The 144,179-nt window shown below is 43.7% G+C and overlaps 1 protein-coding gene across 1 annotated transcript; it reads right to left on the bottom strand.

Annotated features, from left to right (window-relative positions):
• Nucleotides 1–67,651: 67,651 nt before the first annotated feature.
• On the bottom strand, nucleotides 67,652–135,385 carry Otoa (otoancorin). The gene is made up of 28 exons (XM_077106125.1): nucleotides 135,343–135,385; nucleotides 133,132–133,160; nucleotides 133,009–133,039; nucleotides 132,861–132,888; nucleotides 131,167–131,254; nucleotides 128,066–128,197; nucleotides 124,306–124,541; nucleotides 122,143–122,246; nucleotides 118,362–118,462; nucleotides 116,228–116,367; nucleotides 114,840–114,963; nucleotides 112,254–112,469; nucleotides 109,586–109,753; nucleotides 108,685–108,825; nucleotides 106,444–106,502; nucleotides 105,390–105,507; nucleotides 103,376–103,449; nucleotides 100,107–100,242; nucleotides 98,376–98,566; nucleotides 95,575–95,668; nucleotides 92,598–92,727; nucleotides 85,464–85,651; nucleotides 82,537–82,692; nucleotides 74,411–74,553; nucleotides 74,064–74,200; nucleotides 73,437–73,534; nucleotides 69,927–70,125; nucleotides 67,652–67,722 (listed from the first exon to the last, which is right to left on the bottom strand). The coding sequence occupies exons 1-28, from the start codon at nucleotides 135,383–135,385 to the stop codon at nucleotides 67,652–67,654; spliced, it is 3,375 nt and encodes a 1,124-aa protein (XP_076962240.1).
• Between the last annotated feature and the right edge of the window lie 8,794 nt (nucleotides 135,386–144,179).

The raw sequence follows: 144,179 nt of genomic DNA, 5'->3' as shown, positions 1-144,179 counted from the left end.
GAAAAATTAACAAAAGCTGCCTTTTCTGGTTTGCTTCTCAGGCCTGCTCTCTTGGCTAACAGGAGTCTCCTTCCAGCTTATCTTATGTGTTAAGTGTCTCCCACCTTACTCTGGAGACCCTCGGCTCCAGCATTGGAAAGAGCCTGGTGGAACTGTCAGTCAAGGGGCCCTGCCTGCTTAAGAGTAGTCATGTGACCCAGGCTAAACCAATCAGATTCTTCTCCCCCCCCACCAGGTAAGTTTGGAGGAACCCCCTGCCCATCCTTTCCCCATCTCCTGCAGAGATGAAAAATGGTGAAAGGTTTGGAATGGTTTTAGTTACTTTTTGTGGTCTAGTTCTTTGGGATAACCTCTCCAAAGGTACAATTAATTGACTTTTGCTTTTCCTCTTAAATTGGCTGGAATCCACTTTGGTAGCTTAATCCAGATGAAGTGATCCTGCTTAAAAAAAAATATTCTTCAGTATATCCTGTTGCCTACAACTCAAGAGAGTTCCCAACTTATGTAACTGTGGCTCCGCTCAAGACCCTGGCCTCATCCTCACCTGCACCTCAGTGTAAGCCCCCAAGAATTCCTGCCCTTTCTCCAAATGTACCATGTAGAGCTTTGCTCCACACCCACTTTCTCACCTGAAAGCATCCCTGCACTCGCTGGAGGCAGGGGACTGTGGTGGTCAGAGTGCCCGTTCTCATGCCAGCTGGTCTGAGATCAGTGACTGCTTTTGGATAAGCCCCGATCTCCAAATACAACAGTCCCCAACTGACCACAGTTTGACTTAAGAGTCTTCACCTTTACAATGGTGCACAAGCCACACACATTCAGTTGAAGTCATGCTTCAGATCTTGCAGTTTGATCTTTTCCTGGATTCGTGAAATGCAGTGTGACCCTGTTTTGTCACCAGGCCAGCAGCAGGGAGCTGAAGCTCCCGGTAGCCAGGCAACCACAAAGGGACATGACTGTGCTCTGCGGTGTTTACAGGGCTGTAGCGCTCCATATGCATTTTTGACAAAGGATTTTTTAAAAAAATTTTGATAAGTGAAAGAGCATCTGTATTTGATTGGTTAGGCTCTCTCCTTCCCTGGGGACACATACCAAGACTCTAGGACCAGTTCCTGAGCCCATTTCAAAGTCCAGGATGACATGTCGTGGTTGCCACAGAGCTGGAATCAAAAGTGTTCCTCCCAGTTGACCTTGGGCAAGGTGCCCGCTCCTTTTAGGTCTTGGTTTTCTCATCTGAAAATATGAATTCTACTGACATCATAGCCAAACAAACACTCTGTAACAGACATTATTCTAAGTGCTTTATGCACAGTAATTCATTTAATATCCATAACCACATTATAAAGCAGGTACTATATTATCTCTATTTTCAGATGGGAAAACTGAGATACAGAGTGTTCAAGTTAATTGCCCGGCCAGGCCCAGTGGTATACACCTGTAATCCTAGCAATTTGGGAGGCTGAGGGCGGAGGATTGCAAGTTTGAGGTCAGTCTGGGAAACTTAGCAAGACTCTGTCTCCAAATCAAATTTAAAAAAGGTTGAAGGACATAGCTCAGTGGTAGAATTCTTGCATAGCATGTATGAAGGTTCGATCTCCGTTACTGTAAAAGCAAAAAATTTTTTTAATTGTCCAAAGTTACAAAGTTATGAGGATGAAATGAAAGATTTAGCACAGGGCCCAAGAGATAATAACTGCTCCATAAAAATGTAGCTGTTTGTTGGATTGAATAATGTATCCTCAAAATTCATCTGTTGAAATCCTAACTCCCCCAATGTGACTCTATTTGGAGAAAAAGACCTTAAAGGGGTATATAAATTTAAATGAGGTCATAAGGGTGGGCCCCTAATCCAGTAAGATTGGAGTCCTAATGAGAAGAAGAGGAGGAGACACTGGGCTTACCTCTGAGCAGAGAGAAGGCCATGTAAGGACACAGCAAGAAGATGGCCATCTGCAATCCAAAGAGAGAGGCCTCAATAGACGCTAACCCTGCCAACATTTTGATCTTGGGTTTACAGCCTCTGGAATTGCAAGAAATAAATTTCTGTTCTTTAAGCCACCTGGTCTCTGGTATCTGATTATGGCAGCCCTAGCAAACCATGACACTATTGAAAGAGATTCCACCTTCGATGGACACCTCAATTGCTTTTTAAAGGCCCACTTGATGACCTTGTCCCAGGAAGCAAACAGCATCAGCAAATCCCTGCCACATTCAGGATAAAGTCAAACGTCCTTTGCCAAATATACAGGGTCCTCCAAACTACCTCTCAAGTTCACCTTCAGCCGTCCCATCCACTGGCACCCTCAGTTCAACCATGACAAGTTCTAAGCATGCGAGGCTGGGTACCTACTACTTCCTCTTCTCATGGCTTGGCCCATCTCACTTCCCACTGTGGGTCATGGGGGCAGATCCTACGAGGAGAGATTAATGCCTTTCTTCAGGTGAGTGCGTTCTTGCTCTGGTGGGACTGGACTAATAATACAAAACGGTCTCTTGTGGTTTTTCCTCTTCTGCATATAAATCTTCTGGCCCTACCACGAGTTGAAGCAGCAAGGGGCCCTCACCAGATGCAACCACCCACCAGATGGACTTCCCACATTATAAAGCTACCCTTACCCTTAGACCCTGACCTCACACACACAAAAACTAACAAGACTGTCCATCTTCCTGCCTCAGCCTCCCAAGGAGCGAGGATTGCAGGTATGCACCACTGTGCTTGGGCTGGACACTTAATCACACCGTGCCTCAGTTTCCCCATCTACAAAATGGAGATAATATAGTATGTGCTTGATGATTTTGATTATGAATATTAAATGAATTGCGATGCCCAGAGTCCTTGGAATAGTGTTTGTTAGAGTGTTTGTTCAATAAATATATCCTTGCTATGATGTCAGGCAAAATTTACATCTTCAAATGAGAAAACCAAGACCTGAAAGGAGTAAGCTCTTTAACCCAAGGTCAAATGGGAGGACATTTGTCTCAAGTTCTGTTGTAGCAATAATAGAAAATAGACGAACACAGCCATGATTGTTGATCGTTTTGTGGCATGAGTTTGGATACTGGCATGAGTCCACCACATCATGAAATCTAATTCCACCCATTACCAGTCACCTGACCCTTCTCCTCTGGCTCTAGCCCTGGTTAGAAAGCATCAGAGGACCCCATATTGCAACGAGGACCCCTATACCCACTCTTGTCTAGGAGAAAGTGAGGTCTCCAATTACTCCCCCGGAAATCTGCATCAAATGGGAAAGGGTTATTCTTCAAAAAAGAAATTGAGAGGGTCTAGAAACAAACCCACACCTAAGTAGTCAAATGATTTCCAACAAGGGGTCCAGGTGATTCAAGGAGGAAAGAAAAATGGCACTAGAATAGTTGACTATCCATATGCTGAAAATGAACTTGGACCTTTAGCTCACACACAAAAGTTAACTCAAAATGGATCCCATACCTGAATATAAGAGTTAAAACTATAACTTGTAGGAGAAAGCTATTGTGAACTTAGGCCGGGAAAATGTTCCTTAGAAATGACATTAAAAGCACAATCCATAAGGAGAAAAAATTTAAAAATCAAACATCATCAAAATTGAAAACTTTTACTTTTTAAAAGACACAGCCAAAGAAGCCGGGCGTGGTGGTGCACACCTGTCATCCCAGCAGCTCAGGAGGCTGAGGCAGGAGGATCACAAGTTCAAAGCCAGCCTCAGCAAAAAGTGAGGTGCTAAGCAACTCAGTGAGACTCTGTCTCTAAATAAAATACAAAACAGGGCTGGGGATGGGGCTCACTGGTCATGTCCAAAGACATCACAAAGAAAAATGAAAAGACAAGCCACAGACTGAAAGAAAATATTTGTGAAACACATGAAAGACTTGGATTCAGCCTCACAAATGCTTACAGCTCAATAATGATCGACAGTCCATTTTTTTTTCTTAAGTGGAGAAAAGATGTGAACAGATCCTTCACCAAAAAATGATGTGCCAGGGGATAAGAAGCACACGAAATGGTGCTCAATGCCATTGGCTATTATGGAAATACAAAATCGAGCCACCAGCTGCCACTACACACCCATCAAAATGGTCGAATTAAAAAAGATGAGTGCATTAGTCTGCAGGGGGAGGAAAGGTCTCCACATATATTGCTGGTGGGAGTTCACAATGGGCAAAGCCTCTTTGGAAAACAAGTTCCTTAAGAGAGTCGCCACACCACCCAGCAATCCCACTCATCGTATCTCCAGACAGGTGCAGGATGTCTATGCCGTTGCTCGTGGCAGCATTGTTCCTAAGAGCCATAAAGCGGACAGTCAAAATTCAACCAGACTCTCCAGTTGGCCAATGGGTAAACACAATATGGCGCGTGCACAAAACAATACAAAGGAACCAACTGTTTGTTCTTGAGATGACAGAGAGAAATCTTGAAAATGTGCTGAGTGAAAGAAGCCAGGCCCACCATGACTGTGCACATGGAACTTCTAAAAGGCAAAGTGAAGAGATGAAAACCACCAAGGGTGGCTCCCAGAACCAGAAGTGGGAGCAGGAGGGGTTATAAATGGGCATCAGAAAACTTTGGGGAACATTGGAAGTATTCTAAAACTCGCTCATGGCGATAGTTGTGCTATTACAGAAATTGGCTAAAACTCACTGAACTGGACTTTTAAAATGGGTGAATTTTAATGTGTATAAAATCTACCTTGATGAAGCTGTGAATAAATGAAAAAAAGAAGAGAAAACCAGGATGCTGGGCTAGGAGAGGAAAAAAAAATACTAACGCATATGATCCATTTTTAGGAATGTAAGAAATTTTTTTTCATATTAGAGAAATGAGAGAGAGGGACTTTCCTGATGTCACACAGGTAGTAAGGGGCAGAATGGAGATGAAAATTTGAAGCTCTTGTCCCCAATTCCTCTACTTTTAAAGAGATCATTGTTCTCTTTTGCACAACCTCTCACCAGCTAGTCCCACTGTGTGCAAGGGGACTCACTAGGGACTCTTCTCAGATTGCTACGTGGCCAGAATCCCCACCTACCCGACAGGGAAGCGGGAGACGCTATGCGTCCTGATGTCCTCCGACGGCTCATTCTAAGTCGTGGTGGTTCCTTTTCCTTGCTTGGTGCAGGCGCTTGGTGGGGCTCGGGTGGATTCGGTGCTTTTTGTATATTGCTCATCTGGCAGAGAATTACTACCCTGCTGTACAAGTTCCCACAGATGGCTTTATTTTCCATTGCTATTAAATTGGTTTTGAACAAGACATAATTCTTCAAGTGCCTGGTGAGCTCTCTGGGTTTGCTCAGGCAAGATTCCATAAAAATGTAAATAATCGGAACACTTCTGGGATTATTTATCACAACTGACTTGCGGCTGTAAATTTATGTATTAATTTCAGCTATAAGCTTCAGTGGGGAAAAGATGAACAGTTGAAAATAGACTTTCCCGCCGAACATCCTCTCCATGTCCCCATTTCTCCTCTGCTTCCAGGGAACATACTGTGGACAGAACCAAAGATCTGAGTCTGAAAGACGTTGAACAGGATCAAAAAGATATCAGGCAACCGGCAGGGAAGACTCATCCCTCAGCAAGGCATAGGTGCATTTCAGCAAGCTGTAGGCCTGTCTTTGCCACTTCCCTTTGTGTTGGGACCTCAGCCCCACCAGCCTTTTTTCAGTTCCTCTTGCGGGTTCCTGCCTCAGGACCTTTGCACGTGTTCCCCTGACTTATAACGTTCTGTCTTCCCCTTTTTTGTGTAGCCTTCAGTTCTTAGTACAGCACCACTTCTTCAGAGAAGCCTCTTACATAAACCCCTGCCAAGTGAGTTTTACTCCCAGAAAGTAGCATGTTTCTCTCATCCATGTACTAAATGCATCTGCAATTCCTCATTTTTGTAGTCTTTTAAACTTTTTTTTTTTTTGGTGGTGGGGGGGAATAGGAGGTACCAGAGGTTGAACTCAGAGGCACACGATCATTAAGCCACATCCCCAGTCCTATTTTGTATTTTATTTAGAGACAGGGTCTCACTGAGTTGCTTAGCACCTCACTTATTGATGAGGCTGGTTTTGAACTCGCCATCCTCCTGCCTCAGCCTCCCGAGCCGCTGAGATGATGGGCATGCGCCACGGCACCTGGCCACATTTTCAAAAATTCAAAATCTGTTTCTCCCCCTGCTGGTGGGTGAACTTCATGAGGGCTGGGACCCCACTGGTGATACCTGCATTCCCAGAGTTGAATGGCACAGAGTTGAAGATGGATGAATTTGGGTAGAGTGGATAGAGGGATGAGTGGGTGGATGGATGGACAGATGGAGCCACTTGCAGTAGGAGGCCACCGCAGGGCTCCAGGGCCTCTCCCTACACGGGCTGAGTTCCACTCACAAGTCCCTGGTGCTTTCCGCTCGTGGACCTGGTCAGAGGACTGCTCTCTCTTGCCCTGCGTGTGCACTGAGAGACTGAAGTGCCTAGGAATTTGCATCCCCCTCAGAGGAGGACCCAACCAATGAGCGGCAGGGACGGGATTCTAAACCCGCCAGCTCTCTTGTCCTGATGAGGCCAAGTGCGGGGAGGAACCTGCACCGCCCCCCGGGCTCCTGTGTGAGCTGAGCCACGGTGACCCTGACCTTGCCTGATCCACGTTCTTCTCGGCTTCTCCCCTTCCCTACCCCCCTTCCAGTGTTTCCAAGAACCTCTCCTAATAAATCACATTTATGCAAATCCTCCTCTCCGGGTCCGCTTCAGGGGAGCCCACTCTGAAACAGAGCCTTCTCCTGGAAAAAGTTCTCACTGAGCCATGATTAATATCGTAAATCTCAGTGCACGAAAGCCCGCCACCCAGACGGACCACTGGCTGGTCCAGACGGGGACGGAGTCCTGCCAGTAACTGGCCGAGGAGGGTCGTGTCTGTGAGCTCACCTTGAGTCTCTGCCCCTGGGACCCACTGCCCCAGTCAGGGGGAGAACTGGACGTCTGTGCCCTTGGCATCCCAGCCCAGCTGTTCCTGGGGGCCCAGTGGCAAGACTCACTTGGGAATAAACCAAGGTCACCTCTACCTGCTCGTCCCCAAGGTCTCAGCTGGGGCCAGGCGGGTGGTGCACACCTCTAATCCTAGCAACTCTGGAAGCTGAGGCAGGAGAAGGAGTTCAAGACTCGTCTTAGCAAGGCCCTAAGAAACTCAGTGAGACCCTGTCTCAAAATACAATATAAAAAGGGCTGGAGATGGAGCTCTGTAGTCGAGCACCCATGGGTTCAATCCCAGTGAAAAAAAATAGATTTTTTTTTTCATCTGGATCCAGAGCAGGACCAGGCTTATGGGTAGACAGAAGGAGTCCAACTGGCTGAAAGACCCTGAAAGGTGCAGACTATTGAGGTCTCTCCAGAAAGATGTCTTCAGATTCAGGGGACAGACTCCCCAACTAAAAAGAGGCTTCAGCCAGGCGCGGTGGCGCACACCTGTCATGCCAGTGGCTCCGAGGCTGAGGCAGGAGGATCGCGAGTTCAAAGCCAGCCTCAGCCACAGCGAGGTGCTAAGCAACTCAGTGAGACCCTGTCTCTAAGTAAAATACAGAATAGGGCTGGGGGTGGGGCTCAGTGGTGGAGTGCCCCTGAGTTCAATCCCCAGTATCCCCCCAACCCCCCAAAAGAGGCTTCAATCACAGGTGCACATTTATTAAGGAATTTGCTGTAAAGAAAAGTGTGGTGAAAGAGAAAATCGGGGGAATCTCACGAGGAGGAGGTTAGCAGAAAGGCCAGTCCGAGGAGGAACCTTTAAGTCAACAGCAGGAGATGGAAAGGAGTCACCACTTCCGGGAGGATGGCGCGTGCGGAATACTGTCACCTCCGCACACAGAAAACGTCCACATCCTGCACTCATGAACCTGTGAATACGTCACCTCCCACAGCAGGGGGGGCTTTGCAGACTGTGAGGTGGGAGAACATCTGGTGGGCTCAGGTGGAGCCACTGTACCCACGAGACCTCTGTAGGGGAAAAGATGGGCGGAACGATTGTCACAGCCAGAGACGCTGTGACAGCGGAGGCAGAGGTGCCAGTGAGGCAGCCACCAGCCAAGGTGTGGCAGCTGCCCCTGGCCCTGGAAGAGTCAAGGAAGCCCAGGAGGACTGCGCCTCCGTTTCAAACCCGGGTGACCCACTTGGGGCCGGAGAACCTGGGAGATCAGATGGCTAGCTGTGTTTTTCTCAGCCACCAATCTATGGCAATTCGTCACAGCAGAGGGAGGTTCGTTAGCAGCCCTTGTCCTGGGGGAACAGTACATGCAAAGTCCTGAGTGGGGGAGCTTTTAGAAATATGAAGGTGTCTGGGGGGGGGACAGGCCCTTTGATGATGCAGGGGAGGCACAAGGGCCAGATGACATGGGGCCTCATAAACCTACCCCCCCTGCAAGAAATTTGGATTTTATTCTAAGATTGATGGGATGACATTAAAAAGCTTCAGTCCAATATGAACTGTTTTTTTCCAAGGTCATCTCTACCAGGAGGCAGGCGGGCTGGAGGGTTGCAAGGAGGACCGGAAAGAGCAGACGCATTAGAGACCGTGAGGAGGCTGTGACAGTAATCCAGGAGCGAGCAGGACGGCTCTCATCAAGGCAGCGGGGATGCAGGTGAGGAGATGCCTGTAAGATATATTTTGGACACTGACTTATTGGCTCCGAAAAAAAATCAAATAAAATAATTTGGACATCTTAATGCCAGGGGCCCTTTGATCAAATAAAAGGCAGCTTTTCAGAGACCACACATTGGCTCCTGACAGTGACAAACGGTGTAGCCACACAGGGAGTCCCCAGAGCAGGGACTTGGGGATGTTCTGGTAGAGCCAAGGAGGTAAAAGGAAAATGTATGTTCCTTCCCGAATGTCCAGCAACAAATGACTGTCTTGCAAGAAAGAAATTTAGCTCAAGTGCAGATGGATGCGCTGGGCACACGGGGGACACTTGAGAAGTCAGAATGTTATTTATGGGGACAATGACTTACTCTCCTAAACAACTAGAAAGTCCCAACCTGCCCGAGTTCCATGAAAGTCTCAAGTTCAATCTCCAATTTGAAGCTACAAAAATGAACATGGATCCTCCTGGAATTCAGATTTGATGTGAAGGATACCCAAAGACCTGCCAACCGATGTTACTGGAAACGTTCGACTCATGCCTACTGACAGAGCGGCAAGTAGAATCCGTGTTCTGATTTTATTTTTGAGCCAGGAGGAGGGAGCCATGTTTGTCCCGGGGTAACCTTCCTCTGTCCCTCATACGAGGTCATGGTCATCACCGAGACACTAACTACCAAGCCACCACAGCCAACATTGCTTGAGCATTTACCATATATAACATATGACAGAGATCTCCTGTCACCCTCATTTTTAGACGAGAGGAAATGAGTCCCCAGAAATAAGGGCATCTGCCAATGTGGCACGAGGAGGCGGCGGAGATGGTCCCGCTAGGAAACCGGGTTCTGCACCAGGAATCTGCCAACTGTGGGCAAAAATCCCACGGGCCCTTGTTTTTTGTAAATAAAGTTTTATTGGAATACAAAGCATGCTCCTTGATTCACCTACTACCCACAGCTCTGTCGCACTCCAAGGGCAGAGCTGAAAAGCTGCAGCAGGAGCCATATGGCCCACGGAGCCTAAAATATTTACTAGCTGGCCCTTTGTGGAAGCAGGCTGCCAATTTCTGCTCCAGATCAGACGTTCTGCTGGGTACACTTCCTCAGAGCTCACCCTCCCACTCCTTCATGCCCCTTCCACACCATCCACCCCACTCACGCGTTAGAGACCTATTCCTGATCCTTCCAGGAGACACCAGGAGCCTTCTCCTTCCCAGATTCCTCCCACTCCCACAGCTTGCCTGCCAAGACCCCCGCCACGCTTCCTCCCGCCCTGCTCTGAGGCTGAGAGGAGGCTGGGATGAAGGTCAGACCACAGGAAGCCAGACTCCTGGGTCTCTGGTGCCTCCAAGACCAGCTCTATCACCTGAGAGCGTGAGCCAGAGGGCTCTCTGGGGTACTTGCTCCCCAAGCATGGTTGTTGAGAAGTACGATGTTATGTAGGGAGAAAGCGTCAAGTCTTGTATGAGCTCTGTGACAGAGACCTGCTCCCCAAGCATGATTTCTTTGGCACTGGGCTTTCCCTGGGGGGAACTCTACCCAGCCAGGGGAGGGGAGAGGAGAATGAATGACCAGAGGGATTCTGGCCATCGCCCCCAAAGCCAGCGAGAACAGGGACAATGGGAAGATAGGAGGGTCACGGTCAAGCCCTGTAGAGCCCTCTAACTGAAGGTGATTGTTTACGAACCATCTTTTACCAAGGCTGCCTAACAGAGGGTCATAGACCGGGTGGCCTAAACCACAAGAATTCATTGGTTTTTTTTTTTTTTTTTTTTTTTTTGCAGCTGTGGAGCCTGCAAGTCCACGATCGAGATGTTGTGGGTTGGTTTCTCCGATTCCCCCTTCTTGGCTTAGACCTTGTCCCTGCGTCTCCCTGTGGTCTTACCTCTGTAACTGTTGGTGTCCCAGTTTTCTTGTAAAGATATCCATCATACGGGGCGAGGGCTCACCCTAACATCCTGGGTTTTACTTCATAATCTCTTTATAGATATGGTCTCCAGTCACTGCCTGAGCTTCCGTGGAGTCAGGACATTTGAATGTTGAGGGAACACAGTTCACCCCAGAAAGGTGATCATCCTCATCTCTAATGTATCTGATATTTTATCTGCAAGTTTGATACGTACTTAGGTTTAAGAAAGATACTTTCATAGTGCTTTTCTTCCCAATTTTCCAAGGTCTTTTTATTAGGAATGAATCACAGGTCTGTTGAATGCCTTTTGGTACTCATTGACATAATCATACAGAATACTTTTAATCTTTTGTGTGTGTGTGTGTTTGTGCGGTGCTGGGGATTGAACCCAGGGCCTTGTGCATGTGAGACAAGCCCTCTACCAACTGAGCTAGATCCCCAGCCCTATTTTTAACCTTTTTCAGTGGTATGATATATTAATAGAGTTCCTGTTATCAGACAGTTCTGGATTGACACTCAGAATATATGAAGAAGTCCTATAAATCAATAGGAAAAAGGATCTTTAAAATCTAGTCTAAACTCAACAAAGGCTAGAGGCAAACTGTTGAGGAAAAAGAAAATGTCCCTGATCAACAAACATCAGAAAAACTCCACCTCACTAGGAAATCAGGGAAATGCAAATTAAACCAGGAATAAAATCCCATCCCACACAAGAGTTCCCAAGGATGTGGAAGACAGAACTCTCACGCCCTGCTGGTAGGAGCGTACACAGCTACCGCCTCGTTTACACAGGCGAGTGGGGACATGTACACCAGGTTTGTTTCAGCATTGTTTATAATAGCCACTAAAAAAAAGAAAAACGGAAACAATCTCAAGTTCCTTCAGGCTGCTATCGCAAATACCACCCACTGGGGAGCTTATGAACAACAGAAAGCTCTTTCTCACATTCCACAAGTCTGAGCTCAGGGGGGCAGCATGGTCTGATTCCAGGGAGAACCCTTTCCAGGTGGCAGACTGCCACCTCATGATATCCCCACACCCCGAGAGGAGCCCCCCAGAGTCCCTTTTGAGGGCACTGATTCCATCCCCGAGGGCTCCACTCTCAAGACTCACTAACGTCCCCATGCCCCCAAGTCCTAATGCCTGACTCCTCATGAGCTGGGACTTCAACATGGGAACTTGAGGGGCACACATTCAGTCCATAACGGATGCTCATATGTAAAAAAAAAAAAAATAGACAAATGAAATAGATGCATGTGTACCATGAATGCGTTAGATCTACTGGTGTCCGTGTGGATGAATCTCAACTACATGACGCTGAGAGGGCAAAAGCAAGTTCCAGAGTGACACATTTAGAATAAAACCAGCTCTGAAATTTTAAGGACATATAAAATAACATGGAGCTAAATATTTATGAATACTTATAAAAGTTTCAGGGGGTAGAAAACAGAGGTTAGAAGGATACATACAAACTTCAAAAGAGTTGTCTCCAGTGTGGGCAAGGGGTAAGGGAGGGTAGAAGGGGACAGAGGTTAGAACTCAGGAGGGGTACCAAGAAGGAGACTCGATGCCTTTATGAGGTTTTATTTTATTTCTTTTTTTTTAATAAAATGACCTGAAAAACAAAAGTGTTTGTATTCCTAGGCCCTATCCTACTTGGTCATGGTGAGTGATTCTATTAATGTCTTATTGAATTCTGGCTATTTATAGTTATTTATAGTTCTCATCTAGCGCCTCGGTCTCTTCTCTCTCTCTCTCTCTCTCTCTCTCTCTCTCTCTCTCTCTCCTCTTTTTTTCCCCCACTATATTCTTCAAGATTGGATTTCAGGGTTGTACCATCCTCATAAAATGAATTAGAGGGTTTTTCTATGATGTTCTATAGTCTGGAACCATTAGTCGAGTACAGAAATGATCTGTTGGTAGAAAAATCTGAAGGAAAAATAAAACAAGCACGTTAGAAAAATCTCTGCTTAAGAAGCCTATTTGAAAGTCACCATTTAGCAATGCTTTTATTTTTTTCTGTTTATATAATTATTTTTCATTCAGACTTATTCCCTTTTCGGGAGTCAATTTTTGGAACTCGTATTTTGTAAAACAAATCTACATCGCTGACACCCTTTTTTCATGTCTTTTCAAAGAGTGGTACATGGTAATAATCTTGGTTTTTTTTTTAATCTCTCGCATGCCTTTTAGAGCTTCTCATCATTTATAATTTTATTTGTTTTGCTTTCCCCCTCTTGAACCAATTTGTCAGAGTTTTATCTGTATTATTAGTTTTCTTCCCACAGCTACCTCTCGAATGCATTCATCACACCTTGAGCTTTTCTGTTTTAGAATCCATGCATTTCTGCTTTAAAGGATTTCAAGGATTTATTTTTCTTGATTCCTTTTAAATTTTTTTTGCTAATTTTCATACTTCTTGATTTTAAAGCTAACTTCATTTATTTTTTATTTTCAACAATAAAAAGCAATTTAAAAGCTTTGGCTTAAATTACATTCCGCAAGTTTTCAGACGTATTATTCCCATTCTCATTCTTCTCTAAATGGTCTTTGTATATTTTATTTCTCCTTTGACTCAATAATTTCTTAGGAGATTGTTCCATATAGCAATCGCTATTCAATATTAATGGGAGACACCCAGATGACAAGAGCAAGACCAGAGGGGTACCCAGCACAGCCCCCAACTCTCCATAAACAGGGATGTGAACCCAAAGCCTGATAATCATGAGAAATAACATTGGCTCCTTCATTAAGATAATAACCATGAAGTAAGTGGAAAAGAAGCAGAGTTTGCTCTCTAGCTCATTTCACAATAGGCCCCCACGTAGTATTTATAGAGAACATTAACCAAGAGGAGCCTTTCCCCAACCACAGGATACCACAAGATGCAGATGTAATGAGCAGCAAAGATCTTTTGGCAACTGGGGCCAAATCCACCATCATCCTTACGAGAACCACCAAGTGCAGGCACAGCATATAATATTGCTGATGTGGAAGATGCACCTCCCTAGGACATCCAGGGTGCCCATGGTACTCAGATGGAAGGCCCAGCCCAGCCAAGATCAATGAATGATACCATCCTCTCATGGTCAAGCATGGCGCAATATCACAGCCAGAACTAGCCAATGGAGCGCTTACCAACTTTCCATGAAAACAGACCTTTGACATATCTCTAGCACAAGACTTAGGATGTCACTCTGTACCCGGCCCGTTGTTGTCATTTCTTTCAAGAAAACAGGTACAATTTGTCATATATATATTAATATATATATTAGTGAGATATATATATATATATATATATATATTAGTGAGTTTTCCTTTCAGATTCCATGAGCAATATAGCATATGCCCCCTTCCCTTCCAAGTAACTAAAGTTAATTATTCTGTATGTATATTTCCATGTTTTTCCTGAGTTCATGCAAACATTCATCCATCAAAAGACACATGAGACATTTTATTCTTGCTGTCATTGTGGCCAAAAAATAGGACCGTATTATACAAATTTGCCTTTTCACCTAACAGAATAAAGATATCCTTCCACTCCTTCCACTTATCTGTTTTTCAATAGCTGCATAAAATGCTAGAATATAAAATAACATAATTTATTCAATCATTCTCTATTCTTGGACACTCTTTTGTTTCCAAATTTGTACAAGTATATGCTATACTGTAATCAACTTTTTTTTTATTATTGAATTGGAACTCTTATTTATGTCTGCCAAAAGTGAAATGGCTAAGTCAAAGAGTGAATATATTTTGAATTTCAGTAGCTCCTTCCAGGTTTTTTTTTCCTTTTGAATGGCTAAAGCAATTCTTATTCATAGCAGCAAAGTAGGAGGGTCTTTATTTTCCCCCCCATACAATCACAAGCCATGATTACGAATCATTTCAATTTTGGCCAAACAGATGAATTTCTAAAGTGGTTTTATTGTCGTTTTTATTTGCATTTCCCCTTCCCCCCATAAGAATGAGCAAATTTTAATTTGCTTATTGGCTATTTGCATTTCCTCTTTCGAAAATTGCCTACTCCTCTCCTTTGCATATTTCTTTATTGTATTTTTTTTAAATCTTTTCAATTTGCAGAAGGTCTTTGTAGATTAGAAAAAATCAGCCCTGGCGCCCTCTCACTACTCTTCCTGGAACTGTCAAAAAGAGGCTCAGTAGTTTTGCTGGGAATCACTGGTGTAAGAGGAAAGGCTAGAAGTGCCAATACCATTTTTGCCACCGTATGGATAGAGTCTGATAAAAAATAATAATAATAATTGTAGAGAAAACAAGTCAGGATGCAGATAGAGAGCTCATGATATTGCTTGAATACCTAGGTACAGCCATTCTTGAAGCTGGAAGAAGGATTTAGCCACTGAATTTCTCAGTAACAAGAGCCAAGACATTTCCTTTTTGGCGTGTGTTGGGTTTCTGTCTCTTGCCACCAAAACCTTCCTAACTGCATATTTGCATATACCTATGACCCCACCCTGATTCTGGAACAAGACCTTAGCATCCAAAAGAAATGGATTTTCTAAATCCTGGGTCCAGGTAATATTTGAACTGATCTTACCATTGTTCTTGGGTATCACCCGGGTTTCCTGTTACTTGGCAATCTCTAGAGGTTTCCTGACTCCATAGCACCCCAAGTTAGAGAGCTTCTCTGTTACATCAGCCACCCAAAGGAACTTGAGTCTCTACAAATCACACGGTTGGTACACTCTACGTTGGCTGGACACACTTAAATAAGGCCTAAGCAAGAAAATGGGCAGAGGCCCAAGTTACAAATCACGAGTTACAGTTACACCTGTTGGGTATTTGTGGAAAGAAGTTCTTGAATCCACAGGGATGCCAGAGGACAGGTCAGGTCTCCACTGTCCACTAGAAAACACAGCATCTCCTTAAATGGGCTGTTATCATAAGGTCGACCTTTGCCCTTTATTAAACTATGATGATTAGACAGTGCCGTGAGGGAAGGAAGGAAGTAAATAGCTCAGGAATCATAATTCTTTGTAAACTCTTTAACAGAGGGGGACTTCGTAGTGTCTGATGTAGGATTTCTGTTCTGAAGAGATAGGAGGGCAAGATATCAGTGCTAAGGGTTCAAATAAACTTTGGATATACCATCAGAAAAATCCCAAGTAGGGTCATTTTAGGCATAATACACAGACATCCCCAACCACAACGACTACAGTGGCAAACGCTAATATTTACTGGGCTCCTGTCATGAGCCAGACACTGAGTGAAACACTTTTTGTAAATCACTGTATTATTATTACTCATGTAAAAATCTAAAGAGGTAAGTACCAGAGCTTACAAGAGATCAAAGCTCACAGAGGTCCCATCAGACAGGATGAGGTGTTATGCTGAAGAATAAAAACCTCAACATCCCGATGACCACACACAACAGAAGTCTAGTTCTGGTCCATGGTGCTATCTGTCCCCCATGGGCTGGTGGGGGACACTCTGCTCCTCTTGGGCTGATGGGGAAGGTGGGGGGTGGGGCTAACTCAGCTCCATTTCCAGAATCTCGGCACCCGGAGGAAGGAAACTGGAGCCAGAGAGCTGACTCTTAAAGCTCTCATCTGGAAGCCAATTGCTGCTTGATTCATTTCATGGACCGAACAAGCCCATATTCATATTCAAGTTCAAGGCGGGAAGAGGGGAAAACTGTAATCCCGCTTGTGCCCAGAAGGAAGAGAATTAAAGCCATTTAATTAACAGCAACCAACGCGACCACAGGGCACAAGCTGCTCTGGCCTGTTCCAGAAACGGAGGTGTAATAAGTGGAGAATTCTCCATTTCTGCCTCGGCCATTGCTCCAAATAAAAACCTTAAAGTTGAAAGTGTTTCTGCCTCATCCCTCCTTCCCTCGTTGACCTCGTTTTTCTATCCATACCCCCTTCCTATAGGAATTCTCATCTTTCCATTTTATTTTTATAGAATTTCTAATCTCCTGCATATATAAAACTCTTGAAAAGCGCACATTGGGTTTGGATGGGGGTATGTTTTTCTCCCCAAAAGGAAGTTTAAAAAACCTTCATTTTGTATTCAGGAATAAATGAGAAGTGGTGTTATTTATAATTGGCTCCCTCTAATTCAGACTAAATGTAGATTAATCCTAATTGATAACACATAAAATTTAATTAAACCTTAATAAAGAACCTGGGAAGGAGTTCTCAATAGATGGTATCAATGGTAATGTTGGATGCTGCGTGCAGCGGTACTTGAGATAAAACACCATTCGTAGAAGTATTTTCAGGGCTTTTGTGAAAGTCCAGATACAGGTCATTACCTCAAACACGACATTCATTAAAATTGTGGCTAAATCTGAGAGTTGGTGTTCTCCACCATTTGCTGATAAAAAGTTTGGATCTCCCTCCTCTCCCCAGTCAGCCAGAGGCTGCTCAGTTCCCTGACCTTGAAGCCACTCTGAGCCGTGACCAGGAGTGGCTGTCATAGCCTAGTCGCATCAGATAAACCCCACCCCACCGAACATCTCACTGTAGAAATCCAATTAACGCAGCTACATAAACATCACCCCTTCTGATCAATGTTCCCAACACAGAAACATTTTCATTTCATGTATTCGGGAATAATTTTATGTGTTCAGGAGTGATTGAGAACCTATCTTCTGTGGTCCATCACTCCAGTATCTAATTACTTACAACATGAATAGGGAGTCCGGCAGAGGAGGAGATATGTCTCCCGGAAAAAGAACTCCTTGCTTACAATTGGAAGGATAGTCATGCCAGCTCCTGGAAAGTGTATCTAAGGAAGTAAATGTAGAAACCTTCAGAGACCAGGAAGATAATCCAAGAGGTAAGGGGGCTAGGTTGGCAAACTGTCAAGGATCTGCCAGGTCCAGAGGAGGCAACCATATTTCTCTACCCACAGTGACCAGGGGAAGGGACTCTGGGCCCAATTGCTGGATCATTTATTCTTCATTAGAAATTTTCAATTTTAGATTGTAATCTGAAAAGTGAAGCCCATTTTTTTAATTGTTAAGAATTTTTTTTTAATATTTAAATACCTGAGAGGCTTTTGATTTCTCATTCAAAATTTTTCTCCTAAATTTTTGAGTTGGCTCCTTGCCTTTGGTCTCTTCTTTCCTTGAACAAATATCAAATACATGCTGACTCTGGGCCAGGCACTGGAGGTAGAACAATGATCAAAATAAAGATCTCTAACATCGGGGCTGGGGTTGTGGCTCAGGGGTAGAGGGCTCGCCTAGCACATGCAAGACCCTGGGTTTGATCCTCAGCACCACATATAAACAAATAAAATAAAGGTATTGTGTCCAACTAAAACTAAAAGATAAATATTAAAAAAAAAAAAAAGGTCTCTGACCTCATGGAGTTCATGCTGTAGCCAGAGGAGACTGACAAGAAGCAATAAACATATTCGATAAGGAAAGCATAGGCTACGTTAGGTGGGTTAAGTGCTAAGAAAGATAGAAAAGCACAGAGGAGTCAAGGGAATTGACACCGTGAAGGGGTTGCCTGCTGCTATTTAGACAACACTGTCTAAAGGCAACACTGGAGCTGAGTCTCCAAGGGGTACGGACCAATGAGCTATGCAAACATCCAGGGGACATTGCAGACAGCAGTAAGAGCCTGGCAAAGCCCCCAAGGAGTGTGCCTGGCATGTCTATAGTGGAGAGAGGGAGAGGGAGATGGGAAGAGGGTAACCTCGGAGGGAGGAGGGCCCATGGGGCCTCAGGGTTCATTGGAATTACTCTGGCTTTTAACTAGAAGGCTGCAGCATCATCCAGGGGTAGCGATAGAGCTGGTAAAAAGTAGTCGGAGTCTAAATATATTTTAAAGGTAGAGCCAATAGGAATACCTAGTAGACTGATCTTGAGGAATGAGAAAAACAGAAGACTCAAGGGCAGCTCCAAGCTTTTTAGCCTGAACAAGCAGAAAGCTAAGAAGTCTCTATACCTATCCAGTCCCAAATGTCCCCGATTTCAGACAGCCAGGTTACCCCCATTGATCACCCTCTGACCAGTCACAGTGATGATGATCGCAAGTACTATCTTTTTATTGAGCACTTACTACATAGCAAACTATCTTATATGCATATTGCTTTTAATCCTAGGTCAACTTTGTGAACTAGACATTGTTCTTTATCACCATCTTTCCCGCGAGGACCCTAGAAGCTTAGAAAAGTTAAATAAGTTGTCGAGCTCACAGAGCTCATAAGTGTCCCAGGCAGGATTTAAGCCCAAGGCTTTATGATTGCAAGGTTCATGACCTAGCCACCATGGTGCACTGCCTCTCCACATCTGGAATTTTCTAACTACTTGCCTTGTGTGAAGCATGGGCTGAAGCATTTTTACATTTATGATTTCATCGGATTTTTACAATAATTCTGCAAAGTTGGTATTCTCGTTCCTAATTTCAGATGGAAGTGAACTAACAAACTCAGGCCCAATATCTCTTTTTCAGAAACTGCGGTTCTCCAGGGAAATAGGATAGGGAATGCTATGAACTGAATATTTGTGTTCTCCCAAAATTCCCCTGTTGAAGCCCTGCTCCCCAGCGTGATGGTATTTGGAGACAGGGCCTCTGGGAGAGATTGGGTAATGAGGGTAGAGGTGGAATGAGTGGTCTTAGGCAGGAAAGAGAGAAAAGAGTTCACTCTCCCAACATCTCTCTCCCACTGCACCACCCCACACAAGGATACAAGAAGATGGTCATTTGCAAACCAGTAGAAAGTCTCCGTGAGAAACCAAATCGTTCAGTACTTCATCTTGCTTTTTCCAGCATTCAGAACTTGGATAAATAATGTTCTGTTATTTTAGCCCCCCGAGACTTTGGTATTTTGTTATAGCAGTCTGAACTAAGTCAGAGAAGGTGGCATCAACCCACCTGTCCCAACCTTAGTTTGAGTGGAAGAAGAAACTAATTCATGGGAGGAGGAAGCCATAAGATATGGTCTCTGCATTTAGAGAGCATGACTCTCTCTGGAAAGATGATCAATTACCCACGGCCTGCCAAACGCCAATAAGTCTCAGTATGGCCCACCCTCAGCAGGCGGCTCACCCACACTGAGGGCTGGCTCCATGCTACACACTGTGCTCCACGTTGAGGATCCAAAGATGGACAGGAGAAAGTTCCTCCAAAATCCATGGACATTGAAGAATTTTGGAGGCATATGCATTTCTGCAAATGATCTGCGAGGCTCATTTAAATGCATCATAAGTGCCACTGAGCTGAATGTCTATTCCCAGTTCTTTTCCTTAAATGTTAAAAACTAAAGACAGCACTCACCATCTGCTGTAGCTTGAGATCTGCTCCTTCCCCCTCCCCAAGGTCTCCTGACATGGCAGGCCCTGGCTGGCAGCCCCATGTGATGCCTTTCACCAGGCTACCAGGAACATTTAGAAGTTCTCGGAACATCTGCTGGTCTTTTCTCTGCAATATCCAGCTGCTGTAAACTTGTACCCCTTGCCTCTTGGGTCACTTCAAGTTTGTGAACAATCAGGAAGCTGGGTCCTAGGGTATTCAGTTCCCCACCTAATCTGGGTCCTTGGACTTCTGGTTATTACTAAGCAGCTATTATGTGCCAGGCATGATTATAGATGATACAATAGTAAGCAATAAAGATCAAGGCTTTGCCCTCATGAAACCGTCTAGAAGAGGAAACAAACCTAGAACAAGCTCACGAGTTATTAGAAAGATAGAGAGCATTTGGGGAACATAGGATAGATGGATCTGAACCAGCTGCAGACTCCTGGAGCACATGGTATTTGAGATAAGAAATGAAGTAGGTGTTACCCGCGTGATGGTGGGTATCAGCAAGTTGTTCCAGGGAGAAGGAACAGCAAGAGAAGTGGTCCCAGGCAGAATGCAGTATGCAATTTTGAAGAAAAGAAAGAAGTGGAGAACAAGAGAGTAATGTGAAATGAAGCAAAGATACCACACGTGATGTAAGGCTTGACAGGTCGTTTGAAGAAGTTCCTTTTTCACATCCTGATGGCAGGGGATAATCATTACATGTTAAAGAAATGACCTGATTAAATTTGCATGCTAAAAGAATAATTCTGATGCTGCGTGAGATAAATGGAAGGATGAGAATAAAGAAAAGATGCGTTACAGTCCCATGCAGAGGTCCAGATGAGGGAGTATGTGATGGCTGAGGTCATCACGGTGGCAGTGGAAATGAAGAGGATGGTGTCTAGATATGCCTTTTTTTTTAATTGTTATTTTTTTCTGTATTTTTATGGGTGCACTCAGTGGTACATAATGATGGGATTCGTTGTTACATATTGGTACATGTGCACAATATAACAATATAACTTGGCCAATATCACTCCCTAGATAACGTTTTAGGTAGAGGCAACAGAACTCGGTGAGAGATCGCAAGAGGTAGGTGAGAGAGAAAGGGGGAGTCGGGGCTGATTCTATCTTTTAAGGGTATTGGTGTCACTTTTGAGAGGAATAAACATGGAAGAAGAGCTGCTTTCACGAGTAAAGGTGATGTGCCGCAGCCCGGCTGGCTGGGCAAAATAACCAGGGGGTGACGAGCAACTTGTGTAGATTGATACAGCAGGAGTAGGAGCCGTTTATTGCAGGACAGCAGAGGTATTTATACATTCCACACAGCTTATCTTAATTAACATAAACTAGATACAGCAGTCAACCAATAAGGAATCTCCATACTTAATGGCTCGATGGCATTACTTCACAAACCACTCCCCCTGGCATTTTGCCAGGTGCCATCCAGACTTGTTTACAGACTCTAACATTTGCCAGGCACCATCCTGACTTGTTTACAGACTCTAACAGTGATGTTCACTTCCAGTCTTGCTGAGGTTGAGACAAGTGCAAGGCATTCAAGAGGATATGTCCAGAAAGAAAAATCAGTCCGTCTTCTGTACTGGTCATTTAGTTTTCTGACTAAATGACAAAGCCAAAAGGTGGGTGTGGGGACTTGCATCCATTGAGTCCTGCTCAGTTCATGCCTCAGCCATTGCAGGTAAAAACATAGAAACTGTAATGTTGCCTATCCAGGGTTGTCTCAACACCCACTGTCAGCACTCCGGACAGCTCCCCGGCCACCCTCCTTGCTCATCAACGGGGAAATCAACCTAGTGTGCATCTTGCCTTCTCTCTTGCCCCTCACTGTCCTATTCACATCCTCAGACACTCATCGGCTTCCCCTACCTACAACTTGGAATCCAAACGACTAAAGTCTAAAGTCTGGTGCTCTCTGATTCTTGATGGGAGATGCCACGAGATCCGCTAAGCCGATGTAGGGACAGGAGACCCGCGAGAATATTTCCAGCCCTACCGTAGAGGGTGTGGAGGAGAGCAGCGCACTGAGCAGTGAGGTAGAGAGAGGCAAGAGAACCAACCCGCAGAGGAATTAAAGATGCACAGTGGATCTTCCAAAGGCTCAAGTTCACTTGGGAAGTCAAGATGAGAGTGGGCTCTGTAGGGTACGAAGTGAGGGGTGGGAGGTAAAGAACCAGGGGAGATGATGGGGGAAAAGGAGATGCAGGAGAGCACACTGGATGTAGCTTTCAGGAACTCCAAAGAACGACTCACACTTAAAATGCAGGCTGTGAGGATGCATTTTAAAAAAAAAACACTTCAATAATGGTATTGATTTAGGTCCCAAACTTCTAATTAGAAGATAAAAGAAAAAGTAAAAACCCCAGGTAATTCTTTATGTGCTTACGTAGCATAATGTTTATAATATACTTTTTTTTGAGAGTGGAGGAAAAAGGGTAGCTTGCCGTACAGAATATACAGCATGATTTTGTTTATGTTTGAACAAAAAGCTTTTTAAAGTCTGAAAGAAGAAACTCTAAACTGTTAGCAGTAGTCATCTCTGAAAGGTAGGATGACAGCAGGATTCCACTTTCTCAGTAGTATTTTCATTTTTTTTTATAATGATGCCGTCTTAGTCTATTCAGGATGCTCTAACAAAAATACCATCAACCGGGTAGACTATGAATAACAAACTTTTATTTTTCTAGAGATCTCGAGGCTGGGAGGTCCAAATCAAGGCATCAGCAGATTCAGTGGCCGGCAGGGGCTCTTTCCTCCTAGGTGGTACCCCCTGTGTGTCCTCTCCTGTTGAAAGGGCACACCAGCTCCTGAAACTTCTTTTATGAGGGCACTAATCTCATTCTTTAGGGGTCCACCCTCATGAGCTAATCACTTCCCAAAGGCTCCATCTCGAGGGTCCCCAGTACTATCACATTGAGGATTATATTTCAATATGCAAACATTGGTGGGACATAGCATTCAGACCGTGGCAGATTCTACGCTGGGTTGATGCTTGGCCAGCAGGCAAAATGTTGTTCAGTTGTGCAAGTTGTTAAAATAACCAAAGAATTCCATGTTACTTGGAAAAGCAACTATCCAAAACTCCATAAGAACTCTCGCCAATACATCCACGATCCCGCAGGTTGAGGGTTAACACCAAATAAGTGCAGAGCTTCTGATTTCTCTACTGAAACTTCAAAGCAGGCGTCCATTCTGATCGGGTCACGTGGCAAGCTGAGAAAATTGTTACTTTTGACTATATCTATTGTACTCCAAAACAAAAAAATAGTTATATTCATTCTTTTTAAAAAGCGTGGTGACAGCAACCATCAGAATCGCATGACGGTTGTCCCGCTGAAAGGATTTTAGAATGCTAGTCTGCAATTTTGATGAGGGTCGCGGCTCACATGTCAGATGACATTTACATAAAAGACCCCCTCTCATAGGCTCACCCAAATTTTTAAAAATTATGCTTCTTTGCATTCCACCCAGTTGTGAGCTGTCAAAGTGGGACTTCTATGCAGGGTTCCGTGCCTGATGAGGTCACACCCCGCAGCGTGGGCACTCCCTCCTACAGGTCTGAGTCTTACCACTCATTTTATATAGGCCTCTGCCCCTCAGGGCTTCTTGTTATTAGGCTCCACACCTGACTGCTTTGTAAGCACTCTGAAGTCATACAATTTGGCCCATTGGTCATCCTCCCTATATGCAACCCACTGCCTGGTTTGTGGTAGTTTTTCAGGGTTATTTGTTGCTACTGATACATGTTATGTGCAACGTGTCCTCTTCCCTGATTATAGCCACAAATGTCTGTGCACAGTTTGTACTGTGGAGAGTCAAAGTCTGTTACAAGAGCCTTCAACAGGAGCAGTGTGAGAACTATTCTCCCCAACTTAAGGGGCAGAAATCATTTGTCTGTACATCTGTTCCTATAGTAATTGCCGTAGATCACTCTTATTTTTAATGTTTTTACTGTTAGCTGATAACAAAGATCATTCTCTTTTCCCTAAGAAAGTTTTTTTTTTTTTTTTTTTTTTTTTGCAGGACAAGTGATCATCAACTACCCCATATGCTCCATGCCAGATGTTAGAAGGGGTCATTATTCTTATTGGCATCTCTGTGTCGGGATGTCAACAGCTTTGGTACCCTGATGATTGGCCAGTGTATAGTCAATGAGGGTAATCCATACCAAATTATAGCAAAACCCCAAATTCCAGTGCATTAGTACAATAAGGGCTTATTTCTCACTCACACAAAGAACAGTGTGGGTGCTTACATTCTTCCATGCAGTGACTCAGGGACCAAGGCTCTTTCCATACAGCTGTGGAATGATCTGCACTCAGCTGACAGAGAAAGGAAGAGAAGTCACCACTTTCTATTGATTTATTTGTTTGTTTTTAGCTGTAGAAGGATAGCATGCCTTTATTTTATTTGTTTGTTTTTATGTGGTGCTAAGAATGGAACCCAGTACCTCATGTGTGCTAGGCAAGCACTCTGCCACTGAGCTACAGCCCAGCCCCAAGACACCACTTTTTAAAAGAACCCTGACCCAGCAGCAGGGCACATCATTTCTGCTCAAGTTCCATTGGTAAAGACCAATCTAGTGATGCAAGGGGACCTGGGTAACATGCTTCCTGACTGAGAAGTTGTCACCCAAGGCACCTCTAGAAATGGAGTCATGAGGTTTGGCAAGTAGGTCAACATCTACCATAGTCAACATAATAGAAAATCATCTAATAAGAATCTGTAGTAGGAAAACTATCTCCTAATGATGGTAAAGAAGACATTTTCAGATTTATTCTTCTCAAGTTTCTTAATAATATTTCTGCTCCCTGTCACAGGTTGTGAGTTTTTATGCTAATGGGGAAAGACTTTAAAGAGAGAATTCCACAGGCTGACAAGGATACAACCCATGTGAACTTAAAAGCTAGGCTGGAGCATTATATGGCCTGATTCTATAAAGTCTAGGAGTATCAGGAAGAAAATAAAGCATCCTACTATTCTTTGAACCAAATCTAACTCTTATTAGTCAGCTTTCTGTCACTATAACAAAATACCTGAGGGCGATTAAGTTATAAAGAGAAAGAGGCTGTTTCAGCTCATGTTTCTGTAGGTTTCAGTCTAAGATAGAGTGACCCCAGGGTTTGGGACCTCTGTCAAGGCAACATATCATGGCAGGGGTGCATGTGGAGCAACCTACTCACCTCCTGAGCCAGAAAGCAGAAGTGGGAAAAAAAGGGTCAGGGTACCACAATCCCTTTTAGGAGCATACATCCAATAACCCACAGGGGAGGTTATTGGATGTATGCCCCTCCTCCTAAAAGACCAGAGCCCTTCCCAATAGCACCACCCTGGGGACAGAGCCTTCAAGACATGAATCTTTGGGGGACTTTCAACATTCAAGTTATAGCAGTCTCCATTCTATGTAATGCCACTGCCCGGCAGAAAATTTGGGCACTCTAATCAGCCACAGTTCCTGTCCCTGTGGCCATAGTTTAGCTTATGAAGAAAGCCGGAAGTAAACTCCAAGAGCATGCATCTAATAAAGCTATTTCTTTAAAAAAAAATAAAATAAAAGGAACTGCTACTGGTCCATAATGAACATTTTGTATTTTTAAAGTATTTTCTTTCAGAGAAGAAAAAAAAATGTAATTCATTCTTTTTCCCCAAAAATAATAAAGAAAATTGCTACTGGGAAAGGTTTGGCATTTGAAACCTAGTGGGAGATTTTTCCAGCAGATGGCTTAGTGACAAAAAGCTTTTAAGAATTTCTGACTGCTATAGAGAGAGAGAGAGAGAGAGAGAGGGAAGGCAGGAGGAGAGAAAGAGGGAGGGAGAGGAGGGGGGGAGGGAGGGAGAGAGAGACTTTATATGATAAAGAAAAGATGTGTCCAAAGAAAGCAATTCTTATTCAAGGTCTGATGACTCAAATAATCCATACACTAGATCATAGATTTCAAAATCTGTCTGTGCATCAGAATAGCATGGAACGTATGTTTAAAATACCCATGGAATCAGAATATCTGTGGGTGGTGACCAGACAGGCATATTTTTTAAAACTCCGTAGGTGACTGTGTTGAAACCCAGGGGCCCCGTTGTTTGTTTAATTCTGATGGTCGCTATGAAGCTGGGCAGTCTTATTAGCTAAGCAAATACTATGCACTCTCTTGGCCACTTGTTCATCATTTTCTGTACATCGAAACCCACCAGCAAGAGCCCCTTCACCAGTTTTCTCGTCTTTCCATCAAAAGCACTGGCACGGTGTTCTGCAGAACACTACGGTGAGGGTGCCAGTGAATTTGATGATTTCATTTGGAAGCAAAGGAGGCAGAGTTCACAGCCAATCCACCCAGCACGATCTGCAGAGAAGCCGAGCTCTGTCACAGCCAATGGCTCTGTCGAACACCACTGCCCACATCCTCTGGGAAGGAAGGGTGGTATCCTGGGAAGAGCACAGGCTTGAGCAGATGAGTTTTAACTTCCAGCACTGCCATCTGCTCTCTGGGAGCCCAGGATAAGTCCCTCCAACCTAGTTTCTTTATTGTAAAATAGAAATGGATGATATTGACCCCATCGTTTCAAATGGGAACAACAACAACAAAAAAAAAATATGAAGAAAAGATCTTGTCGCATGCACAAGGCTCTGGGTTCAATCCCCACACCACACACACACAAACAAAAAAAAACGTCTTGGAAAGAATCCACCATAGAAGAGGAACTTGATAAATGGTACCATCCTTGCTCCATTTTTTTTAACTTCCTTCCCCCTGGAAATAGGAGAACCAATTAGCAAAGATCCACTAAAACTTCACGTTTTCCCAATACGACGTGAATTTTCTACTAAGGGGTAACCCAGGAGAGAATGTGGAGGTAGGGATATTTTTCTGTTATCCTTTAAGTCATGTGGCTACCTCGGAACAGACTCTTTACCTCTAGTCCCAGATGTCACTCCAACCGGAAACCACCTCCTGGTACCTGAACCCAAGGGTAGAAAACGGACATAGTTTTTGTAGCAGTGATTCGGGGTATAGGAATGATTTCTGTAAGTCCCACATGGTCAAATACAAAATTATATGGAACTCAAATGAATCACACAGACAGGCATAAAACACCAGACTCTAAATATTATTTACCCAGCATCGAGCAGATGTTTGCTTCCAAAGCTACAATCTCCTCTAATTGGCCGGCGCTGTACTGCATAAACTCCAATGCAAGCTTATGTTCTATAATGAATGACAAATGCCTAGAAGAATCCTTTGTGAGTTGACAGCCTCCCCCTCTAGCATGCAAATTGCATCGAAATTCCATCAGCAGACGCAGATAAGCTCATCTGCATGATTGGCAAACTAGTGGATAAACATACCCTTGGATTCATTGTCCAAATTCAATTTGATCCATCCGTCTCTGTTTTTAGAGATCATTTATTTGTTAATTTATTCATTCAGTCAACATTTATTGAGCAGCTATTCCAAAACAGGCACTGTCTGAGGCTTGAGGAATGCAAAGATGAATCCAGATCTGGTCTCTTCCTTCCACGATGAAGGGAGGGAGATAAGACCAGTAAAGAAAAAATGACCCATGTGACCAAGAGCAGGTAGTGCTGTGGGCAAGCTTCCATGGTATCTCAGAGGGGTGACGATCAACTCTACCCACACGAAGTAGGGATGCAGTTGCAGATTTTTTAAGGAGAAAGTTGAAGGCAAGAAGCTAGCTCGGCAAATGCAGTGTGAAAAGGGGGTTTCAATAAAGAGCACAGCAAGGGCACATGGAAAGGATGTCACATTCTGGGAATCATGAAGTTTGATCTTGCAGGAGCATGAAGTCAAAGTGTCTGCTCTGTTGTGATTTCTTTAAAATGTACCCATGCACAGTCCCCCCTTGAAGGACTTGCACGACTATATCTATTGAAATTGGAAAGTATGCATTTTTATTTGTCATAGCAAAATGTTTTTAAAAAATGATTCTTCTCCAGGGACTAATTAAATCAACTATGGTACATCAATGTACAGAAATATCATACTAACTAAAGACTATGTAGAAAGGATGAGTACATGTCCCGTATATAGAAAGATTTACAGTTAGGGAAGGACCTCTGTCGAGTGGAAAAAAAAAAATAGGTAAAGAAAAATATATGTCGTAGGCTAACTCTTGTGTTGGAAAAGAAAAAAAAATAGGAATACATATTTATTTGCTTTGTTTTCATAAAGAAATAGCGGAAGAATACATAAGAAATTAATACCTACAAGGGTAAGGGGGAGGAAAGAGGTGAGGGTGAGGCTTTGCAAGGTATATTTCTTCTGTATCATTTTAAATTTTTGAATTACATACGTGCAGAGGCTGCTTAAAATAGAAGTAAATTTTAAATTTTAGTTAAAAGTTGTCTCATGCCTCATGGTTAAGCAATTCTCATCTTGGTATAAACTATAGAGCATCACTCGTGTGTGTGTGTATGTGGAAGGGTATATAAGAAAGTGTGTTCTTTATAGAGGAAAAATAACTTGGAAATAACCAAAATGTCCGTTAATAGAATCATGAAGCTACGATACACTCATACTTTGGAATATTATGCAGCAGTGAGGGAGCAACGAGGTAGATCTGTGTCTACTAACTTGACACAACTCCGAGACTTATTAGTGCATGAGAAAAGGTTTGGAATGGTGGTTACCAGGGACTAGGGCTAGAGAGATACGAGCTCACTGGTACCAAATTTCAGTTAGGAAGAATACGTTTGGGAGATCCATCCTGCTGCAGAGGGACTACAGTAAATGATGTGTTGCATCCTTGAAAACTGTTCACAGTACTTCTTAACCGTTCCCACAGAGTACGTGATAAGCATGTGAGGCAATGGATATGTTCATTAGCTTGATACAACCGTTTCACAATCCCAGCATAAATCAAAACATCACACTCTATACCACTAACTAGGTACGATTTTGATTCATCAACTAGACAGCCAGTAAATGAAGAACATGCAGAAAGATACGATAGCATTAAGGTAACAACACACACACACACACACAGAAGGAGGGAGGGAGAGAGAAAAAGCATTCCTCTCTTCAATATTCTTCAGAATTCCATCCACTGTCCCCTCCCCTAAGGTAAACCAGCCTCTTTGGAGCAGTAACACCCTAGTTTCATGGGCTCCTTATCTCTGTGGCTCAGCACACCCTCTCCTCCCCACTGTGGCTTCTCAACTTTAGTACCAAAATAGGCTGACCTCCAGATACACCTCTCCCAGTCAAGAATCTGGGTCAGAATTCTATTTATTTTATTTATTTATTTATTTTGGGGGTACCAGGGATTGAACCCAAGGGTGCTTACTCACTGAGCTATATCCCCAGCCCTTTTTTATTTTTTGAGACAGGGTCTCGCTAAGTTGCTGAGGCTGTCTTTGAATTTGTGATCCTCCTGCCTCAGCCTCCTGAGCGGCTGGGATTACAGGTGCACAGCACCAGGCTTGGCTGGGTCAGAAATGTTTACAGTGCTGTTTGGCCAAATGAAGAAGAGAAGAATCTAGAACAGCTTTGAGATTTCTGAGCTGGGTCTCATTACCCAAAACAGGGAAATAAAAGAGAGTCCCTGGCTGAGTGAGGTCTCTTTGGGGTTATGATAAATTTGAGCCACAGAGAAGATATTCAAGCAAAAAATCTGGAGCTTATCCCAAGAAAAAAGTCCAAATCAAAAAAAAAAAAAAAATGGGCAAAGGATATGATCATTCAGTTCACAGAAAAAAAGATAAATAACAGCTCTTAAATATACAAGCAGACTTTCAATTTTCCTCATAATATGAGAAATGCAAGTTGACTACCTGAATGCCATTTCTCAACTATTAAATTGGAAAAACTCCAAAAACTTGAATAACACGTTTTGTTGATACGGGCTGCAGGGGAAAAGAACTCTCCCACATTGCTGGTGAGAATTTAATTTCACATAATCACTGTGGAGAACAATTTGGCACTCTAACAAAATTACAAATGAACATCTCCTTTGTCCCCCAAATCCCACTTTGGTGAATTTATCCTGAGGATATGCATGCACATGTGCAAAGAAATATTAATACCAAGTTACTCATGACGACATCGTTTGCAATGGGGTGTGTTAGGCAGGGTTCTGGAGAAGCAGGACCAGTGATGTGGATAGACAGATAGAGATACATGCATACACAAGCATATACCGTCAGCCCTCTGAATCAACAGGTTCCACATCTGTGGTTTTAAACAACCTCAGGTAGAAAATACTTGAGAAAATTGCATTTGTGCTGAAAATGTATAGACATTTATCTTCTCATTGTTCCTTGAGCAATACACTATAACAGTTATTTACATAGCATTTACACTGTATTAGGTATTATAAGTGATCTAGAGATAAAGTATAGAGGAGGATTGCATGCACATCCTTAGGATAACTATAGATAATATACACCTCTATATAATCATATATATAGGTTACATGCAAACACTATGCCATTTTACACAAGGGACTTGAATATCCATGGAGTTGGATAACCATGGAAGGTAATGGGAATGACTGCGTGTGCATGCAGAGGGAGACAGAGAGAGAGAGAGAGAGAGAGAGAGAGAGAGATTGAGATCTATTATAAGGAATTGGCTCTCACACGATTATGGAGACTGAGAAATTCAGGTCCAGGAGAGCCCACGGTATAAATTCCTGTCTGAGTCTGAGTCCAAAGATAGAGGAAGGTTGATGGCCCAGCCCAAAATCAGTGAGACCAAGAGAAAGAACTCTTTCTTATTCCTTATTCTATTCTGGCCTTCTACAGATTGGATGAGGGCCACCCACCGTGGGGACAGCAACCAGCTTTACTCAGTGCAGGAGTTCAAATGTTAATCTCATCCAGAAACATCCTCACAGACACACCCAGAATAGTGTTTAACCACATAACTGGGCAGCCCCATTGTCCAGTAAAGTTGACCCATAAAATTAATCATGACAGCAAGTGACTGGAAACAACTCAAGTGTCCATCAGAAGGAGACTGGTTAAATAAATTATGGGACATTCGGACGATGGGACGAACATGGTGCAGTTGTAAGTTTAATTAATTCTTTGTTTGTTGGTTTGTTTATTTTGTGGTTCTGGGGATTGAACCCAGGGCCTTGTGCATGCAAGGCAAGCCCTCTACCAACTGAGCTATGTCCCCAGCCCAATTGTAAATTTAAAAGAGAAAAAGAAAACTAAAAAGGGATGGAGATGTTCTCTGGATCCCGTCATGGAAAGATCTGAGTGAAAAAAAAAGCAAAGTGCAAAATATGCACATAACATGGTACATTTAAGGGAAAATGGGGGGGAAATTAGCATTTTTATTTGTATTTTCTTGTGCATGTGTAAAGAATCTCTGGAAGAAGTCAGTCTCTTATTGAAAATCAGAATGAGAAATGCAAAGCAAAAAGGGAACAGAGAATTTTAGCCCACTATTTATACCACCTGGGCATCTTTCATTTTAACCATGAAAATGTACAGGTGGAACAGCTCCAACTTGAAAATCGGAAGCTCTCCAAAAATCTGAAACTTTTTAAGCACCGACATAACACCACAGGAAAACTCCATACCTTGAAAACTTTTGTTTCATGCACAAAATTCAATTAAATTTAAAATACTGTATAAAATGACCTTCAGCACAGTATATAAGATGTCTATGAGACATATTAATTTTATGTTGAGGCTGGTGTCCTATCCTGGAGATATCTCATTACGTGGATGCAAATATTTCAAAATTGGGAGGGGAAAAAAAATTATCCAAACACTTCTGGTCTCCAGCATTATGGATAAAGGATCGCAGCCTGCACCTACTCTGAAAGATGTTAAATAAATGTGAAGGGGAGACACAAGGTACCTTTTGGGATTCATAGGCACATGCCAGCCAATTGTGGAAGCCATGAAGAAGAATTTGTCCAGGCTGATGTGGAGAGAAAGTGCTGAAGAAGACAGAGTCTGGGGTCTGGGGAGGAGAGATAACAAAGACATTCTCAGAAAGGTAGAGGAAGGGATGGCAAGAAATACAAAAGTGTAGACTTCAGTGTTCAGCAGTCGGATCATTTCTGGGATGATGTATTTAACCAGGTAGTCTATATTGTGTCTGCACTTCCTGTAGGAAATATATCACTTAGTTACATTTCTTCTCTGGAATTCCTTTCTCTCCTGTCAGTGCAACCTGATTTGAGATGTAAATAAACCACCGAGATAATGCTCCAGTCTCGCCAGACTCTGAGTTCTGCCACCAGCCCAGGCTGAGAGCGATGATGAATGGCAGGAGGGTTGCCATATAATCTCCTCGGTTTTAATACTCGATTATCATGTCCCTCATCTTGCCGGGACCTGAGACTCGGCACATTAAAATTTCTTTGTTCCTTCCACAATGCTTCTATCTCCACCGCATCTCCAGTCTCCTTTAATATGGCTCATTATTAAAATGAACACTGAAAACCAATTACCCGGACGGCAGTAGGACTTGGTCCTGGGCCCACCCAGCCACGCTGCCAGCTTGGCTTCCTGTTCAGGCAGATAAGAAAACACACACACACACACAAACACACACAAACACACCCGGCCAAGCCCTTGGCCTATCCTCTGGCTCCCGGGAGCTGCCCCTGGTGGAGTCCTGTGCACTTCGTATGTTGTTACTCCATCCAGCACCCATTTGTTAACACCGGGTGCTGAGGGAGGGCCAGGCAGACCCTCAAGCAAATGCAGCAGTTCATGCAGACTCCCAGAGGAGCGCAGTTCAGATGGTGACTCTGCTACGAAAGCTGTGTGACCTTGGACTGATTCTCAATCTCTCTGTTCCATGTGGTTCCCACTTGCAAAATGGAAATATAACAGTATCCACCTGACGTGGGTTGAATGGTGACCCCCAAACTCACACCCCCAAAAGAGATTGAAGCCTTAACCCCCAGTGCATGAAGTACATAGCAGTGTTTGCATCTAGTGAATCGTATGTAAGTGTGGCATGATTTTTATTACTATTATCATCATCATCATCATCATCATCATCGTTGTGGTTGCTTTGTCCCATCAGCAGGCAAATGTCCCATTTTTTTGTTGTTTTTGTTGAATAATAGCAAATAAATGGATGGACTTGTTGCCCGCCATCTCCACAGGAAACTGGAGCTTCAGGTTGGCAAACAGGCTCCAAGTTCTCCCACAGGCAGGTCTTGAGTCACCTCTGCAGAGGACTTGGGTCAGGAAGGATGCTAAGGGCCTTTGCATGGGTTGACAGCTTTCCAAAGACGGGGCTGGTTTCTGCTACAGGGAATGATCCTGAGGGCAAGGACTGGTTTCTGAGTCCACAGGGGCAAGGGTGGCACTGTAGAAAGCACAAGCACCTGATTCTTGGAGTCAGTCTGTCTGGTTCGAATTCCGCCTCCTCCACTCATGAGCGCTGTGAGCTCCAGCAGCTCTTTAACCTCTCTGAACTTCAGTTTCCGCATTTATAACGTAAGCAAAGACTAACCAAGTGTACAATAATAGGTAGATAATCTGGAGACAGATGAAGGACAGTTTCTTCAGAACCAACACAGAATACCCTTTCTATATGTGCACATGGGCGAGCGTGCACACATGCACACACAGACACACACACACACACACAATTGGCTGGCATGTGCCCATGAATCCCAAATGGTACCTTTCCAGGTCTCTGACACTTGTGTCCCCCCTTCACATTTATTTAACATCTTTCAGAGTAGGTGCAGGTTGAGATACCTTTTCTCAGGTGATTTTTGTGGTCCATTGTAATTATTTGATACTGCAGAGACCAAGTTCCTTTAAGAAAGAGAACATGTGTTCCCAGAACCATCAACGGGGCTGGTACAGAATAGTTGTGCAATAAAGAGCCCATGTTGAGGCCGGGCGCAGTGGCGCAGGCCTGTAATCTCAGCAGCTCAGGAGGCTGAGGCAGGAGGATCGAGAGTTCAAAGCCAGCCTCAGCAACAGTGAGGTACTAAGCAACTCAGTGAGACCCTGTCTCTAAATAAAATACAAAATAGGGTTGGGGGTGTGGCTCAGTGGTGGAGTGTCCCTGAGTTCCATCCCCAGTACCGCCCCCCGCACCAAAAAATAAAGAGCCAATGTTGAGCAAAGCAATAACTTCAAGCAAAGTTTCTGAATCCAAAGGCATTTACATTTCAGCTTTATGATTTCTGCCATATCCACTGAATACCCAAACTCTTGTTCTAATAACAGTTTCCTTTAAATCAGGAGTCAGCAAACTATGGCCTACCGGCCACCTCTGTCCATGCCCCTTCACATACGCATCGTTGAAAGCTACTTTTAGCTATGAGAGCAGAAGAATCGCAACAGAGACCACTTGGCTCACAAAGCTGAAAGTATTTCCTCTTTAAGCCCCTTTAGAGAAAAAGTTTGTCAAGCCCTGCTTTCAATCAACTTGCTTGTTAATTTAAATGCATTTTTAAATAGGAAACTGTGTCGCTAATGTCATTGGAAACCAGTGTTCCTTGCCATAGATGGAAAGAAACAATAAAACAAAGATGTAACTATGATTATCAGAGGGAGTCCAAGAAACAGAGAGGCAGCAGCAGCAGGTTTTATATCAGCAGGGAATGGGGGGGGGGGACAGGGAAATGAACCATTGAGACAGGCAGGGAAGGTGTAATGGAATCACAGCTCATCACAAAGGAAGAGTACCTGGAGCCATAAAGGAAAAAGGACACTGGGAATGAAAAAAAAAAATTCTTTTTAACATCTGAAAGTAATAAGCATAATTTATAAACTAGATTAGAAAAGAACTTCTCAGCATATTTATAATGAAAACAGCTGATGCTAATGAGAGCAATAACATTTAAATAGAAATCTGTTTACCTTTGGGAAATTCATGCATAACTTCAATGCTGTACTGATTGATTTAAGGACCAGGGACCCAACTGATTAACCTTCCTGGGTTTTTTTGTTTTTTAAAGGGTAGTTGGCTGAGATGCAAAGGCGTGCTGAGGACTCAATCGCCTAAGCCCATGATTGGGAGTAATTGGAACCAGGTGGAACAGAGGTCGAAGGAACCAACCTGTCCATATGCTGCAGTTCTTTCCTTTTATGAATATTTCAGGCTTCTTTGAAAACCTGAAGGAAGCTATGCTCCTCCTTTTCAGAAAATGCACAGAAATATGCACACCCAAACGTTTGCATTTAAATTTGCATTGGAAATATACTTCTTGCACACAAATGGAATTTAAAAGCAATCTTATATAAAAAAAAAAAGTCTTGATGTCATTATTCTATAACTTATCCCAAGATTCTAGGCCTATTTGCACAGCAGAGGGAAACAATTCAAAATTTTAAATAAAGCAAAAAAATTAATTCTTCTCAAAATTCTCATTAGATTTAAATGAGAATGCTGTCTTTTTTTTTTTTTTTTTTTTTTTTTTTTTTTTTTTTTGCTTGAACAAAATATTGGGATTGTGGGGCCATCTCAGATATCTATTTCAAATTTTCACTTAAATAGTACCAAGGGTGCACACTCTGAATCTTCGCACAGGAAAAGACAAAATTAATACTTACATTGCTTACTTTGACAAGTCAGAGCAGGTTCATGTCAGTAAACACAAAATCCTCCAAAAAAATTTTTTTAAGAGAGAGAGAAATTTTTTAATATTTATTTTTCAGTTTTCGGTGGGCACAATATCTTTATTTTATTTTTATGTGGTACTGAGGATCGAACCCATCGCCCCGTGCATGCCAGGTGAGCGCGTTACTGCTTGAGCCACATCCCCAGCCCACAAGATATTTTAAATTGATCATGTCATCAATGAGGCGCGGTTAGTGAGGGAAGAATTGAAGAATCCGTGCTTAGATCTGAAGGTGGTCTGAGTTCCTCAGATGAGTCCTTTAGCGTCTCGAGGTGCCTTCAGAGTTGGCACACCAAAAAAACATCGTAAGACCCGATCATTCCCAACTCCAATCTGCAGAAGCACTTTCTTTCAGATTTCTGAAGTCTGGGGAGTTATCTCCTACGGGACACCTGTTGGGCCAAAAGAGCTCATGGTTTTTCTGCCATGACCCATCATGGTAACCACTTGAGTGAAAATATGGACTTCATTTGGGTGTCCAATAACTCTTTTTTCCAAGTAAGTCCAGTAGTGAAGAAGGTTCCTGCCAAATTGTTCTGGAAGGGAGCTTTGCCTTCTCATATACAGGTGACAGATCCACCCAATATTCCATCAAAAACGTGGGGGATTTGTTTTCTGGCAACACTCTGGTGTATAAACAAGACTATCCTATTCAGCATCCATGCTGTGACAAAACTCCTCAAAAGGCCAGCTCTCATGGCACTAAATAAGACTCCTTTCAGGATTTTGGCCGCGTTTCTGTGCCAATTGTAGAAAGTAATGAAGCGCCAACGAGCCTCCACCACAGCGAGCGCGCCATATGTGTTTCTGAGCACACCAGATGCGGATCCTAGGCCCAGACTTCTTCTTCTTTTTTTTTTTTTCCTTTTTCAGTTAAAGTTGTGCCTGAAGAAAATAAACTTTTCAGTCACTGATGTTTCCAAAGGGACCCACCAAACGAAAAATGTTGCTTCTGAAGGTGTCAGGATGCACATGACAGATGAACGAGGAAAGGTGTCGGCAGATTCACACAGTCACAGACTGAAGGAGAGAGGAATCGCCGCGGTTCCTGCTTTGAAATATCAGGGGGGGGAATGTTCATCTTTCAGACTGGATGCGATTATTGGATAAAAGTACTACTTTATTGATGTCCCTGCTCCAAGTCATAAACCAGCTTGCTCAGGGCTTGGGCATACTGGTATTTCCTTTCCAAGGCCTCCCCCTTCGTGTACAGATATTCCGAGAGAACACGTATGGCTATGGGCCTGGGAGGAAGGCAAGTTCAGGTGGAGCTTCATCCTTTCCAAATCTAAGCTGCTTCCCAGGGAACACACCTACGCTGCAGGATGCTATGTGGGGATGCTGAGATGGAAATCACTGCTTCATTCTTGCTTGTTGTCTGCACCCGTTGACAGGTAATTTGCATCCCAAGAGCTACGGTGGTGGCTTTAGTGTCCTGTTATGTTCAGTGATGAAAATGAAACTCAGGTGTATTCCCAGCTGTTAGGGTTTAGATAGGAGATGCCCCCCGAAAGCTCACGTGTGAGACGATACTAGGACATTCAGAAGCAAAACGATTGGGTTAGGAGAGCTTTAACTTCATTAGTGCATTAATCCACTGATATGGATTAACTGGGTGGTAACTGTAGGCCGGTAAGATGGGGCTGGGCGAGGTGGGTCACTGCAGATGAGCCTTGGGGGTATACACTTTGTCCCTGGTGAGGAATAGTCTCTCTGCTTCCTTGTTGCTGGGTTTGGGGCTGCTTGCCTCCTCCACACCTTCTGCCATGATGTTCTACCTCACCTCCAGCCCAGAGCTATGGAGTCGGCCATCTATGGACTGAGCCCTCTGAAACCCCGAGCACCCAAGAAACATTCCTCCTCCAAAACTGTTCTTGTCACCTCTCTTGACCACAGCAGTGAAAAGGAGAATGGGAAACACCAGCTGAGCCAAGTTTGAAACAAACAAAGGCCAGTTTCCTTTAGCATTACACCGGCGTGTATCTTCTTGAGTTTCCATCAGCAATAAATTAATCTCAGCACTGACATACAGCAACCATAAACTTTATGTATATTACCTTACCAGGCAAGCATCATCCCATTCCACAGTGTTATTGTTTGAAATGAAGCAATCCATTATTGGTATGATTTGACACTGGGGAAAAAAATTTTCTTTTTTCAGAGAGGACTTCAAAATGACATTATAGATGAGGGTGCAGGTCTGAGTCCCAGAATTCTTGATGCTCATCTCTAGGCCCCATCTCTGCCCCTCCCCTGCTCCAGGTTAGTAGTTCTGTGGCCTATTTCAACCTCCTAACGCTATTTGTCACCTACAGAATGGGAACGGCAATGTGTCTGCCATAGAGTCTGACTTTAATTTGATCAGCAGCTTTTTAAGCCCCATCCTTTCCCCTCTCCCCACTTCCACCCCACATCTACACAGGCCCCGTTAGAAGGCCTGGGGTTCTCTCTAGTGATGGCAAGTCATTGGAACCCGGGGGTGTAGGCAGGAAGCCTCACCCCAACCCCAACCCTGGCCACCAGGAAACCCAAACCAGCCCCCTTTGCTTGCTCTCTCAAACTATTTTGGACCTGCTTGGAAAGACTTCCCTGTTCTCCCCACGAAGTCTTACTTGGTGAGTGATAAACTTTGCCATCCCCTCTTGGCATGTGGGTGTGTGGGCATGTGGGGTATATGAACCGAATTTAGGGAGATGGCTTCACCCCACTTGGGAAGACCTCAACAGTGAGTGCCACGAGTAGGTCTAGGCAGTGGCCACTACCACTGGGGGTTCGGCTTCTCTTGCTCTGACGTGTAGATCGGCTCTGCCTTCTGTTGGCAGGCACGCGCCCTGAGTCCCCGCTGGCTCCCAGGCTGTTTGAGTCAGGCCGCTGCCTACAGGCTGCCTTGCGCTCTGAGCCAAGGTGCCTTGTGCTTCATTTGTTGAGGTCTTTCAAAATTCCATTACGTACCTAACAACCCAAGTCGGAGGTTTCAGGAAGTAGTCTTTAGGAACAGGAGTATGGGGCTGGGTCGTGTGTCTTGGGCTGGACCCATCTGTAGGTCTCAGGTTGAATTGCGCCTCGGTTCCAGTCTGTTCCTCCCAGTGACTCCGGCGAACCACTCTTAACTCTCTTACCTTTGCTTGTGCATCTCAGGTGACCTTAGCCCCTGTTTTACGGAGCATGCAGGAAGTGTGACCATCCGTGGTCCCTTGTGTGGAAGAACAGGTTGAAGTCATATTCCTAGAGGCAGGCAGTTCACCAGGACCCTACAAAATGGCTTTGCTGCTGTCCTGCCTATACCTCTGTCCTCATAAGGATATCAATCCTCAGAGTTATAGGGGAGACTACCAAAATCACCCATGGCACAGCCAGAGGGCCAATTCAAACCCAGCTGAAGCCCTGAGTCCTTAAGCCCAGTAAGGCAAGCTTTCCATGGGCAAGGTCCCTAATCCTGACTATATTAATTTGAGGATCCAAGGAGGAAGACATTTCTAACTATAAAACCATAGCAAGCTTCTCCTAGTAGCCACTAATAATAATAATAATAATAATAATAGAGAAAAAATGAAGAACTGAAATAGAGGTTCACAATGTGGCTCAATTGGAAATCCAAAATTTACTAACAGAATTTCTACAATAAAAAGAGAAGAGGGCACAGATTGGCTGAACAGCTCTGCAGAACAGATTCCGGATTAACTTGAACATGCACGGAGACGCACAGCACAGAGATGCACAAACTTTTGTGGCCTCCATCCATATGGGGTCTCAAATTGTAGCTCTACCTTGGGACGCCACTAAATTTAAACAAGGTACTCCCTATAATCTTGGGGGTTACTGAACATTAAAATATAGGGCAAATAAATGTGTTTCTTCCCAACCCAATCAGAAATATTGCCTTTGAAAATTCCCGAGAGTCAAAATGCCCATTTTATCCTAAAATATCCCATAGAATCCCATGGATTCTCTGACTCCCCCACCCAATGGGATAAAGTTAAGTCAAGTATTTCATACTTAGAATTGGTTTAACAAAAATGAGGCCCCATAGACCTCCCTGACCCTGTTAGAATATTTAATAAGACTTAGTATATCGCAACAGGGCATTTAAGATTGAAACCAATTAAGCAAGATGATGTTTAAAGAGGGATTTATTTATCCCCATGATAAATAGTTCGATTTGGCCTGTTCTTAACCTTGGAAGAAGGGAACCTCACCTGCGAAGTCCCTGTGGCCCCCATACTCAATATTATGTAAACTACTGACATTGTCCAATCAGGAACTGGTAAATACTCTGCAGTCATAAATCTAGCTACACATCTTCTGTCCAGTGCCTGTTTGAACAGCCTCTCAGTGCATGTCCTCTCACCATCAAAGGCACACAATACACCTTTGCCCGAACACCTGGGCAGTCCTGCCAGTGTGCACGGACTTTGCAGGCAAGGTCATGACCACATCCAATGTGATGGAGCTCTCTAAAAAAAACTCTTGCTTTAGGGATCCCAAGGTCAGCGCAATTGGCTGGACTTCAAAAATCATCTTGGCACCCAATGCTCTGGTTAATCGTTGGCCCCATATGCATACCTTTACAGATTCATGGATCATTGCCAGTGATCCGGCCATCTAGTCTGACCAGAGACAGAAACAACAATTCCATATCCACAGTTTTTCCCTTTGGGGTAAAGAACTCCAAAAATCTTTTGCTTCACAGATACTCAAAATATAAACCAAGTTTATACATGTCTCTATACCTGCTAAAGCCACAATACAAAGCCTCATTAAGATACTTCTTATATCATTTTCTGTTCTGACCAAAGGTTTTATTTCATGTTCCAAAATACACAGTGCTGACCTGTTGAATAAGTCATTCGGTGGGACTTCATTTTCTCTCATCAGCCTCAGGGCACAGACCTCTTAGGAAACTATAATGGCTTAATTAAATGAGTTCGAACTCAATTAAATAAAACATGGCACATTTTTAGTTATCAAACATCAAGGGCAGATTATAATAAAAGACAGGCCATTACAATCCAGCAGTTTCACTTCCAGGTATATAATCCCAAAGAATTAAAAGTAATGTCTTGAAGAGCTATTTGTACACCAATGTTCCTAGTGGCATCATTCACAATAGCTAAAGTATGGTAGCAACCCAAGTTGTCCATCAACAGATGAATGAATAAGTAAAATCGAGTACAACTGTATGATGGAATAATATACAGTCTTGAAAAGGAAGAGCATATTCTGTAATATGCTACCCGTAGATGAACCTCACAGACACAATGCTAAGTGAGATAAGCCAGCTATAAATACTATACGTGTCTACTTATAAGAGGAGCCTAGAGTAGTCAAAAGTAGAGAAACTAAAAGTAGAATGGTGGTTTCCAAGGCCTGCGGGGGGCGGGGTGGGAATACAGAGTTAGCAGATTCAGAGTTTCAGGTCTGCAAGATAAAAAGAATCATGGAGATGGATGGCGATGGTGGTGGCACAACATTATGAATTCATTGAACATCATTGAACTGTATGCTTAAAATGGTGAAGATAGAGTTTGTTGGGTGTATTTTACCACCACAAAGAAATTTTTGAAGTCAGCCTCCCTTTCTACCGTTGACTGCTGACATCTTCCAGACCTCTTCGCCTTCTGCTCCACATCTGGATGTTAAGAAAGCCCAGATGATATCTCCTTGGCAGCAGCAAAAAGTTCACAGCCCATAAGCCCTTGCCTCCCACAAGATCCATCACCCCTAACCACCATAAATGCTACAGCAGTCTCTTTGTCCTGTGCTCTCAAGGCATTTTGAGACCTCCTTAGGACACTGTCTTGCTGTCCCCAAAAAGCCTCATTATAGGAGCAAAGAACCCCTTCTTACCCTTTTGAAGCAAGTGTAGCATCATCAGTCTCAACATCTTAACCAGATTTTGGATTTTGGGTAGAGGGATCGATTCATCTTTGTAAGGTGACCACAATAGCACCCGGTACATTATGTGTTCAGTAAATGGAAATCACTGTTCCTTTGTTTTATTTCCTTATTTAAGTGACTGGATAGCCATAAATCTGATAGATATCCTAGTTATGCTTAGACACAAAAGAGGCGATTTGTGTAATCCAAGTGATAACCGTTGATGCTAAAGACGGAGGACGGCTTCCTGTGCCATGGGAAATATCTCATGGCCCAGGATGCTAAGGACCCCCAACAAAGAGCACTGAATGAAAACTTAGAGGATAAAGAGTTCCAGGTTAAGGAAGAGGCTTCACATATTGGATGCTCAACATTTTCTGAATGAATGAATGGCCCCAGTGGGCAGGACTCGGAACTGATTAGCTAGAGAGGGGACCGAGAATAGAAACAAGTTGAAAATAATCGATAAATCAAAAACAAGAGGGCAACCTCACTGTGCTTCTTCCCACGCTTGCCAAATGTTATGGTTTGGATGTGAGTTGTCCCCCAAAAGGTCACAATGTGAGACAATGCGAGAAGATTTGGAGGAGAAAGGATTTACAGTCTCAATCTTATCAGTGGATTAACCCCGGAGTGGTAACTGGAGGCAGGTGGGGTGAGGCTAGAGGAAGTGGCTCATGGGGGCCTAGCAATGGGGTATATATTTTGTATCTGGAGAGTGGAGTCTCTCTCTGCTTCTGATCGCCATGTGAGCTGCCTCCCTCTGCCACGTTCTTCTGCCATGTTCTGCCTCACCTGGAGCTCTGAGGAATAAAGCCGGCTGGCTGTCTATGGATTGAGACCTCTGAAGCTGTAAGCCCCTAAATCAACCTTTCCTCCTTTACAGTTTATTCTGGTCAGATCCTTTAGTCACAGCAGTGAGAAAAGCTAAAACACCAAACTTTAGTGATTAAGAAAACAATGTTTAAAGGAAATTTTGCTGGTAAGACATTCAGCAAAGCTGGTCCTTCTAAAAGACTCTATGTAGAAAAAAAAAACCAAAAAGATTAAAATCAATGCAGGAACCAGGGAACCATTTTTTCTCTCTATCATATTGATCATTTCAAGTGGAACTGTTAGCTATCTTAGAAAAATTGTGGTTCTGAATTGCTTTTGCCTCTAACTCTGGACCTCTGTTCCTGAAAGGTTGTTTCCTAAAAGAAAACATTCAACCAGAAAATTTTAGCACATTGGAATCTCTCTAAAGATTAAGAAATCTCTGTAAAGGACTGAATGTCCAAATTGAAAACTTCTTTTTTTTTTTTTTTTTTTTGCTCTTATATTCAGGTATGAATGAAATCATTCTTCATATCCCTTTCCTTTGTGTCTGTAGCTCACCTGGGTCAGAAGTGACATAAAATCCAAGCCCATGACACTAAGTGTCACTCATGGAGGGACAGGTCCCCCAGTTCACTCTTGCTGAAGTGTTTCCAGAGATGTCCATCCAGTGCCAATTCTCCACTTAGTGAGCAATTCTTTTATACTCATTTGCACACATGGCCGGAAGTCACATTTCAGGGGCACAGGGGAGCCTCATGAGGCTGGGCCTCCTCTGTAGCCTCTCGTGAAGTCTCTTATTTGAAGGATTAGTATCCCCTCCAGATTATGCAAGTTGACTTTCTTCTACCTGGAACTGCTTAGACCAAAATATATATATATATATATATATCTACTTCAATTCCTTGTCACCAAAGCAAGAAGAAATGGCATTAGATTTCTCAGAACAGGACATTCATTACAGGTTTCCCTTTGTCAGCGATGGATGAGACATTTGGGTGTCTACAAGCCCACTAAAGCCCCCATCCTCCACGGCTGACTCAGTCTTTGACTTGCTACACAAGTGTCTGACCTCCAGAAAACGGATGATGGCAGGCAGGGGTAGGGACCCCCAACTCCAGAGTCACTGCTGATTCCTTTTGGGCAGCTCCTTCTACTTCTCACTAAAAGGATGCCTACCAAAGCGGCAGCCAACTGTTCATTGATCTGAATATGTAAAGCTCACCCTCCAAATCCAACAAAGGGTCAGCTATTTGCGGGAGTTCAGGTGCTGGGTAAGGCCAGCTTGGCTGCTACCTTTAGAGCCTACACGTGGGCCCGGGAATGCAAAGAGATGTAGGAAATCAGACTTAATATATTGTTCTCATCTTCCTGCTATCATTATTCTTCTCTAGAATCATGGGCATTTTCCTGCTAAAAGGCTCCTTTTTGTAGAGTAATTCACAGGGTGGACACACCTTGACTGAATACTTTCAAAATTCGACTTCCATACTACCTTCACTATTTTTGACTGTGTACCATTTGCTTTTATTATTTGCTTAATAATGTTCTTTAAATGAGATCATTCTTAATTCATTTTTTAGTATTAAGCAATAATGTCCAAGAAATAATGAGTCTGGTGTGTTAGTTATATTTTCCATAATAGGCACTCTACTGAATAACTGCCCATTCGGGTTTTTTTTTTTTTTTTCAGTGTTGAACTTGCAACCATTTAAAATGATTTGATACATCATAAATAACAGTCAAGATTTGGGTAGTGCAGCAGAAGTTTATTTTATCAAAAAAAAAAGTTTTTTTAAACACTATGGGAGAACTAAAAAAGTAAAGAGGGAACACTTGAGTTGGCACAGGAAGATATCTGCATGAAGAAGTTACTACCCTGGAGGGACAGAGGGAAGGGCATGAGGTTGGTGAGTAGGACCTGGACGTTGGAGAGAAGAAGTACTCGGAGATGGGACTCAGGCCCCCCATGGTCAGGGGAAATGCCCTGTCAGTGCTGGCGCCTCTGAGGAGCTCCTGAGGATGGTTCTAGAAGGGTAAAGGATAAGCGCTCAGTCAGTTACTCCTGTAATCAACTGCCCCTGCCGGACGAAAGGACCATGGTTGGGGGGATGCTGATCAGAAGAGCGAGCGAACAGAAATCCTGTCCTCTTTCCTTCTAGTCTCCCCATTGACAGGGCATCCGGCCGGTTAAAATGAAAGGTGGCACCCAGCGCCCCAGCCCCAGCATCAGCGTCTAAAGGATGGGTTAATTGAGAGGCAATGATTTAGCAACCAAGCGCCGTGCCATACGTGACAAAGTATTGCCATAAAAGAGGCTCGGAAGAGAAATGTAAGTTTGGGAAAATATGCTTGTGTGTTGTGGGAAGAGAAAATTTTCAGCAGGCTTTGCAGACCCCCTTAAGGCCCAACAAACAAATGATGATTTAGACACGTCTGGGATTCTTCGCAGCTCAGCTTGTGGTGGTGGTATTAGCTTCACAACTCCAAACAGTCAGGCTGACTGCGTGAAACCCCCTCACTAGCACCTCCCTGGGAAACCTGGAGGCACTGCAAACACAGAGCTTCCCTTTCTCATTTCCAACCAGGAGCGGGGAGTTTGCAAAAGGCACCAAGAACAGCCCGGGGAAAAGACACCACGGACCTTGAAACCAAAGAGCTCACAACCAAATGGCAAAGGAAGACATAAAGTCTTATTTTTTCATGTTAGGGATTGAATCCAGAGATTCTTTCCACTGAGCTACATCCCCAGTCTATTATTATTATTATTATTATTATCATTAGTAGTAGTATTATTATTTTGAGAAAGGACCTTACTAAGTTGCTTAAGCCTGGCCTCAAACTTCCAATCCTCCTGCCTCAGACATTAAACTCTTCAAAAATTTCCCACCACAGTTCAGCACAAAGGACCTTGGCCGCGTGCCCTGTTACTGCTAGTTTCTCATTGAGAGTCTCCTGTGATGTTTGATCACACAGATTTCTTACTCAGTTGCAAAACTGCTTCAGGTATTTACCCCCACCCTCCTTGTCTCCTGCTCCTTCCTCAAGAGCAGGAGTCCATCTCCATACCCGCCGAGTCTCAGTTGGCTGCGTGACTTGCTTCCAGCCCATAGGACGTGGCAGAAATGATGGAGTGTCAGTCAGTCCTGAGCTGTCTCAAGAGGCCCTGCGTGCACCACATTCTCTGAGAACCCTTCCACCCTGTGGGCGAGCCTGCCCAGGCCAGCCTGTGAAGGGTGAGAGACCACCTGGAGGACAGCTGAGGGGCCGCAGCCAACAGCCAACCTTCCGAGTCATGAACCCCATTTTAGGGGAGTTTGAAAGGCAGCAATAACTACCTGATGCATTTCTCTTCTTCTCGCGGGGATTCAGCTTGACATGATCCCTGCCACCTTGAGTCATAACTGCCCTGACTCCCCTGAGGAATCCTGGTGTATTTTCTCCATATAATTTCTGGGGGGGGGGTTGTATTGACGCGTTTCAGTTATCATAATATTGAGATTCATTTTAACTATACAAAGCAGGGAAAATAGCTCCAGTTCAGTCCCAAGTACTTCCTCTCTCCCTCCCCTCCTCCCACCATCTCTATTTATTTATAGTCTTTTTTAATTAGCACTTTATAGATACCTGTTCACAAAGGTGGAATTCACTGTGGCCTATTCATACTTGCACATAGAATAGTTTGGCCAATTTAATTCCACTCTGTCTCCCGTTTCCTGTCTCTCCTCCTACCCCTCAACTCACTTCTTCTACTCCACTCATCTCTCTTCTAGTTTCATGAGATTCCTCACCCCTTTTTTACCTTATGTTGGTCTAGCTTCTGCTTATGAGAGAAAGCATTCAACCCTTGACTTTCTGAGTCTGGTTTATTTCATTTAGCATGATGTTCTCTGGTTCCATTCATTACCAGCAAATTCCATAATTTTGTCTTCTTCTTGACTAAAACTCCATTGCACATATAAGCCACATTTTTCTTTGTCATTCATCTGTTGAGAGGCATCTGTGCTGATCCCATAATTTGACTATTGTGAATTATTCTGCTATAAACTTTGACGTGGCTATATCAGTACAGTATGCTGATTTTAGTTCTTTTGGATAAATACCAAGTGAGATAGCTGTCCACACTTCCAAAAAACATTTTATAGATTCAATGTAATCCCCATCAAAATGCCAATGAAATTCTTCACAAATTAGGGAAAAAAACAGTTCTAAAATTTATTTAGAATAATAGGAGAGCCAGAATAAACAAAGCAACCTGAGCAAGAAGAATAATACTGGAGGCGTCACAATACCAGATTTCAAATTATACTACAGAGTTATAGTAACAAAAACAGTATGGCATTGGCACCAAATCAGACATGGAGACCAGTGGAATAGAAGACACAAAGCAAATCCATCTAGATAGAATCATTTGGTATTTGACAAAGGTATCAAAAACATCCATTGGAGAAAAAGGTAGTCTTTTTAACAAATGGTATTGGGAAAAATGGATATCTATATGCAGAAGAATGAAAATAGATCCCTATGTCTCACCCTGCACAAAAGTCAACTCAAAGTGAATCAAAAACATAAGAATTAAAAGCAGAAACTCTGCAACTGCTAGCAGAAAATGTAGTTTCTATATTAGTTAGCTTTTCCTCACTATGAGCAAAATACCTGACAAGAACAACTTAAGAGGAGGGATGGTTTATTTGCGGATCACGGTTTCAAAGTTCTCAGTCCATAGATGGCCAACTCCATTGCTCTGGGCCCAAGATGAGACAGCACATGATGGTAGAAGGGTCCCACAGAGGAAAGCTGTCAGCTCATGACAGGGTCAAGACTCAGAGAGGGGTAGGGAAAGGGGCTGAAGAAAAAATGCACCCTTCCAGGGAACACCCCCAGTGCCCCACCTTCTCCTGCCGTGCCCCACCTGCCTACAGTTACCACACAGGTGGTTCTTTCAAAGTAGGATGGGCTGATTAGGTTACAGCTCTCACAATCCAGTAATTTTAACTCTGAAAACTCCTACGTTAATACAGAGGCTTTGGGAGGATACCTAGTATTCAAACCATAACAATTTCTTAGCATAAACAAACAAAAACATTAGAGTGGTAGGTGGAGCTTTAAGGTGGACCCTGACGGCATCGGTGCCAGGAACGTGCATGAAGTCTTGGGTATTAGCTTCCAATAAACCAGGCACCTTCCCACTTGGGTAAAGTCACTTTGGTCCCCCTCACCTGCCACCCAGAAAGAAGTCTGTAATAAATTTCACTCTGTGCAATCCTTGACCTGTCTGCTTCGTTCTGTGGTCCCTTGGCACCTTGGGACTGGTTTTTACTCACTGGGACTGTGTTGTCATAGAACATCTGTATCTCCCCCAAAAATTCATGTTGAAATTCCAACTCCCAAGGTGATGGTATTAGGAGGTGGGGCTCTGGAAGGTGACTGAGTCAGGAGGGTGGGGGCCAATGAATGGAACTACTTCCCTTACAAAAGAGACTCTGCATGACTCATTTGCCCCTCCCCCCATGTTAAGATATGGTGAAAAGACAACCACTTGGGAAAACATGGAAATACCTTTGTCTTGATCTTGGATTTCCTAGTTTCTAGAATTGTGAGAAATAACTTTCTGGGGGTTTTATAAGCCACCTCTCTATGGCATTTTGTTATAGCCACCAAAACAGACTGAAATAGCCCACCAGGACCGCTCTTTTCCTTCCCTCAACTACCAACCACCTCCAGCATTTTGGGTCTCATCTTAAATACTACTTCCTCCAAGACCTCTCTCTGTCTCTAACATAAATCCTATTCACAGCTCATATTCTCCCACAGAACTGACGGCTCTTATCATAATGTGTAATTCTGAATCTATGGGGTTCCTTGTTTAACTTCGACTTCCTCCACTCTCTGGAAGCTCCAAGGAGACCCCTTTGTACCCAGCATCAAGGCAGTGTCTAGCACAGAGCAGGTGCTTCATTAATTATCCATTAAATGGCTGAGTGTCTTCCAAGTTACATTACTGAGCATCCTTGATATCAGATTCTTACAGAAAGAAAAGAGGCCTTTTTGAAGAATTGAAGAAGAAAGTGGTACCTCTTTCTCCACTATTTTGCCCACTCGGGTATCCATTTAGGATTTTGGCATGGATGTAACCGACAGGTGCAGAATTACTACCTTTCCTGGATGGTGATTTTGCCAGGTTCTGAATCCATGTGGCCGAGACAGCTAATTGTCCTCTGACATCTAAACCTCTTCTTCCATTTATACTCTCCCATGGGGTTTTACCAGGGCACGTGGCCACCCTAAGTGGAATCTCACTTCTCAGATTCCCATACAACGAGGTGTGGCCATGTGACCAAATTTTCACCAATGGAATGTGAGTGCAAGTGATACTATGTCAGCATTCCGTCACTTTCCTAAAAAGGAAAACTGCTGATCCTCATCTTCCTCTCCTTCACCCTCTCTACCAGCTGGACCACAGATGTGCTGTGCAGATGAGTTAGTTTCAATCACATGAATAAAGGCAAAACCCCAGGGGAAGCTAAGCAGTAAGATATAAGAAACTCAGGTCTCAAGATGAATTCATGAAACCAAGTTGCCTATCCAACCCTGGGCCCATCTGGTCTGTAATATGGGAAATAAATAATCTGTAATCATGTTTCTGAAGTATTGAATTTTAGGGCATCTTTGTTACACCAGCTTATCCTGTGGTCTAACCAATACACATTGCCAAATCTGTTCTTAGGAGAATCAGAGAAATATAATGAGTCTCAGAACATTATACAAATGGAACGGTTACAGATCATCAACTCTGCCAGTCTTAGTCTGTTACTAGAGCTCAGAATTTTCCAATGTTCCTTCCCACCCCCATCCCCATACCTATCTTGCTCCTGCCATCAGCAATTCCTAAGAATCATCCAGGAAAGAAGGAAACATACTTTTTTCTTGTGTAACCTCTATCTTGCTGAGGCTGACAGAGTGTAACTAATGGTAGGAACTAAACATCTTAATCACCAACCTTGATGATTTACCAAAAAACAAATCACTTCAACTCATTATACATAAATTAAAATATACTGAATGTCTAAGCTTAAACAGATTCAGTACTCAGGGAACTCCTTAGTATAGATACAGTTAGATATCTATTCTCCCAAATTTTAAGAAAACCTCCCTCAGATCAATGTGTAGAACTTTCTGAACTTTTCTAACACAGTTTCCTTAACAGCACAGGAAAGATAATTTATAACCAAAAATGTCTGGAATTTAGCCCAAAGTAACCCTCTACAAGCAGATTTCTTTAAAGTACTATACCTTTAAAATTCCAGCACAAGTTGTTTACACCCCACTTGTAAAATAAAATGCTATTTTTGTTCTCTAGTCATTACTTTTAAGAAGTTGAAAATAGATTCAACCTCATTTAAAATAAAGCTAAAACTTCTATGATATAATATTTTTCACCTAGGAAATTGAGAATGTTTTTTACATATAACAATATACTCTGTTAGCAAGAGTGAGTAACCAGTTCTCTCTTCCCCAAGGGGTAGGATTATAAACTAGTGCAACCTCTTGGAAGGAAGGGGTGGTTTGCAACTTTAAATGCAAATTTTTAACTGATCCACAATTCAACCTCTAGGAATCTATTCTCTAGATGTTATTGTGCATGTGTGCAAAGACTTGTGTGCAAAGATCAGCACCAGCGCTATCTGTGTAGCAAAAGAGTAGAAGTAATCCCAGGGATAATCAATAGCAGACTGGACAAATGAGTTACCATGTGGGTGTTGGTTGGGTTCTCTGTGAAGCACAGGCAGTGACAGAATACAGAATGTGCATTAAGGAGTGACACCTCTGAAGGAGAAGGAAGGGAGCAGCATTGGGCAAGAGGGGGCATTAGGGCTCAGTTTAGAGTTAATGAAATATCTGCTATTCTGGAAGGCAGCAAAGATTGCTCTCCAAAGGAGTGGCTGGGCCCTGGCACCTTTACCTTGCTCAGCCACTGAGCATGCTCATGCTCAGTGCTCTTTTGGGGGCCACCCCAGAAGAGCATGACCATGACTGCATAGCTAGGTAGGACCCTAAAGAGCTGCCAACTGAAGGCAGTCAGCTCCCTGCTCCTTGCCTTTCTTAAAGGAGGAGCTGAACTGAGCATCTCATCTCCTGCTCTGGCACAAGGATCACCCATAGAATGAAGATGAAAGAGGTAAATCTACATGTACTAGTATGGAACAATTTCCACAGTACATTGTATTAGTCAGATTGCTGTTACTATAATGAAATACATGAAGCAAGTCCTTTACGAAGAAAATAGGTTTATTTGGGCTCATGGTTCTGGATGTTCCAGTCAAGATCAAATTGCCTCATTGCTTTGGGCCTCTGGTGAGGGCAGCACATCTTTGAAGGGAGCTTGTGGGGAAGCAAACCACTCACCTCATGAGCCAAGAAGCATCGTTGACTCAGAAACTGGGGTACCATAATTCCCCACAAGGGCAGGGTCCCAGTGACCTAAGGGCCACCCACACAGCCCCATCTTCAAAGGTTCCATCACCTCCCAATAGCTCCATCCTAGGGACCAAGCCTTTGACCCATAGATCTTTGGGGAACACTTATCCAAGCAAAAAGAGTTAAGATAAAGACTAATAGTAAAGAAAATACAGTGTTTGGGAACTAGAGTTGAATATATAACAACATGAATATATTAAATGGTGTACTTTCAAATATTTCATTTTATATGACTCTCACCTTGATTTTTTTTTAAAGGTAGAGAAAACAGAGTGTTACTATCTGTGTTAGAATACAGAGTGTTACTATCTGTGTTGATAAAAAAGAAAATGCTTTCATGGACACGCATACAGAGAGAGGCACGGCACCACTGTAGAAGCAGCCACAAGACACCAGTCCTGTGGTCCCCAGTCGGGAGACAGACTTAATTTTCACTGAACACCCTTGACACTGCTCAAATTTTTACCATGTGCCTGTAATTACACTCCCTCTTTAAAAAACATCATTAAAGATGTTGTTTAATTGTTCTGGTGGATGAATACATTACTTGCCATCAGGAAAAAAAAAAACAAAAGAAAATGCCCTGCAAGACTATTATTAGTAAGACACTGCTGTATTGATTGTTCAATTTCAGGAAATTCAGCCGCCATGGAGGTGTGGGGACGTCATTTATCAGGTTCAGCGCTGTCCTCTCTCTCAGGGTCAGAGTACTTCAGAAACAAAGGTACAATAAATTTCTGGAACTTAAATGGCAAATATCAGAACTTACTAGAAAAGGAGAGAAATAGATCTTATTAAAATTTCTTCAAGGGCTACTGGACCATTCCGCATTGGGCAGATGATCCCACCTCCGTAGACTGTATTATTTTAAAGTTGGCCAATGGCCAAGTCACCAACACTCTCCCCTTTCATCACTATATGCAGGACCGGCTGCCCCTGTGTCTCTCCACCAATCGTTCAAGTGCATTTCTGAATCCATTTGATGGTGTCACTCAAGAAGGGCAACTATTTCAACTTGGCTGCCTCTTTTTGACCCAAAATAATTTCAACAGCTCCGGGTTCCACCAGGTTTTCTATTATTGTATGTACCTTTCACAGAGATTCTAAAGTGACCTTGAATGAAGAGAAAAACATTTTTTTAAACTGTGTGTCTGATTGCACTTCTCATTGGACTGCTCCAAGTCCAGAATTTTCTTTGGGTTTGCAAAAAAAAAAAAAAAAAAAAATACTAGCACTTTACTTCCAGAGACTCACAAGTAGTTTTCAATGTCTCTGCCAGTGTTTGGCTTCATGCAGTCAGAGTGCTCAGACTTTTCTCGACGGAGAGACATATGGTTTGGGACCATTTTAGCAACTCCATAATAAAACCGATTATAAAAATAAGCATCTAAGAATATCTTGTGCTTTTAAGATTGACACGGCTGCTCACTCCTCAATTGCTGGTTGTGGTTGGCAGTGCACTCAGCATCTCCATGGTCAAGCTCACTGTGGCAAACTCCGAGGCAAAGTTCTGTTGCAGAGTGGGGTGGACATCCCTCCACTACGTGGGGCACGTGGCACCCTGGGTCAAGTTCTTCCCTCAAACTCATACCCTTTAGGTGAAGGCATCAATTCAAACCTGCTACTCTTCAGAAAGCAAATAGACAATGTCACTAAAATCCCCAAAGCCAGAATTAAAGGAGTCCTCTATGTCATTCATTTATTTCTTCCTCTGCAAATACTTGTCGAGAGCCTGTTTATAGGTCAGGCACTTCAATGGTAAGCAACAGAAAATGACCCCTGACCACATGGCGCTCCTGCTTTGGTAGGGAGACCCAGATGTGAAATAGACTATCACACCAATATGTAGCTACACGTGGTGACGTGTTCCAAAGAAAGCCACACAGTTAGCATTGGGAAGCTCACCTTGATCTGGAAAGGTAAAGAAATGACATTCAACATGAGAACTGAAAGGTACATGATTTCACTGTTGTAAAGTAGAAGGGAAAGTATTTTAAGCAGCTGGAGCTTCATGAGTGAAGACTGTGGAGAAGAAACCTGAAGACGGGAAAGAAGAGCAGCATGGCTGAGACACAGTGACCGAGGACCGTGAGGACGGTGTGGCCAGAGAAGCTGGCTGGGCCTGTGGGCTGGGATGAGAGTTGTGGACCTTATTTATCATCACTGTGACGGAGCCCTTGAGGGTTCCAGTGAGCATCCTAGTTTTATCAGATGTACATTTGGTTGAAGTTTCTCTGGCTTTTGTTGAAAGGACAGACAGGCAGGAAGCGGGAGATCAGGTCCCCACCGGCCACAGCTGGGACAGGAGCCCAGAGGAATGAGAGAGGAGACAGAAAGAAGTGGAGGAATGGGAGGCGTGGTCTAAGGGGACACAGACAGTTCTGGGAAAGGAGCATCCAGTGCTCAAGGACAGAGGAGTGAGAAGGAGGGGAGCTGTCGAGGATGTCAGCCAAACAGCCACCACATACCCTTCTAGAACAGTCTTCCATGGCCAACTCAGGATCTCCAAGCCTCCGCTTTCTCATCAACTCAGGAGACTACTGCTTACCTTTCAAGGTTTCTGTGCTGATGAAAGAGGCTACTGCATCCACAGGCAGTGCTCAGAATGGCCCTCCACCCATGATCCCTTCTTCGCGCATGGTCTCCTCCTGCCCTTTGTAGTAGTGTTAATTCATAAGCGGGGCCAGGTTTGCCCATCCTTGCCCATGCACTGGCCCCCTCTCAAATCTCCTCTATTTTCCTCTTGTGCAAGTCTGAGGTTGCCCCTTCTCTGTCCATAAGCCCCCAGCCATTGACTTTCATGTCCAAGGCAATTTCTTCTACAAGGCTAGGCAGAGAGCTGGGTCTGTTCTGCTATTAGCATGTCTTTTTAAATAGTGTGGTCTATTTAACAGTCCCCAATCCCTTCTTAATTTTTTTTTTTAATGGCAGCTAGGTGAGCGAGTCATGGTTTTTCTCATCCCCATCATGATTGCTAGTGCATTGGCTCAGAAAAAAACTAAAGAATAAAATATCCTCCAACAAAGCACTCTGGTTGGAAGTTGCTCTCACTCGATTCTTAAGGAAGAGCCTCCCTGATGAGGCCTATCTCCTGGGCTCCCTCACACCCAGGAGATGTTATGGGAGAGTCTGAGGTTGGAACTGTTGGCTATATTCATGGAGACTGACGGCAACTTCTTGGGCCAGGAAATCCAAGGTTTGCAGTAGCTGCTTCTGGATAAATCTCCAGTAAAATCAATTCAGGAACTAATAAATAAATAAAGCTTAGAAATCAATTGGAGCAGTAGTAGCCAACACCAATTTCCGGGTTTTGACAATGTAATCAAATTATGTAGACATAGTTGAGGGAAGAAAGAGGTGGCTACAGAGAACATTCCCGTGCTGTTTTTGAACTTTGATGAGTTTTAAGCTGTTTCCAAATGAGAGGTTATAATTTTAAAAACCAAATATGACTTTACGAATTATTCATGGCAAACCAATTTTGAAATACTCAGTGGCTATAGTTTTCCTATGTTATGAAGGGAACAAAATACAGTCATGCACCAAATAACTATGTTTCTTTCAACAACAGACCACATGTATGACAGGGTGCTGGCACCTCGTGACACCTTAGCCATCTTAGTCTGTGTTAAGTGTTATGCTATGATGTTTCCCCAGCACAGAAATCACCTAATGATTTGTTCCTCAGAATGTATCATACAAGGTGACATATGACTACTTCACAAGTTGTCAAAGCTGCAAAAACAGAAGAAGCCACATGAAAAGCAAGGTAGACACAGGCTATCCAAATTCTTCCCTTGTCAGAGTCTAAGTTTCCAACCCATTATATCAAAAGCCTAAGTGGTGGCAGGAGTTCCCAGGTCCTGTGACCAAGCGCATCTCCTGTCCCTGGGCTCCTGACAGCAATAAGAGTCTCCCACCAGTCCATCAGCCCCAGAGCCCTCCCCACCTCCTCCTCCCAAGTCCTGAGAAGTTCTCTGGGCCAAATGGTCGACCACACATTAGTTCTCACCCTTGGTGCAAATGTCCTCAAGAATGTCCACCAAGTCCATCTGCAGATAACACGAATGGCGATGGCAGCTGACCTAGGTTGGACACGTCTAACCCTTTACAACTATCATTCTTACAACACTCACCAAGAGTTAGATGGAATAATCTGATCAAGCTGAGGTTGTGGCTCAGTGGTAGAGCGCTTGCCTAACACGTGTGAGGCACTGGGTTTGATCCTCAGCATCATATAAATAAATAAAGGTTTAAAAAATCTTTAAATAATAATAATAATAATCCATTCAAATCAGCAATCCTAGACCAGGGGCCCTTCTGCAAGGTTTCTGGCTCCTGTAGCAATTAGACCATCTCCCCAGCCTTCACTCCCTAGCCCTCAGAAACACCTCAGCCCCTCCGCCTCTGAGGCTAAAGAACTTCTAAGTGAAAAGCAAAAAAAAAAACCACTCCATCTTTCAAGGTTCAGAGGGAGGGGGACAATTGCTCCTGCTTCCAACGGAGAGTGTGAAAACCAAGCGCAACCAAACCTGAAACAAGTTTTCAAATGCCTTTGAGAAGATTTACAAATCAAACAGCATTTGTCCATCGCTCAGCTCTTCAAAATGATCATGTATGCACCTGAAGTTTAAGCAAAGAAATCCATTAAACAAACAAACCTAAAATCATAAAGCCCAGATTTAGAGATTTATCCCCTCGCACTAATGAATATCCAATTCAGAATACCATTTTGTCTTCAAAGAGCCCTGCAGGTTCTTATCTTTGTTATCTTTCTGTACTGTTAGCAGAAATATTACATCTTTGAAATGAAGAAAAACATTATTCCCAGAGCTAAAACAGAAAAGGCTTTGAACTATTTTAGGGATAAATCAACTTGCAGTTACCAATAAACCAAAAAGAATAAAAAAGACGATTTCAAACCATATTGGCTCCTCTTACATATATTCAAGTGTCAATTTCCAAATCAGCCTTAGAATATACACATACACAATCAAATTCTACTGAAATGTCATACAAGCTCCCATTCGATCTGTTAAACAATTTAATTCTTTCCCTAAGGAAGAAACCAGGTTGTCAGTTAAGTAAATCTCCAGTCAAGCTTCTAGATCCTGATTCAGGTAGATATTATCAATCCCATATAACTTCTTTCACCAGGGATGGCACTCCTTATACATTATATGCAAATTTATCTCAACTTCATTTAAATTTTAAAACACTTCCCTCTGCTGTCTGAGTTGCTGAATTTTATAATAAAGAAAAATATGAGTACGCTGAGGGTCTCCAAGCACAGTTGGTCTGTGTGTGCACTGCACAAAGGCACCTGGCCAAATGAGCAGGGACAAAAATCTAGTGCGTGCTCTGTTCACTGGTTAAGCCAACTGGCCTGGTCAAAAAGTCCTCAACCTAGAAGAAAGGAGACCTTTTGATATTCATCCACCCCATCCAGAGGAGTCACTTTAAAATTCATCTATGCAGAAGTGGCACCGTTTTGAAATTCACTAAAGGAATCATAGGTGACAGCTATGGCCCTGGAAGCCACCCATCCGGTTGGCTGTTACCCTAAAGCTATCCACATTCTATTTATAGGTAGAAATAGGCTTCTGTCCACAGCCTCCATAGATTCATTCCTTCCGTTCTCTTGTCTCTTGGTTTCATCCACATTTTAAACTCTTGATTTCTGATTCCATGCATTGCAAGTACAGAACCCATTCTTTCTCATTCTTCTTATACTGAGAAATTGAAGTATCTGGATCCTTGACATGTACAGGTTGTTTGTAAAGCACAGGATACAATTTCAGTGATAAATAAACCAATGTTTTATTAAAGATAACCCATGGAGTAGCCTGATGAATCCCCAAGACCTCCATGCAGGTATAATTAAGGTTCTGTCTTACAGGAGCATAGGAAAAGGGCTGGGTAGGTCTTCACCAGAGTGGGGGCCGGGGCATTTGTGATGCACTTGGTTTAAAATATAGACCACGCTGTACATGGAGAACTTATGGGGAGCCGCTAGGAAAAACCAAGAAATAACCTGCTATGCTCTAGAGTTTCATAAGAGGTCACTGTGATCAAGAGACACACGTCAAGTCCCTGCACATAAAATAAGCCAGTGGTGTTTCAAACAGAAGCCCCAGTCCACTGGAGTAGGTGCCACCCTCGACTACAGATGCCAGCTTCGACTTCCCGTACTTCTTCCATGGGCAACTCTGCATGTCCTATTCCGGGAGAAGTTCAGCAAAGACTTGCTTCTTACATGATGTTTAACAATTCTCCAAGCAATTGCCTGAGAGATGGAGTGAAAAATAAGGGGAAATTGTACAAATAACTGAATGATTGCCCTTATTTGTTTAAGTCAAGAGTCAGCAATTTAAAAGGAACCCTTTTAAATCAATCTGACAGGTTGTGTGGCATTTCCTATACCATTTGGAGGATGCTGGTGTCTCCTTAATAGCTGCTATTTTCCTGTGTAACACACAATGACTTCTCAAACTTGCAGTAGCTTTTCATTCATCCATTCCACAAAGATTTCCTCCATACTTACTATGTGCCAGCCACTGTCCAAGGTGCTGAGCATGCAGCATGCACAAAAATGGATAAAAGTCCCTCCTGCCTTGTAAAGGTGACATTCTAGGGAGGGGGTGGGGAGAGAGACAACAAATCAAAAAATAACTATGTACCAGGTCAGGTGTGCTGTGGAGGAAAAGCAGACACTAGAAACAGAAAATGTCAGAATGCGCTTTCATGTGCGGGGACCAGGGAGAAGGCCAAGGAGTGACATCGGGGGCAGAGGAGGTAAAGCGAGCAAGCCCTGCGGGGACCTGGTGGAGATGGCTGGGAGGCAGAGAGCAGCCAGCAAGGACAAGCCCCAGGGCAGCAGAGGTGGCAGGCTCCACAGGGACAGTGAGGAGCAGTGCCCGGGCTAGTAGGGAAGTGGCCGGGAAGCTCAGACAGCGGGGAACTGCATCTTGTCCGTGGTTTTAAGAACTTGAGTTTTGACTCTGAATAACATAGAAAAGCATTGGGAGGTTTTAAGCAGAGGAATAGGCTTTTGTCCCCAGATGTCCTGAAACAACCTATAGTGTCCCTCAGTAGCCACAGGGGACTGAGCCCAAGACACCCTGGGTATCAAAATACCAGGAGGTCCATGTTCCTTTTATAAAAGGGCATAGTATTTGCATGTGACCTATACACATCCTTCTGTAAATTTTAACCCATCTCTACATGACCTATGGTACCTAAAATAAATGCTTTGTAAGTCGTCATTATTGTTAAAGAATAAGGGGAAGGGGAAAAATCTGTACATGTTCAGTACAGAGGCGATTTTTTAAATATATTTTCAATATATTAGTAGCCCACCAGAATTTGCTCCTACTCAAGACTGGATTAGAATTGATGAAAACAGATCCCCAAATTCAAGCCTTTCTTATAGGTCTGCTGTTTTAACAGACTTAATTCAAAGATAATTCAGACACTTATAAAATTCCCCAGGTTGAAGTTCATGATGCAAAGGTTCTTGGTATCTTCACAGACTAGTGCAACGACTGCCACGACGATTTAGAACATCCTCATCACCCATGAAGAAACCCTTGGCAGTCCCTCTCTCAATTTCCCAACTCCTCCTGCCAGCCCCAGGCAGGCACTAATTGACTTTTTGTCTTTATTGATTTGCCTATTTAAAACACTGCCTATAAATGGAATCATATAATATGGGGCGCTTTGCGTCTGGCTTATTTCCGTTAGCATAAGGTTTCCAGAATCCACCCATGCTATAGCATGTATCAGTACTTCACTCCTTTTTTAAAAATAGATTCCACTTTTTAATGTACAGTTCAGTGGCATTCAGTATATGCATATGATTGTGTAACCATCACCACCAGACATCTCCAGAACCCTTTTCCCTTGTAAAAACTGAAATTCTGTACCCATAAAAACATTAACTTCCATTGCTCACTCTTCTCAGCTCTTAGCAACTACCATTCCACTTTCTGTCTCTACGAACCTGATGACTTATACTTCATTCCTTTGGATTACCAAATAGTATTTCATTGTATGGACACATTATATTTTGTTAATCCATTCAGTTGATGGACATTTAGGTTGTTTCCACCTTTTAGCTATGACCAAACAATGCTCTCTGACTTATCTTTTTTTTTAAGTATCATTCTGGTTGTTTGTCGAAATAGACTATAAGGAGGTACGTTAGTCAGTTTTCTGTTACTGTATCAACATACCTGAGATGATAGACTGATAAAGAGAAAAGGTTTGTTTTGCTCTATTTCGGAGGTTTCACTCCATGCACAATTGGTCATGTTGCTTTTGGACCTGTAGCAAAGGAGCACATCATGACAGGAACACGTGACAGAGGAGGCTGTTCAGCTTGTGTCCAGGAAGTGAAAAAGGGAAGGCACTGTCCCCTTCAAGGGCACATCCTCAATGACCAGAAGACCTCCCAGTAGGTCCCATCTCGTAAAGTTTCCCCTGCTGCCCAGTGTGCCAAACAGGGTACAAAGCCCTTGGGAGGCATTTCAGATCCAAACTATAGCGGGAGGCAAGTCTGCAGAAATCCCAAGGAGGCTGATGGTGGCTGGCTCGGGGTGGAGTAGTCAGAAATGGCCACGTTCTGATGTATTTTTATACAACTCGTGCTCCTAGTGTTTTTCCTGCTTCTTTTTCTTTTTTTAACCATTACTATAATTACTTCACTGCACTTTTTTTCTGACTTATTGGATCACATGTTTCAAACTCTGATATAAACACCTCCATTTATCTTTCTGGCTTTGTTAGGTATTTATCTAACTCTCCCAGGATTTTCCTACATGAACCAACCACATGAAAATCTGCAAAACAGGATCACTCCAGTGCCTCTAGAGTTTCCTTGTAAAGATTTACAGCCTCAGTCTCTAGAATTATTTCATCAAGTTTAATGGATACATATTCTTGAATTCTTTCCTAACCTATATTTTTCCAGCAATTTTGCTCACTATATTTCCATAGCAGTCTTCTTATCTAACACACTGGTTGAAATGTCAAAAAGCATAGGATTTAAAAAGCTTTTTTGCCAAGAGAATATTCTCCTTCACATTCAACACAACTGGATTTGAGCATCGTGAAGGCATTTTCTTTGTTAGATTAAATTTTTGTTTGCATGTGTTTTTTAATAGCTTTAAGCCATTGGGGAGCAACATATGCAAGAAGAAGCTAAGAGACTTATGTAAGTGGTATTTTATATATCTATAACCTACACTGCTACCCAAGAAAGGTGAACTGTGTTAACAGAGGCTATGATTGTCTTTCACCTGCTGAATACCTTGAGGAGTCTTTCAAGTGCAGGAGTAGAAGTTACAAAGAACTAAAAACCTCTGCCAAATGGATGAAGAATTGAAACACAAAGAAGCCAAACATGGCAAAACTGAAGAATGATACTGAAAGAGTAAAGCAAGAGAAGACTTCTCATTGAAAGAACTAAGGGTGGACAGAAATTCCTGTGAATGGTTCATTAGTGTTTTGTTGTGAAGTAGTTAGTTCACATCTAAACTTCACTTTGGTCTTTCCTTCGGTATCATAAAATCTACACCACTGTATTAACTGCCTGTGGCTGTATAACAAATTATCCCCAAACTTATCACGTGGGTCAGGACTTTGAACATAGGTTAGCTAGGTCCTCTACTCGAGGGTCTCCCAAGGTTGCTGTAGAAAGGTCGGCCAGGCTTCATCTTAAGGCTGAAGAGGAAGGGATCTACTCCTAATCCTGGATTCAGTTTCTTATAAGGGATGTCAGAGGCCACCCTCTGATCCTTGCTATGTGGGCGTCTCCATTGGTAGCTCCCAGCAGGCTGCCTGACTTATCAGAGCAAGCAAACAAGAGGGCAAGACAGCAAACCAGCAAGAAAGTAGTCTCAGTCTTTGGTGAAATCTACTCTCAGAAGTGACATCCCATTATTTTGCTGTATTCTACTAATTAAAAGCAAGTCACAATAAATTGATTTTAAAAAAAAACAAAGCAAGTCACTAGGACCAGCCAATATGCAGGGGAGCAAGTTACACAAGGACATGAACACAAGGAGGCAGGAATCAGCTGAGGCCTCTTAGAGGCTGCCTGCTACAATTACCCACTAGTACTCTTGTCTGAATAGACTATTTGAGAGGATCCACAACTAGGACAATGAGGTGCATGAATGGCATGCCATTAGGCAGTAATTTACAGAAAACCTGGTGAGGGTTTTGGTTTTCCTTGGAATTGGGGCCTCCTCATTGGCCAGATGGTCTTAGCTGACATCCAGATTCACTTGAGAATTGTGCCCAGAGTCCTTAACTGCAAGGGCAGTGCCTGGTTCTTCCCACACCAGAAGAAAAGAGGTATGCATCTTCATGGCATCAGTGACAAATATGATCAGATAAAAGAGGTTTGATTGGTCAGATTCAGGTAATGTATGCTGAGGTGGGCTACCACCTCAAAACTAAGGGGCATTTCTATAGGATTCCCATGCAGCCTTTAAGGATACATTTCTTGAAAATGTATGTGTAAAACAGAGAATTCAGGTCCTGGCAAGAAATGGATGGCACAAATTGGGTAATTGAAAACAGGGAAAAAACTACATGTAGAAGTTTGGAAAGGGTTAAGAAAAAATAAGAGATGTCAATTTCCCCGGAATCATCAACAGCAGAGCTCCTACCCACCAGGTCTAAAAGGGAAGCAGGAGAGAAATTCCTGGAATCCAGAGGTAGCTCAGATGTAAGAAAAACCCATTCACAGAAGAGGAGGCCCTCAAGGAGGCTGAGCCACTGCCAGCCCTTGACAGCTCCAGAAAGGGAGCCAGGGGAATAAATGCCCGACTTGGCCCTCCATCTCCAGCCTCCTGCTGGGCCCCCACTGGCCAATCCCAGATGGAAGATAGGGGCAAAGTAATTTAATCAGTCTCTCTGGGCAGAGTGAAGCTGAGAAGAGTGTAGATTTGGAGGTACGGGTGGGAAGTATCCAAAGCATAAACAATAGGCCAGGCAGGTTGATACAAGCCTTTTAAAAGGGCAGAAGTCACAAAAATTCTCCTGGAAATAAGCAGATGCAATCACTCAGAAGCTGATATTCAAAACCCACATGGAGAAACAAAAAATAGCTTTTAAAATGAAAGTCTACTCAGAAGGACAGAAAGAGGTGATCCCTGGCCATGGGCGTGGGAGGATGCAAGTCCTGTGTTAGTCAGCTTTCCGTTGCTGTGACAAAATGCCTGAGGTAAACAACAGATTTACTTTTCCTCATAGTTACAGAGGTTTCAGTCCAAGGTCACTGGTCCCTGTTGCCTTTGGGCCTGTGGCGAAGCAGAGCATCATGGTGGGAGCACATGATGGGGCAAAGCTGCTCATCTCGTGGTAAGTGGGAAACAGGGATGGGGGGAAGGGGTCAGGGTCCTGGCATCCCCTTCATGGGCAGGCCCCAGGGAATGCAGCTTCCCTCCACTAGTCCACAACCTCCCAAAAGCACCATCAGCTGGGGACCAAAACCTCAACACACGACTTTGTTTCCTCACTCTATTTAGGATACCCAGAAGAGCCAGGAAATAAAACGCCAAATCAAACCTTCTAGGACAGTTTTCATCAAACTGAAATATAACCTTTTCAAGAAGGCAACCAACCGGGTGGAAACTAAGGGAAGCCAATACACAGAGAACAGGAGACAGAACCAAGAGGGATTCCAGCTCACAGTAATTTTTTGCTAAACCACCTTGGTGTCATGGTAAGAGAGCTGTGAAGAGCAGAGACTCCACTGGTGTGTGTCACCTCCTCCCACTTTCATCCCATTCAGAGCCACAGGACAAAGCCCTGTGTGTCACAGACCTGCTGATCTGGCCCATCACCCCTCCAACCTCATCTTCCACCTCTCCTAACTCTCACCCAAGTCCCAGTCTTGTGGTTACCGTCTCAGTCCTCAAACACCCTGAGTTTTGGCCTCGCCTCTGGAACTGGCTCATCTTTGTGCCTAGAATCTCCCCTATATATAGCATGTCCTCCTCTGTCCTCCAAGTACATGCTCCATTATTATCTTTTCAGTAAGGCCTTCCCTAACTACCTGCTTCTGAATTAAAGCTTGTTCTCTGCCATCCCCACCACCCAGTGCTCCCAATGCTTCCCTCCGCATTTCTTTTGCCCCATAGGGTCAGTTACTGTCCGACATGGACATGTGTTTATCGTCTGCCTCTCCTGCCCCCAGTAGAGTGCAAGCTCTTTGAAGTCAGGGCTTTGTGTCCTGCTCTATCTGTAGCACCTACCATAAGGCCACCAGAAAAAGTCAGTTTTCCATAATTTTCCATTAAATGGCAATCTTCCAATCCCATGCTTCCCTTCTCCTGGAGTGGAGCTGAAGTTTTCCGAACTTTGCCTAATTGAAATTCCTACTGAGTTCAGTTTTGTGCAAGAGAAGAAGTGGATTCACTCAAACATTTCAAAAAATATGTAGTAAACATCAACCAGGACCTAGTCCACGGATCGGTGGGAACATGGCAGTGAACAAGACAGGTAAGGTTCCTGCCCACAGATTACATCCGGGTGAGATACGTACTGGTGAGTTGTCACTTCCACTCCTCCAATGTCAAACCCTTCCTGGTGTGACAGATCCTGGAGCTGGACTGGGCACCCATGGGAATCCACCAGGCTGCCCATCAGTGTCTCAGGCTGCCTGTCCCAAGATGCCAGGGAAGGTCATAGAGGAGCCTAGTGGAGAGTGGGGTTTCTGTGGGTGTAATATGGCAAAGAGTTAGTAAAGACGGGGCAGATTCCCAGAAGAACAAACTTGTCAACCTCAGTCACTTCTATGGGCCTTCCAACATGAGTGGAGGAGATGACCATAACCAGGGAGAGAGCCAGATCACTCCTTGAACTGGAATATTCTTCCCAAAGGATGGCCCAATGTATATTCCATGTGCTGTTACTTAACCAGAAAATCCTGGGAAACTCTGGATGAAAGGGTCTTGACTACACTAGAGGTGCAGCTAAGATGAAGAGTTGGAGGGAATTATTACTGGAACATTCCATGCTCCAGATGAAGCAGTCAGTGCATCATTAGCTACAAAGGCTACCATGTGGCAAAGTAGGTAGAACAACCATGTTATAAGCATGAGCTCTGACTGCCTCCTTTGCTGTGGTACCTGGTTTCCATGACTCTTATAGATGGGAATAAGCAGGAGCAGGACATTATCAGCTGCCAAGTAGCATGGCACTCTTTGGAGGCCATGGAACAAGACCAGAACTGAGCGAGGAAGGCGTGTGGACAATATGATGTATAAGTCAACATTTGCTGCAGTAACAATCCTGAAATCTCAGTGGATTTCCATAACAAGTATTTATTTCTTGCTCATGAGTCTTCAAGTCTTCAGCAGAACCCAGCTGAGCTCAGCTTGGCTTTAAGATTTCAGTCAAGTTCAGGTCTACCCACAGTCCCTTCACGTGAAAAAGAAATTACTTCCCAAGGTAAAGCTACATCATGCAAGCACATTTAAAACTTCCAGGATATGTCATGTCTACTCACATTCTAATGACCAAAAGTGAAATTTAGCAGAGTAAGGAAGCAGACTCTCCCTACCGAGAGGTACTACAAATTCCCACGGCTTGGATTATTAGGTATGATCCTAATAAAGGGGGTAAGCAGTATTGTTGGTAACAATCACCTGGCCCACCATACACAGGCATGTGCTGGAGGGTCTAAGAGACTGGAGGAAATTTCACAGGCCTAAGGTTCTCCCAGGAATGTACAGTCCCTGCCATTTCCTCCCTCCATTTTCCATCAGCATCTATTTAGTCTGCCTCTTAAAAGGCCAAGAAAGAAGTGAAAGCAAATAAGGACTTCACTTGCTGGTGTCCCCATGGATCAGACGAGCCCACAGCCTTTTCTAAAATCATCAGTAACTGGGGCACTGAAGAAGTATAAAATGAATTGCCTATAGGGACAGAAGAATCTCTGGATCATTGGACATCCTAAATGGATTTGTAGAGAGGGAACTTACTTCAGGACCACTGCAGGACATGTGCTTTGCAGATGTCCCAGCTGGATACTGGATATACTGGGAACTCTGCAAGGCTTAAGTTTCGGCACATACATCCCATAAATATGAGATGGGAGGAAGATGATATAAATGCTTTGGTTTGGGGGGGTGGTTTTTAATGTTTATTTTAAAATATTTTTTCTAATATTTATTTATTTCAATATTTAGGTGGACACAATATTTTTATTTTACTTTTTTATGTGGTGCTGAGGATCAAACCCAGTGCCTCATGCATGCTAGACAAGCACTCTACCACTGAGCCACAACCCCAGCCCCGATATAGATGCTTTTAAAGGTCCCCCAAGATGCTAGGCTGGATCCAAGCATGGTGGACCACCTTAATCCCAGTGACTCAGGAGGCTGAGATAGGAGGATCAAAAGTTCAAGGCCAGGCTAGGCAACTAAGTGAGATCCTATTTCAAAAGAAAAAATTAAAAGGGCTGGGGACTTAGTTCAATAGTAGAGCAACCCTGGGACTGACCTAGTCCTAGGAAAAAAGAAAAAAAGGCAAAGGTAGGCAAAGTTAAGGTCAAAGAAAGACCAAATATTTCACATAAATTATAACTCTCTTCCATGACAGCATCTCTTCAGTACAGCCAGGTAAACACAGCGCACACAAGATCCCAGTAACCTCTTCTTTGGCAATCCAGAGCATCACCAGCAATGGTGGCTACAACTCTGAATACCAGGACTACAGCGAATAACTGAATGTGCACCTCACTGAGAGGCAGGCTGGGGTTGTGGGAGGATTGCCAGCCCCCAGCAAGCCAGGCTCAGCATCCAAAGTGGGCCTAAAGGTGGGGCCTCTACAAAAGGATCTGGCTGGGGCATTATCCACAATGTTTAATAGTCCAGATGGCCAGAGGTCCTGCCCTATCAGAACTCTGAACAACAGCACACTGTAACCTGCCTGCAAGTGTCCTGGATCCCTGCACCCAGCTAGTGAAGCTGCCAACGATGGAGGCTGGGAACCCATCCGGCAGGCTGACATTGAAAGGTGAACATTACAGCACCTATCAGTATGACCTGCCACTTTCCTCAAGGAAGGGACTGAGCATTTCAACCTGAGACCCTGGGGGTCCTGCAGGGCATGAGCTAGATTTGTCTTCCTGCCTGAGGCGATCACCAATTATATGTGCTGTGAGGCAAGCTGGCCTCCTGCCAGAGGAGGTGGTGAAGGGATTTACAGAATCTCTCTCTGATCTGACTTATTAGAGAAGTTAAAGGTACCAGCTCAGGAGGCAGCACAGCTCAGAGATAAAGAAGTCAGGATTCAGGTCCCCACTATGTGGGAGGCCAATGGGCGAGAGTGTTCCTAACCCCGTCTCCTTCTCTAGGGCTCAGTCTCCTCATCTGGAAAAGGGGAACTGTCGCAGCACCTACCTGGCAGAGTCTTCACAAAGACGAAAGGAGCTAAGAGTACAGGCATAGCCCTGTGAGCAGTCTGGCACAGTCGGCCCTCTGTTATGGGAGCCATTGTATTACTCCAGATGGGAGGGATGACCAGGAAGAGGATCAGAAACAAGTGATCAAAAGAGAACATGAGATACAAAAGCCATGGTCCTCTCAGTGTGAAGTCTGATTCAAAGGAGAGCTGTTTTTGCCATTGTGTGCCTTTGGTTGCCCCAGATAATCCAAGGCCACAGAAAGTGGGAACACACAGTGACCTTTCTGCTGGGACTCTGCACGGCGCATGCTCATTCAGCACCCTTCTCCGAGCAGCTGGTCCAGCCCAGAAGAACTGGGGACTGCTATTGTTTGGAACCAGATAAATGACCTGTGCTTGGGAAGCAACATTTGCTGCCACTTCCCTGCCAGGATGAAAATAAAAGCAAATTGGACCCTCTATGGTACCTGCAGGGCCACCCCTTCCACGCCACAATCTTTTCATTTTCTATAATGACCACGGGTGACATCTCTTCCAATCCACCATTCTCTACAACACCTACCAATGCTGATTTATTAAAAAATCCACTTACCTCTTATGGAACACCACAGATTTTTGGAAATTCACAGATTTCCCATCTCTAGATGAGATGTCTCCTGTGGATAACAACTAAAAGAACCCAGGACACCTAACTTACCACCTGAGGGATGCCGTGCCAGGCAGATTTGATTGCTACCCCCAGAAGGTGCAGCCCCTGGTAGGTGGGATACACCACGGTTGGCCCCCTTTCTTGAGCTCCGACATCCTGAACCCAAGACCAAGGGCATCCTAGCAATTTTCAGAAGTAACTTCTTCCCAGAAGGATAGGACCAGGGGACTGAGTTTGCTGGGGTGTGCCAGAATCATATTATCAACTGACTTATCCAATTTTTTTTCAAACCATTCTCTGAAGCTCAGAGCAACTCAATACCAGGACACCATCTCCATTAAAAAAAAAAAAAAAAGGAAGAAGAATATTTTGAAAGTTTAACTGATAACTCCACAGTCATCCATCCAGCTGATACCCAAGGAAATAGAAGGCATCTGGAAAATGTATTTAAAAATTGATTTAACGTTGGGCCATGTTAAATGTTTTAATTTCCAAGCAATGCAATGCCCACCAAAACATCAATTAGTCCTAGCAATCAGGCAGGAATATTGGCTTCTGTTGAGGGATTCATTTATTTCAGTTCTGCTAAGCATCGGAGAAGGAGAAATCCAATGCAGTCTGGAGCTCCAAGAAAGTGAAATTAAACTGGAGGAGAAGCCAGATCAGGCACTGGCTAAAAAGAGATCCTCTTCCTGCACCCATCTCCCATCCCTTCTCTCTCTGGAGGGAGGGAGAGCAGTAAAGTCTTCGTGCTGTAAACAGGACGCCCTCCCCTCCCCAGTTCTGTCTCAAAAGCCAGAAAAAAAAAAAACAGGTTAAACTGGGCATAGAAGGGCACCCTCCTGGAGAGGCTGGATGCCTTAAAATTCACAGGATCATTTTTAAATTTTTCCCCCTTTTAAATGTCAAGGGTCCAGGGTCTCCTTGCCCTAGTTGAGGTGCTGAGTCCAGGTGAGGGTCTCCTATAGTCTGAAGCATCCTCTGTCTCTACAGGCCTTGGCCAGCTGCTTGGGACACCAAGGGAAGCGCTCAGGCCACTCATCGCAGGGGATCAGTCATTAGAAGCAGCAGGGGGCCTCCAAGCCAAAGACCTAAGGCAATAGATGCTCCTGAAATCAAACACAAGGTGGGGCACACATGAGGGCAGAAGCATGTGCCCAGCCCCTTGAGTCTCTTGGGACCTCTTAACTCGGAAGCTCTATCTTTTCATCTCTTAAATGGGAATAATGGCTCCAAAGGGGGAGAAAAAAGCAAGTTGAATTAAATGGGATTGTGTGAATCAGCACATACCAGGCCTGCCTTAATCATAAGAGTTGCCTGGGAAGTCTAATGCAAGTGCCAAGAAAGATTCTGATTCAGCAAGTCTAAACATCAGATGTTTAGAATGTGTACTCTAAACATCATTCTAGATGCAAGTTGAGGAAACAAAAGATGGAGGGTTTGGCCACAGGAATGGCTCATCCAATGACAGTTCTTCCTCAGACACCCCTGTAGAGCGAATGGAAGAGTGTCAGGGGTCTTGCCTGGTCATTTTCTGACACTGCTGGTTCAAGGGAAAACAGGTACCCAACTCTCTGCAGGGTATGTGACAACGTCTATCAAAATTACAAATGCACATACCCTCCGACCCAGCAATCTCACTTTGGAGAATTTATCCTAGACATACCTGAACTTAGAAATTATACAAGGTTATACGCAAATTGCACAATGCAGTGTTAGTAACAACAAAAATAAATAAATAAAAGAAACAATTGAAATGCCCATCTATATAGATCTAGTTAGTTACTCTCTTGATGTAGCCAGAAAACCAACAATTACACAGCTCCTGTGGATGGTTATGGGATTGTCCCCAAATATATAGTTAGATTTAAAAATGCAGGATGCAGAACAGGTGTATAATAAGCCTTTGTTAAATTGCAGAAATAATCTATCTCTGATTTGCTTGTATATGCATAGAATATCTCTGGACAAATACACTAGAAGCTAGTAAGACTGGTGGCCTGTGGGGCTGGGGGACAGGGGACAGAGAGAGAAGTTTCATTACATAACTCTTCTAATCCTATATGTTTTAAACATGTACATTATCTATTATGTGTATTATCCATTCATACAAAATTCCATAACATTTTTAAATAATTTTCATTATTATAATATATAATTTTCATTATATTTCAATGAAAAGTTTATTAAAAAATAAAAATACATAGAAAGACATGGCCCTATCTGTAAGTGCCACCTCTGGACACTTGTGGCCATGGAAATTAGGAATCCCCCAATCACCATCCCCAGAGGAAGGTGAGGCCTGGAAATGGGAGACTACTGACAGTGATGGATGATCAAGTTAGGAAAGGGAAGGAAAGCAGGTAGAGTTGGTTAAGCCCAAGTTCTTTCTCCCACGAGCATGTGCACCTGATCTTCCCTCTACCTGGGATACAGTCCATCAGGCAAAATCCATCTTATCCACATCTTGGGCTTCAACTGAGGCATCATGGATTCCATGAGTCCCTCCCACTCCCCCCAGGCTTATCCGGTACATTCCCTTGGAGTCTGTGCATCTCCACCATACTGCCTCATGGCCACCTGGTTGTGGATGCTTCCCTCACCCCACAGCTCAGTGAGGACAAGAGACACCTGGCTCCAAGCTGTTTCCCCAAAGTGTAGCACCGTGCCTAGGATAGAAAAAACGGCCAAGATGGAGTGGGCGAGGAAAGCAGTAAGCAAGGCCGGGAGGGGAAAGGGCTTGAAAGTCACATGCCCAGGTGAATATCACTTCCTAGGGAGGCTTCCCAGATCCTGTCTTGCTCAGCCCTTGGTTACCATCACCTCCTCTGCCTATTGCCTTCCCTGGTCTTATCAGACATGACATCATCCTCTCCATTTACAAAAGACCCTTGTCTGTCTTGCTCACCTGTGTTCCCAGCCTCTACAGCAGGTTTGGAACATAGAAGGTGCCCAGTGCAGAGAGGCTGAATTAATTAATACTGGACAGAGAGGAAGAAGGATGCAAAGGAACCACTAAACCCTGTTCAGTCCTGAGAAGATTCCAACCCAATGGATTCTGAAGAGAACCTGGGGACCTGCAAGTTTTATGAGCTTCCCCAGGTGATTTCAAATGCTGCTAGAACCACTCTGCAGAAGCTTGGTGAGCACTTTGGGTTTATCTCTGAGCGCAGATCCTAAATGACTGTTAAAGATCCGGCCCTGAACCTTAGGAACCTTCCCCCGCCCCCCAGGGACTGCACGGTAGACCACTGGACAGGGACGGAGGCTAAGAGTGCGTCCCTGGCGCGGCTCTGCTCACCTGGGGGAGAACCTGCGGGGGGAGAACCTGCGGAGGACGACCCGGTGGGGCTGGCGCTGGCAGGCGCTTCCTGCCAGGAGTGACTCTTGGCGCCATCTAGTGCTCGCTGGAGGCTCTGCAGCTGTGACGTGCTGAGCCGCTGGCGCTGGGCGTGGGTCACCGCGGCGGCATTCTCTGGACCCAAAGAGGCAATCTGCTCTGCTGACAGCTCCTGTGGGAGGAAAAGGGGGCAAAGGCTTCGGAGGGCGGAGCTTCTGACATTCCCCAAACCTCAGTCATCTTCCCAAGCCTGCACAACTTTGTCATGCCCCTGTACCATTTGTGCACCTCTTTTTTTTTTTTTTAATCAGGGAAAATATGCTTTATTATTCTTCCAATGAGAAATAAAACATAATTCAAGAGCTAAGTAGTCATGAGAATTCTTATTTTTTTACAGTTTAGAATAGTGTATTTATTTATTTTTGTTTGTTTGTTTGTTTAATTAATTTTTATTGTTGGTTGTTCAAAACATTACATAGTTCTTGATATATCATATTTCACACTTTGATTCAAGTGGGATATGTGTGCACCTCTTTAAGATCACTCTTCGACTAAGCAAATACATATATTTTAAAATGGAATTTTCCAAAAATAGAAGATCAGTAGAATTGCTATAAGCAAACATTCAATAGAAGCAAAAAGAAAAAAACACAATTTGATTTCAGCTAGATTGTGGCCAACAACATCTGAATCCCTAGCCTCTTGAAAAAGAGAGGCTGGACCATTATGGTGGTGCCTGTAAACACAGTAGCTCAGGAGGCTGAGGCAGGAGGATGGTGAGTTCAAATCCAATCTCAGCAAAAGCAAGCCACTGAGCAACTCAGTGAGAACCTGTCTCTAAATAAAATAAAAAATAGGAATGGAGATGTGGCTCGTGGTCAGGTACCCCTGAGTTCAATCCCCACTTACAAAAAAAAAAAAAAAAAAAGTGGTTGGAGAAATTAAAAAGTGCTCCAGAGGTATTAAAGACATTCTAGCTCCAAAGTGAGCCTCCTTGAAGTAATCAAAAGTCTTAAAGGAGGGTTGAAAAGGGAGTCATGATTTTCTCACTGTGACAATGAAGTTACCTTTTCAACCATTCCAGTTTTCCACCTGAAGAAATGCTGGTGTAGGAAAGAAATCACAGGCCTAGATGTAAAAGACCTGAATCTGAGCCCAGGCTCTGCCTCATACTAGCCGGTGTGACCTTGGGCAAGTTGCATAGCCTCTCTGGGCTTTTGGACTAGCTGTGGAGTGACTCAGAGAACTTATCTCCTAGGCCAATTTTGATCCTCTGGCATGACTGCCTAAATACCATATGATGAGTCCTGTGAGGGATTAGAGGAGGGAACACATGGTAATCTACTGTTGATGTCGCCATAAACAACAGAAGTAGAAAATTCTGCTGGCACCCTGTGTCTTTAAGAACTCTGAACAAAATGTTTTCTGAAGTCACCCAGCTTTAAATAAGGACTTGGTGACTGGTTCCAGTGGGAATGGAATGAGATGGGGTGGCAGGATTCGGCTTTTTTAAAAGAACCTCTCACATCATCCTGCTTATTTTAGGGCCCCAAAGGATCTGGGGATTCTATGGAAATGCTCCTTCCTCCCTCCCGCCTCACTCAGTCTCACCCTCTCCTCTCCTGTCTGGGTAGACCTGCCCTGGAATCCCATTCCTCTGCCTACAGCCCTTCTCTGCACCATGCCCTCCAGGACACTGCAGTGGCTCTGTCAAGCCCTGGGTCCTGCCCACCCTTCCAGCGACACTCCCAGCGCTCTTCACCCCAGGAGAAGGAGCATCCATACTGACAGCTCCCAGAAGCCAGCGGGGCTCTCCCTTCCAGATGAGCAAGTGCTCATCTGGTTTACATCTACCATTAACACCGAGTCTGTATTACAAAAATTATCTATTTTTCCAGTGCTGCTGACTTGTGACCCATGGGACAGATTGAATCTCTAGGCCTACTGTTTTTTTCAAAAATAAATTCAAATCGACTGCCAACATTTAATTATCAGGAGATTTCACATGCAAATGAAGATTTCTGGCTGCTTCTAAAAAAAAAAAAGTTACATCCAGCAATTCTGGGTCCATGTGGTCACACTGCATTAATGTGCCTGAGATGAGAAGCAGCCACCCCATTTAGACAGGCCTCTCCTATTCACATTGGGCCCCACCCTGCCTACTGCATTCCTTTATGTCACCTTCTTGGCCCCTGAAGGTACTGTTTTACAACTCCTTCACCAAAGAATCTCCTGATCCCAGGTAAACCTAACCTTGACCCTGCAGAGGACAAACAGGAATTTAAAATAGATACTTGAACAATGAAGCAGCCACAACTCACTCCTACAGAGACCAGGAGAAAGTGCTTGGCCAAATGCCAAGATCAAGCTGCCCATCCCACACAGAGCACCCCCCCCCCCCCCAGGGGAAGCAGGAATTCCCTCACTAGCCTCAGGGAATGCTGTTTATTTGCCCCCCCACCCCCACCCCCACCCCCCCCCATCGTGCCCAGGCTGTGCTGGGAGCTATCCATGGTGCTGGAATGGTCCTAGGTCAGATGTGGGTCTTGAAATGAACCAGTCATGTGGCACCTCGGGACTGTCTCCAGTCTGATTTGTGTGCCTTATCCAGGTGTGTACCCAGCAAGCAAGAAGATCAGGGGCCCTCCCTTCTCATCAGAGCAGTCCGTCCCCACCAACCACTTAAATCTTGTTTGAGCTCAGGAAGATGGACCCCTCACTGGAGTCCCCGGCTGCCCTACTTCATCTGATGCAACCACACTCTCTCAATTTTTTTCCACAGCAATTCATCATCTATCTTATTATGGTTTTTTTCAATTAATTAAAAGATTTTTAATTAAACTTATTTCAAAGGGAAATGTTATCGAGCTCCACACTCTCACCTGCAAATCTGAAGTTCAAAAATGTCTGAAAACTGGAAGTTTTTTCCGAAGTTTAAGACAAACTTAATTACTAGCAAAACCTGATGTGAGGCTATTTATAGCTTCTATTTATTTTAGTTGGTGTGATCTGTTACCTATTTCCTCACAAAAATATTATTATGTTATTAGTATGTTTACTTACAAATGCATCCCCTGCTGCTGCTGCTGAGAATATTAGGTATATTTAGTACATACACGTGCCATTCTCTCTAAATCTGAAAAATTCCAAATGCTAAAATGCCTCTGTGCCCAAGTGTTTTGAAGAAGGTTTTTAAGAACCTGTCACACCTCCATAAATAGAAAATTAGTATCACTTGCTGGGAAGAGAAGATAGCCATAAAAATAAGTATAATTAAAATATAAATTAAAAATTTAAAAAGAACTTTTCAAAAACACCTAAAATTATCCTGCCACCATCCATTGTTGACATGTTGATCTCCTCTGATCCTATCAGTAGAGGGCTATTTCCACACCACGAGAATCCAGGGCCTGTCACTTGTTTCCTTGTGTGATCCAAAATGGGGTCAAGCTTTCATTTCTCCTTGAAGAACTGAGCACCTACTTTGAATATTTCGTCAGGGAAGCATTTGACTGCTGATGGCTGGAAATACGGCATCAATTCCTTGTCGATCCTTCGGAGCTCCGCCTGAGTTAACCCAGCTGGGAAGGAAAGGAATCACGGGGTTAGTTCAAGCCATCGGAACTCCACTGCTTTTATTAATGGGGCTGCATCATGTACAGCTCTGCATGTCCCAAGCAAGCGTCATTCCTGATCATTCCTGGAAAATCACACGAGGGAGCCATGTTCCTTAATCAACTAGGAAAAATATGTGGGTCACATTAGCACTGGTTGGCCTCCTGTAGTGAAATGTATACCCAGAAGGAGCTTCAATTTACACACTTTAAGATGATGAACAAATCTATTTAGAGACCAATTAAATCACATTCTATAGCAGCGTTTTTCTGTATAAAACTGTAGCATGCACAGGAATTGCCAGGAGACCTTGTTTAAAGAGCAGACTTTCGGATACTGCCCTCTACAACATCAAGCCATAAAAACTAGGTTCTACTGTAACTCCATTGATGTTTGCTCTATGTGGCCAAGGATTATTATTTAATTTTGTTTCATTTTATTTTAGTTCTAGATTTCAGTTTGAGAAGAGAAAGTTATGCTCAAGATGCCTCTTACCTGCAATGGTCCCAAGCTCTTGCAAGACTGAGCTGGTCCACTCAGTGGGATCCCCAAACACTTCTTCAGCCTTTCTCTTAAACTCAGCCAAGACATGAGTGCTGCAGGTCAGGGTCCCAATTCTGGCCACCACCACCCTGGTTAAAGAAGAAGACCTCTCCAGTCAAAAAATATTGTGTAGAAGGTAAATAGGCTCAGTACCAAGAGAGGACCCAGATAACCCCATTCCCTATTTTAGTTCAGAAAGGGGCAAAGTATCAGAAAGTGGAGAACATCCGGATGAACAGATGGATCGAAGGGTGAATGGAGGGATCATTTGCTATTTTGCACACTAATATTTGGGTTACCTGAATTCTGAGATCCTTATAAGTGGAATTTCAGTGATGTTCATAGCACACAGGATGGCACCAAGCCCTACTAAGTGAAAGCTCTTCAGATCCTGAACACCATAGCCTGAATCCTCCAGGAACCCTTGCAGAATGGATTTGGCCTGATAAATAAATAAATAAAAGAAAAAGAAAGAAGGAAATATCTGCTGATTTATCTCCTTCAAAAGCTCTTGTGATCTTCAGATAGTTTGGACATTCAAGTTCTTCTGCATCAGGATCCAAATATTTCCAGGATCTGTTTCCACAGCTTTCCAATCAAACCTGACAGTCTCCTGTCTTTACTCAAATCTCTGTCTTTACTCAAACCAGCCCCTTTCTGGTCATGGCAGAGCCTGCCTATAATCCCAGTAATTCAGGAGGCTGAGGCAGGAGGCTCACAAGTCCAAAGTCAGCCTCCGCAACTTAGCAAGGCTGTAAGCAACTTAGTGAGACCCTGTCTTAAAATAAAAAAGGGCTGGGGATATGGCTGAGTGGATTTAATCCCCAGTATCAAAAAAAAATCTAAACACAAAACAAAACAAAAAATATAGCTCCTTCATCTGCAATATCCTTCTGCATTCCCAACTGTGAGAATCAATTTTATGTTTTAGTCCAATTAAAATATCACCTTCTACACAGAGACAAACCCACACATCTATAGTCATCTGATCCTTGACAAAGGTGCCAAACATTTTCTCCAACATAACATGCATTGGAGAAAAGACAGCCTTTTTTGGCAGGGGGTGGGTACCCTGTATTGAATGCAGGGTTGCTTAACCACTAGGCCACATCCTCAACCCATTTTATTTTTTATTTTGAGACAGGATTTCACTAAGTTGCTATTTGGTTTGGATATGAGGTGTCCCCCAAACCTCACATGTGAGACAACGCAAGAAAGTTCAGAGGAAAAATTATTGGGTTGTAAGAGTCTTAACCCAATCATGAATTAACCCCCTGATAGGGATTAACTGAGTGGTAAGTGAAGTGGTGGGTATGGCTGGGGGAGGTGGGAATTGGGGCGTGCCTCTGGGTATATATTTGTATCTGTCAAGTGGAATTTTTCCCTCTGCTTCCTGGCCACCATGATGTGAGCTGCTTCCCTCTGCCACACTTTCCTGCCATCATGTTCAGCCTCACCTCAAGCAAGCCCTGAGAAATGGATCTGGCCTTCTGTGGACTAAGACCTCCGAAACTGTGAGCCCCTGAATAAACTTCTCTCCCTCTGTAGTTGTTCAGATCAGATCCTTTAGTCACAACATCAAAAAAAAGCTGACTAAAACAGTTGCTAAAAGCCAAACTAAATTGCTGAGGCTGGTTTTGAACTTACGATCCTCCTGCTTCAGCCTCCCAAGCCACTGAGAAAAAACTCCAGGTGTGCACATCGTGCCTAGCAAAAGACAGGCTTTTTAACAAATGATGCTGGTTGTCTATATATAGAAGAATGAAACTAGACCCTTATCTCTCTCTCTGAACAAAAATCGACTCAAAGTGGATCAATGAGAAAAGAAACTATGCAACTCCCAGAAGAAAATATAGTGTCAACACTCCAGTACACAGGCACGGGCAACAACTTACTCATTACAATCCTAAAGCTCAGGAAATAATGCCAAGAGTTAATAAACAGGATGGCATCAAATTGAAAACTTCTGCACAGCAAAGGAAAAAATTCAGAATGGGAAGAGAGAACATACAGAATGGGAGAAAATCATTGCTAGCTACTCGTCTGACAGAGGATTAATATCTAGAAATATATAAAGAACTCAAAATAAATTTACACCAAAAAATCAAATAACCCAATTAATAAATGAGAAAATGAATTAAACAGTCATCTCAAAAGAAGAGATACAAATGGCTAATGAATATACAAAAAAAAAATGTTCAACATCATCCGCAGTTAGGGGAATGCAAATCAAAACTATACTGAGATTTCATCTCACACTAGTCAGAATGGCAGTCATCAAGAATCCAAATAATAGTAAGTGCTGGAGAGGATGTGGAGAAAAAGGAACACTTTTACACTGTGGGTGGGACTATAAATTAGTACAACCATGATAGAAATCAGCAGGGGGGTTCCTCAAAAGACTAGGCATGGAACCACCATAGACCTAGTTGTACACCTCTCAGTATTTACCCTAAAGAATTAAGGTCATCATACTACAGTGATACAGCGATACCCATGTTTATAGTAGCACAGTTCACAATATCCAAACTATGGAACCAGCCTGGGGGTCCATCAATGGATGAATGGATAAAGAAAATGTGGTCTATATACACAATAGAGTTTTATTCAGCCATAAAGAAAAATGAAATTATGTCATTTGCAAGAAAATAGATGGAACTAGAGACCATTATGTTAAGCACAATAAGCCTAACTCAGAAAGTCAAAGGTCATGTTTTTCTCTCGTATGTGGAAGCCACACAGAATAAAGGAAAAGAAACAGGGAGGCAGTCCTTATGGCAATCAAAGGGAGATCAGGAGAAGAAAGGAACCAAGGGGTGGGAGAAGGGGAGGAAGAAGATGAGTGCTGAGGAGTGAAATTGGCCAAATTATATTGTTCTATTGTGTGTATGTATGAATATGTAACAGCAAATCCCATCACTGTGTGCAACTATAATGCACCAGTACATCATTAGTTGTGCATTATGTACAATTACAATGCACCAATAAAAAATGTGGAATAAAAAACAAATATTGCCTTCTTCATGGAATTTTTCTTGACCACTCAGAATGAATTTTGCTTCCTCTGTTTGCTACAGAACTATATTTCCCCCTTAGTCTTCAATTCCAGAAAGTAATACATAAAATATGCTGGCGTTTAAAATTTGCATCTAGAGTGTGCTTTGATGTAAGGGAGCTTGTGTGTAGGGTCCCTGAAATTCCAGCACAATTGCCATTCATTAGTCATGACTGTCCCTGGAAAACCACACATACACTCTTACTCTATATGGTTCAGACAAAGTTAACTGTCTCCTGTGTTCCATAGGACCTATTTCTAGTCACTGTGTCATCCCTTAGCCTGGCTGCAGTGACTGGTTCTAGATTATGCCTGTGATCCAGCCAGAACCAAACAAGACATTGGGTAGAGCAATTAGGAGGAAAGTGCTTTCTTAACACTGGACTTGAACTTGAAGGGATAACATATGTATCATTGGAAGGATATGCACATGGATCTGCTTAGACTTAACTGTCTTTGACGAAATGGAAATGTGCAACCAAAATAATAACAACCAACATTTTTTTAAATGCTTACTGTGTGCTGGCACTATTTTACATACACCATCTCATCTGATTCTCACCACAACCCTCTTACCTACATATTAATATTATTCCTCTTTCATAGATGAGCAACTGAGGCACAGAGAAGTTAAGTAAGTCAAGGTCACACTGCTAAAAAACAATGGTTCTAGTATCAAAACCCAGTCTGTCAGACTCTAGAGCCTGTACTCAGCCAGAGAAGGTATCTGAACTTGGAAAAAGATGGAGATTCACGTTAGCTTTTCAATTTTTCTTATTAAGTCTTCACAATCAGGTTTCACTAGTTGACTCATAGCAATTTGGGCTCCGCAAGCATCAGGCATGCCCATTTAAAATGAAAGTGCAAAAGTACAATTCAAATAAAATTACTTTGAAGATGTGGTATTAAATTGTCCTTGCCACTAGAACCCAGAAATGCAAACTCAGCCTGCAAGGTGATAAGTCAAAATACATTTCCCTGAATGACTGGACCGGTGTGTACATAATGATTCCAGGACAATTAATACCAACACTTTTAGGCAATATTAACCACTGAAAAATGAGTAGCTGTAAGATTTCAATCTCTCTGTTCATCCCTCTGGCTTTTATAATAGTTTTTTCCCCCTTATATTGGTTCTTAAGCTGAACTATCTGTTAATGTAGTTCCTCCAGGTCTGACTATTAATCTAGAAACATGCATTTAAGGGTTTGATTGGGAGCTAAAGTTGAGGAACTGACTGCAAATGATATATGCAAATGTTAGATTTTCATATCCTCTTCAAACATATTGATAAATCTCACTGCCATCCATGGGAATTAAAATTGGTGCAAAGGGAAAGAGATACTCCAGTTTCTAAGTTGGATATATTTTTCTGTTTCTCCCAGACTGCAAATAGAAATGATTTTAATATCAGCTATGTGATGTGGCACTTCTCGAACGAGTCAAAACCAGTTTTAGAGCCACAGAATCATAAGATTATAGAATGTTGGAGTGAAAGGAACTTCAGATTCCTGGGTTTAACCCTCTCGTCTTGCAAACAAAGAAACTAACCCAAGGGAGGAAGTGTGATGATGACAGTGACAATGACAGCAACAGCAATGAAAAATGAAGTTCATTGACTTCTATGCTCGAGACATTGTTGAAAATGTTTTAATTGATCATCTCATTGAAGCCTTGTGGCCAGGACCTCCAGGTTGCCCAGGTCCAGGTAGATGCCATTCACACTGTGTTCTGTTTAATGGTGCCACTTGGTTATGGGATGTGACAATTGCGATTACACAGAGCTCCTGAGAGGCGTTGGTTTTTGCTGCCTGGCATCCATTCTCCCTTTGTTCAATAATACCACACCAATTTTCCTTTCAAGAACTACTCTGGATTAGTTTCCTATTGTTACTAAACAAATTACCACCAACTTAGTGACTTAAAATGACACACAAATTTATTCACTTACAGTTTGGGGGGGTCTTAAGTCCTACAATGAATCAGCAGAATGTGCTCCCCCTGAGGGTCCTAGGGAGAAATCATTTCCTTGCCTTTTCTCACTCCCAGGGGTCACCTGCCTTCCTTGACTTATGGCCCCTCCTCCATCTTCAAAAACAACAGCCGACACCCTCACATCTCTGTTTCCCTCTGCTTCCTTTCTCATGTCACCTATAGGTGTGGCGCTTCTGTGTCCCTCCCCTCTTACAAGGCCCTTGAGATCACACTGGGATCACCGGGATCATCTATCTCAAGATCCTTAAATGAATCCCATCTGCAAAGACCCCTTTGTTCCACAAGGCAATGTACCAGCTCCAGGGATTCCATGTGGACATCTCTAGGTGGGGGCGGGGGGACCTTAACCTCCACATTCCCCTTCCCACTCTCAGCTCACACAGTCGTGGGAAGATCAATTCCACTCCTGCTACTAACTGGACAATCGACAACACACTCTGCCCCTGACCAGAGTGACTCCATGACTGGAATTAATGGTGGGATTGTTTTAAAAATAGAATGAAAAAGAGACACATTTTTTGACAATTTTTTATTATTTGTTCTCATCAGTTATACGTGACAGCAGAATGCTCTTCAATTCATTGTACACAAATGGAGCCCAATTTTTCACTTCTCTGCTTGTACACGAAGTAGAGTGACACCATTCATGCAATCATACATGTACCTAGGATAATGATGTCTGTCTCATTCCACCATCTTTCCTACCCCCATTCCCCCTCCCCTCTCCTCCCTCCCCTTTGCCCAATCCAAAGTTCTGCCACTCATCCCATGCCCCACCCCCCATGATGGATTAGCATCCACTTATCAGAGAAAACATTCAGCCTTTGGTTTGGGAGGATTGGCTTACTTTGCTTAGTATGATATTCTCCATCTCCATCCATTTACCTGAAAATGCCAAAACTTCATTCTTCTTTAAGGCTGAGTAATATCCCATTGTGCATATATACCACATTTTCTTTATCCATTCATCTGTTGAAGGACACTTAGGTAGTTTCCATAGCTTAGCTATTGTGAATTAAGCTGCTATAAACATTGATGTGGCTGCATCACTGTAGTATGCTATTTTTATGTCCTTTGGGTATAGACAGAAAGAGACACATTTTTATGAGATTGCTAATTAACGAGTGTCTAAGCCTTGTGCTGAAATAGCTTGGAAGGCTGACATGGAGAATCTAGGACTTCCTTTCCCACCAGTCCCCTGGACTTGACACCCTATACTTCTCTCCCAACTGAAACAATTCAAATCTGGCAAGCATGTCTTCTTCAGCCCATGAAGGATTAATGACCACAGGAATTCTCCTCTCACCATAAACGACTAGAAAACTGAACAAAATATATAAAACAACTGTATTCCAATATTGTACAACAGGGAGCACAGGATGGTAATCTTGAAAGAAGAAAAACAAATAACGCAAGCCCTGAAATTGCCCTTGCTCACTGCCCTGAGGCACCTTCCAGGTCATAGAGCAGGAGGGGGAAGCCAAACAACCCAGAGGTCCAGCCAAGTTGACTCAGATCCAAGGTCAAAAATTCACAAAAAACAAACACAGCAAATTACTCTTCCTCGCTGGTTCACTTCAACACGTCACAAGAAGCAATCCACTTCCACTGACCCCTCTAAGAAGAGAATGCTTAGCATTCATTTATTCAGTAAATATTTATTATGTGATAAAACATGCATGTCTAACCATATATTTTTTAAAGAAAAGCATGTGCTAGTCATCTTTTATAGATACAATTTCTGTGCCCAGGCTCAATTCTAAGCCAGTATAAATATCACAGGTGGCCCCAGAGGAAATGAAATCAAACTCTTAGGATGTTTTCTTCCCATATAAGCAGCCCCAGAGAACTGCCAATCTGCATTGTTCTATAAATAATTACAAGAGAGAGACACAGAGAAAGAGAGAAGGGTCCAAGTTCAGAGAAGCAAGGGTTTCTATTCTTTATGGGGCGAAGTATGAGAGAAGTGAAAAATACACAGAGAAAGTTCTAGAAATCTGCAAAGATAACTGTTGGAGGACTGAGTCTATATTTGCACATGTAAAGAATGAAATTCCGTAGAGGCAAGGAAAGAGTCACTAGAAGGAAGCAGTCAGAGTCATTCGAAAGGTTCTCATGGAGTTGGAGAGAGTTAACATCTCCAACAGGGTGGAGAGATCATGGCATACCAGGCAGAGTCCATAGAAGAATGACGTCTCAATAATGGGAGAACATTTATCACAGAATAAAAGCCATTCTGGACTTGCTGTAATGAAGCTCAGAAGGACACAAAAGGATCAAATTGGTAAGTAATTTAAACACAGACCAGAACAAGACCCAATAATCTTTAAAGGAATCCAACTGAATCAGACACTCAACCACATAAAATTCATAAGTCAACCAGTCAAAATTACTAGGCTTGTAGGTCAAAGAAACACAAATAAAAAACTACATTGAGTATCCCTCTCACTCCAGTTAGAATGGCAATCATCAAGAATACAGATAACAATAAATGCTATCGAGGATACAGGGAAATACAAACTCTTATATACTGTTGGCGGAAATGTAAATTAGTATAGCCAATATGGAAATCAGTATGGCATTTCCTTAAAAATCTAAAAATAAAATTACCTTATGATCTAGCTACACCATTCCTTGGTATTTATCCAAAAGACTTAAGTTAGTGTACTTCAGAGATACAATGTATACCCATGTTTATCGCAGCACAATCCACTATGGTAAGTTATAGAATCAGCCTAGGTGTCCATTGACAGATGAATGAATAAAGAAAATATGGTATATATATTCACAAGGTAATTTTATTCAGCCTTAAAGAAAAGCAAATTACATCACTTGCTATAAAATGAATGGAACTGGAAACCTTAATTTTGAGCCAAATGTCCAACTCAGAGAAAAGTATCACGTGTTTTATCTCATATGTGGAAGGGGGGGAAACAGAGACAAAAAGGGGGGGCAACAAAAGCAGAAGGAAGACCATTAGGGGAGAGGAAGGCAGCCAGGGGAGGAGGGAAAAAGGAGTGGGGAAGGTCCTGGCAAATGGAATTAATTATATTATAGTTTTATATCTACATGAATATGCCACAGTGAAACTCACCATTCTGTACAAATCACATGCACCAATAAAAATGAAAAAAAAACCCACAAACACAATGAATTACTCAGCTTGCAAATAAGCAAGAAAATACAATCCAAAACTAGGAGAACAACTGGTTCACAGAAACAGGCTCAGAAATAACAGTGATGGTTGGGATCAGCAGTAAGGGTATGAAAGCAGCTATTATAAACACTATAAATATGTTCAAGAATCTAAAGGAAAATATAAGCAAAATTAAGAGAGAACTAGACTATTTGAAAGATCCAGTGACATCCACCTACCTGTTCTGGGGTCCATTCTGTCTGCTGGCTCAAGGAAGCCACAGTGTCTATGGAGCTGAGGTCCAGCTGCTCCAGCTCACTCACATTAAGAGCCAGGGCAATGCGTCCCAGGGAGACGATGTGGTGTTCTCTCCAGAAGGAAGGGAGGTTCCAAACCTTTGAATGGAGGGGAAAAAAATTTTGACCAATAGTAGTGACAGCATTTGCTAAGGTCTAATTGTTATGTCCCTGCAAAATTCATCTGTTGAAACCTAATCCTCAATGTGACAGTATTAGAAGGCGGGTCCTGTGAGCAGGGACTAGGTCACAAGAGCTCCACCCTCACAAATGGGTTCATGCCCTTAGAAAACACACCTCAGAGCACTATCTAGCACCTTCCACCATGTGAGGCTGGTGAGAGCAAAGGCCGTCTATGAGGAACAAGCCCTTGCTAGACTCTGAATGTTCTGGTGCCTTGATATTAGAATTCCCAGCTCCCAGATCGTGAAAAATAAACTTCTGGTTTCTGTAAGTTATCCTGTAGATTTTCTTATAGCAGCCTGAGCAAACTAAGATGGTATATTTTAAATACACATAGGGTCTCTTTTTTTGCGGCGGGGTGGGTATCAGGGATTGAACTCAGGGGCACTCGACCACTGAATCACATCCCCAGCCCTAGTCTGTATTATTATTTTACAAACGGGGTCTCACTGGGTTGCTTAGCATCTTGCTTTTTGCTGAGGCTGGCTTTGAACTTGTGATTCTCCTGCTCTCAGCCTCCCAAACCTCTGGGATTTCAGGCTTATACCACCTTGACCGGCCTAGGGTCTCTTTAATATATAAATCTCTTACAAATCATGACCACATTTTTGTTTTCTTTTTTTAAAAAAAAGACATTAACGGGAGATTCACAGAAGAAGAAAACATATGAGAAGAAGTTTATTCTCTGTCATGAATGAAAAAATGCTCATTTAAAACAATTAAAGAAGGCCATGTTGCCTCATTATGTTGACAAGGAACGTAAAGAATGGTGGTCTCTGATGTTGTGAAGACATGAGGCAAAAGATGCCCTCGTTTGTTGTTAACTGAGAATATAAATTAGTACATAATTTTGAAAGGGTAATTTGACTATGTGGATCAAAAGCTTTTTAGATACTTACACTCTTTCGCCAAGAAATTCATCCTCTGGGAATTTAGCCCAAAAGAAATATGAGATAAGTACCCAAAGACATTACAAAGAAGCACCTTAAGGCTTTAAAAATATAATCTAGGGGCTGAGGATATAGCTCAGTTGGTAGGGTGCTTGCCTTGCATGCACAGGGCCCTGGATTCGATTCAATTAAAAAATATTTATATATATATAAAATCTTAAAGACTAACAATTAAATAAAAAAGGCCGGCCATAAAATGAAATATTATATAGCTATATAAAATACTGATTTAGATTTATATATCTAATATGGTAAAGTAAGCACTCTAGAACTGTTGAATGTTGAAAGTTATTGAACAGTGTGTGTGATGACATTTTTATAACATCTATATGCGAATAAAGTCAGTTCTCTGCATCTGCATGTTTTGCAGTCTGTAGGTTCAACAAATCATGAATCAAAAATACAGGATGCAGGAGCAGGATGCAGTGGTGTACACCTGTAATCCCAGCAATGAGAAGCTGAGGCAGGAGGATTGCAAGCTCCAGGCCAGCCCCAGCAATTTAGTGAGACCCTATCTTTAAAAAAAAATTAAAAAGGGACTTAGTGTGTAGCTCAGTGGTAAAGTATCCCTGGGTTCAATGCTCAGTACCAGGAAAAAAACTTCAAAAAAAATGTGCATCTGGGGTTGGGATGTGGCTCAGTTGCAGGGCACTTGCCTAACTTGCACGATGCCCTGGATTCAATCCCTAGCACTGCAAAAAAATAAAACTGTATCTATATTGAACATGTACAGACTTATTTTCTTGTCATTATTCCCTAAACAATGTAGTATAACAACTATTTCTATTGTATTTGGGTATAGTAGGTTAAATACAAAAACTGTGCTATTTTATATAAAGAAGTTTATCATTCATGGATTTTAGTATCTGGGAGGGTCCTGGAATCCCCTTGGATACTAAAGAAACATGGGTATGAAATCTACAACTCTATTTTATTTTTTTTATATTAATTTTATTTTTTTATTGGTTATTCAAAACATTACAAAGATTGCAGAATCACATCGGTTACAACTCTATTTTATATGCATACACAAATCTGAGAAGCTTCAGATGAATATACCCAAATATCACCCTTGTTTATCCTGGGGTAAAGATTATGACTGAATTTCTGTTTAAATATTTTCTGACTTTTCTACCATAAACGTGGATTTCTTGTTTAAAAAGAATTGTAAATATAATTTTAAGTGATGTGATGTTTTTAACCCCATGAGAGTAACTAAATATTCATAACTATCCCAACAGCTAACCTGAGCTACTCAAAAGGAACTTTTTAAAGATGGCCAACTACTTCCTGCTCTCTTTTTTTACTCCTTCCTCTCTTTTTTTTACTCCTTCCTGCTTTTTACTCCTTCCTTCTCAGGTGAGTCTGGAACAGATGCTGAGAAAACCTGCTGCAGTCAGCAGTTGAGGCTCTCCCAGTGGAGGAAGAAAAGGCAGAATCCCTGGAAAGAGTTTTGGTCAGGACACGCACAGAACTTGATTTACTGAACAGCCACAAGATGCCAAGAGGCATCTCAGTCCATTCTCTGTCGATGCCCTAAGAGGGAAGAACTAGAAGTTTCCCCTTTTCTCAAATGAGGAGATCACAACTGCCTCACTGAGCAGAGGCAGTGAAATTCCAACAAGATCATGTAGGTGCAAATTCCCCCAAGGAAGGTGTCTAGGTATAGAAATGCAGGATCAGAATTTGGTGGTGACTGTCCTTCCACTTGAGCCTCCTCCCTGTGGGGCGGTTTACCTGAATTGCCTTCTCCTTCAGCGTCAACAGCTGAGGCTGGCTGAAACCCTTGACAGCCCCCAGCAGCTCCACGCTCCTGGCGAAAGTGTCTTCTCCCATGCAGAGGAGGTCCTCGGGGGCCCAGCAGGCGTTGGCTTCGGCCAACTTGAAGATGTCATCAGAGGAGGGAGCTGTGACTCCTTGGCAACCTGAAGAATGGGGAGATGCAGGGAAGGATGGGGTGGGGAAGAGAAATTCAGGAAATGCTAGTCAGTTTCCCTACTGAATAAGAGTCTTCACCAGTTCCATTCTTTCCCAAGAGGCAGGAGAGTGCGGAGGCTGAGCTGGGGCCCAGAGCCCAGCTGAAACCCCACTTCTGCCATTTTTTGATAACTATCTGGTAGCCAATCTTGGAGATGCCAGCATTTTGCACATCCACATGGGCAAAGAAACAGCTTTACAACGTCACAACTGGACTGCAAACCCCTGGAGGGCAATAGGAGCTGGTAAACAGATCTGATTTCAGGTTCAGATCCAAAGCCATTCAACCCCTCTGTGCTTCCATTTCCTTGTCTATAAAATGGGAATAAAATCACTTTGTAAGATGATTAAGAAAACTGCAAGCGTTACTATATAGAAAGCACTTAGAAGCATACAGAAGGTGTTTAATAAATGTTAGACATTATGATCATTTATGTCACCTTCCTGACCCCCTACATATTTGAGTTTGCAACCCAGCATTAAGGGTTCCATGGTAATTAAAAAGGAGACTTTTTATCCAAATGAGAGGGTGATTTTCTATCCATAAAAATCATAGTGGGAGCTGTGGCCTTCTGATCCCAGGAAGGAAGAGAAATGGACCTATTGCATTTTCCTCAGCAACAGGAGAAACCCATCCATTTCAGTCCTTGAATAGTTGAGGTTTGCATAGACAAACTAGTTACCTACTAATGCACAAATGAGATACTGTCCTTCCTGGCTTCAGTATGCCCAGACTGGGAGGAAGTGCAAGGCCCTTTAAGAGCAGTTCTGGATCTTTTTGTTTTAGCAGCTGACCACTACTCATGCTGATTACTCACCAGCACTACCAGAGGCCAGAGTATTTCCCAAGCTCTGTAGTCACTCCCTTCTCACTGCATTTTTCAATATGAACTCTCTGGACTCCAATCAAGAGGCCAAACTAGACCAGATCAATGGTGTCATTTGTGATCCTTAACATCTTTATTACAACAGACTTTTAGGGGACTAAAGACCCACCTCTCCTGAATTCCCAGGATTAATGACAGCACAGAATTAGAGAAAAACAGAAGGGTTGAATGGTACAGCAGGGACTTGGTCTTATCACAGCTGTGTGTCTAGGGCTTAGAATAGAGCCTAGCACATAGTAGATGCTCAGCCAGTATTTGGAGAATGAATGAACACACACACAAATTAACTCAAATTAAGCAAAGTAGTAATCCTAATTTATTGATCACTAAAATCACAGCAGCAATCAATACCAAGAATCAACTAAGAAAACTCTGTCTATGTACTGGTAGCAGCTTCCTCCCCAGGTATGGAAAGACTTGCTTCCCACAGACCACAGTAAGAGTCATGTGATATATGACTCAAAGATGGCCAGCTCTGAGGGCAGCAGAAGCTAGCAGTCAACATCACCAGCTCTGGACACAAGTCCAAGAGTCGCCACTTACTAACTCTGTGACTTTGGCAAAGTTCCTTAATGTCTCTGAACCCCAGTTCCCCTCCTCAAGAGAATGGGAGAATCGTGGTGCCCACCTCACAGAATAGAAATGAGTACAAGACAATGCATACGGGGAGAAGATAACCTACAGTGGATACAAATGAGATTGGGATCTTTCTTTGCTTGATACCCCAGGATTCCTCTATCTGGAGCAAAAGCCAAAGTCCTTACGGTTTCCTTCCTCAGGCCCTATCTGCCTGGCCTGTTCTCCAATGACATGGGCTTCTCACTTTCCATCCCTCTCCCACTCCCATTGTATTCTCTCTGTCTGGAAAACTTACAGAAAATAGAAGGCAGTAAAACACCATGTCCTCGAATGCCCTTTTCTAATCTCCAAAACCTAGCCAAGCTACAGGAACAATGAGAGCAAGCCTGAGCAGGAATATCTGGAAGGACACTGTCTGTCTCTAATGCACACTGGGAACCAGGGAAAGTCAGCATTATCTGTAGAAAGCTGCTGTCTTGCATGTACAACAGGACAGTTGCTCCTTGAGATGCTGGTCATGCAGGCAGACTAAGCAAGCTAATAATGCTGGTGATGTCACTGCTCCTGCAGCCTGACATATAAAGCCTCTCTCTCAGGAATGACTTGTGGGGAACTGGGGGTTCTACGGAACTTGTCCAGCCAGCTGCTACTAGACAAAATGCCTTGAGACAGAGGAGGCACCTTGGCAAAGAGGTGAGGGGAGCAGGTGCTATCTGTTCAGCCTGTCAACACTGGACCTTTCCCATAAGCATTTCTCAATGAATCCGTATGCCTTATACACCATCTCTGGGTGTTTCCTTTGGTCTCTAGGCAACTGGGCTGTGAGCATGACAATCAATGTGGTCCATTCCCACATCCTCTTGGGTCTTCATTCAAACATCACCATCTTGATGAGACCTTCCTTAATGGTTCTCTTCCACATTATGATCTCTCACTGACATGGGTCCCCAGCCACCAAGCCATGCAGCCAGCCCACTGGTCCCTGCTGAGAAGCAGCAAGGGAGTGGTGAAGCAGAAGAGTGGCAGCTGGGGTGTACTGAAGCCCAGGCAGGAAGCAGGGGCTGCCATGAGGAGCCTGCCATGGTGGCCTGAGGGGCAGTGGTCTAGTGCTAAGGTGAGCCAGGGCAAGCTAACCTGTTACCCTGCAGCAACCCAGCCTGCACACAGTGGGGATGCCCACTGCAGAGGCGCACTGCAGAGTTGCAGCTCCAGACACCCCATTGAGCATGCGCAACTCCATGACTCCAACTTCCGCTTCCTGAAGCAGGGAAAAAATGGAAGTAAGGCAAACCTGAATGGGATTCAGGGCTGACCAATAGCGTTACTTTTCCAAACCCTAATTACCATAAGTTTGGACCAATAGCATTAGTACTTTTCCAAACCATAATTAGCATAAGCTTGGACCACTAGCAGTGACCCAGGTGCTACTTAAACCCCTAGACTAGCATACTTGGTCAGACCCAAAGCCACTGTTGGGTCCCCTCTTATACCACAAGAGTTCTGTTCCTGTTTCTCTTTTTCAAAAAATCCTGCTCCCACGCTCACTCATTGTGGTCCATGGCTTTCATTCTTGGAATTCACAAGACAAGAACCCAGGAGGAAGAAATCCACAGAGAGCTGCTGGGTCTACTGCATCACTGGAGGAAATGGCCCACCATTAAGAGCCGTGGCACTTCTTGACTGCAGAGGCCGGCACCTTAGGCAGACCCCACCCACCAACAAAAGTGGGGAGTTGAGTTCCATCTCAGAACTTCAGTTTCACCAGGTATGATGGCACATGCCTATAATCCCAGCAGCTCAGGAGGCTGAGGCAGGAGGATCGAGAGTTCAAAACCACCCTCAGCTACAGTGAGGCGATTAGCAACTCAATGAGACCCTGTCCCTAAATAAAATACAAAAACAGGGCTGGGGATGTGGCTCAGTGGTCAAGTGCCTCTGAATTCAATCCCCAGTACCCACCCACCCTCCAAAAATACTCCACTTTCAATACTGAACTCCCAGACCTTTCCCTACTTTACCTTCCTTCTTGGTACTTATCACCAAACAACATTCTACATATTTTACTTAGGTATGGAATTAATTGTCTGGCTATGCCCCATTTGAAAATAAGCTTTGTGAGGACAGGGAATTTTTCTCTTCGTCACATAATCAGCTTTCAATAAATATTTGTTGGATGAAAGCAAGCAAGGACTGACTATGAACTATGATTATTACAATTATTACTGGGTTTGACTGACTTTGTCTCTTCGTGCCTAGCACAAGTCTGCATTTAGCAGACTTGTGTCTAATATTTTTGAGCCTTTCCTATATGCCAGATTTAAACCTGTTAATCTTCACAATAATCCAATGAGGTTCAGGGTTTTCTTTACCCTCACTTTAAGAGAGGATGAAAACTGAGGCACAGAGAGGTCAAAGAGCTTACCCAAAGTCGCACAGCCAGTAAACGACAGGCTCAGGATTCAAATCTGGCCAAACTGCCCTCATCACTGCAATATTTAGCTGCTGAACCATGTTGGTCTTTTAAGTCAATCCTATTGAAATGTGTCTTATACACATCTACCCATTACACCTACTATCTTGGTAAAGAGTGTGGAATATGATTTCAAATGACTTTACAGGGCACGGCTGCCGATCCGTCCGCCCGCCCGCAGCCAAAGTGACTGGGTCCTGCTAGCCTCCGAGACGCAGCTTGGCAGGAAGAAGTCTTTAGCCAAGCCTTCATGAAGTAGCGAGCCAGGAGCTGAGGCCAACCAGGACGGACCAGTCCCACCCCTCCCTTCGGACACTCTGGCAAGGAGCCTGGGGCCCGCCATAGCAGAGAGGTGACGTCATCGGAGTTCGGCCAGCGGAATTCCTTCCCAGCAGAATCCACTTTAGCAGGTGTGTGACTCCCCATTCTGATACAAGCAGCCAGGAAACTTCATTGACCTCTCAGGGGTCGTGTCCGTAGGGAAGCAGAGGGGATCCCCGACCCAAAGCCCCCCATATCACCAGCGGTGACCCCCAAGGTCTTAGCCACCAGTTTCCCACAGCACTGGGGCTTAAAGGGACACGCGGTGGGGCTGCAAGTGTAACTAGATCTCTGGGGAATCATTTCTGGGGAACAGGACCTGGCTGGCTGGCTGACAGGAGGAAGGAGGGTAAGGGCCAGAGAAGTGAAACGGCTCTGGACTGACAAGTCTGAGAGACCCCCAGGAGATGCCTTACAGGGATTGCTATCGGCAGGTAGAGAGCAGAAGCTCCGCTTGGAGGACACAGCTCCGCCTACTGGAAGAGAAGAAAGTGGATCTCTAAGACTTTAATTTTTTTGTTGTTGTTGTTGTTGCTGTTGTTGTTATTTTTTTTCTCTTCTTCTTCTCTCTCTGTTCCTTTCTCCCCTTTTCCTTCTCTCTTTCTTTCCCATTTCAAGTTTTATTGTTCTTTTCATTCTCCTCTAATCTATCTATCTCTCTATCCTTCTTTCTTTTTAAGAGCACCTTCATTCCCCTACCCCCCAACTTTCATCCCAAGCATTACATCTTCCATTTCGTGTAATTGTCTAAATGCAAATAGGTGAATGTCTCGAGGCTGTCTATAAGACTCCTAAATACCTAGCTACTACCAACACCCTGATCCAATTGCCAGGTAGTATCCAACTTCAGTGGAGCAATCTTCTAAAGTAGCCAAGACATACTAACCCTCGTACCACCATAGCACCTAACCTAAACATATAGTCCTAAGAACAAACAACAAATCACTATATGCATACAGAACCTAGAAGCCTTTTATGAATTGAATGAATCAGCTTTAAAGTACAACAAAGCCCAACATTTCTAGGCATAATCTCCCACCACAAAGGAGAGACAACAGAGATATACAAAGCCAAAACAAATGTATAGGAGAAAGCAGTTACAAAGCAGTCAAACAAGAGCTGGAAAGCAACGTGAACAACATGAAAAAACAAGGGAAAAAAGGATTACAAACAATGCAGGACAACTTAAATATACAGGAGGACCTACAAGAATCAGAAACATGGACAGGGAAAGAAATAAAGGCATACCTAACTCAGATGGAATGGAATATTAGAGAAGACATGAGACAGCAAGTCCAAGCATTGAAAAGGAACTAAACTAAATAAAATAAAGTATATTTTGAAAAGGAACTAAACACACAAATTCAATCTGCAAAGAACGAGCTTTACCAGGAGATAGAGATTTTTTTAAAAAATCAAACAGTAATCCTAGAAATGCAAGAAACCATAAATCAGATTAAAAGTGCTAACGAGAATATTACAAATAGACTAGATCAAGTAGAAGTCAGAACATCAGATAATGAAGACAAAGTTTATCAACTTGAAAAGAATACAGTCAACACAGAAAAGATGCTTAAATCTCACGAGCAATCTATCCAAGAGATATGGGATCTCATCAAAAAACCAAATTTGAGAGTCATTGGGATAGAAGAAGGCCCAGAGGTTCAGTCCAAAGGAATGGATAACTTATTAAATGAAATAATCCTAGAAAACTTCCCAGAGATGAAAGATGGAATGGATTGCCAAATCCTGGAAGCCTACAGGACCCCAAACATCCAAAACCATAATAGACCAACTCCAAGACACATAATTATGAAGATAGCTAACATACAGGACAAGGAGAGAATATTAAAAGCTACGAGAGAACAGAGGCAGATTACATTCAGGGGTAAACCAATTAGGTTAACGACTGATTTTTCATCACAGACTTTGAAAGCGAGAAGATCCTGGAACAACATATTTCAAACTCTGAAAAATAATGGATTCCAACCAAGAATACTGTATCCAGCAAAACTAAGCTTCAGATTTGACAATGAAATTAAAATATTTCACGATAAACAAAAGCTAAAAGAATTCGCAGCCAGAAAACCAGCACTGCAAAGCATTTTGAGCAAAATACTACAAGAAGAAGAATTGAAAAATAGCGCCCAAAACTAACAGTGGGAGGTATCTCAGTAAAGGGGGAGAAAAATAACCAAAGAGGGAAAACTAGCCAAACTAAAATAAATAAATAAATAAACATGACTGGAAGCACAAACCATATTTCAATTGTAACCTTAAATGTTAATGGCTTAAATTCACCAATCAAGAGATATAGGCTAGTAACCTGGATTAAAAAAACAAATCCAACAATATGCTGCCTTCAGGAGACTCATATGATAGGAAAAGACATACACAGGCTGAAGGTGAAAGGTTGGGAAAAATCATACCACTCACATGGCCCTCGGAAGCAAGCAGGAGTGGCCATACTCATATTGAATAAAGTCAACTTCAAATGACTTTACAAAGGTGTGGTTCTTTGGCCTGTGGATTTTTGCCTTCTAGTACTTTCCAAATATTTAATCCAGTCTTCTGGACAAGGAGGTCTTTAAATGTCAGGGACCCTGGCACAGGATCAGATACCCCAGAAGCACTCACCAGGGATGGGGTCCAAACTGGGGCTCTCGTCACTACTGTTCCGAACAGATTCAAAGACAGCCCAGAGGAATTCTTTAGGGAGCAGAGTCCCCGCCATCTTGAAAGCTGTTTGTTGAAGGATATCAGGAAACTGTGTGTGTTAAAAAGAACAAATAATTAAAGCACATTAGACATATCTAAGTCAGAGCTTAAACTACAATGCCGCCTAATGCCTCAGGTTGTTTGTTTGTTTTTCTCTTTAGGGCAGCTTCTCATATCAATTTAATCTCTAGCCCAACTAACATGGTCCAACTAACAATCCTAAAAAAAGATACCCAACCTCCACATTAACCGTTACTTTTCATCCATCAGATTGTCAAAAATAAAGTGATGATACTTAATGCTGGCCAAGATGCAGGAGACGTGCACTCCTGCTTTTCTGTGGGACTGTTACATGGTGCCTCATTATCAGAGCAATCTGATCATGTCTACAAAAAAAATGTGGGTGCTCCTCCTCTTTTTCAGGCTGATATTATTTTGAATTTTTTTAACTTTATGTTTTTCATAAAAAGGAGGTAGAGAAGGGCTGCCTCTGGGTTCTGGGTGGAGACTAGCAGTGAGGGAGCTTGGTGCCCATTAACAAGGTATCATTTCCCATCTAGAACTATATCAGACTTTGTCCATTCTTGGGAGCCCTATCTATGAGCCCAGAGAACTCATCAGGCTCTTATACCATCACATGCCACTATATGTCCCAGCTCTCCCAGCAACTTGGTTTGTGTAGTTACTCTTTCTATTCAAATCTTCAGAATAAAAGTTGGAAGTTAAGTCAGCTATGGGTAAGAATCACCTGGGAATTCTACAGATATCCAGGCTCACATCCAGAGATTGAGTCACTTGATCTGGAGTAGGGACCATGGATCAGTTCATTTTAGAGTGTCCCCAGGTGATTCTAGTGGGCAACTGCTGAAAGAGACTGTCCAGCACCATACAATGACCTTTCAGTTGACAATGGACCATGTATTCGACCGAGGTCCCATAGGTTCACAATGGAGCAAAAATTTTTCTAATGTCTAGTAATGTCATAGCCATCCTATCACATCACCCACGTGTTTGTGGTAATGCTGGTATCAACAAACCTACTGTGAAGCCAGTCATACAAAAGTACAGCAAGTGCCACTTAACAACGTTTTCAGTCAATGCAGGCCACAGGATTACATCACTTAGTGACTTTAGTTTGTGTAAGTACATTCTATGAAGTTTGCACAATGGTGAAATCATCCAATGATGCATTTCTCATAACTTACCCCCATCATTAAGCAAAGGATGACTGTAGTTAACTGTTAAAGATACAAAGTGTCTAGCAGAGAACAAACCAACAGACTGGTATTTTCCATTTTGTGTTTTTAAAAGGGAGCCTGTGTGTGTGCGTGGGTGGTATTTTTCTGAAAGGATGCACAAGAAACTGCAAACAGCGGCTGCTTCTGAGTAGAAAAGCTGGGAGTAGAAATCTGGGGTGAGAGGAAGACTTGCTTTTCATCCTATAGCCTCTAGAACACTTGGGATTTTTAACCAGAAGCATGTACTACTTGTTTTATTAAACATTTCCAGCATCAAAAAATATATATATACAGAATAATACAACAAAACACCCTGTACCCCATGTATCTACAATTCAACTTAAGAAATAAGACATCACAGATACAATTGATGGGTCCCTCCCTAGCCTTCAGCCTCTCTCCTTCCCCAGAAGTGTCTCTGAATTTGGTGTTAACCATTCTCAGGCACAGTTTTAAACTTACCTTATACATAGACTTGTTCTGCATGTGCTTAAAATTAATTTAGCTAGTATTTATCCATGTCCTTGGTATCCTACCATACACATTCTTTTGCAGCTCAGGCTTTCATAAGTCTACGCTGTTTTTGAGATCTCACCATGTTGATACAGGATGATTTCCATTTCATAGGTTGATTTTTTTAAAGACAAGATCAGTATATAATATTTATGCACCTACTATTTATGTTTGGACACCTGGACGGTGATTTTGCTGTGACCAGACATTAGAAGATGAGCTGTGCATGCATGACCCTGGCAATGTGCCTGTGCTCAAGCCCTGCTAAGCACGCTCATGTGCAGACTGTGTGTGCAGGTATAGGTCTGAGTGTGTGGGTGTGCTTTGTGGTAGGTCTGACTGTAACCAGGCAAACATTTACTCCTTCCCCACCCTCCATCTCCACAGGAGACTACTTCCTGCCCCTCCAGGTGGGGCTTAGTCATGTGAATTGCCTTGGTGGTTGGAATGTGGCAGAAGAGAGCATGCCAATGACCAGCCTGGGCCTTAAGAATGATTGTACTTTTCCACTCCTTTTTCTGGAATGTCAGACCTGTACCATGAGGAGAGGGCCCCAAAGACAGGGTTCCATAGAGGGCTGCCTCAGGGACCCACAAACCAAATGCTATCATTGCATGCCAGTGAGACCATGAGGCTTTGTATGCAGCAAAAGGTGACTGATTTGTGCTTGTTTTGCACATATCCTGGCCTAAACTGTCTAAATCTTGGATAGTTACTTTAGTGACTTTACTAGTAGAGTGCCAGGCTCAGTGATCTGGTTTTGGATTAATGGTGTTCATGTATGTGATTGCACACCCTGGACACCATGCACATGTGCATGTGGCAGTGGAAGGAACAAGACCTTGAATGGGCATGCGCATGAGATGACAGATAGCATGACCATAGCAGGTCCTGTGCTGCACACATTTGCCTAGAGGGCCACAGAAAGGACCAGAGTCATTCAGCTGCCAACTCACTCCCTTTCCCTGAACTCTGGGCATCTAAGAATGAAACTGGAAACATCTAACCTCTTTGCAGTGAAAAAAAAAAAAGAACCTTCCCGAACCACAGACGGTGCAAACTCAGTGGGGTATGACAACCACACTTTCTCTCCCCTTCAAACTCCTTCGACCTTCTTAAATTCTTCAGATGGGGCACAGAGGTACCTTTCTGGCAATAGGGCGTAATTCATCTCCTGAGAAAAGTACTAGAAAAGGTCCCAAGTCCTTTGTAGTCTCAGCCGTCCAGTTCTGAGGAAGCCTAAGAAGAGATGATAAGTAGCAAAATGAAACACCACGTGTGGTGGATGTCCATCGTGGACATCCGTCATGGGCATCTTGAAGCCAGCATCCTTTACTTTCAAGAACAGACCCGACCTTAAGGCCCAGAGAGGCTGTCAATCACACGGTCCCACTTCGCTGACCAAATAAATAAATAAAGGGCATGTGATACAGACTGACCAATCATCCCTTGAAATTTTGAAGGACCTACCAGAGTGGCTCTCTCTTTTCTGGAATCACTCCTAGTAAAGAAGATATTGAAGCCAATATTGAAGGAATGGCAAGCTGAGGAATGGAGGAACAGATTCCAATCCAGTCGTGCCTGAAGTCCACCCCTAGACTTTCTCATTATATTCTATTTCTGAACTCAACAAATTCCCACTTTTTTTAGTTTGAATTGAATCATTGAGTTTCTGTCACTTATATCACCATGTGTCCTTCCTCCCCCTTCTCAAAGAAGAGTAATGATATTGCTGTTCTTTTCAAATTATTGTAACCGCCTCTTTTGTTCTTATGGTGCTAGAGATTGAACCCAGTGTTTTGTGCATGCTAGACAAGTGCTCTACCACTGAGCTATAACCACAGGTCATGAAAGAGTTTTATCTTACAGCATGAAAAAAATTTCTTTTGAATTTGGCAGGATAACTGAACAGACCCAGAATCTACTATGGTTCTCAAAGAGGCGAAAATGTCTACCATGAAGTGTGCTACATTATATCTAAGGAGATCTACCCAATTAGCAGTGAGGGTCCCTCTAGCATCAAGGCTAAACACCTGTCAATGAGTCCCCACTCCTATTTCTTTGATAAAAATATCCCACTAGGGGCTGGGGATACAGCTCAGTTGGTAGAGTGCTTGCCTCGCATGCACAAGGCCCTGGGTTCAAACCCCAGCACCCAGAGAAAAAAATAAAAATATTATCCCATTAGACCATAAGCCTCATGAAAGCAAGACCTGCACCTGTCCTAACAGCAGCTATTCCCTTAGTCCTGGTAGTAAAACAGTGTTCACAGCACTTGCATGCCCCGCACTACTGGAAGTTCTTTAACTATATTAACTCACTTCATCATCACAACCACCATACAGGGACTATAACTATCCCCATTCTACAAATGTGAAAATTAAACTAACTGCAGAAAGATGAGGTTTTCCCAGGCCATATGAACAGTAAATGGTAGAAGCAAAATTTTAACAAATATTCTGGCTCCTGAGTCCTTGGTGTTAAACTCTACATAACAGTACAATACCCACGACACAATTACTCAAAGAGCATTCGTCATCTCAGCATTGACTGACAGCTGCATCCCACTCAAATGTCTGACCTCCCTCAGAAACTCTCTAAGGGAAAGCAGAGCTCTGTTTTCCTCCAGGGAGTTCTCACACACCTGGAGGTAATGGTAATTGTTATTATTACAAAAATAACAATACTGTTATTCTTTGAATGCAAAATGCTATAGCCACTTTGAAAGATAGTTTGATGGTTTCCTACAAAATTAACAATATGATCCAGCAATCACATACTTTAGTATTTACCCAAAGGAGCTGAAAACTTGTTTACACACACACACACACACACACACACACAATCTGCACATGAATGTTTATAGCAGCTTTGTTTATAATGGCCAATATTCAGAAACAGCCAAGATGCCCTTCAGTAGTCAAATGGATAAATAAACTGTGGCGCATTCAGACAATGGGATATAATTCAGTGCTAAAAAGAAACGAGCTGCCAGGCCATGAAAAGACATGGAGGAGCCTTAATTGCATGTTATTAAGTGAAAGAAGCCAATCTGGATAGGCCATATGATTTATGACATTCTGGAAAAGCCATCAGTGATGACCAGGGAGGAAGGGAAGGAAGGAATGAGTAGGTGGAACAGAGGATTTTCAGACAATGAAAATACTCTGTGTGACATTATCATGGTAAATACACGTCATTATACATTAGGACAAAACCAGGGAATGCCCAACCCCAAGAATGAGCCCTAATGTATCTGTGATATTGGTGTTAGTGACAACATTGTGATGTCAATGTGAATTCTTCAACTGTAATGAATGTGCTGCTCTAAATTGGATATATTAACAATGGGGAAGCTACAGGGCTGTATAAGTGATGTATAAGAAATCTCTATACCTTCCTCTCAATTTTGCTGTAAACCTAAAACTACTCTTTAAAATATGTCTTTAAAGCGGGACGTGGTAACGCACACCTATAATCCCGGTGGCTTGGGAGGCCGAGGCAGGAGGATCACAAATTCAAAGCTAGCCTCAGCAACTTAGCAAGGCCCTAAGCAACTCAGTGAGACCCTGTCTCTAAATAAAAATATTTTTTAAAGGGCTGGGGGTGTGGCTTAATGGTTGAGCACCCCCAGATTCAATCCCCAGTACCCCCCACCAAAAAAATAGTCTTTAAAATCATGATACGAACACCTTCCATTTTCAAGGGCCATCTTTTCAAAACTGTCCCTTCCACATGCCAAGCTGAGTCAGTGACACCCATGCAAGCCTGCAGGGTGGCTACAATCGTTCCCGCTTCATAGGGACCCCGAAGCCAAAAGAAGAAAGCTACCCTAGTAGCATATCTGACCTCATCCTAACTAGAACCTATGTCCTTTGAGAAGCAAGATTGGTGTCCCTTCACCCAGAACACCTTCCCCCCAAAGCCCAGCCCCTACCCCTCTCACCCCAACTGTTCCAGCAGCCTGAGCCTCACCGCGGCCTTCTGCTCAGGGCTGAGGTCTGGGCAGTCTCTTAGGCCCTGCAGAGCAGCAGCCCAGGCCCCAGGGGAGATGCCTCTTTCAATGATGGTGGCTGGCAAATGACACAGCAGATTCCCCACGATGTCCACGGTGTACTCATCAGCAATGGAATCATCCTGAAAGCAACCAGTGGGACTCCTGGGAGATCCAGCAGGGCTCAAGGTCATGATCCTGAAAAATACTCCCAGTTCCAAACTTCTTCAAGATTCCAGGATGAATCATCCACACTGCCATGAACCTCCAAAGATGGAACAGAACCTGATTTCTCCCCAGGGAGGCAGCCTCAGAAGTCTGAGAAACCCCAGCCTGGTGCCTCCTGAGCACTCAGCAAATGAGGGCTGTTGTCATTGTTACTGCTCAGTCTAACAAACATTATAATAATAGTATATAACAAGAAAATCAGCACTCCAAAGCTTGTATGGCACTTGAATGCTTTCCAAGCTCCTCCTCAAAATGATAAAAATAGCTAACATTTATTATGCATTTACTATATGCTAGGCACTGTTCTAAACATCTACAAATTTTAATCCATTTCACCTTCATAATAACTATAAGAGAAAAGCACTAACATAGCCCATATTTTAAACATAAAAAAACTGCCAGTTACCAAGACATTTTGATCTTAGGCCCTGTGCATTCAATAATTCAGTGCCCACAATTTACAATAGCCAAGCTATGGAGCTAAGCTACATGCCCTCGACAGATGAATGGATAAAGAAAATGTGGTACATATACACAATGGAGCACTACTGAGCCATAAAGAAGAATGATATTATGGTATTTGCCTGGTAAATGGATGGAACTGGAGACTATCATGCTAAGTGAAATAAGCCAGTCCCAAAAAGTGAAAGGTCCAATGGTTTCACTATTATGCAGAAGCTAATGCAAAATAAGGAAGAATAAAAAAATAGAAGAAAGATCAGTGGAGTAGATAAAGGGGAATGAAGGGAAGGGAGGAAGGATAAGGTTGAGAAACTTAACTTTCCTGTGTATATATATGAATATACCATAGCGAACCTCACCATCATGTACATCCACAAGACTCTAATTTAAAAAAAAAAACCTGTAAGAAATAGCAGAAAGATTAGTAAAGGGAAAGGAACAGGGGAGGGAGGACAGGAGGGAAAGAGAAAGTACTGGGGACTGAATTAGACCAAATTATATTCCATGCTTTTATAATTATGTCAAAATGAATCTTAATGTTATGTATAACTAAAAAGAACCAATAAAAAATTCTAAAAATTAAAAAATGCAGTGCCCATTTCATACCCTTCAGAAAGCCCTGAGATGTGCTATTACATCCAACTTTTAGATGAGGAAACCAAGGTTCAGGGAGGGGAGGTGATGTGCCTAAAACCAATAGCTGGCAGAGGCATGTCTAGAACCCAAACTCTGCAGGCTCTGCTTTTTCCAGTCCTCCAGTGCAGCCTCCCTTCATTCAGGCCCTGGGACAGGTGTCTCCAGAACCATTCACCAAGATTGTTCCAACCAGCAACGCTGTTCTCCCAGAGTCGGCTCTGGGACCCACAATCAGACTTCCAGCCATCACAGGAGGCTCAAGATCCCAGCCAGATCCCCACGGGGTCTTCCCAAGATGACCACAGACACCCAGAGAAGAGGGACACCAGTGAAGTGTGACCCAGAAAGGTTCCTCACCAGGCACTGTTGTACTTTCCTGAGCACCAAATCCCTTTTGTGGGAATCTGAAACCAGGGAGTCCAGTCGACTCTTGCCCAGGCTGATCAGAAAGGGCGCACACCGGGAGGCTGGGACAGAAGCCAGGAAGCGGGTCCTGGAGAGAGATGGGGAGAACCAAAGGAGGAAAACAGTGGCGGCCTGCATTTGCTCCTGAAATTGGTGTCCGCGTGCCCTATAGCTCATCACGGGGATGCCCTTTCACGTCTGTCTTTTCCAGCGATGCTGTGGCTCCCTGGGGCAGGTAGCTCCTACCCATCATGCACCTCTTCTAGGGCGGAGTAGGGGGTAAAGCTCCCATCATGCTCTCCTTCTAGGGGCGGGGAAACTGAATTCCCATCATGCTCCTCTTCTGGGGTGGGCGGGGACAGAGTTCCCATCATGCTCTTCTTCTAGGGGTGGGAAAACAGACCTCTAATCATGTACCTCTTCTAGTGAAGGGTGGGGCACACTTCCCATCATGCTTCTCTTCTAGGGGTGGGGGGAAACAGACTTCCCATCATGCCTCTCTTCTAGGGGCGGGAAACAGACTTCCCATCATGCTTCTCTTGTATTCCCCATCAACACTGATCAGAGAATGGATTCTCCATAAATATTTATTGAATGAAAGACTGACTGAGAGGAAATGAAGAGAAAGGAAAAAGTGAGAGACAAAGAAGGGATAGAATATAATAGAAAGTAAGGAATATAGACAAGAGAGAATGGAAAGAGAGAAATGGCCCCTATCCTATCATCTCCTCCCTTGAGCTCTTGACCATAGATCAGGGGGAAATCCCAGTTGTTAGAATGATTTATAGCTCACCAAAGTTCAATCATACTCAGTAAAATACTTTTCCTTAATATATCATTTCTCTCATTAAAGAAAAATTAAAAATTTCCCTGTAACCAGGGAATGATGAAAAAAGACCCAACATCTTCCTCCCAACATCTTCCTCCTCCTCTGGGCCAACCCAGGATCCTTTTCCCTTTATTCCCAACCTGTCATTGCTACATTCTTAATATTATTCCAATCTGTTCTGGTCTTTCCACCCCCAGTCCTCTTTATTTCTTCATTCATTCATTCAGCAGTATCTACAGAGCATACTGCATGCCAGGCACTATCACTGGTCACTAGATATAGCAATGAACTTCATGATGCTTCGTTCTAGGTGAGGGCAGAAACACAGGAACCAAACAGGTTTAACAGAAAGAAAACAGGTCGTTTCAGCTAGTGATTAAATATAAGAAGAAAATATGGTGGCTCTATAATATAGAGAACAATGCTGGGGAGGCAGAGGAGCCCCTGCTGGAGCCAGGACGTGGAGATGTAGGGGAGTCAGCTCCATGCAGATCTGCATGACTGAAATAACCTTCTCCTGCCTTCCTCCTGCCACTCAGGCCCATGTTCCACCCTGAGTGATAGTGATGATCTTTTTGAAGCATAAATCTGGTGGCTGCTCCCAGAATACAAATGAAACACATAAGGGGTCGTACAAAGTTCTCCATATTCTGACGCCCCTTGCTTCTCTACCTTCTCTCATCACCTGCTCTGCAGCTATGCACCATGTGTTCCTTGGAGTGCTTGCTAGCCTCACCCGCACTGGACAGGACATCCTGTGCCCATGCCTGGAGTGTCTCTCTTAAACTTTCTCACCCCGCCGACCCCCACCCAAGTTCAGGTTGTGACTGTCTAGCACCTGCTTGAACCCGGGACTGTGGTCAACTGAATTGCAGAGCTAATGCTATGTCAGCTTCTGTTTATTGCTTGTTTGCTGTCTGGAAAATTCCAGTCCTGTGTAGAGCCCACAGGTCCCACTTATCAATGTTTTAACTTCTGTGATTGGCTAGCTTACATGACGATAAGCAAGTCACTGAGTGTGGTATTTGTGCTTATATTCTCTTTGGATGGACCAGGAAACTGCTGTCCTCCCACAGAGCCTGAGTCTCTGTGGTGGGTGACAGTCCCTGGCCAGGTAAATAAAGCTCTCTTTTGATTTGAAATTCCAACTTAGAGTGCTTTCTGAGGCGTCTCTCCATAATACTAACAACACCTGGCTTTCTTGGGAAACTATCCCTTTCATTCTAAGTCCTTGTAATTCACTCCCAGTTCAAGGGACCTAAACCTGGTTGACTTAAGGAGAACAATTGTCCCTAATAAGTCCAATGAGAGTCAAACCCAAGACTTTTATTGAGAATGATGGGAATAGAAAGTTGTTCTCTTTTCCCCAACAATGATGCCAGGGAAATGTAACTTTAAACCTTCAGGGGCTGCAGAAGAGAAAGAACTTGCCTGACAGTTAAGTCAACAGAGGAAAACTGAACCAAGAGACAGATGACATCATTTGAGCCTCTAGATTCAGCCATGCCTGAAGTTCATCTCTATAATTTTCAGTTGCCTGAACTAAAAATTCCCTGTTATTGCCTGAGTCAATTTGAGTTAGGTTCTGTCAATTTCAACCAAATATCAACTTAATATTATAATTGACTTCATATTTGTCTACTGTTCCCATAAGATTGTAAGCTCTTAAAAAGAGAATATTTAGCTATCATTGAGAACCTGCACAGTAAGGACTCAGTGTTAGAGTTTTTTTTGGGGGGTGGGTAGGTACTGGGGATTGAACTCAGGGGCACTCAATAACTGAGCCACATCCCCAGCCCAGTCTGTATTTTATTTAGAGACAGGGTCACAGAGTTGCTTAGCACCTCACTTTTGCTGAGGCTGGCTTTGAACTTGCGATCCTCCTGCCTCAGCCTCCTGAGCCGCTGGGATTACAGGCGTGAGCCACCACACCTGGCAAACACTCAGTATTTTTTTTTGAATGAATGAGTATAACAACAGCAAAAGAAAGTAGAGGGAAATAACAAAGGAGAAGAGGACAGAAACAGTGTCCAGACCATGTTTGAAAAGCAGGAAGCCCCCACTGCTTATAAGCCTAATTCCCCTGGGACCTGGACATAGCTGTCAGGCCAGCCCAGATGAGTCCTGCTTCACTGGTATTTATTCAGGCTTAAGACGCTTTCTCTTTGGTTTTTAAATAAAAGAAAAAGCAAGAGCATCTGTCTAACATATCTGAGTGGGGCTCAGAGTTTAATTACTGCTTCTCCAGGGCTTAGCTGTGAAAGACACTCTCCTTACTCCCTCTGTTACCTCAAGAAAACTCAGGGGGAGAGAGTCACTTGGGCCCAGGTGATTCCCCCCACCCACCCATCTTACTGCTGAGCCAGAAAGAGTAGGAGCCCTGGTCACTTACGGGAGTGCAGCCAACAGGAAAGGCGGCATGGATGGCCGGGAAACTTCCCAGTACTTCCACGCCAAACAATTAACCTGAAAGATTAGTGGTTCAAGAATTTGATCCAATAATACTAAGAGCAAACACAGATGGCCCAGTCTGTGTGCTGGGCACCGTTCTAAGTGCTGTATTCATGTCCACTTAGGTAATGGAGGACCCTACAATGCAGACACCACTATTGTGCCCATGTTATGGATGAAGAAACTGCGGTGAATACAAACACTTAAGTGTAAGAACACCCCCTTCACAGTTCTTGGTATAATTTCAAAGTGAGCTATGACTTTAAGGTCCTTCAGTAGGGAGTTGGCTAAATACATTATGGTATGTTCAGACAATAGAATTCTATTGTATGTATTATAATATATAACATACGTACACATATTATATGATTTCTATGCATGTATGTACACAAACATATATGTACACATACCTATAGAATAGTAAGGATAATATATGCTCATTTATTTTTCATATTACAAACAAATATGCTTAATACACTTTAAAAAAAAAACTCTCAAAATCAATGTGCAAGTTTTTTTCCCTGTACCTACTTGTGGTTGCTCACCTCAGGCTACTGACATGTTGGACCATGTACCTCTTGGTTGTGGGGGCTGTGCCCTGCGGGGTGTTCAGCGGGATCCTTGGCCTCCACCCCCTACATGCCAGGAGAATCCCATCTCCCCAGCTGTGATGGCCAAAAGTGCCTCCAGATATGGCCACAAGGACCCTGGGGGCAGAATAGCACCCTATCCTGAACCACTCCTCTCGGGCAAATAGGGAGAATTTTACTTCCTCTGTATGGTTTGGATTTCATAAAATAATTTCCAACAAAAATGTAAACAATAAGGGCAAATTTTCTAATTAACCGGCATTTGAAGGTCCTGGGCGCTGGGATAAGTAGCATCTCATTGGGCAACTGCTGGGACATCTTGGGGCTTCCTGACATCTCCACCCATTTCCTCCTGGCTTCCCTGTCTGAGCAGGACTTTCAATATGGTTTGATAGTACTCACCAAGGAACTAATTAGAAAGGCAGATTCTCAGGCTTCACCCAAGACCTGCGATATAGTTAACTCTAGGAGTGACTGACTCCCAATCTTTTGTGTGTGTGTGTGTGTGTGTGTGTGGAGCTGTAGATGGAACCCCAGGCCTTGCATGCGAGGCACATGCTCCACTAATGAGCCACACCCCAGCGCCTCATCTGGGTTTTGACAATGCTGATACAAGCTCCTACTCATCCAAGCTCCTGTTTGAGAACCACTGGTGGAATAAAGACTCTAAGGGCATGCCAGGGCTTCATTAAAACTTTGCATATTCCTCTAATGATCTCAGAGGATTATGCGCCAAGCTTCATGCTTCCCAATTCTGTAGGGAGAGAATGCACTGTTTGGAAATTTTTAATTTGGATATAAAACCCAAGGCCAAAGTTGAGAAGATGCTTTATGTATTCACCGGCTGTCTCTCCTGGGACTCTCTGCAGCCAACAGTTTACACTCAAAGCCTACACTCTGTCCCCAAGGCCAGTTGCTACTAACTTAGCTACTGTGAAAAGTCGGTTACTGCTGTTAGTCTCCCCAAGGGGTTACAGAGTCTCCATGACCTTTTAGAAAATGAAAAAGAAAATACTCAGAGTTATTTCCCTTTTATAGATCTCTCTGGAAAAGACAAGAATGTTAGACGAGGGATTGCCTCTGGTCCCAGGAGACCATGACCATGAACATGCAAAAGCATCTACCTTCCAAACACATTTTTAAGGTTCACATTTGAGTATGGACTAACCAACTGGAAACTTTGGGTTATTATTTGGAGTTTTGTAAAAGGAAACTGGAGAAAACCTGGCTCAATATTTGGCAACAAGTCATTATTTGCACCTGAATAATTTTGGCATTAACATCTTTAGATGGCAGCATCAACCTGTGCCCAGTGATTGAGGGATGGAGAGAGAATTAGAAGCAGAACCAATCTTCAGCAGTTACCTGATCCAGTGAAAGCAAAGAAAGATTGTTCTCAAAATCCCGGAAATGGGCCAGGAAGGAGTCGGCGCTCAGGTGATCAATGTGTGAACAGGTCATGCCTTTGATCAGCTGCCCACCACTAGAAACGAAACAGGGACATCGAGAAGAAGGAGCAAGAGAAGGCAGGTTCCAATAAATGTTGGCAAGGATGTGGGGAGAAAGGTACACTCAGACATTGCTGGTGGGACTGCAAATTGGTGCAACCATTCAGGAAAGTAGTATGCATAGTTCTCAGAAAACTTGGAATGGAACCACCATTTGACCCAGCTATCGCACTCCTCACTTGATACCAGAGGACTTAAAATCAGCCTACTACAGTGACACAGCCACATCAATGTTTATAGCAGCTCAATTCATAATAGCTAAGCTATGGAACCAACTTAGGTGCCCTTCAACAGATGAATGGATAAATAAAATGTGGTGCATATGCACAATGGAATATTACTCAGCCTTAAAGAAGAATTAAATTATGGCATTTGCCAGTAAATGGATGGAACTGGAGAATATCATGCTAAGTGAAATAAGCCAATCCCAAGAAAACAAAGGCTGAATGTTCTCTCTGATATGTGGATGTTAACTCACATCAAGGGAGGGTAGAGAGAAGAAGAATAGAAATCCATCGGATTAGACATAGGGAAAGAAAGGGAAGGGAGGGGAGAGGAAAAAGTTATGTCCTATTAATTCTAGGACATAGAATTTGGAAATCCTATGGACATAGAATTAATAGGACATAACTTTCCTAGCCTTGTATTTGAATACTGCACTAGAGTAATTTCGCATCATGTTTAACCACAAGATTAGGATCCCAGTTAGAATAAGTTTTACTCCATGTATGTATAATATGCCAAAATACACTCCATTGTCATATATAATTTAAAGGACCAAAAAAAAAAAAAGGCAGGTTCCATGTGACTCAAGCTACAGACGTCACTGTCCAACCCTCCTTCTTGGGAAAGTCAGCTCCTCAGCCGGAAGCTCCCGGGGCTCCCAGCCCTGGGCTGAGCTACGTCCCTACCTCAGGAGCTCCTCAGGCCTTCCGGTTGTCCTTGACAGGAGCTCATACAGGAACAAGGCCTGAGGGAAGAGAGATTGACATCACTGATGGAGCCCAGGACTGCCAGGCCCTGTAGGGAGGGCACTCTGACCCATTGCACAGATGGGCAAAGGAGGCCCAATGGGTTGCTAATCCAGGACCATACAACTGCTAAGTGGCCAAGCAGGGGTTTGAAAGGGTGTCAGAGTATTTCCAGAGCACAGAGCCTGTGCTTTAAAGGGTGAATCAGGAGCAGGGCTGGGGAATGACTTCCTGTGCAGAGGGAGGCCACAGACCTATGGAGGACTCTCTGTGGCCTCTTTGGCATGCCCACCTGCTAGTCCTGAGTACAGGGTATCCCAGAACAAAAGCAAATGAATAGACCAGCAGCGGCTAGAAAGAGCCATCAATAAAGAACTGCAGGCGGCTCACACTTGCCTGAAACCCTCCCAGATGAGCACTCCAGGAGAGCAACACTGAGCAGGCAGGGGAGACATTTGTTTTAAGGAATGTAATTTTACAGAATACCTAACTCGCAGACAGGATCAAGTATGACATTTGTCTATTTTATAGACTCCGAAACTTTGAGCATAATTCCCCAAACAGAGTAAATTATGAGCTAGCGTCAAATGAGGCTTCTGTGACACAGTAGCTAAGGATCTTAAAGTATCCTAAAGGCCCAGGCAAAAGGAGCAGGGGTGGAGGAAAGTTCTGGGCCCTGTGTGTGTGTGTGTGTGTGTGTGTGCGTGGTCCCAGAGACTTCCAAGGGCACAAGGTCAGCTTCCGGGACTCTCCTACCATCCTCCCCATCTCAGGAAATAACAACTCCATCAACTCATTGCTGGGAAAAATATATATATATATCTTGAACTGCCTGCAGCAAGATGTACTTTCCAAAATAGATTGAGTGATCCTGGCCACTGAATTTGGCAGCTGTTGGATACATAGCAATTGGTCACCATAATATCATCCAAACATGTAAGCAAGATTCCCCAGGACAAATGAGGATTTTTGGTCTGTTTTGTTCACTTCTATACTCCCAGGGCTGTGAGCAGCACCCAGCATGTGCTCAATATCAGGAGTGAATGAGCAGGAAGTCAGAGAAAGTCCTACAGCTATACCTCAACCTCAATAGTGTCATCCTGCCCTCCTGGTCTCAGAACTCACAGTATATAATAAACATACAATCTGCTAATATTTACAGCCCATGCTTGTGAGCCGTGAGACATGTGTCACTGATCCTTATGAGAAATTATCTACATTTTGCACATGGGAAGACTGAGGCCATGTAGGGAGAAGTAGTTTCCCCAAAGCTAATAAAATAAATGGGATCCAGATCTTGTCTCACTTCTTAACACTACACTATTCTGCCTCCAGGGTTGAATCCCACAGAAATAAATCGCTTTTGCCAAATTAAAGAATACTCCCACAAGACGGACAGTCAGAAATACAGGATCGAGCTGCAGGGATTGTGGTCATAACATGTTCTACTGCATGATCATAACAGGTTTAGATGCCAACTTTATTTATTTATTTATTTATTTATTTATTTATTTATTTATTTATTTTGCCAAAAAAGTGAGGCATAATCTTTATGGGAAGCTTTTTAAGAAAGTGGTGCTGGTGTTATTGAGAAATCATTTATTACTAAATTGTCTTTGGTGCAAGATTTGGATGCACAGAATACTCGTGAATAGACTGTAAAATGGAATAGGTCAAATCAACAAAGAAAACGCATTAGTTGCTACTGATTGGTGCATGCTAGTTGAAATAGTACACTTTGAGAAAACTGACTACCATGTCGCAAAGTTGGGGCTTACAAATTTTAATCCTGTATCCAGAGATTCTGTGCCACTAATGCTGGTTTTGTTACCTGACTCACCAGCCTCAACACCACTTGTGCAAAATATGTTGACTGTATGCAACTTTTGTGTGTTTAGTACTATGGGGCTTTAAACCATGCAAGTAAGCTTTTAGAAAGGTACTGACGATGTAATGCACTGAGAATTCAGGGTTTGTGGCTCACGGTGCACGGGAAGACAAATGTGCATCCATATGCCCCTGGTGGATACCCCTGCTGCTCTGTTCACCTTTTAAGCAGCACGAGGAACGGAATTATATCGTGCAATGATTACATGATGAAAGGTTATAAATCAATTTGGGGGATTGAAAAAAAATAAGGTATGACAATATAAGGTACGATTATGTGGTGAAATATGGTACCTGGCTCCTTCGAAGCTCCTTCTCCTTCAGGATTGAAGAGTTGAATCGGGATTCCCTCCGTAAATCAAAGAGAGACACTTCCTTAAAGAAAGTCCCTTGTATCTCCACAATGCCTGAGGTGGTGTCGTCTACTTCAGTCATCTGCCCAAAGTGAGAAGAAAGAGGAATGACCTTATAAGAAGTGCCTGAGATTTGGGTACGAGCTGGATATGGCTTCATGGACAAAAATAATCCATGAGATCTGCTAGCAACCCTATGGAGTAGGGACTTCCATTATTCCCACTTACAGGTTGGAAGACGGAGGCTTAGAAGTGATTGGTGGAAAGTGGGTAAGTGAGATTCAAGTCCAAGTTGGGGTTATTCCAAAATCCACTCTTTATTTTAACTAGGCATGCTACTGCTATCTGCAAAGGGGAGGGGTTTCTTAACAGATTTTGCAACTGGATGTGAAGGTCTTTAGTGCAAGATGGAAACCCAGAAAACCCCTCTGGAGACCTCCTTCAATTGAGAAAGGCATAACAACTTGACTTTGGACCATGGAAAGGGCTTTCAGAAGCACTCTGAACTTCAGACATCGTTTTTAGGCTTGGAAAACCAATTTTTAAACACATTATTAGATCAAGAAACCTGGCTTTAAAAATGTTTTCTGGATTAGACAGGCTAGGGAGAGCAAGGGTCTGGAGAGAACTACAGCGTGGCCAGCAGAGCCCTGTCTAGGAAGGAGGGAGGAGAGCCATCAGGAGAAGGCATCTTCTGGGCTCAGAACTACCACGAACACCAGTGAATGAGATAATCCCAGCCCTGAAGGGAGGGCCCAGAGTCACAGCCCACTGGCAAAACCCCAAAACCACATCCCCTGTGAGCCTCCTGACAGGTGAGCAGCCACCTGTCTTCACCTCACCTTGCTCAGGACACCTTGCTGCTGGGCAGGCGACAAATCAGACAGGTGTTGGGAGATGGTGCTTCTCAGGACCTGCAGGAGGTCTTTGCGGTCCATGCTGTAGAAGTCCTGGGTGGCAACCCCTGCCAGCAGCACACCCATCTGGCTGACATTGTAGAAGGACAGCACCTGGTAGGGGATCCGCCACCAGGGTGAGGCTCTGCTCTGGCCTCTCCTCTCCCAGATGCTCACCCAGCCCTTCTGCATGCCAGGTATGAATGGGCAACCCCATGGGACACACGGCGAGCAAGACAGATGCTGTGATCAGAGACTGTCCCCCTTTCTACCCTGAAAGAGTATCAACTATCCAAACCAAGGCAGCTAGAGTGGCCCATACCTGCAATCCCAGCAACTTGGGAGGCTGCAGCAGGAGGATCGCAGGTTCGAGGCCAGCCTCAGCAACTTAGCAAGACCCAGTCTCAAAATAAAAATTTAAAAAGCTCAGTGGTAAAGTGCCCCTGGGTTCAATCCCCAGTACCATAAAAACTTTAATTAGTTAGTTAATTTAAAAAAAAAAAAAAACATGAGGTATGTGATCAGGGCCATATTAGGGGAATTATTATGCTATTTAAGCTCGTGGCACAAATAAATGGACTGTGTGTGTGATTAATTTGAACTAACTGACAACATTTAAAAATTGTTTCTAATTTTTTTAGTTAAATTTATAGGAAGAATTCTCATATGCATTCAGAATTGAACTTCTGGATTTTTTTAAACAAAACAATATGAACATAGATAATACAGGGCTCACATTCTGCCTGGGCACAATTATCAAGAGCAGAGGATCAGCCTCCCCCGAGGCAGGAGTTCTCAGTGTTACCCAGTCCCTGCCCCCACTCACAGGAGCTGGAGACCATTCACTTGTCACTCGACAGGCATGTGCCTTGCCAAATCCTCATACTCATCAATCTCTGTGCAGAAGTTTTGAGTGGGAATAAAAAAAAGTTTCAAGATACAAGTCCGATGTTTGACGGGAGATATGATGGACCTACCCATCCTACCAGAAATCATGCGTGCCTCCTCCCCTCCTTTCCAGCAAGCCTAGCAGACAGTTTTCCAAATAATCAGAGGCATACCTTTTTCCTTCAGTCATTCTCTGTGGCGAGGAGAGTTTCTTACTGTCTCCAAAGAAAGCAAGACCTTTCCAGTTCTCTAAAAGTCTCTGGAGTCTGAAGCCCTTTCAACTGGACCCAGCACAGGGAGACTAGTTACTCCTACCCACCCCCCCAAAAAAGTTCCATTTCTGAAGTGAGGTCCGCATACTGTAGACATACATGCACAGCCGTGTTTAGAGCAGCCCTATTCACAACAGCCCAACTACGGAGCCAGCCTAGGTGTCCATCATTGGATGAATGGATAGAGAAAATGTGGTCTATATACCCAGTGGAGTTTTATTCAGGGATAAAGAAGAGTGAAATTGAATCATTTGCAGGAAAATGGGTGGAACTTGAGAAACTTAAGTGAAATAAGCCAAACTCAGAAAGTCAAGGGTTCTGTGTTTTCTTTCATATGTGGGAAACTAGAGAGGAAAGGAAAAGAAAGATGGAGGGTGGATCTCATGAAAATGGAAGGGAGATCAGTAGAGGAAAAGGACCAGGGAAAGGGAGGAGGGGAGAGAAAGGGGAAATCCTGGAGAATCATTTTGGCCAAATTATAGTTACGCTGTGCGCACATACAAATGTGTAACGATGAATCCCACCATTATGTGTAACTATAATGCATCAAAAAAATACAGAAAAAAAAAAGATCCATTTTCCATCCCCAGCTAGAACATGGCTAAGACTTCCTTCCCTGATCGCCCTTCTCTGCAGCCCAAAGCTAGGATAAAATGACTTCATCCCCGATCCCAGGATGAGGACCAACAACTCAGTGATCACTAGCTCACAGAGCTCATGCTCCATTATGTCACCTGATGCTCCAACATCTGTACGTGGGTCACATCACATAACATTTCAGCAATGAGGTGGGGTAGGCTCTATGTTATCCCCATTTTACAAGTAAAGAAACTGAGGCAAGGCGAAGTTAAGCAACTGCCCAATGTCACACTGTTTGTTAGTAAGGGGCACAGTGAGGATTCCACCCTAGGGAGACCTCCTGAGCATTCTCACGGATTGATTGTTCCTGCTGTGTATAATAACTGGCTGTTATGGGCAGAATGAGTCCTCACAAAATTCATATGTTGAAGCCATAACCCCCAACGTGATGGTATTGAGTGGTTGGGCCTTGGGTGGTAATTAGGATTAGGTGGGGCCCTGAACCAATGGGATTAGTGCCCTTATAGAAAGGATGCCAGAGTGCTAGGGGTGTAGCTCAGTGGTAGAGCACCTGCCTAGCATGTGTGAGACCCTGAGTTCAATCCTCACAAAAAATAAAATAAAATAAAATAATGCACACTGGAGAGCTTGCTGTCATGGAACTAAGATGGCAGTTCCCCACAAGCCAAGAGAAGAGGCCTCAGAATAAAAACTACCTTGCCTACACCTTGATCTTGCACTTTCCAGCCTCCAGACTGAATTTGTGTTTTTGATGTCTCCTGGACTCTGGTGTTTTGTTATAGCAGCCTGAGCTGACAAATACCCTAGTTCTTGGGTCTTAGGGCACTCTGGAAAAGTTAAAAGTTCCAGCTCACCTTTTCATGGGCTGAGTATTTGGCAGACAAGAGGATGACCTGGCTCTTGGCCCAGCCTGAGACCTGGTTAAGGGTGGTGATGGCACTGTGCACGGCTTCCGGGGAGAGGGATTCCAGCTGACTGCAGGTCAAACCCACGACTGCATCTGACAAAGAGCCTAGGGTCTCGTTGAGGGTCCGGTTCTCGGTGGCAATACCCAGGAGGTCAGCTTTGAGCTAGAAGGAGAGCAGTCTGAGATGAGCATGGACATCAAGCAGGTCAGTGTCTCCCTCTGACTACGTCCTGGGCATATGGAGTCCATCCTGCCCCATCTAAGCCTCATCTATCCCCCATCCTGTCCCATCGAAGCCTCTGTACGGAGACCAGGAGGAAAAGACACTCTTGCCTTGTCCAGTGACACAGCACCCCCCACCCCCACCTCCACAGGCAGTGGCTTCTTGTGCTGGAAATTCAAATTGGGCTTCATTTGAATATTAATGTGCTAGTAAATCAACCTGAAAGCATAGCAGGAAGGAATTTTGCTCCCTTACAATTCCACTGCATTCTTCTAGATTTTATTTTCCTTTTCTGACCTTGAATTCTGTGTCCATATATATATATATGGCTGTTTTTCTTTTGTAAACTATCTGGGCCTTTTTCATGATGATATGATCTGTGTCCAAATAATTCTCAACAGTACAAGAAAGTTCTAGTGGTCTAAAAAATCCTACCTCTTAAAAATAAGTCTGGGGCTGGAGTGACCCAGTGGCTCAGTGGTAGAGCACTTGTACAAAGGACACAAGGCTCTGGGTTCAATCCTCAGCACCAGAAAAAGAAAGAAAGGTGAGAAACTATGATTAGTAGTTGGGTGTATATCCTTCCAAGTCTCCCTGTGCTTTTATAAAGACAGCATGGAGTTTTTACAGAGCTACAATATGAACAGAAGTATAATTTTCTGTTCTATGTTTTTCACTTAAAATTATATCTTGTACGTCTTTGTACATGTCTATGATCATTTTAATAATTATATTATTGCTAAATGCCTGCCTAGTTATAGTCGCATGTGTGTCTCAATTGCTTGTGGTAAGGAAACTCGCCAACTGTAGCAAAACCTCTGTGCCAGAAAATGAGAGCCTGCAGATTTTAACACCAGAATGTATTACAACAATATGTCCATTTCTAACAGGTGCACGAGATTGGTCCATGCAATATTAAAATGGCCACTGGGGGGCAGAAAAGTGAAGTAGAAGAACCCTCCTGGCTGTGCCTGGCTTCTCTCAATTTTAGCAGGTTCCCCTTCCCTAGAAGTGGTTCTCAAAATGTGGTCCTTGGCCAGCAGTTGCAGAACGGGGGAACTTATTAGGAATAAGTTCCATCCCAGACCTGCCATATCAGGCTCTGGGCATGGGGCCCAGCAACCTGTACTTTAACAAGCCTGCCCACTAATTCTGATGCACCCTCAAGTTTGAGAACTACGGAGTTAAGTGATCCCAAAGTGTTCCTCCATATCTAAATGTATTTGACTTTCTTTTTGGTCAGGGCTGCCACAATTATCCCTGTGGATATAAAATACATTTATTCTTATTTTTGTTGGAGTTTGCTTGAGGATTTCTTTTCCTTGAAAAGTATGCATTGACTAAGACTGATGATCTAATGTGACATGTCCACTGTGATTGGGGCGGGGCACAGACACCCACACCTGTAATCCTAGCAACTCAGGAGGCTGAGGCAGGAGATCACGATTTCAAGGCCAGCCTGGGCAATTTAGCAAGACCCTGTCACAAAATTTAAAAATACAAATATAAAAGGTTGGGGTTGGTAGAGCACCCCTAGGTTCAGTCCCTAGTACTACCAAAAAAAAAAAAAAAATGGGGTTGGAGATTTCAAAAGGATCATGTGTGAAAAACTGCTATGTAAAATTATTGATGACTTGATAAAAATGTCTTTAACATTATTTTCATGCCATCTTTTTAATAACAAAAATTGGAAAGGACCAAAGGAAGTGAAGAGGTTGAGATCTGAATGGATGAAAGAAGAGAGAGATGAGCAGAGAGGAAACCAACCCACCCTCACTTGCTAATTTGTCCTGAGCCTGGTCTAGGGGCTCAATAACTAAAACCCACCACCCAGGGTTCTTGATCCTGGTTGGAGTCACCTGCAGAGCTTTGAAACCACCCCAATCCCAGGCGGGTAACCTCAGAGTCTTGGGGGTGGACCTGGAGAGGCTGATACTCATCAAGAACCATTCCAGCAGCTCTTGTCACCTGGAGTTGGTTGGAAATGCACCTGCATAGGCCCCGCCCCAGACCTCCTGAACCAGGATCTGCATTTAAGATCCCCGGGTGATCTTTAAGCTCATGCCAGCAGGATGTGGCTGCTCTGACTGAATTTCCATCTTTCCAAGGTTCTTCCCTAGGCTGTTTGATGTCACTCTCTCCCATGTTACATTCATCCCAGGACGTGAGACACCATTTGAGTGGCTGGGTTTAGATCCTGGTTAACAACACCACCAGTGTTCTCTCCAAGACCAGGCAAGGCTGTTCTCCCCATTCCTCTGGCTGGTAAAACTGAGGCAGAAGCCCCAGGGCCTTGCATCCCACCGGCACCTTCTGAACTGCAGGTTGGAAGCCCCGCAGGTGACTGCACTTGATCATCTGGTGAAGGAGGACTTGGGCCAGGGCGGCATCCAGCAGCTCCAGGTCATCGTAGAAACAAACCAGCAGCCCCAACCTGCGTGAGAAGATGAGGGATACTAACAGAAGGCTCAGAGCTGGGGGGCTGCAACCACACCCACCCCAGTCCAAACCAAAAGGGTCAGGACCTCGGCAGCTACTGCTCACCAGGTGTTGGACTGAGCCTTTACCTGAGTCATCTATTGCAACAGTCCTACAGGTAGGAGTTCTCATCAGTCCCACCCCATAGATGGGCAAACTGAGACTCAGACTAAGTGACTTGCCCAAGGCAAATAGGGGAGCTGGGACTTCTGTCTAGATCCATCCAACTAAGTCATCTCACCTCCTGAACTAGCCACTGAGAACTGCCTGCTTTCCACACGGACACACGGGGTTCATTCACCCTGAAGGAGAGGTCTGCTTCCAAAATCATTATTTACTTACCTGGATGATGCAAAGATTTCAGAAGAAAAAGAAAGAAAAACCAGCAGGCAGAATAGTCTAGGGCAGAAGGATTCAATCCTGGTCTGACTGGGAGCAAAACATCCAGTGGTGCCGGACAAGGTGGCCCACATCTGTCATCCCAGCAGTTCAGGAGGCTGAGGCAGGAGGATCGTGAGTTCAAAGCCAGCCTCAGCAAAAGCAAGACACTAAGCAACTCAGTGAGAACCTGTCTCTAAATAAAATAGAAAACAGGGCTGGGATGTGGCTCAGTGGTTGAGTGCCCCTGAGTTCAATCCCTGGTACCCCCCCACGAAAAAAATATATCCAAAGCATACATTCAGGCCAACTGAAGTTAGAAGCCATATTCTAATTAGATAGTTGATCTCCAGTAAGTTATTTCACTTATCTGTAAGGCTGCTGCATACAGTTGGGCAGTGTACCCTCTGTACTACTGTACAGGGTGGCCCTGCCTCATTGAACTTTTAATAAATGAGAGACTTGCTTTGTTCATCATAGCACATCAAGATAAATATGATGAATGAAGGAACGAGGATGAATGTGAAAGTTAAAGAAGAGGTACAGCAAATGATGAGCAGTCCTGGTGGATACTGAGTTCTCTTTCCTTAATGAATGCCTTTGGGGTTCATAGGAAGACTATCCCCTCAGCATAGCCAGAGCACCTAGTTGATGGCCATCAACCTGGCTCCACCCTCCTTGAGAGACTGACAATCGGACATTGGTACTGGAAAGCAGCCAGACCCAGGGAAAGGGTCTGGCTGCTTTGAACGTGTGTTGAGAAAAAAGTTCAGCTTAACTATGAGAAAAGAAGATCGCGTCTTGGAAGAAAGCTCAGAGGGCCCAGCACCCACACCCCTTGCCTGTGGATGGTCGAGGCGTTCCTCACGTCAAAGCCGGAGGAGCTGATTCTCTGCAGAAATGCCTGGGCCAGCTCAGGGGTGATGTCATAGACTGTGTCCAGCTGCTTGGTGGCATTGTCATAGCTGATGAACAGCCCAATCTGGTGGACAGAGACGGGAAGATCAGAGAGGAGCGTGGAAGGGCCCAGTGCGCTGTGCCCCATCCCAGACACTTGGGTACACCACCATTGGCAGCTGACATTTGTCATCAATTTCTTTCCCCCCCCGCAATGCAGGTAATCAAACCCCGGCACCTTGCATGCTTGCAAGTGCTCTGACCCTGCACTGCATCCCCAGCCCTCTCCTGATTTCTTCACGGTCTGTAACTGCTGCTTTGATTTCCTCCTCAGCCCAACTGTTATTTAAGAATGATTCCTTTAACATTTCGGCAGCTGAACTTTGTAAGCTAATCTTGACACATTGATTCCTAGATTGGTTTTAAGGTCAGAGAAGATGGTCCACAAATTTTTCTGCTTTGAGAAATCAAGATTTTGTAATAGGTGATCGAGTTTATAGATGGACTTCGGGTGATAGAAAAAAGAATGTGTGTTCTCTTTGTAAGACACAGAATGTGGCGCATCGTGTATATTCGACTTTATTAAATATAGTTTTCGGATTATCTGTATTCTCGTTCCCTTTTTGCCTACATTTCCAAAGGTGCTCTTGTATATTCTACGACCATAGGGTTCAGATCTTTCTCCTGGTGTTTAACGGATTTCTCATTCTCTATTTTGATGCAGTGTCTTGTGTTTAAAGAGGCTCGTAAAGTTGTCCCTCCCTTGTGGACTCTGCTCTTGGCCCATATAAAATTCCCTCTTAGTGCGCATGCCCCGTGCCTTCTCCTTTCTTCTCTATACTTTTAGATAATGAAAAGTTTCAATGGATGCCTGACCTTGGAAATTCCCTTGAAGAGCTCAGATTTCTAAGAATTAAACCTCAGTCTACTTCTAGAAAAATCTCTCAATGCTGGGAGGGTAAATGGGGGCCCAAGGGGTTAATCCTAGGACAGAGGGTTATAAAAATTGGGAGGTGTTTGAATAACTCCCAGCCTCCTAGGTAAAAAAGAGGAATTTAATTCTGCAACTGGCTTCATAATAACCAGAATATTGTTGGGTTAGCTGGTCTTTGAATGAGCCACTCATTTGATACAAACTCTTCTCTGAATGGCCAGTAGAAAGTCACGTCACCTATGGTTTAAGAAATGATAATAGACCAGGCCATGGTGCCTACCTGATATCTCAGTGACTCAGGAGGCTGAGGCAGGAGGATCGCAAGATCCAGGCCAGCTTCAGCAACTTAGTGAAGCCATGAACAACTTAAAATTTAAAAAAAAAAAAAAAAAGTCTTAAAATAAAAAAATAAAACTAGCTGGGGAAATAGCTCAGTGGTAAAGCACCTCTGGGTTCAAACCCCAGTACAAAAAAATTTTTTTGTTTTTTTAGACAGGCTCCAAAATCTTTATGAAGGCCTTTGCATGGACGACATTCTTGGGAGGTTGCATCCTAGAGTCAAGATTTCCCAAGGGATTTTCATGTCATTGAGTCAACATCAGAAGGAGACAGGTTGATGACCGAGTTAAGTGACCCCAGACATGGACATTTCTCCACTATAAACTCTATAAAAAAATCCACTCTATAAAACCCAGTCACTGCTCATGCTAAAGGGATATTACTAGAAGTCACTACTAATAGAAATAGCTATTAATCCATGTTGCTTGGTCTTGCGTTCATGCGTCCAAGGATTGGAAACTTGATAGCTATTGTCCTTGGCCTTTTGAGTTCAAAAATGCCCTCAAATGATTCTTGGTGCACAGCCAACGTTCCCCTTCCTTCATCATGATTCACATCAAAGGGGTCTTAATTCTGTGCTGTTTTTTTTTCTCCCATTACCCTTCTATAGCAGCACACAATCCTACTGCCACCACCGGAGGCCTTGTTCCAAGAGTTTTCTTTAGAAGCTAGAGACAAATTGGACAGAGGCAGGTGGACACTTTCTAGAGCACCTCGACTGGCCGGCTGAACCCTGGACGTTTCACACACACCTTGCCCCAGGTGGATTAGTAACGGGGACATATAAATATGCTTTTCCAGCTTACCTCTACGGGACTAATCTTCATGATTTCTTCAAATGACAGGTGAACCATGTATCTGCCCAAAATCCATAAGTTTTCTGCACTGACCCAGGAAACAGAGTTGTCTACAAAAAATGAATGAATGAATAAGTAAATACTTATATAAAAGTCTCCCCACTGGTATGTGATGGCCAACGGCATCTTGGACATCAGGACCTCCTTCTTGAGTTCACTCATCCATTCAACGACCATGTATTAAAAGCTCACCCGTGAGACACTATGCTGCACACAGACCTGGGTCACAGAGTTGGAGTTGGCTGCCATTGTTCCCAGTTCTTCAGTAGAAGACTTTTCCACACAGCAAATTGTATTGGTGGCATTTGGGGGAAAGAAAGAAGGGAGAGCATGTGCGTCCGTCACTAAGAGCTGTTTCAGGAGATGTGGGTGGGGACTCGTTTCCAAATGAGATGGAAAAGTCAGTTTTTGCACAGACTCATTCAGGAGAACATTATGTGTCTCCCTTGACCCAGGAATCAGAAATGTATAGAGTACAGGGGACTCTGGACATCTGACTTGGCTATTGAATAAAAAGGTGGCCTCAGAGGATAGATAACTGGGGAGGAACCATGAATTTCACCAACAACCAAGCTGAGTTTCTTCATTTGCCAACAATGATTAAGCATGAACTATACTTCTGCAGATGAATGATCCCCAAGCTCGAGATATTCTATTTTTTATTAGTTCTTTATTGGTGCATTGTAATTGTACATCAGAGTGGGGTTCATTGTGATAAATTTGTGCTGGTGCATAATATAATTTGGTCAGTTTCATCTGGGGACATCTTTAATAGCCAAAGTATTTCCAGTTAGCTCGGGACCTTCATGAGACAAAGAATTTTCGAGGTCCAAACAGAATGAACTTTAATTCACTGTAGATTAATAATGAAATTTGGGCCGGGGCTGTAGCTCAGTGGCAGAGTGCTTGCCTCACACCTGTGAGGCACTGGGTTCGATCCTCAGCACCACATAAAAATTTTAAAAATAATTAATTAAAGTAGTGGTCATCTACAATTAAAAATATTTTTTAAAAAATGAAATTTAGGGCTGGGGATGTGGCTCAAGCGGTAGTGCGCTCGCTTGGCATGCGTGCAGCCCGGGTTCGATCCTCAGCACCACATACAAAGATAGATGTTGTGTCCGCCGAAAACTAAAAAATAAATATTAAAAAAAAAATGAAGTTTACGGGGCTAAAGTTGTGGTTGAGTAGAGCACTTGCCTAACACGTGTAAGGGCCTGGGTTCCATCCTCAGCACCACATATAAATAAATAAAATAAAGGTATTCTGTCTATCTACAATTAAAATACATATATTCTAAAAAAAAAAAAAAAAGAAATTTACCATATAGGAATTCTAGAAGGAAAATCTGTCCCTAAACTCTGGCAATAAAGTCTTAGGAAGGTTTAGAGATTGAGTGACTCTCTCAGGGTTACACAGTGTGAGATTCAGGTTCCTAGAGGCTGAAGTTATACTCCAGGAAGAGGGGATTCTGCTAGGCATCCAACACATTGTTATTATGTTACTAATGCTCCCTACACACAAATCTCAGAGATTAAGTCCAGGAAAAGGATTGATTGGCATTCCCTCGGCTCCAACCCCACTGGCTTCCTTTATGGTTCCCCAACACCCCTTGCTCATTCCCACCCCAGGGCCTTTGCATGTGCTTGTCCCTTAGCTTGGAATGCCCTCTCTGCAGAACCCCACATGACTGATTCCATTTCCTCCTCTTGATCACCCCTGAGAGGTCTTCCTTGATCCCTTAGTCCAGGGATTGGCCAACTACAGCCCATGGGTCACCCCCAGAGCACAACGTAATTTCACACAACCTCAAAGCCAAGAAAAGAAGACTCATGTTTGGTGACAGGTGAAAATCATGAATTTCAGATTCCAGAATCCAGAAATAAACTTTTCATGGGACACAGCCTTTCCCTCTGTGGCTGCTATGGAAATGTAGTGTCAGAGGCTATGGGCTCACAAAGCATAAAATATTTACTCACTTTTTAAATGACCTTGACAGAAAGCATTTGCCACGGCCTGTTCTAGCCTAAGTAATAACCCTTCCTCGTTTCTGTCTCCTCTCTCTCTCTTTCATTCTTTCTCTTTCGATTTCCCTTCCACCTATCCCTCCTTCTTTAAAAATTTCTCTCCGCCTATCCTTCCACAATAAAAGGATGAATTCAGAAAGCAACATTTTGTCTTATTTTCTTCTATATCCTCAGCTGCCAACACATAGTAGGCTCTTTTTTGCTGAGCAGGGTGCAGTGGTGCACGCCTGTAATCATAGCAGTTCAGGAGGCTAAGGCAGGAGGATTGTGAGTTCAAAGCCAGCCTCAGCAAAAATGAGGCACTAAGCAACTCAGTGAGACCCTGTCACTAAAATGAAATTCAAAATAGGGCTGGGGGTGGGGCTCAGTGGTCGAATGACCCTTGGTTCAATCCCCTGTACCCTCCTCCCCCAAATTAATGCTTTTTATAGTCCTGACATGAAGCATTTACCAGGTTGAAGCTGAGAAGTTGTTTGCATTGTTAACCTACAATAACCATTCTTCTCTACATCATTTTTTTTTCAATTGTGATAAAATACACATAATATAAATTTTGCCATCTTAAGCATTTTAATTGTCCAGCTCAGTGGTACTAAATAAGTCATTCTTCAGTATGCATAAGAGTTTGGGTGCAGGACCCACTACAGATATCAAATCCTTGGCTACTCTAGTCCCTTATGTAAAATGGCAGAGAGTTTGCAGGTAACCCCCACGCCTCCTCCCTGAATACTGAAAATCATTGCTAGATTATTTATAATATTCAATACAATATAAGTGTTAGAGAAATAGTTGTTCCATCATATTGTTCAGGGGATAAAAGAAAAACATCTGAACATATTCCATACAGACACATTTTTTTCAAATAGTTTCCATGCACAGTTGGTTGAACCCACAAATGCAGAGAGCCAGGGGTACAGGCCCAGTGTATACCCATTACCACCACCCACATCCAGAACTTCATGCATCTTGCAGAACTGAACTCTACCACCGTTCCAATGCCTGACTCTGAGTTTGACTACTTAGGACATAAATAGGCTTCTAATAAATACAATGCAGGTAAATAATCCTGACATATTTCCACTTTGGTTGCCAGGAAGGTCAGAAAACTAAATCTGTGCCTTATTGACTTGATTAGATTTCTCTTTCTTTTTCTTTTTTTTTCTTTTTTTTTTTTTTTTTTGGCAGTACTGTGGATTGTACCCAGGGGTGCTCTACTGCAGAACCTCCAGCCCTTTTAATTCTACTTTGAGACAGGGTCACACAATGTTGCCCAGGCTGGCCTCAAACTCTCAATCCTCTTGCTTCAGCCTCCCGAGTAGCTGGGATTACAGGCATGAGCCACCATGGCCAGCTATTGCCTAGATTTTATAATAAAAAAAAAACATATCTCACTTTAATATAGATATTCTTACACAGATTTTGAACTTGTAACCCCATTCTAAAGGTTCCCATCAACTCTGTCTCTAAAATATTAAGACACACCGTTGGTTTGAAGATACAGATACATTCTCCATATGTAAAGAGCATGTTGATGAGGACCCGCGTAGTTTTAACCTTAAGCCTCACTAAACCCTCTCTGGGAGTTGCAGGGAGGGTGGTAGAGAGCACAGGGCAGTGGCATCGAGCCCCTCTTTCAGAGATGAAGTGCCTCTTTGGAGGACAGACTCCCCACGGGTGACCCACCCACACAAGCCCAAGCTCACCAGAGGTGTTGGCAGACGTCTGCAGAATGCCAGTCATCCAGGAATACAGGGCCCTCTGCGCATGAGCCGAGGTCTGGTCATAGAGGTCTCTGAGCACGGCAGAGCTACGTGACAAAACACAGGCATCCGTTAGCACCACGCAGGTGGAGGGGTGAACGGAGAACCAAACTGCAGACGTGCCCAAAGCTGTCGCGTGATGAGGTCCTTCCCACTCTTTGGCTAACTGGGGCCATTCGCTCCTTCGGGTGTCACACCATCCAAAGAGTGGCCTGTGCCCACTGCCTCCGCTTCCTCGCCTCCTGGTGCCTTGGCTGCTGTTACAGCTTTGCTGAGATATTATTTACATACGCGATAATTTGTCCACTTGAAGTATTCTGTTCCATGGTTTTCAGGACACCCTGAGTTGTGAAGCCATCACCACAACCCATTTTAGAACATCTTAAGCACCTCAAAAAGAAATTCCATATCCTTAGCTAATACCCCCTCATCTCCCAATCTCCCCAGCCCCTAGACAGCACTAATCTACGTCTTGTCTCTATAGATTTGCTCTTTCTGAGCCTCTCACATAAACAGAAGCCAACAATACACAGTATTGGGTCTCTGGCTTCTTGCACTTGGCATGATGTTTTTCAAGGTCGGAGTATGTTGGTCCTTCATTCCTTTTTAGGACCAAATAATATTCCATTGTATGAGTGAATACACCACATCTCCTTCATCCATTCATCAGTTGATGGACATTTAGATTATTTCCAACAACTTTGTCTTTTATGAATATTGTCTTTTAATAAAGATTCCTGTGCAAATTTTTGTATGGACATACGTCGTACGCGTTCTGTCTGGTCTCTTGGGTGTGAAGCTTCTGGCTCATGGTGTCATCTGGTTCCTCCAGTACCACGTCCCCCCGCCCTCCGTGGCCCAAGTCACCAGTGGCCTCCTTCTCGCCATGCCCAGAGTTCCTGTTTGGCCAAACAGGATTTAACCTTTCACAGCATCTGGCACTGACCCTTCCTCCTGCCCAATCTGCAAAACCTCTGGATCTCCATGTCCTGGAAGCTTCTCTTCTGCACCACCAGTTTATCAACTCACCAAACCACCAATTCGCCAACATTTTCTAAGCTTAAATTTTATCCCAGTCACTTCTCCAGCCATTTTATATGTGAACAGGCAAACTGTCCCTTAAATCCAAATAAATGTCTTCTCCTTAGATTTTTATTTTCCGTTCTTCCCCTAAGGCCAGCAAGAGAAGGTGAAAGAACAGGGGCAGGGGGAAGACAAAGTTCTTCTTTAAAATGGTAAATATTATTTGAGGAGAAGATTGTCCTTTTGCAAAAATGCTGCCTCCTTCCCTATTAGTCTGACCTGGGGCAAGTCATTGTGCCTCAGTTTCCTTGTCTGAAAGACGGGGATGAAAATAATCCTCATAAGGGAAAGAGGATAGAGTGGGAAGAGGGGGATTGGGGTTCAGGAGACCAGGCGAAGTTCAGATGAAGTCGATCCCATGGGATCATCTCAGGGTCACAAGGTGGAGCCCCCGTGAATGCAGTTGGTGCCCTTTTAAAGGAGACTCCAAAGAGCTTCTTGCCCCTTCTGTCATGTGAGGACACAGCAAGAAAAACGCCTTCTATGAACCAGAACCCCTCACGGGACACCAGATCTGCCAGTACCTTGAACATGGACTTCCTAGTCTCCAGAACTGTAAAAAATCGATATTTGGTGTTTGAGCCCCCCCAGCGGACCGCGGTTCTGTGATAGCAACTCACACCGGCTCAGACACCCAGGAGAGCAACACAGGTGGCTGGGATTGGGTGACACGTTGCTCTCATCCTTATCCCTCTTTATGATCACCCAAGACAAAGGGTGCCGGATTCCCATTTATGGTAATAATATCAAACTTACTTTTAAAATAAATACTTCAAGTAATAAAGATGAGGCCTCATAAAGAAAAACACGAAGTGAATCATGGTACAAGCAAAGATTGCGGGTCAGAACCTGGATGGCTGAAATTTCAGAGACAGTTTTAATCAGAGCATCTCTCAACTCCTCGGATTTTTAAGCCTCTGCTCGGAAGGCACACATCCACCTGTGTCCACCTGTCTTCTCCCCTCTGCCAGGTGTTACCTCCTGGGACTCTCAGGCAGGTGGAGGGTGGGAGGAAGCACTCACAGGTTCTTAAAGGTGTCCTCACGCAGGTGCCGGGGCAGCCTCTCTGTGACGTCTGGCTGGAGGAATCTGCCTGAGGACCCCCTCAGCACCCTGCCCAGGATCTCCACGCACTCCAGGGAGTTCAACACCTGGAAACACCGCTCCAGCGTGACCAGAAACAGGGTGCGGTTCACACCAGGGCTCTGCAGAGCTTGTTCCCGAATGGCTCCCAAGTCGATGACGACGTCCCCCAGGTCCTAAAGCAAGGAGAGAAGCAGGGCTGTCTTGAGAGATGCCCTCTTGACTCAGAAGCCCCAGGGGGGACCACACACTATGGCATTGGGGAGACTCCATGCCGCTACGTGGAAACTTCTAGAACCTTCCATCACCTACCCAACAAAATCAAGGGTGTCACCTACTTCACCTGCCTTAGGTGACTTATCGCTCTCCAGATGCAGCCTGATTGTCACACTTCAGGCCCTTAGTCTAGTTGGAATCCCCAGCCCCCTTCTCCTGTCGTCACCTCCTTGGCGAAGTCTCCTCTGATCTCCTCCGACTTCCTACTTCAAGTCAGCTCTCCCTCCACTGGGTGCTCCTGGAGCATCTTGAACCAAACTCTTTGATGCATTAAAGATGCTGTGAGCCTCTCTTCCCTCCAAGCCCAGGGTTCAGAATCGCCAGGGAGACTGAAAAGCTCTGGTTTCCAGCACCACTGCCTACAGTCTGATTTACTTGGTCAGGAGCAGAGCTCTGGCATATGATCCTTATGTGCATCCAAGGCTGAGCCAGGAAAGACCTTGAGGCCAAGGTCATGTGTCTAGTGGAGTGCCCAGGACCTGGAAGACACTGACAAGCCGTCTCTCCAAATGCACAGACAAATGCTTTCCACCACAGAACTCAGGAATGAGGATGAGGTTTCCTTCCAATCTGAGGGATCCCTCTGTCCTTCACCCCATGTACCCTCCAAAACTAGCCACCATTTGCTGACCACTGACTACGCGCCAGGCACTGTGCCAAGCATGGAGCAATTGAATTCTGATCCTACAGAATAAGCATCAAAGGTCAGGCATTCCCAGGGTAACATCCCAGGGCCCGACTTTTTCCCTAAGTAAATTGCTTACCTTTAAAAAAAAAAAATCTGTTTCCTTCTCTGCAAAATCAGCACCGATGCTTAGATTCTGTGTAAGACCTGAGCAAGAAAACGAATGTGCAAAATGCCTGGGAGCTGTGAACACTCAGCCAGAGTTCCACGGGCGGTTCCTACCTCAGTGTCACAGGTGACAAAAGCAAAACAGAGAATATGCACCAGTCCCCAGAGCTGGGATCTGAACTGCGTCTGGGAGCACAAACCCACACTAGAACCTTGATTGACTGCTTCCTAGTTTCAGTCATTTGCTGTGGTGACTGAATAACGGTGTACTTCACGGTGATTTTGTTTTGAGCCAGCTTCTCGCTGAGTAGTGTTGGTCGTCACTAAGTTGCTGAGGCCGGCTTTGAACTTGGTGATCCCCCTGCCTCAGCCTCTTGAACCACTGGGATTACAGGCGCCCCAGCCACTTCGTGGTTCTGAAGCAAGGGCCTGGGGTGGGAATTCAGGGCATCTGTGGACACTGAGGGGGAAACTGCAGCTTCATTTCCGCGAACACAAAACTGACACGTGGTACTTCCTTTGGGGATGAATGTAGGCAGCAAAGCCACAGTTTACACTCAACACAAAATTACAGAAGTTATTAAACATGCTGCTAAATCATGTTATCGAACGTGTTAAAAAAACATAAATTACTATCCCCCAAGTGTGTCTTTATTTTACATTTTGATCAATGTTTTTCAATAGAATTTGCCTCCTTTTTAATCCTTTGTAATTTGTTCTTCTCTAAGTGCCAGAAAGGCTCACAGCTGGAACTAGGAGCCCAGGTTTCAACCTCTGATTTGCTATTTCTAAGCTGTGTCTTTTGAGATTGTTCACCCTCTCCAAGCCACAGTTTCCTCATCTGAATATTACAATGGTAAGATTCCTATAACCTTATTTCAGAGGGTCCTGGAAGGGAGTCAATGAGTGCATGCATGTCAAACCCTTAGAGCGATGGCCAGCAAGTTATTTGTCCCTTAGGCCACTATTAGCCCACCATTTGTTTCTGTGGATAATTTTCATGGGATATGTCTACAGTCACTTCTATTAGCTTCATTTCTAATAGCTTCTTTCATTCCTCAGTGGCAGAGTTGAGTAATAGTGTCCGAGCTTGTTTTTTCCTGCAAAGCCTTAAATATTTCCTAGCCAATCCCTTACAGAAAGTTTGCTAGTCACTCCCATTAGAATGATGCCTCCCACCTAGAATCCCTCAGTGAACTTTAAGCAATACCGTTCTCATGGGCCGCCACCCCATGGGTGCCTTTATTGTGGTATACTTTGTATTTTCCTTTATAAGGAGTTTTTTTTTTAAGCTTAAATTCATTTCTAAAGGAAATATTACATTCCTACCAAACTGGTTTGATGTATCCAACACATTTTAATAAGAGATTGTGATTAGGGGTTGGAGCTGGAGCTCTATGGTGGAACAGTTACCTGGCCTGCTTGAGGCCCTCGAACATTCTCTAGCACCACTAAATAAATAAGGGATTCAAATTGGTGCAGCCAATATGGAAAGCAGTCTGGAAATTCCTTAGAAAAATGGGAATGGAACCACCATTTGACCCAGCTTTCCCTCTCCTCAGGCTACACCCAAAGGACTTTAAAACAGCACTCTACAGGGACACAGCCACATCCATGTTGATAGCAGCATGATCCACAATAGCTAAACTGTGGAACCAACCTAGATGTCCTGCGGTAGATAAATGGATGAAAAATAGATACACAATGGAATATTACTCTGAAATAAAAGAGAATAAAATCATGGCATTTGCAGGTAAATGGATGGCGTTGGAGAAGATGATGCTAAGTGAAGTTAGTCAATCCCCAAAAAACAAATGTTGAATGTTTTCTCTGATATAAGGAGGCTGACTCATAGTGGGGTAGAGACGGGGAGCATGGGAGGAATAGATGAACTCTAGATAGGGCAGAGGGGTGGGAGGGAAGGGAGGGGGCATGGGGCTAGCAATGATGGTGGAATGTGATGGACATCTTTATCCAAAGTCCATGTATGAAGACACGAATTGGTGTCAACATACTTTATATACAACCAGAAGTATGAAAAATTGTCCTCTATATGTGTAATACGAATTGTAATGCATTCTGCTACCATTTATTTTTTTAAAATCAATTAAAAAATTTACTTCATCTGCTACTAATAAAATTATAGCAGGCACCCTTAAAAAAATATTTAAATGGTTCAACTTCTTTTGAGAAACACTGCTCCACACCAAACTGTCTCCAATAAAGAAGACTCTACAGGTCATCTTTTGGGACCCAAAGGACACTCTGTGATGCCCACAGATCCCTAACCTCACTTTGTGGAAATTACGTTTCTGCTTTTTGTCTTTGCTCCAGAGACCAAAAGCTGCGCAAGGACAGGGACAGCATTTCCTCTCTATGTCCATCTCGATAGCCATTCTTCATAGATGATTATCAAGCCGAACTATGAGAAGTCCCCCTCATTTCTTAGCATGCACAAGAATACGAATTATAACACTCCGTAGGAAGAAAGTAAGTGGGAAGACCTAGGTCCTAAAGCTCCCAGCGGGTTGGAGGGGGCAGAGGAGGGAGGAAGAAATAAAGAAGGCCCAGGCCCGGGTCAGCTCAGTTGCATTCAGCTCAGGACTTCTACTTCCCCCAAAGATGACTCACCAGGTGATCCCTCTTGTCTTTTAAGAGGCATTTCATGGCGGTCCGGAACTGCTGGGCGTCAGTCTTCCTCAGGTCCTGCAGGAGCTTCTGGGGCTGGTACAAACACTGCTGCAGATGGTTTTCCACAGCGGCCTGGACACAGAGAGTGAGGGGGAAAGTCGGTGAGGACAGACAGACAGGAGCGCCTGGTCAGCACCATGGCCAACAGCCCGGCCTGTTCCCCCTGATTCTCTATGAAGTCCTCAAGCCGACCACCGACTGATGGGTTTGGTCTGTCCAGCTCCAAAATTTTTCAATATCCGCAATATCAAAAAGTCAGAAGGCTGGATGCTGTGGCGCAGGCCTGTGAGCCCAGTGGTTTGGGAGGCTGAGGCAGGAGGATCTAAGTCCAAAGTGAGCCTCAGCAACTTATCCAGACCCTAAGCAACTTAACCCTAAGCCTCACAATAAAACATAAAAAGGGCTGGGGATGTGGCTCCGGGGTTAAGCACCCCTGGATTCAATCCTCAGTACCAATAAAAAAAAAAAAAAAAGTCGGGCAATTTCTCACAAAATCCAGGTTTCCAATTTCTCTTGGAAAATGCAAATATTGGTGATCAAGAGCAGGCCCCCGGCAGCTGCTCACTTGCCACAGGCCCCGCCAGCCTTATTTCCCCACTCCCTGGTGCCTGGTCTAGAGCAGCCGGTCTCTGTGCAGAAAGGCAAGTATCCCTAGATGCACTGCTGCCCAAACCCAGGCCAGCTGCAGCACGGGGCAAAATTCAGGCAGTGAACAGACTTCTATGGTGTCCCCTGCAGGGCAAGGAGAGAGGCCACCAGTCTCTCCTGAAAGACATTTCCTGTGCAATCTGGAGAATTACTTTCTAAATCTCTTTAAACAGAGGTACTCTAGGAAGGGCAGCATGTATGATGTGGACAAAACCTTGACCCTGAACCCCCACAACCCATGCGCAAATCTCCACCTTGACCCCCTCCTTGTCTTGTGGCCTGGGATACGCTAGGTAATTAGGATTGCAGGAAAAAAAACAAGAATGCTGAGTTAAATTTAAATTTCAGATAAAGAGCAAAAAAAAAAAAAATTTAGTGTAGGTTTATCTCAAAAACTGCATAGGCTACACTTATCATTTAAAAATTACTCATTATTAATCTGAAATTCAAATTTAACTGGACATCCTGTGTTTGCATTTGTTCAATCAGCAACACTACCTCTGGGCCTCCGTTTTCTCATCTGGAAAACAGAGACCATGGCAGGATTCACCACGTAGGGCTGTGAAGGGGATGAGGTAGTGTGCACAGTGTTTTCGACAGTACCTAGCACGAGTTAGTGCCCCCTGCTCTTCTCTGTCTGGAATGAACTGAATAGTGATCGACTTAGCATCTCTCCCCCTAGAATGGAGGCCCCCACACTGGGGGTAACGTGACTGTCTCATCTCCACTGAGCTCCCAGTGTCTAAAACAGAGACTGGCAGAAAGAGGACGCTAAGTAGGTGCTGAGCGAATCAAGGAATATGTACATGGAAAGAAAAGCTTTTGTCAGACGTGGCCACTAAACAAAAGTCCTGCCTCCTTCTTTTCTCTTGGGTAGTGAGGTGCATCATGAGGTGCATCTGTTTTATCCTAATGCACGTCTGACAAAAGCAGATGCCACCTGGGAGGAGCCAATGGTTCACAACCTACTCTCTGGGTGTAGTTGGTTGACATTTTCGTTTTTCTTAGAACATAAATAAAATAAAAGGATCTTCTTTATTTGTTGGCCAATGACAGGAGTGATTTCTTTGCTAAACTGGGAAATAGTTTGGGAATACTGAAAGAATACTTCCTCAAGGGTGTGCTATCCACAGTGCAACGGTGAAGACCCAACACGCCACACTAACACTCATGCCATTCTGTCCGGTTCTCCACAGTCTCCACCGTGCCCTATTGCTCCCCAAGGCAAATATCCACTGCTTCTATCAACATGCTTGTGTTGGCTGCTTTCGAAATAGTAGACTCAAAAGAGAAGAAGATTATTTCTTGGAACCCTGATTGGAAGACTGATAATTATACCCAAAACTCCATTCTCCCTGCAGTGGTTTGCCCCCCAATTATTTATGCGCTGAATGCTTTTTTCCCATTGGAGTAAGAGGTAGAGTTTAGAGGTAGGTCATTGGGGCACTATCCTCAGAAAAAAACTGATGTCATTTTCAAGGGACCCTCATTAGTCCTAATGAGAGGTTTGTTATAAAGGAGTGACCCTAATTCCTGAATCCAGGCTTCTTGTCTTGCCATGTGATCTCTCCCTCTCATACCTGTTTCCATCATGGTGGTACCATCCACCATGAGGTGACACAGGCAAAGAGGCCCTTGCAACAGTCGACAGCATGCTGTTTGGACTTTAAGCCTACAACTGAGTAAAGCAGACTTCTTCTCTTTATAAAGTTCCCAGACTCAGGTATTTTGTTATAGTAATGGAAAGCTGACTAATACATTTCCATATTCTTCTTATCATAGAATACATCAAGATTTAACTGGGTGTATGGCTTCTTTGCAGGAAGATGTGACTATGGCATCTGAGCCAATACAGTAGAAACAAAAGGAATTGTACAACTTGCAAGTCACATCCTTAGACAAGAAGATGCTCACCCTTCACTTTCTCTTTCGATCCCTCTTCCCTGGTGGGGGGAGGTGTTTCAACCATGGGAGCAAACACTTCTTAGGGGGTGACCAACCAAAAAGACAAAAAGATCTTGGGGTCTTGGGTGGTCTTTTGAAAAAGAGTTACCCCTCCTCTCTGAATCTCCCACTTAACTCTGGAGAAATAAACTCAGTATGTTATAAATAAAGAAACTAAAATTGTTTGAGCTGCTGTAACTTGGGGTCAGCTTGTTATAGAAGCTTACTTAGCCTATACCCTAATATACCACATTGTCACCAAAGGTGAGAAGATGAAAGCAAGACAAACGAGTTTGTGTTATCCTTCAAGAAAAACTGGACAGAACACTCTTCTTGTGGAAGCAAAGACTGTCTTGACGTATTGCCCAGTTCTCCAACTTTCCTGGCCCCTGAGTTTGCAAGCAGTGAGCACTGAGAGCAGAGCATAAAGATGGGACTCAGATACTCACCTGCAGGCTGGGGATGGTGAAGGCAACATTCCGTGAATTCAGATAGGCCAGCACTCTGTGGGATAGGTCTGCCGTCCACGCATGGGAGCTTTAGTCAAAGACGGATGGGAGAAAATCAGAGTGACAGGTCCCCCTACAAGCAGCTCTGCACCAGCCATGTGCATGGGGGACAGTCGTTCAGAGAGCATGGTGGGAACCATCCAGGGATGCTAGCAACTTTGTGCTTGGAAGTTGGAGATGCTTTAATCTGCATGTGACAGCAGAGTTTCCAGTCCTGGGAATCTGCTGGGATCCTAGTGTCTCGATGGTGATTGTCAAGTTCTGAGCTGGATGCAATATTCTAATTCCCATGACAATTCACTTACATAGATTACAGTCTGTATAGAGTGACTTGGAGCGATTCCTTCCTACATTAAGCTTAAAAAGCAGAGGCTGGGTGCACACCCCCCTACACACACCCCAGCATCCAAGGCTACAATAGCAGAGTTGAGCGCACAGGCACCAAGCGTGGATTTGCATCCTGGGCTCCAGTACATAGTTGTGCGGCCTTAGGCAACATGTTGAATATCTGTGAGCCTCACATTCCCTTTCTATGAAATATGAGTAATGTTTGTGACGATTAAATTTGTTCATGAATGTAAAGTGCTTAAAACAGTACCTCACCCATAATAAATGCTCACAGTTAGACTCTTTTTGTGGTGGTAGTGGTTGCTTTGGTGCTGGGAGTGGAGAGCAGAACTCTGTAACTCTACTATTGAGCTATGCCCATAGACCCAACAATAGCCTTTTATAATCCTTTTTTTTTTTGGTACCAGGGATTGAACTCAGAAGCACTCACCCACTGAGCCCCATCCCCAGCTTTATTTTTGTATTTTATTTAGAGACAGAGTGTCACTGAGTTGCTTAGCACCTCCCTTTTTCTGAGGCTGGCTTTGAACCTTCAATCCTCCTGCCTCAGCCTCCCAAACCACTGAGATTACAGGTGTGAGCCACTGCACCCGGCAATAATCCCATTTTCGTTACAGATAAATAGATGAACGGATAGATAGATAGATAAATTCACCAATCAATTAATTAATTAAAATTTTAGCCTGAGAGAATATATCCAGGATCATGGATTGTAGTTGTCTTAGGGAGAAGAATGTTTATGGGGGATCATTCACTTTGACACTATTGGGTGTGCCTGTCTTGGGGCCCCCATTTCTTCTCCATCTAAGTAGTCGTCCTATGAAAATCATCTGTTCATTTTCACCTTTCAACTGAACCATCTGGCTCCCTGTCCCATGTCCCCAGTGTTTAGGGCATACAGTGAAGGGAATGGCCTGGAGCCAGATGCTGGGGTCACATCCATCTCTGCCACTTCCCAGCTGTGTGGCCTTATTCGCCCTCCCTGCACCTGGGTTTCATTATTGTGTCCAGATGTGCCTCACGGGGCACTGTGAGGACAGATGTGTTTCTAGGCACCAGCACTTGGAACAGCACCCACTACCTCAAAAGCCCTCCATAAAGTCTGGGTCTTTAACGCTACAGCAGAGGAGGAGGAACAAATGTTTGTGGGACAAACACTCGTGCATCGGCCGACAGTTTTTGCAAAGAGCATGCATCATGTTTGTCCATGAAGAGACTTCCTCTAGGAATTTTTTTTTTTTTTTAAATCGATTCCATCCCTTTCCCTCCCCGCTAGGGCAGGTTACCTTTGAAACTGTATGAGATCCAGCAACGCTACAATGGGAATAAAACGAAAAGACAACTTTAAAAGGAATCTTTCCAGAGAGATCACAGCCACATTCCGTTTGAAATTCTCAGAAGACGGCAATTGGGAGCCGGGTAAGGGGACATTACCATTCAGATAGCTTCCCTCTATTATCTCCTCCTAAAAGGCAAAGAGATAACATCAAGTAGAACATTCAAAAATTGACAGTTCCGGGAGAGGGGATTTGGATTAAAAGAAAATGGAACACTCACCGCCATCTCTTGCAACAATGGATGCAGATCTGTAAGAAAGCCATTGAATGTGTAACCAGAATTGAATTGCATGACCTTCAAGAATATAAATATAGGGTAGGAGAAGAGACGGTGGGGGGGGAACCAGCGTGAAGGAAATTTTTATTGAATTTTAATTATATCTCTGCCCAGTGGGAGGGGGGTGGAAACTGGTTTGGAAAACCTGAGGATCTTACACACACACACACACACACACACACACACACACATGCACACACAAAATCACCCCCCAAAACACCTTAAGGCATCATGTACCTAAGGGGGTCTGTCCCGCTACGTTCCCCAAGACGCACGGAAGCCCAGAAGGTGATTCTCCCTCCAGACTCACCCGTCTCACTTGCCACTCCACGAATCAGAAAAAGGACCAGGAGGAAGGAGGACATCCTGGGTTCCAGAGGCCTCTTCCTCTACTGAACACAAGCAGAGAAGTGGTGGAGGTCTGTTGTAGTCTGCTTTGGGTCGCTGTGACCAAGAGACCCCACAAGAACAATCTTAGAGGAGGAGAAGTTCATTTGGGGGCTCCTGGTCTCAGAGGTCTCAGTCCACAGATGGCCAACTCCATTGCTCTGGGCCCAAGGTGAGGCAGAAAAATCATGGCAGAAAAGTGTGGAGGAGGAAAGCAGCTCAGAACAAGGCAATCAGGAAGGAGGGGGGGAGAGAGAGAGAGAGAGAGCTCCATTCACCAGGGACAAAATATAAACCCCAAAGGCACGCCCCAGCGACCTACTTCCTCCAGCCTCACCCTGTGATTGCCGACAGATACCACCCAGTGAGTCCACATTAGTGGATTAATCCACTAGTTAGGTTAAGGGTCACATAACCCAATCACTTCACCACTGAAAATTCTTGCATTGTCTCACACATGAGCTTTTAGGGGACATCTCCTATCAAATCCATAACAAGATTTGTTTGTCTCTTTTCAAAATATATTTAAGAACATTCAAGATGAAAGAGAACAAGTAGACCCAGAATCCCTTGAAGTGCTTTTTTTTTTAATAATTTAAAAGTTTCCAAGTATTTTGCTCCATTTGAACCCCTATCCCAGTCTAAGACACAGTCATCTCTCCTTGGTGACAAGGGTCTGGTTACATTCTTACCACCACTCCCCATATCATTGATTCCAGGGAAAAGAAGTGGTTGAAAGCGTACTTATATCTCCAATGGGATTTATATCCAGAATATATTTTTTAAAAACTCTTACAATTAAAGAACAAGAAGAAAAATCAACAAATGAGAAAAAGATATGAAGTTAGACTTCATTAAAAATAGATATACAACTGTCCAATAAAGCACGCAAAAGGTTATCATAGCATTTGTTCACAAGAACATGTGCATTAAACCCAAATAAGGCCACTACAGACTCAGGAAGACCGATAATTAAGATTGATAATATCAAGTGTTGAGAAGGGCAATGGAGCAACAGGAACGTTCATAAATTGCTGATAAGAAAAACTGGTGGTGTCTTATAAAATTAAATATGCCATACTGTACGATCAAGGAATTCCATTTCTAATTATTTACCCAAAAGAAATGAAAACGTGTCCACACAAAGATTTGTTTGGCGTCATTCATTTGTAGTCAAAAATTGGAAACAACTCAGATATCCAACAACAGGAGAAAGGTTAAAGATGGAATCTTCACTCAATGGAATACCAATGGGCAGTGCAAAAGGAATTAGCTAGAATTTTGAGTCCAGCTATGATGGAGTGATTGGCAGTGGATAAATAACCTTGCCTTGAAGAATTAGAAAACCAACCAAAAATATGTGACACAAAGGTTTTCAGACATTGGCCAGCAGGTGGCACAAGATCGGGATCCTCAAGACAGGAAACAAAGCAGAGCCCTGTCCTGGCTCCCACTTAACTGCCCAGGGTCCTCAGACCACATAAGAGAGGGATGCAAACAGCCTGGAAGTCTCACTGAGCTGAGGAGGCAAAGCAGGCGTTCAGGGAAACCACGGCAGCCAGATTCACAGGCAAGAATCCTCCGCAAGGAGAGAGGTGCACAGAGAGAAAGTTCTGGAGGCCTGAAGAAGGGTCTCTTGAGTCTTTGGCTGAATATTGATCTGTCTACACACATAAGAAACCACCTGAGACTAGAGAACCCAAACCACCAATGGGCAAAACAGTCCTTGGAACACACACGGCCTTGAGTGGGAAAATCTCCAAATACATTGGGCCTCAAGAACAGGCCCGGGAGAAGGCCGAAACGCCATGTTGGCTTCCTGGAGTTGACACTGTACTGTAGTACATACTTATATACTTCTTTACACTATATAAGATGTAACCACTGGGGGACATGGGGTGAAGGATACATAGAACTTCCTCCTATATATGGTTTTTGTAACATTCTGTAAAATCTATAAGTATCTCAAATATAAGCAATTCAGTTTCAGTTCTAAGCAACCAAAGGGGGAAAAGCATATTATACACATAGGAAAAGGAATAGGGATATTGGCAACAATATAAATGATCATTAAAACGCTATGCTGGGCCCGTCCCAAAAGAACATATTTCATGATTTCATGTTCGGGAAACTCTCAGGCAAAATAATCTGCAATCACAGAAAACAAAGGTGTTCCTGGGGTGTTCTGCGTGGAGGCAGGAGTTTATGGCAAAAGGACATAAGGGAACTATTGGGGCTTATGAAATTTTCTATATTTTGATTGTGGTGGGAATTACACAGATATCTACATTTATTAAATCTCATTGAACTATATGCTTAAATCAGTGCTTTTGATCATGTGCCAATTATACCTCACAGAAGCTGATATCAAAAAAGAAAGGGGCTGGGGGGTGTGGCTCAATGGAAGCATGCTTGCCTGTTATACAGGAGGTCCTGGGTTCAGCCCTGTCATGGAGGGAGAGAGACAGAGTGAAAGGGGAAAAAGAATGAACTCTGGAGCCAGACCACCAGGTTTGAATCCCATTTCTGCCACTTTCTAGCTGGGTCATGTTGGGAAAGTTACTTAACCTCTCTGTGCTTCAATTTCCCCATCTGTAAAATGAGATTCATAATAGTACTCACATCATAATGTCCTATGAAGATAAAATGAGTTAATAATATGAAGTCACTTAGAACAGAGCCTTACTCAAAGTAAGCGCTAGGTGTGGGGTTTTTTCAAATAAGCCAGATTGCTGTTTTCAAAATTCAAATCTATTTATGTCACCCTCCTTCCTTTTACCCTCAGGATAAAGCCCCAATTTTTTTTGGATGACCTTATCACCCACCTGCTTACCCCTCACTCCTCCAAGATCCTGCTCAGGGTATCTTTCTGTGCCTCCAAGATGCTGCTTCTCCCCAGATCAAGGTCCTCTGGGAAGGCCCTGCCCCTCCTTCTTTGCCTGACTAATCTCAACTCATGACACACCTCAAGGCCCCGATGAAGCTTTTCCCTGAATCCTCGAGGCCAAGACAATTAGCCAGAATAAAAAGCCAGTGCTTCTCCGCTATAGCATGGAGCACAAGTGTAATACATATTTATATCCGTGTAATTATTCCACGCGCTCACTCATCAGATATTTATGGCATGCCACTGCGCAGCCGGCACTTTTCTAGACTCCAAGGATATAGCAGTTTGCAAAACTAAGTCCCCGATGGGGTGAGCAGGAAATAAACAGATAATCAAATAACTCTTTTGTGTCAGAAAGAGATGACTGCATCAGAGAAAGAGAAAACAGGGAGGAGGAGACAAACAGTGAAGGAGTGGAGCCCTCGACCAGATAACATGGTCAGGGGAGATCTCAGAACAGGAGGGAATGAGTCACAGGAATAGCTGAGGAAGGAAAGTTCTAGAAAGAACAACAACAACAAAAATACAATAATGCAAAGGCCCTGACGTTAGGAAGATGGTTTGCATGTTCTTTAATAAATCGCGTGAGGGTGGGGACAGTAGGAGATGGGGTTGGGGAAGAATCAGGAGGAGCAGGATCTTTTCGGCCATCATAGACATTGGAACTTGGACTAGGAAGCATGTGGGAGCCCCTGAGGGGATGTGAGAGCCAGAGCGGTGGGCTTCTCCGGCTTTTTTTTTAACTGGATCAAGCACACTGATGACCGTGTCAGGAATACCCCAGAGGAGATCCTGGCTGCCACGGGGAGAACTGTGACTTGGCGGTGGTCAGAAGTGACTGGACCCAGGGATATTGCAAGGTGGAGCCGACAGAGAATGAAAGAAAGCTGCACTTATAGCTGCCGCCCAGGATCTGGGCCTCAGTGTGTGGAAAGATGGCTGACCAGGAAAACCAGGGGAGTTACAGGTTCAGGGAGAGGCCCCCGAGCTGCAGGCTGGACCTGCTAGGCTTGAGGTCCTGGTAAGTACATGAGTGAGACGGCCCGTGGGCAAGCTGGAGCTTGAGCCTGTTTAGGGGAGAGACCCAGACAGAAGTTATCTAGGCAGGGTATCCAGGGTGTTTTTAAACCCACAACACGGGATGAGATCTCCAAACCATGAGTGTAAGGAGAAACGGGGTGATTCCTGAGGACAGACCCAGGTCTGTCCTGCAAACTCGGGGCTGAAAAACTGCCCAGAACAAACAGACTAGTTCCTTCAGCACAGGTATGGAAGAGAAAGAGACACTGCAAAGTTGAAAGAAAACAGCTTAAGAGATTTATCCGTCACTTGTAGCATATGGATGCAACTTGGATACTGTTCAAATATGACATTAAAACAACCAAAAAAATACGAAACAGTTGGGGAATGTAAACCAGGTATTTAAAGATCTTAAAAAATCAGTGTTAGTATTTTTTAATCTGAGAATGAATCTGTGGTTCTTTTTTTTTTTAGTTATCGATGGGCCTTTATTTTATTTATATGAGATTCAAACCCAGGGCCTCACACATGCCAGACAAGCGCTCTACCACTGAGCCACAACCCCAGCCCTGGTTCTATTTTTAAAGAAGTCCTTGTCTTTTAAAAAAGGGATTGGCAAACTATGGCATGGACCAAATTTAAACAACCACCTGGTTTTGTTTAGGTAAAGAAGCTGCCATAGTTTCTATGTCACACGTTCCCCCAAAGGCCTGTGTGTTAAAGGCTTGGTTCCCAGGGTGACCAATTGGGAGGTTGTGGAACCTTTGGTGGGTGAGCCTTGTGGGATGTCCTTAGGTCATTGAGGGTGTGCCCTTAAAGGGGATCATGAAACCCTGCCCTTTCCTTTTTCTCTTGATGACAGAAAGAATAAAAAAATACAATAATGCAAAGGCCTTGAATGATGAGGTGATCAGATTTGCTCTGCCATGGCACCCTGCCTCACCAGAGGCCCAAAGCAACAGAACCATCATAGACTGGAACCTCCAAAATTGTGAGCCGAAATAAACCTTTTCTCTTTATAAATTAATTATCTCAGGTATTTCATTATATCGATGGAGAGCTGACTAACACACAAATGGTTTTTACATTGTTCAAATGGTTAAAAGAATCAAAAGAGTAATATTTCTTGACACATAAACATTTCACTTGTGAAGTTTAAATTTTAGTGTCTCTGAAGTTTTATTGGAACCTACCTGTGCTCGCTCATTTAAGTACCTACCATCTGTGGCTGCTTTTACACTGCAGTGGTAAAGTCGAGTAGGTTTTGCGACAGAGATTTTGTGGTCCACCATATATTTAAGCCCTCAACACTGGATGCCCTGATAATACTTCAAAAGTGCACCCCTGTTATCCACAAACCACCCCCGACAAGGCCCATCTACATAAGGTTCACAGTCTCCTGATAGTGCCATTCAGTAGATCAAGCCTCTAAACATGGGCCAGTGGGAGAGATTCAATATCCAAAACCACAAGTATTTACTATCTCTTCCTTCACCAGAAAAAAATGTTTTTTGCCAACACATCATTTTGAGCTGCATACTTATTTATTTACAGAAAAAAATGATGTGATGTTTGGGATTGCCTCCAAAATAATACTGGAGGGAGGTATAGCTGGAACAAGATCGGCCCCGGGTTGACAGTTATTGAAGCTGGATGATGGGCAGATGGGAGCTCATTATATTCTTATACAGTCATGCTCCATGTAAGGATGTCTCCGTCAACCGCTGCCCCCAGATCCAGTGTTGGTCTGATGTGATTATAAGGCAGCAAAAAAATTGCCATCTCCCAGTGACATAAAGTCACTCCATCTATTACCCGTTGAGTCTGTGCTGATGCTGGTTCAAACAAACCACTCTGCTGCCAGACCTAGAGAGGAACAGCACGTACAGCCGACACTTGACAATAAAAGAGTCTGTACTGGTTTATGTATTTACTATGCTGACTTGGATCATCATTTGGGGGCATACACCTACTTCTTTGTTTTTAAATAGTTGACTGTGGAACAGGGTGCTGTTATGTCGAAGCCTCATACATCTGGGGTGGACTCCACCTCTGGATTCCAAGAGGCCAGGTGCTCCGACTGTCATTGAGCAGGGCATGCCTCTGTCTACCTTTGTGCATGTTTGGATGCTTGTGTTTGGTGCTGGAGATCAAAGCCAGAGCCTTAGGCATGCTAGGCAAGAGCTTTACCACAGAGGAGCACCCCCAAGCCCCTGAAATTTTCTACATGACAGTTTTTAAAAGGAAAAGCAAAACAACAGAGACTGTGTGTGTGTGTGTGTTTAAATAAAAGCAGTTGGGTAGATGGAAAAGAAATAGCAAAGTGATCTGCGAGGAGTGGCAGGGGAGCACCAGGTAAGGAGAGTGTCTTTGAGGCAAAGAGGAGGCTACATAGAGTCAACGGAGGAGCAAGTGGGACAAACGTAAGTAAGGGTGCTTTGCTTCAGTGGACTTCCAGGGGGACCAAGTCCCCATTAAGCCATCGCATCCTCTTTCAGTATCAATGGGAACTTTTGGGGTACCAAAGGAAACCCCATAATGCACATCTGAGGTCTCTTGACATCCTGGCATTCTCTAGAGCAGGTTACCTTGATATTGCCTAACTTGTTAGGTCGGTGGATTATTTCCCTCTCAGGGAACCTCCCCTGCCAGCTTTGGGAACAGTTATGCTCATTTCCTTGCCCTGGGCAAAATCAGACTTTGGAAACCTCCAGACCCCCAAAGCCAGTGCATTCTTAGAGGTTTTGCAAGAACTGATCCCAGCGCACTTGGCAGCTCATTCAATGCCACCAATGCAGCATCAGAGCTGGTATATTCAATGCTGATGAGAACCTCCTGGGTTTGGGTCTTTTGGGGATCCAGGGAACCTCTGGCTCTCTTTGCTCCCTTCCCTTTGGTCAGCTGCCCTGGGGCACTGGCCTCTTTCACAGTTCTCCAGTTCCCCAGACAATGAGGCTTCTTGTGCTTCTGGCTGCAGTCTCCCAGTGAACTCTACTGAGAGGTTTAGGATTACTGATCCAAATGCCCCACTTTCGGCTGTGCATATTGTCTTCATTCCAATGAAACCTCAGCCCATCGCCAGTTTGGGATTTGGTTTTCATGAAAAGCCCTTTGGGTCACTCTCTTATAGGAGATTAGCCAAAAGGATTGGAATGTCTGGGCAGGGCAATGGCGATTGCTGGGTCCATAGATTTCTCCAGAGCCCCGCCCCTTCCCCACCAAAGAGCGCCCCCAACAGGTGGCAATCAGACAAGCAGAGAGTCCTTTCGTGGAACCTAAAATTAAAATAGCAATAACCACAAACCTGAAATGAGCATGGCTTCCTGAGAAGCAGTGAGTGTTTGATGAGTAGGGTGATCAACTGTCCCACCTGCCCTGGGACCAAGGAGTCTCCCAACACACCGAGCTTTGTGTTTTAAAACCAGAAATTCCCAGGTAAATCAGGACGTGTCGGGTCGACCTATGGATCAGGCATTTCTTCTTTTATGAAATCTCCAAAGATGCTGGGAGCTTTCCCCAATGCTGGGACATCCCATCCCACACACAAACCAACAACTCACAGTTCCACGGAGTTCCACGCCACAAGCAGAGGTACAGACACCAGTTGACCGAGTTTTCGCCAAATAAATAAATAAACAAAAAGATACCATTTCGTGCAATTAATGCAAAATAGGGAAACACGTCTGTCTTGTAGAATGGCCCCTGATTTAAGTGGATTTTAAGTACTTGGTGTTAGAACAGCCCAGCTTGCAGAGTTGGAAAGGTCAAGGGGACGGTCACTTTGTGAGACTCTAGACACAGCCATTCTTACCCTCCCTCAGCCTCAGGAGAGCAATGGGAGGCTTTGGATTCAATGATGAAAGAAAGGAGACAGAGGAGGAAACCCGTCTCACTGTGCATCCTCCCTGGGCTGGACCTGCTGTGAGTCCTCCCTGTCACTCTTTCCGTCAGCCCTCGGGGGTTTACTTTGCTGCATTTCACAGATGAGTTCCGCGGACATGCAAAAGTCATAGAGCACCCCAATTAGAGTGTGTTCCAAAGTAAGGTTGTCAGATTGCCTAGTATTCGTGATACTAGTAACAATTGAATGAGAGGGAACCACCATGCATGTACACCCTCTGCCTACATTGTCTCACCTAAGTCCTGCTTTGTGACAAATACTACCATCATCCTATTTCAGAAAGGAAGAAACCATTTCTTAGAGGTCAAGTGATCTGCCCAAGGTCACATAGCTACAGTGGCAGACCCAGGTGGCACCCAGAGCTAAATGATTCCAAGGGCTTGGCTCAGTGTTCTCCAGCCTCTTTGCTCATCAGCCTTCAACCTCAGGTAGCCATTGGCACTCCAGGATTAGAAAGTGCTAGCTTTAATCTGGACCATCCTTTAGTAGTTGTGTGCTGCTGGGCAAATTCCTTAACATCTCTGAGCTGGCATCTCTTCTTCTGTACAATGCAGATGGCATTTGTACCGCCTTCACAAAGACTGTGTAAACATTTTTAAAGTTTGTGCACTTATGCAATGCATACTTAGTGCCGCTTGTTTTCTTGCATTTTCAAATTTCTTCCTCACAAAAGTCATAAAGTAGGTTATCATCATATTCCTTATATGTAAAATGTGTAAAGAACTAAGCCCAGCACCGACACACATAAGAAATCAAGGAAATAATAGCTATTATTATTGATGCTATCGTTTTTGCTGCAGATATTATTACAAGGTTGCCATCATCATCATCATCATCATTATTATTATGAGTTCCTCGAATTTTCACCATGCCCTTTGGTCTCCTTAAAACCTCTGCCTTGCACTTTGCCTATGCTCCTTCAATCTCTGTCCACCCCCTCAATCCCACCCCAGCATCCCCCGACCCCTGTCTCCAGTACATTTGTGTCTCTTCCTTGAAAAAAAACCAGGAGCCCGTCCCCAGCCCGCGAACTTAGCACCCTGCGCCTTGCCGCCCTGTGTCCCCAGTGCTTTGCGGGGTGGGGGTCCTCCTCTGGGACCCCAGCGCCTCACCTGCAGTGCCGGGCTCCCCCGCTGCACTGGATCAGCGGGCAGGCAGCTCCGGGCAGGACCGCGGGACACACCTGGGTGGAGCAGCGCCAGCTTGAGGCTCTGCGACCTCCTCCCTGCAGAACCTGGGCTCCGGGAGAAGGTCCCCACCAGGGCTTTCTACCTAGACCCTAAACCAGCCGGGCGCACAACAGGCGTGGACAAAAGCATTAGGCACAGCACGGGAGGCAGCGCCTAAGGCTTATCCACCAATTACAGTGGAGCCGCTTGATTTGGATCCGGATTCAAACAAAGGATTAAAAATCACAAGTGGAGCAATGTGACCTTTAGAAGTTAAAGAGATGGATTTTTGTAATTGTAATGGAGGCTTTTTTTTTTTTAAGAGTCCCTTTTACAGATATGCTTTTACAAAACTGAAACGATAGGCTCTCTAGCATGTGCTTGGAAATAGTGGGGAGATCAAAGAGTGGTGGGGGTGTGGCTGAAACAGATTGGCCAAGTGTTGATAATTGCTGAAGCCAAGCGAGGAGGATTCTTATTACCTTTTATTCTTTTTGATGTGCTTGGAATTTCCCATAATTAAAAATATTTGTAATAGACCAATAACACACACGCAAGGAGAGGGTAAAGGAGAGAGAGGAGAGGGAGGGGGAGGGAGGGGGAGAGCGCTTAAGTGCCCACCAATTAAAAAAAAAAGAGGAAATCGTACAATACACCAATTCTATGGATTAAACAGCCATTAAAATGGTCATTTAAGGCTAGGGGTGTAGCTCAGTGGCAAAGCATGTGCCTAGCACATGGGTACCAAGGCACTGTGTTCAATCCCCGGCAACAACAACAACAAAAAAAGTCTTTTAACAAAGCATATAATAGAAATAATAGAAACACAAGGAAATAATTTTATAGCCAAAACAAAAAAAATCAAATATAAAATGTGTGAGCTTTTATTAAAATGGAAAGGAAATGCATTAAAATAATAGATTTGCCTGGTGAGATTATGCATAACTTTTGCATCTCACTTAGTGAAATATAATAGTGGAGCCTAGAGATTTTCTTGCAATCCTTCCTATTTAATCCTTCCTATTTAACATCTTAATCCCTGTGGGCTTTTAATAGAAATTACTGAAATACCAAATGCTGACACCAGTTTGTCAGTGGCAAAATTTAAACATTCTCTTCAGAAATGACCAACCACCAACCGTGGAGTTGTTCTTGCCTGCTGAGAATTCCTTATATACTCTAGGTCTAGCATCCCCCCAAACATCCCTTTTGTCTCAAAGTCTTGCTTTAGTCCTCTATCCTCAAGTCCAAATGATGGGAAATGCCTTTATCAACTTTTGATTTGGAAAATAGGCTACCTCTGAGTCTCACATGATTCATCTTGGAAAAATAAAAAGTATCTTTTCATTTTCATTTTTTACATATTTTTGGGCCTTCCTAGCACATGCAAAGTCCTGAGTTCCATCCCCAACACTTCAAAAAAAAAAAATACATAAATTAAAAAATAACCTAGGCATAAGATTTTATAAATGTTTTATTAAAACAATTTTGTAAATGGGTGTACACATACATGCATTTTAAAGTATAGAAGAGCACACAGAACAAAAAATAATGGTACCTTCAGAGTTATGGGGTAGGTAAAGCTTATTTTCACTTTGTTCTTTTTGCCTGTATTTTCTATAATGAA

The sequence above is a fragment of the Callospermophilus lateralis genome, chromosome 19 (genome assembly GCF_048772815.1).
Source record: "Callospermophilus lateralis isolate mCalLat2 chromosome 19, mCalLat2.hap1, whole genome shotgun sequence".
NCBI classification, from domain to species: domain Eukaryota; kingdom Metazoa; phylum Chordata; class Mammalia; order Rodentia; family Sciuridae; genus Callospermophilus; species Callospermophilus lateralis.
The sequence above is the reverse complement of the archived record's forward strand: the minus strand, read 5'-3'. Positions and strand labels throughout refer to the sequence as shown.

Bases quoted from the DNA above. Each gene is read 5' to 3' on its own strand.
- Otoa (XM_077106125.1), bottom strand. From the start codon at position 135,385: ATGGCGTTTCGGCCTTCTCCCGGGCCTGTTCTTGAGGCCCAAT. The intron at 105,508-106,443 runs GTAGGGACGTAG...TTTCGTTTCTAG, and splicing joins AGGCCTGAGGAGCTCCTGAG to TGGTGGGCAGCTGATCAAAG. The intron at 95,669-98,375 runs GTGAGAGGGGTA...ATCTCTTCTTAG, and splicing joins AGGCTGCTGGAACAGTTGGG to GCTTCCTCAGAACTGGACGG.